General features: G+C 53.7%; 7 protein-coding genes, 2 long non-coding RNA genes and 1 other non-coding gene across 13 annotated transcripts in view; 4 read left to right on the forward strand and 6 right to left on the reverse strand.

The window, feature by feature from the left end:
- The first annotated feature begins 7,744 nt into the window (after positions 1-7,744).
- BCAR1 (BCAR1 scaffold protein, Cas family member) lies at positions 7,745-41,954 on the forward strand. Of its 2 annotated transcripts, none has more exons than XM_043436910.1 (7): positions 7,745-8,172; positions 29,924-30,511; positions 34,789-34,950; positions 35,093-35,209; positions 36,188-37,285; positions 38,188-38,277; positions 40,988-41,954. In XM_043436910.1, exons 1-7 carry the CDS (start codon positions 8,161-8,163, stop codon positions 41,498-41,500), a joined length of 2,580 nt encoding a protein of 859 aa, XP_043292845.1. In that variant the 5' UTR covers positions 7,745-8,160; the 3' UTR covers positions 41,501-41,954. The 2 variants fall into 2 exon arrangements, with proteins under 2 accessions (XP_043292845.1, XP_043292844.1); XM_043436909.1 differs by lacking the exon at positions 7,745-8,172 and adding an exon at positions 19,548-19,709.
- An 892-nt stretch (positions 41,955-42,846) lies between these two features.
- On the reverse strand, positions 42,847-46,855 carry LOC122421332 (chymotrypsinogen B-like). Its single transcript, XM_043437186.1, has 7 exons — positions 46,804-46,855; positions 45,699-45,922; positions 45,533-45,612; positions 45,069-45,147; positions 44,507-44,687; positions 43,490-43,623; positions 42,847-43,068 (listed from the first exon to the last, which is right to left on the reverse strand). Exons 1-7 carry the CDS (start codon positions 46,853-46,855, stop codon positions 42,907-42,909), a joined length of 912 nt encoding a protein of 303 aa, XP_043293121.1. The 3' UTR covers positions 42,847-42,906.
- A 475-nt stretch (positions 46,856-47,330) lies between these two features.
- LOC122421114 (chymotrypsinogen A) lies at positions 47,331-51,411 on the reverse strand. Its single transcript, XM_043436916.1, has 7 exons — positions 50,659-51,411; positions 49,830-49,933; positions 49,616-49,695; positions 48,995-49,073; positions 48,551-48,731; positions 48,164-48,297; positions 47,331-47,562 (listed from the first exon to the last, which is right to left on the reverse strand). The coding sequence occupies exons 1-7, from the start codon at positions 50,708-50,710 to the stop codon at positions 47,401-47,403; spliced, it is 792 nt and encodes a 263-aa protein (XP_043292851.1). The 5' UTR covers positions 50,711-51,411; the 3' UTR covers positions 47,331-47,400.
- Positions 50,888-57,232, forward strand: LOC122421333 (translation initiation factor IF-2-like). Its single transcript, XM_043437187.1, has 4 exons — positions 50,888-50,905; positions 52,426-53,075; positions 53,231-53,314; positions 56,739-57,232. Exons 1-4 carry the CDS (start codon positions 50,888-50,890, stop codon positions 56,794-56,796), a joined length of 810 nt encoding a protein of 269 aa, XP_043293122.1. The 3' UTR covers positions 56,797-57,232.
- A 659-nt stretch (positions 57,233-57,891) lies between these two features.
- On the forward strand, positions 57,892-62,581 carry LOC122420743 (chymotrypsinogen B). The gene is made up of 7 exons (XM_043436164.1): positions 57,892-57,959; positions 59,970-60,073; positions 60,191-60,270; positions 60,372-60,450; positions 60,712-60,892; positions 61,786-61,919; positions 62,363-62,581. The coding sequence occupies exons 1-7, from the start codon at positions 57,908-57,910 to the stop codon at positions 62,522-62,524; spliced, it is 792 nt and encodes a 263-aa protein (XP_043292099.1). The 5' UTR covers positions 57,892-57,907; the 3' UTR covers positions 62,525-62,581.
- Positions 62,582-75,772: 13,191 nt separating this feature from the next.
- On the reverse strand, positions 75,773-75,880 carry LOC122421796. Its single transcript, XR_006263613.1, has one exon. It is a non-coding gene; the product is annotated as a U6 spliceosomal RNA (small nuclear RNA).
- Positions 75,881-85,572: 9,692 nt separating this feature from the next.
- On the reverse strand, positions 85,573-86,593 carry LOC122421086 (proteasome assembly chaperone 3-like). The gene has a single exon (XM_043436883.1). It carries the CDS (start codon positions 86,244-86,246, stop codon positions 85,878-85,880), a length of 369 nt encoding a protein of 122 aa, XP_043292818.1. The 5' UTR covers positions 86,247-86,593; the 3' UTR covers positions 85,573-85,877.
- A 5,044-nt stretch (positions 86,594-91,637) lies between these two features.
- On the forward strand, positions 91,638-128,763 carry LOC122421087. The gene is made up of 6 exons (XR_006263437.1): positions 91,638-91,750; positions 113,637-113,905; positions 123,846-123,979; positions 124,812-124,892; positions 126,594-126,746; positions 128,576-128,763. It is a non-coding gene; the product is annotated as an uncharacterized LOC122421087 (long non-coding RNA).
- LOC122421088 lies at positions 94,215-113,613 on the reverse strand. The gene is made up of 3 exons (XR_006263438.1): positions 113,602-113,613; positions 109,999-110,002; positions 94,215-94,378 (listed from the first exon to the last, which is right to left on the reverse strand). It is a non-coding gene; the product is annotated as an uncharacterized LOC122421088 (long non-coding RNA).
- Positions 114,502-138,483, reverse strand: part of ZFP1 (ZFP1 zinc finger protein) — a 27,838-nt gene continuing 3,856 nt past the window's right edge. The window contains exons 2-4 of one of the 3 annotated variants that reach the window (XM_043436880.1): positions 135,891-135,949; positions 120,368-120,510; positions 114,502-118,626 (exon numbers count right to left, since the gene is read on the reverse strand). In XM_043436880.1, coding sequence (XP_043292815.1) covers positions 117,542-118,626; positions 120,368-120,506 — 1,224 coding nt within the window. In that variant the 5' untranslated portion in view covers positions 120,507-120,510; positions 135,891-135,949 and the 3' untranslated portion in view covers positions 114,502-117,541. Of the gene's footprint in view, positions 118,627-120,367; positions 120,511-135,890; positions 135,950-138,483 lie in introns of those variants that run through there. The other 2 variants (XM_043436879.1, XM_043436882.1) reach the window with 2 other exon arrangements.

Raw genomic sequence — 138,483 nt, forward strand, 5'->3', positions numbered from 1 at the left:
ATGGCGCTCTTCAGCCTGTCTGTATCCTACTGTTTCTGCCTGTCTGCAGAACCCTAATGCAACAGAAACATGCCCCCAATGACCCTGCATTTATCTAAACCTAGTTTTGTGGCACATTCATCTGTGAGTCGCTCTAAACATTTTCTGAGCCCGTTTATCAGGACCTCCCTGGTAGCTCAGCTGGTAAAGAATCTGCCTGCAATGCGGGAGACCCCAGTTCGATTCCTGGATTGGGAAGATCCCCCTGGAGAAGGGATAGGCTACCCACTACAGTATTCTTGGCCTTCCCTAGTGGCTCAGACAGTAAAGAATCCGCCTACAATGCGGGAGACCTGGGTTCGATCCCTGGGTTGGGAAGATCCCCTGGAGAAGGGCATGGCAACCCACTCCAGTATTCTGGCCTGGAGAATCCCCATGGCAGAGGAGCCTGGCGGGCTGCTGTCCATGGGGTCGCAGAGTCGGATGTGATTGAACGACTGGGCACTGCACACGTTTATCCTCTCCCTGCTCAGGGATAGTGAGCTTCGTGTGGCTAAGAGGCAGAGCTTCACTTCACTCCTCTCAGGCTTCCCAGACGGTTCTGAGTTTTGGTAAGCAGGTCCACATTCGCCTTAAGTTATCATTCACAACCACGTGGCCTCCGCCTCATAGGCTCTCAGTCTTTATCTTTCCTAACTCAGGCCCCTCTTCCTCTCCTCTATGGCTTGCCCATCCCTTTCTCGTGTCAGCTGCCCCTTTGTGTGTCCTCCAGGGCACCCAGGTCCATCCTGACGGGCAGTCAGATTACACGCGGCTTCCCAACTTGGGGTTCAGACCCCAAACATCAGCTCTGGCACCTGCTGTCTTGTAGTCTGGGCTGCTTCATGCAGCCTCACTTTTGCGGTCTGTCCAGTGGGGGTTAACAGTGACGAGGCAACAGGGACAGACTGGACCTGGGGCATCTGCTCCGCTCAGCGCATCCTTAGACGAGGGGGAGCCGGCGCCGTGTGAGAGCCAGCACTGGCCTGGCTTCTGTGTTTGCAGAAGGAGAACTGGCCCCTGCTGTCAGTCACAGCAAGACCCGGGGCCTCCTAGGGTGAGCTGAGCTTGGGTCACCGTAGGCCTCAGGACTGGAAAGACTCCTTCCTTGGAGATGTGTGAAGGGACTATCTGCCAGGATATCATTTGAGACAGAGATTCGCCTCTTTCTTCAGAGCCTGAGACACCAGGCAGGAACAACACCCCCACGAAGTTCAAAGCCCCTGGGGCAGCTGCCCTGTCACCTTATTGAACTGAACTCGTGGCATTTAGTGTCCCCCCAGGCTGCTGGCTGGCCCAGGGTGGCTGCACCCTTAACCACGCCCGCATAATTACCTACTCTTCATTGTTCAACAAACCGACAGGCCCAGAGGCCACAGAAGAACAAAGCGAGCTTGCGGCTGCTCCCAAAGGGCGCTGTCTTACCCTCACACCTCTGATCAGGAGGCTCTGCCCTGGGTTTCCTCCCAGAAGACCGAGGTCCTAGCTCTGTGTGCGTTCCTGAAGGCCTTCCTCTCCCCGGGGCTCTTCCCTGCACGGGGAAGGGTTTGGGCCTACAGGCAGCAGCGCCCGCCTCAGGGGAGCCTGAGAAGCAGAAAGCGGGGTCCCAGCAGGGCAAGCTGGCCGGAGGAGGCGGGGGACTCCTGCGATTCTGAGGGCAGCAGCCTGCGGTGCTTTAACCAGGAGCCCCACCGGCTCTTCTAGGCCATCCTGACAGCCCGGTCCATCCAGGACTTCTGAATCAGGGCGCCGCAGCCCTGCGGGACTCTGGGAGGGAGGAGGGGGTGGTCTTAGAAGAAAGTGGGGGGGCTCCCAGAGCTGTGGCTGCCGGGCTGCTTTACTGAGCCCCGTTTGGCAGACAGGGTGGAACTGTGCTCAGAGAATGTACATGCCGCGCTGAAGTTCACACGGCCAGGCTGCTGCCCAGAGCTGGCCGCCCCGCCCTGCCAATGGAGGTCAAAGGGGCCGGTTCCGTCACAATAGAGGCCTCCCTCCCTGCACTGAGTTCCTTCCGTTTCCATGAGAGTGAGCCTCGCTCCGGGAGGAGCGGCGAGGCGCTCCCAGCACCCCCACCAGACCCTTGGCCTCCAGACAGCAAGGCAGCGACGGCAGTGGGGGCCCGGCGGGCCTGCCTCGCTGAGAACAGAACCGCTGCTCTGGGGACTCGCGCTGGTGACCCCAGCGTGGCAGCCACTGTTTAATAATTTAAAGAATGTGTACTCATCAGCTGGGAGGCTTCATCCCTGGATCCAGAAACACAGTGGCCTGGGGGTTGCCCCCAGTGGAGAGTGAAATTCCACTTGTCACGGTCACTGAGAACGCAGGCCTGCTCTGGAAGGGATCTGGTCCCTGGGTGTTTACGAACACCCTAGAAGAGAGGAGGCCAGCGGCAAGGCTGCGGGAGCAGGGGTCGGGGCCCGCGGGTCTGCCCAGCTGCGCTGCCCACTGCTGGGCACCTCCGGCAGCTCCCTTCCCCTCTGTCTGCTGCCTGCTTGGAGGTGACGAGGCTGCCTGGGGACCTGTATTTCCTAGAACTTGGCAACTAATATCTTGCTAACTGCAATAAGCCAGACACAATAGGAATTAATATTGTATGATTGCACTTGTGTGAGGTACTAGAATAGGCAAATTCATAAAGACAGAGAGAATGGTGGTTGCCAGGGCCTAGGAGAGGGAGGGGAGGTTATTGTTCACCGGGCACAGAGTTTCTACCCAGGAAGATGGGGAAAGTTCTGGAAATGGATACTGGTAATGGTTACAGGGTACTGTGACTGAATACTCCCTGCCACTGAATTGTACACTTAAACTAGGTAAAATGATAAATTTAACGTTATGTATGTTTTACCACAATTTTAAAAAGTGTTTACTGTGAGTAAAATTGTACAAATAATGAATATTCACTCAAGAAACATTAGAAGATAGAGGAAATAATTTTAATTACACCAAAACCCCCTCGTCTCCTCCAAAAAGCAACTAAAAAAACTAGTCTCCTAGTTTTTTTAATTAAATTAAAATTTCCTGTGAAATTTTAATCCATAAAGAAAGAAAAAGCTCTACTTATTAGTCTGTAGAGTATCAGGCAGTGAATAGGCCCTCCCTAAATATGACATGCTGGTGGAAAAAAATCCAATCCCTACCCCAAAATATCTGTAACTTGTATTTTGGTATCTACCTTTCCACACTTTACCCAATGCAAATATGTGACATAAATATAAATATGTGAATTTTTGTGAAAACAGGACCACCTGTACCTCTTATTTGAAGCCTATTTTTCCTTAGTTTACAGTATATTATAAACATATTTCCATGTCATTCTACATCATTTGTGGTGGTGCCCAGGATTGAATTCTGTCCTGGGAATGTTCCGTGAATTGTTTCACTGGTGTCTTCTTGAACTTGTAAGTCGTTCCCATAAGGAAAGCTGCAAGTTACATCCTTGCACGTAAATCTTTGGCTACTTGTGACTGCATTTTTTTGCGTGCATTTTTAAGGATAAATTCATGGAATTTCTGGGTCAAAAGTTCCCTGCCTGTTAGAAGTTTTTGCCAGACTGTATGCTGGAGCCACACATGACTTAATATCTGTTCCCACGAGCAGCGAGAGGTCTCTCTTGCGCTGAGTGACAGGGTTTCTGGGCTGGCCAAGTGGGTAGCCACGGTGGGGGTTTAGGCTATAGTACCCAGTGGGGGAGCAGCTTCAGGGTACCAGGGTCTGCCCCCATACACATCTGAATCCCCAGAGTCTATGACTGAGTTACCTTATAAGTCAAAACGTGCTTTGCCAGCTGTGATCAAATTAGCGATCTTGAAATGGGGAGATTTTCCTGGATTCTTGAGTGGGCCCCATGTAATCTCAAGCTTCTTATGAGAGGAGGTCAGAAGGGCCAGAGTGAGAGAAGGAGATGCGATGATGGAAGCAGAGTCTGAGTGACGCGGGGCCACAGGCCGAGGAAGGCAGGCGGCCTCGAGCAAGGGGAAAGGCCAGGACAGGGGTTCTCCCCAGAGCCCCCAGAAGGAATGCAGCCCTTTCAACCCTTTGGACTTCTGACTTCAAGAACTGGAGGGTAGCAAATTCATGTTGTTTGAGCCACTGAGTTTGGGGTAATTTGTTACAGCAGCAGTAAGAAGCTAATACATCTCCCTCCTGCTACCAGGCCCTAAAGCTTCACTGTCTCACGAACGAGGGGCTCCCTCTGGGCCCAGCAGCCTGATGACCTGGACCTCTCTCTCCCCTGACCAGAGGCCCTCCAGCAGAGCATACCCAAGGTTCTGCGCAGACAAGGAGGAGCCCTACCCCGGGGGCCCGTCCTTGACCAGACCATGAAATTACCCTCAAGGATGTTGGAAACTGGCCTTGCTTAAGGTCACATGGTAAGTGTGAGGTGGTGCCAGGACCAAACCCCAAGGTGTAGCCTGGCAGGCTAGTGAGGCCCCCCATCCACTCCACTCAACTGAACCTCTTTTCTGTTCCAATCTGACTTGCCTTCCTGAAGAGAGGTGGTCATTCACACTTTAGCTTGAATAAGACAGGACACCTGGTGCTGGGTACTCCAGGTCAATGTGGTATCACCACAGAGTAGTGGAGATCAACTCTCGCGTTGGAAACTATGCTTGGGGTGATGCTCCTTCTTACCAACCCCAGGGCTCACAGGGTCCTGCCAGCTACCTCCAACCCTGAAGTGTCCTTCTAGGTCTCCCCCAAACAAACTCTTGTGTCCGATTCTTTTGTGACCCAGTGGACTGTAGCCTGCCAGGCTCCTCTGTTCATGGGATTTCCCATGCAAGTATATTGGACTGGGTTGCCATTTCCTTCTTTCGGGGATTTTCCCAACCCAGGGATTGAGCCCGCATCTCCTGCATTGCAGACCAATTCTTTACCACTGAACCACCTGGGAAGCCCACAAGCAGAGGAGCAGGGTTCAAAGCAGGGAATCCTACTCCAGGACTTGCTGCCAGAGTTGGCAGGAAGAAACATTGGCTTACACAATCAATGTTTCAAAACCTAGAGATTTTATAAAACAATCTGGATTTCTAGATTCACTTGAAAAATCTGATTCACTAACTGAAAGAACTCATCCCAGCCAAAGCAGGAACAATTTGAAGAAGAAAATAAAGTAGTATTTATTGGATTCTAATCCAAAATGTAAAATAAATATCCATCAGTTCCTACTTATATAAATGATTGAATGAATAAATAAATAACGGGGACAATTTCCCAGACAGAAGAAATGCAAATAATTGATGTAGATACTGTATCATCAAAGAGGTGGAACATAACTCCTCACTTCTTTTCAAAGGGTACACTGTTGAAAACTAAGAAAAAAAGAGTCACTTTTTAGCAGAGTAACCTGACAAACACTGTCTCAGTCAGGGGTTCAAGGTCAACATCACATTGGTAAGAGTGAACCCTATTAATATGATGTATCCTTGAGATGATGTGTTGAGAATGTCGTTTTATCTCTGAGGTCTTCCTCCTAAAAACTCGTAACTCCAACCTAACTGTGAGAAAAACATCAGACAAATCCCAGTTGAGGGACATTGTATAAAATCCGTGACCAGTACTCTTCAAATCTGTCAAGGTCATCAAAAATAAGGAAAGTCTGAAAAACAGTCACAGTCCAGAGAAGCCTAAGGAGACATGATGACTACAGGTAATGTGGGATTCCTGGTGGGATCCTGGAAGAGGAAAAGGACAGAAGGGAGAAGGAAGGAAATCTGATTAAAGTGTGACTTTAGTTAGCAAGGATGTATCATGATGGTGTATCACCATCATCAATGGTGACCAATGTAGGATCATTACACAGTGCCTGCTTGTGCCTCCAAAGCCTCACTGCACTCTCCTAGGCTGGCGATCCTCTGGCAAAGCCCGGGGCACAGAGGCTCGGTTTGAGTGTCTGGAGAACTGGGTATGAAGCTTGTCTCTGCCCAGACTTACTCTGTGTCTGTGTGCGTTCATTTGCTAAGTTGTGTCCAACTCCTTTTCGATTCCATGGACTGTAGCCCATCAGTCTCCTCTGTCTTTTCCCAGCAACAATACGGGAGTGGGTGGCCACTTCCTCCTCCAGGGGATCTCCTCCATCCAGGGATCGAACCTGCGTCTCCTGTATTGGCAGGTGGATTCTTTACCACTTGAACCACCTGAGAAGACTTACTCTGGCCATGTCCAAATTCCCTTCCATCTGAGTGCCAGGAGCAACCGTAACCCCTGTCTCCCTGGGTCCCTGGTAACCCTTGAGGACACTCCCAGGGTGCTGGTGCCCGCTCAGACAGCCTGGTGTAAACCGCTAGTTGTGAGGTGCCCAGAGCCTGTTCTCCGTAGCACCGAGGAGTCATTCGGGGATCATTTGCCGGCTGGGTAGTAAGGGGGTGTTGGGCAGTGGGGGGTTGCTGGGTGGTGGCAAGTGGGGAGCAGCCACTGTTTTCTCACAGACACCTGGTCCTGCTGGCTGCTCAGCGCAATGATGGGGCCCCTCTGGCTGCTCCCAACCCCACTCCCAAGGCCCTGGGTCCCTGCCTCGGAGTGAGGGAGGGTCTGGTCCGTGTTCTCTCTGCCAGCACTAAGGGATGAGCCTATGACGGCCTTTCCGGGAAAGCAGTCACAGGGGGTCAGTTGGAGGCACGGATGGTTTTCGAGACTGTGGCCCAGCCGCACCCCTCTGTTGGGTTTCCATTTCTCAATTCCCAGGGCCGGGAGAGGACACAGGAACAGTGGGCGATAAGAATTCAGACAGAGTGGGAAAGAAAGAAGGGGCGGAGCCGGGCTCCAGCAGGAAGGCGGGGCTTGGGGCAGTGTGTGTGTCTGTTGCGGGGGGGGGCACCTCTGAGACAGCGCGCGACCGGTCACCACACTTAACTGCGGCTTCCAGTTCAGGAGCCCCGGGCCAGCTGGATGCGGGCGGGTGGGCGCGGGCAGGACCGCCTGCCAGACACACACAGAAGGCCCTTTGAGGGGGTGGCAGCTGTCATCCCAGACCCCCCTCTGCTTGCTGTGGCCCTGCCTGCCGCCTCTAGTCCGGGAAGGGCCCCCGGGGAGCCGGGACAGTTTGTATGTGGTGGGCAGCGGAACAGAGTGGTCAGACCCCCGGTACTGCCTTCTGGTAGCTGAGGGGGCTCAGAGCCTCGATCTGTTAGAAGTAACCGCGGGGACAGCAAGGGAGACAGGGGGCGGGGCAGCTAGGATGCGCAGGTATGTGCCCAGACTTGGGCACCACGGCAGCTGCGCAACAGCTGAAGAAACTGGGGGTTAACCCAGAGAAAGGAAGGCTCAAGCCCTGGAACGTCTGTCTTCGGTGTCTGAAGCCCGGGCTCCGGGGCAGGGCTGGCCCTTCAGCGGGGATAATCAGGAGGCAGGATCCTCCCCAAAAGCCAGGCCAGCTCTGTTCGGTGACCTGGATCAGCCAGGCTGTTTCCGGGGGTCGGGCGCTCAGCATCCCTGGGGAGGAGCAGTCAGGGGAGGCAGCGCCGGCGAGGAACGTCGGGCCTCGCTGCTTGGGGGGATACGGGTGGGGGTGGAGAGGGGTCCCGAGGCCTTCAGCGGGGAGAGCGGGAAAGGTTTCTAGAAGCCCTGATCGGCTGACTTGCAATCGTCCTCAGACACAGGGGCTGGGAGCCCGGCCAGACCACAGGGCAGGCGGCCAGCGCCCTGGGCTGGGCAAAGTGGAGTTGGGGGTGGGGTGGGGTGGGGTGGGCGTTCAGGCTTCCAGAGTCGGCAGGCAGGCAGGAGATGGTGCGCCTCGAGGTGGTCCCTGACCGATGGGTAAAGGGCGGAGACCAAGCCCTGTCGCTGCGTTGGGCCGACAGAAAAGCCCGGGGTCCGGGGTCCTCGCCTTTAACGCGGCCGCAGGCGGGGGAGCTCCGAGGGGGAGGGGCGGCGCGGGCGGCGCATGCGCGGCGCGGACTGGGGCGGCCGGACAGTCCAGCGGCCGGGAGCGCGCAGGAGCCCTGAGAGCGCCGGGACCCCGCGCCGGGAGCGCGCAGGAGCCCCGAGAGTGCCGGGAGCGCGCGCCGGGACCGCGCAGGAGCTCCGGGACCGCGCGGGAACCCCGAGAGCGCCGGAACCGCGCCGGGGGCGCTGAGCGCGGGGGACCGAGCGCCCCGCCTGCCGGCGCCGCTGCCCGCCTGGGCCCCGGGAGCGGCGGCCAAGATGTCCGTGCCGGTGAGTACCGACCGCCGGCCTGGCCCGCTCCTGCCCCCGCCGGGCCCGCGGCCTCGCGCCGCCCGGGGCGGCGGGGGGCGGCTCCCCGAGGCCGGCCTCCGCGCCCCCGCCTTTCCCTGCGCCCTCTCCCTGGGGACCCGGGTCGGGCGGGGTCCGCGCCGGCCCCCAGGAGCCCCCCCGCCAGGGTGGCCAGGTCCGGCGGGGAGAGGGCCCGGCCGCTCCCCGGGACCCCCTCCAGGCGGCCGGGCCGGCTGAGGGGGCGGGGTCCACGTCCCCCCACCGGGGGTCGGCCTGGGACCGCCGCCCTGCGGTGCTCAGGGGCCTCCCCGGCCGGGGCCCGGGTGTTTCTCTCCGCGACCCCTCGCGCCCAGGCCGGCTTAGCGGTGGGGATCTGCGCCCACCCTTCAGAACCCGAGGATGCACTCTCCGGGAAGTTACCTCTGCCGCTGAAGCCCCCAAGGGTGCAGGGCCTCGCCTCTTCTTCCCCCCTAGCGGTGGGGGCTTCTCTTCTCACCTGGCACCCTCTCCTGCTAGCCCAGCAAGCAGGCTCGGGCGACCCCACCCCGGGCTCCACACAGGCCGGTCACCTGCAGGCATCTGAGCCCCGCCTGCGAGGGTGGCCAGTGGTCCCGGTTGCCCTTGGTCACCAGGCCTCAGGTGCAGCCCCCAGCCGCTTTGCAGAGGCACCACCTGAGGTGGGGGCTGCTACCCTGCTTCCTGCTGGGAAGAGGGCCTTGTGCTATAAAGCCCTGGCCTCCAGCCATTGTTTCCCGGTGGCCTTTAGGGGTTTTCCCTCTGACAGGAGGGGGCAATGGTCCCTGTGTGCATGTCCACCTGGCTTGTCTGTGGAACTGCTTCCCACTTGGGGGACCCCATCCTTACGATGAGGCAGACAGTTTGGGGCTTCTTGGCAGGGCAAGTGGCCTTTTAATTAACCACCATAGAGTGCGCACGGAGATTATTGGAGAAGAGATGCTGTGTATCAGCAAAGCATTGTTATTATGGAATTAAAGATCCCAGCTCCTGCCCGCCCCCAGAAGCGGTTAATGCAGAGTTACAGATGAAAAAATTAGGGCTTCCAGACCGTGCTGATGTGAACCCCCCACCCCCGTCTGTTCTGGTTCTGAACATAATTGCCTCATCTTTAGGAAGAAAGAAAGAAGACAGAAAATGCCTGCCAAGTCCTTCTCCTGCTCTGCCTTCCTGCAAGGCTCTGGGTCCTCTCTGGCTCAGGGCATCAGGGCACCTGCCCTGACCCTGTTGGGCACTGACCGGACAGACGAGGTGGGCCACCTAAGCCTGCCTGAGGGCCGGAGTCTCCAGGGCATGAGTGAACAGGGAATGGGACTTTTAGGCCACATCAGAGCCTGGACGGCCTGAGTCTGGGAGGTCCATGCTTGATTTGGTGTGGTTTTCCACAGTCACAGCAGACGTTTGGATACAGGGTCTGGGATGGCACCTGGACCCCTCACCTGAACACTCTGGGCAGCCTTCCTGGGCTCTGTGCCTCCGTCTGTGAGAGGAGAGGGCTGGTGGGAGGGCCACACTCTGGGTGCGACTTGCACAGACAGGCACCGTTGTGGACACCTGCCCTGGACACCTGCGGTCCACCTCTGCCCCGTCCGTCCACACTGCCAGCTCCACATCTTCTCCCACCCTTCCGTCTGCAGCCGCAGCCCTTGGAGGTTCTGCAGGGGGAGTGGGGGGTCTCTCCCTCTGTCCACACATGCCGGGCTATCGAATCACCCTGGGTCTCTCCTGGGCCCACTGGTGATGTGTGAACTGGTGGCACTGGGAGACGAAGTTCATTTTCGGAACAGCCATGAAATGTTCAGAAAATTGCTTTCATGTGCTGGTGAGTGGTGAGGCCAGCCTCCTGCTCAAGCCCTGCTCTGGGAACCCAGAATGATGACCGCCCACGTGGTGCTCACAGACACGTTTGGGTTTTAAGCATACCCGTTCATTTGGGCAGTCTTTTCCTGGATGGGGCTGACGCAGGCACTTTGGCCCACAGCAATTACCAGATGCTTCAGAATGGGGTGGGAGGCGATGGTGGGGGCCAGGAGGGGGAAAGAGGTTGGGACAGGCCAGATTGGGCCAGGAGGGACCTCCTGAGTGTCAGAGCGGGGGACCCTCCAAGGACCATCTGGTCTCACTCCATCATCTGACCCACATGTGGTCTGGGGCTTCCCTGCTGGCTCAGACAGTAAAGAATCTGCCTGCAATGCAGAAGACCCAGGTTCAATCCCTGGGTCAGGAAGATCCCCTGGAGGAGTGCATGCAATCCACTCCAGTGTTCTTGCCTGGAGAATTCCATGGACAGAGGACCTGGTGGGCTACAGTCCGTGGGGTCGCACAGAGTCAGACCTGACTGTACTACTAACTGGGGCCCAGAGAGAGGACGGCACGCAGGGTCCTCCTGACCCCCTGCCTCATACTCCCGCCTGTGCCCTGAGCTGAGGGCAGAGTTCACACAGTGCCAGGAGAGGCACTTCCTGGCTGTTCTCTGACGTCTGCCCTCCTCTCGGGCATGGCTGCTCAGCGCCCAGGCCCACCTCCTCTCTCTGGGCAGGCAGGAAATGTTTGGTAAGGGAAATGACTACACCACTCACCTGAGGGCCCTGGTGGGCACTTGCATGATCTGAATTTAGGACTGACACTGCCCCCAGCACGGTCAGGCAGGAAACCAGCTTCCAGCTGCTAGAGAAGTTGTCTGCGGCCTGTCCCTGCCTCTTGTTCCCTGTCTGTGAAATGGGCACAGCCGCTCCAGCCTCTCCTCTGCTCCTGTATTAAGTGAGGGACAGGTTCTTTCAAGGAGCGAGGTGCTGACGTGTGTGGAGCGTTCCCTGTGCCGGGCACTGGGCTCCAGGAGGTCCTGTCATCCTGCCAGGTCGCACGGCCACTGAGGGATGGGGCCAGGCTGGGAACCGAGTCAGGCGGCGTCCAAAGCCAGCGAGCGAGCGTGGCCTCTGTAATTGTGGGCCTGCGGCCTGCAGAGCCGTGCTGAGGCCAGGGCTGCTGAGAGAGCGCCCCTCCGCTCGTGGCTTTCTGAACATGAGTTCGAGTTAGCCCTTCAGCACCCATGGATGTAGGGCTTCTGGGGCTCGGGGTGGCCAGGCAGCTCTCCGGGGAGGTGCGGCAGGGCGGATCAGCCCATCGGGAAATCCATGGAGCAGGAGTGGCACCTGGTTGAGCCTCTGCCAATGGTCCCGGGGTGCCCTTTGTACCCGGCTCTGTGCCAGTTGCTGCCACTGCTGGAGAGCTGGCCAGGGGACCGGGCGGCTCCGGTCTGGGCAGCCAGGCCAGGGGCGGCGGGGGCCTGGGAGGACGGGTGCAGAAGAGAGCAGTAGAGCTCAGCAGGCCCAAGTCCAAGGTCCTCGCTTCAGGTTCCAGAGCGCCGGGCACGACCCCCCCACACTGGCCTTGGCCGGGAAGTGACCTCCGACCCCGCAGTGCTTCCCCCGTCCCTCCTCTTGCTCAGCAGAGGCCCCCTGCTGGAAGCCCTCCAGGATTCCCAGCGGTAGTCGTGCACTCATCATCAGGGGGTTGTCTCGTTGCCGTCAGGTTCCTGGGGCAGGACCCGGGCCCGCCTGGCTCCTCTCTCTCCAGCCTGCTCACCTGCTGAGGAGGTGGTCCCAGGAGCACCGATGACCCCTGGCCAGCCCCCACACCCCGGGGTCTGCGTCCCTGCACAGGCCCTGGAAGCCCGGCTGGTGGCTGATGGGGCCCCAGAGAGTCGCTTCTGGGGGGACAGTGTTTGGCGGGTTGAGGGCCGTGGCTCCAGAATGATGGGGCAGGGTTGTCTGTACCTTGAGCGAACCCCTGAACCTCTCTGAGCCTGTGTCCTCTGTATTCTGGGGATCATAAGGGCACTGAGATCTTGGGCTTTTATGAGATCTTGGCGAGGTTTGCAGAAAGCTTTCTGTAAAAGGCTAATAAGTCATAGCAGCTACTGTTGTTGAGGTTATTATCTTTATCCTGCCACTGGTGGCTGGTGCGATAGCCAAGACCCACTTCTGGCTTCTGCATGACCAGCCCCCTGCCCCTGTAATTCTCCACGGCTTGCCCAGTCCGCCTCCAGTAGCCCTTTTTTTGTGGCCCGTTCCTGCCAGGCCTTAAGCTGTAGGATGACCCTGGCCACTCCCCTGCCTGCCTGTGGGACCACTGTCTCTCAGCATTGGATGGACAGGTACTTGCCCTCACCCGACAGATGGAGTGCCCTCCAGTGGTGCCAACAGCGGGCCCACCGTGCCCCAGGCCGGCTGGATGCCCTGCCCTGAGTGCCCCCAAGAGTGGGTGCCGTGTAGCAGGAGGTGGAAGCTGCTGGATCGGTGGGCACAGGGCTGATTTCAGATGTGGTTGGAGCAGCCTGCCCAGCATGGGAAGGCTGGGTGGGAAGGAGACACCGTGGGGTGTATCCTGGCTCCTCAAGGAGGGGGCTCTAGCTTATGGCTGAGGTAGGACCGCAGAGCTAGGAGGCGGCCCCTCCTGACCCCCCCTCCCGTGGCCCAGCAGGAGGCGTGCTCCCCGCGCTCAGCTGCGCCTCACCAGCCTCTGACGGGGCTTCATCACAGCCGCTTGCTGGGATTGCATCCTAGTCTCACCCCGTCGTTTCTTTGGCTTTCTCTTAGTTTGCTGAACTACCGTCTCCCTCTCTTCAAGACAAAGATCTGGGGACAGGTCAGGGACCTGGGAGGTGGTGATGGATGCCCACGAGGAGAGCTGGTCACAAGTAACGGCTTTCTAAAGTTAATCCCTTCTCTAAGGTTTTTTTTATTTTTTTTTCCAGGAATTCAATTTTATTATTTAAACCCTACCAAATTCCAGTAAGGATTTGAAACAGATTATAGTGAAGGACAGAGTTTGGGATCATCACAAAATCCAGAACTTTGTAATGTATGGGGAAGGTAGGCATACACATTTAACTTGACGCTCCCTGACGGCCAGGGCAAAAAGTAACGCGGTGGGTTTAGGATCGCAATACCTACTTTTTGGTATTCCTAATGCTCTTTATTGTTTCCTCTGTGATTTGTTTTATTTTTACCAGTTGAGACTCTCTTAACCGAGAAGGTTTTCTATGTAGTGAAATGGACAGACATTAGGTGTACAGTCGGATAAGTTTTGACTAATGTAGACCCCATGTAACCGTCAATCGAATCATGGTGCTGAACCTCTCCATCATCTCAGAAAGTTCACAGGTACTGCCTTACTGTAAAGTGTGCCCCACCCCTATAGCGTGGTCAACATTGGTTTTTTTGTTTTTTCAAAAGGAAAAACTATGACTCTCCCGTAACCCTTTTTAGGAAATTTTTACCGGTGTGTGGTTGACTTACGGTGTTGTGTTGGTGTCTGGTGGTCAGCATTGTGATTTCTCTCATCATGGAAGGGTTTCACCTATTCTTGAACTTGATGCAAGCGGAAGCACATCATAGTATATACTCTTTGGGGCCTGACTTCATTCAGCAAAATGATTTTGAGATTCTCACGCACAGGGTGTGTATCAGTAGTTCTGTCTTCGCTGTTGTGTTGAGCAGTCCACTTCTGACTCTGCGTCCTGCTCTCTCGCTGATGGATGTCTGCCTCTAGTCCTGTGTGCCGAGTGCTTTTAATACTAGGACATACTAGCGTTGGTGATGGTATAATACCCGATTTCAGTACTTTATAAAACCTGATATCCAGGCCTGTGTGCCTTGAGGCACGCCCAGAGAGTTGTCTGTGTTCCCTAAATGCCGAGTTCCCCAAAGTACCGTGATTGTTCAGAGCGGTGTGACACGTGCCTTCTTGTCCACAGCCCTCCCCAGGTATCCGGGGCTCGAATCCCCTCTTCCTGAGCTGATGGGGAGAGGCTTCTAAGAGGAGATGGAGCTCTCTTGGGAGCTGCCCCTGTCTCTCCACCCTCCCTGGTCTGGATGGATTCCTGGGCTCCCCACTTTGTCCCTGGCTGCCCGCCAAAGCACCCCGCCAGGCAGTCACTCCGGAGGTCCCGAGGACCCCTCAAGAAGCTCCAATGGGGGAGGCTGGCTTGAGAGCCGCTCCTATCTGCGTGCTGCGCTTCACACCCAGGGAGTTGTTGGCATGCCTGTGCTATTTTTTACAAACCTTGACTTACTTTTTTCTGTATAATGAGCCTGAGCAAAAGAGTCACACGCTGCTCAAATGCCACCTCCTCAGAGAGGAGCCTGCATCTGTATAAAGGAGCCCTCTCTGTTCCCTGCTGTCTGTGTCGTTCTCCCCAGACATTCCGTGTCTTGCCGCTGCCCCCCGCACCCACCCTGGAGTGGACGTTCCCCAAGGACAAGGACTTGTTTTCTGGCAGTGGTGTTCCAGCGGGGAGCAGGTGCTGGAGGATGTGTCCTGACAGACCCCGTTATGGCCACACCCCAGTCGCCGGGCTGAGGGGAGACCCTGCCCACCTCTCCACGGTGGCTGGGGGTCTGGGAGCACCTGGGCTTCGCAGAAAGCTTTTTGCTGCAGAACCGCCCAGAGGGTGTGGAAATGCAGGGCTGGGAGAGCAGGGGTGGCTTACCGGAGGGCACTTGTGCTCGAGATGTGGGTGCCCAGGAGCATGCCTCGTGGGGCAGGGCTGGTGTCTAAGGTGGAGGCGTGAATGTGCCTGCAGCCTCCTGGCCTGTGATTACATTTAACATGTGCCATCCCAGAGGCTCTGAGAGACGCAGCGACCACGGAGGGCCCTATACCGGGTGGACTCAGAGCTCCTGGCCTGCAGGCCAACCTGGAGGAGGACCAGTGGGCCAGGGGCGCGTGGAGCACCCTGCAGGCTGGAGCAGGCGCGGAAGGGCGGGCCCTGTGTGGCCCCACCCTCGGGGGCCGCGTTAGCCTGGGGCTCCCGGGTCCCTCCTGTGACCCCACCGGCCCCCCGACCCCCACTGATGTCAGGGCCACACTGATCCCCTCGGGGACCACGGGGGGTGCCGGCACCTGTCCTCCGGCAGAAGCGGGTGGGGGTGGCAGATGGCATGTTCAGTCGCCCCTCCCCTTGCCCTCGCGCTGGGGCCGGTTGCCATGGGAGAGGCAGGCAGATGGCGGGCTGGTGCTGCCTGACCACACCCTGGCCCTGCCGCCCAGACTGCCCGCCAGAGCTCAGCCGCCCAGCTTTCTCTCCGAGGACAGGGGCTCGTCCCAGCCCTCCCTTCTCCCACCCCTGCCCTCCCCCAGGCAGTGCTGAGGGGCCGCTGTGGGGGCAAGGACCCGGGGATGGGGTCCCAGTGCCAGCGGGGGGCGAGGACCAGGGAGTGGGGTCCCGGTGCCAGCGGGGGGGGGCCAGGCCTCTGTGCACGGAAGTGGGGGAGCCCGTTGTTGGCTCTCTGAGGCACACAGGGAGGGGCACAGAAGAGAAGGGGGCTCTCAGGCTACTGGGGTCCGCACCCAGGGCTGGGGCAGAGAGCCCCTGGGAAGCGCCCCAGCCTTGTGAGCAGAGCCCCAATCTGAAGCCAGCACCTCCCTGCAGGTGCCTCTGCACCTGCTTAATTTTCAAATTAGAAAAGCAATTAAAAGAATTAGGAGACTGTGCTGCCCTTGAACGAGCCTGAGGCGGGGAGGGAGCTGCCTTAAGGTGGGGGTCCAGGCTGTCCAGCCCCCCAGCTCTGGGTCTGCCCCACACTCTGCCCTGGTCCTGCCCTTGCACCCAGACCCCTGGGGGCTGACCCAGGGCCCTGGGGGGGGACTGGAGCCTGCCCCACAGCTGGTCACCGCCATAATGACACATGGACGCCCGTGGTTTCTCCACCTGGAGGGCAATGCTTCATGGCTCCAGCCCCCGGGGTCTGCTCTGTCTGGGGTCCCCTGGGGTGCTCCTCTGTGGGAACATGCCCTGGTAGCCGGTTTGCACTTTGTGGCTCTGTCACTTTCTGGAGGTGTGCCGGGGCAAGGTCCTGCCCCTGTCCGAGCCTCTGGGTGGGATGGTTCTGTCCTGGCCCCGGGAGGGCGGTATGTGGGGCGGCAGCCGTGTGACAGCGGTTCTTGGCACAGCTGGGCCCCCGCGGGGTCCTGCCCCCTCGCCTGCAGGGCTGGCTCCGGCTCGCAGGCTGCCTTGGAGCCTGCTGGTGTGCGTGGCCAGCCCAGGGCCAGGCGTCCACCGCGGCCTTCCAGAGGCATCCTTTCTTCCTGTCCCTGCGGCTGGCAGCCCTCACCTCCGGCCTCAGGAAATCCTTCCCTGCTGCTGCGCCCCCAGAGCCGGCCGGCCCCTCTCAGTGCTGCTGGGAAAGCCCAGGCTTAGGAGAAGGCGGCTGTCCGAGCCACTCGGAGCTAGCCATTTCAGTCCACGCTTCACTTGGCTTCAGCATTTTCTTGCATGATTTTAGCCTTTGAAAGTGGCCATCTTAATAGCTGCACAGGATTCCATCGAGAGGTTCTGGTGGCCCAACCAGTCCCCTATAGCTGGGCATTTACGTTATGCCTCTCTCTGTTTGCTATTATAAATGCTGCCACAGACATTGTTGGGGCTAAAGCAAGAACTGTTCTTTGTGCTGTGGGTCTGACGTCGACAATAAGACCCCCTAAAGCCCAGAGGGCAGGAGCCGTGTCTCCTCACTCAGGGCCTAGGATCACCAGCAGTGCCTGCCCCAGCGGGCCCGTGATGGATGCACGGGAACCAACGGCCTGGGGCGCAGACCACCATCAGCCCTGCACAGACAGCTGCTCCCCCGGGGACTGGGGGGACACCTCAGCTGTGAGCTCGCCCACAGCCTGGCAGAGGGGCAGGCCGCTGGGGTGACCACGGTGCTCTGGGAGGAGCTGGCGCTCTGCTGGCTTCTCCCAGCCTGTCCATCCTTTCCTTCCCGGCCACACGGTGCGGTCACCCTGCAGGGGTGGCCCTCGTGTGGGAGGGGCGCTCCCGGGCCCCCTTCTGAGCTCACTGTGTCTGAGGATGGTGCTTGGGTCCTACCTACTTGTCCCTTGGGGCCTCTGAGTGCGGCAGGGTCCTCGGCTTCCCTGGGCACCCCTGCTCCACGACCCCCTTTCTGCCCTGCAGGTCCTGAAGGTGCCGCAGGGGGTTCAGGGTGGGCTGCGCTCTAGCAGCCCCTCCGGCCCTCCCTTCAGGGATTGCAGTCTGTGGAGGGGGGCAGGGGGGCGGGAAACTGGGTCTCAGCCTCTTCATCTGGAAAATGGGGCGAATCGGGAAGCCTGTTGTGCAGGATCACTGTGGGCACGAGATGAGCATGTGATCATATAGAGGCCTTGGCCCAGGGCTGGACTGAGCGCTGTCCTGGGGGCTGCGTCCCTTGGCCGTTGGCCTGGGAGGGTCTGCTCCCCCACAGACCCGCGGAGCTGCCCAATGGGCGCCCCTCCCCCAGATCCCCAGGCAGGCCTGGGAGGGTACACCCCACTCCCCCTTCAACCTCTCCCCTTCCAGCACAGTGGGGCACAGATCCCAGGGCCTGGATTCCAAAGCGGAAATGCCATTCTGGGAGGCACAGTCTTGGGGGGGGTGGGGAGTTTAAGTGGAAAAGGAGCAAATTTTTGAAATGCCTGGCCAGAGCTGGGTTCTCCTCCCCCGCCTGCCCGCCCACTAGAGCAGCCCCGCCCCCGTGCGGCTTTAAACCAGGCCCGCGGAGGGAGGGTCTCCCGGCTTGTTCCTAGCGGCTTCCTCGCTCTCCCAAGGCCGGCTCAACAGGGATGTCCCTGCCCATCCCTGTGGAGACCTGCTGCCTGGCTGTGGAGCCTGGTCCCCACCCCAGTCCCCACCCGAGTGGAGACCCCGGGAAAATCTAAGGACCCCCTCCACTCAGCATGGACAGGTGTTCACTCACGGCCCGCTGTTCTGATGTTTCCTTGGAAGCCGAGGTGCCAGTCAGGCTGAGGGCAGGGCAGGCCCACGGCTTCCTTTCTGACTTTGGGGCGCAGCCTTGGGAACAAGCGGGAGGGGACACCCTTGGCAGCATTTCCCTGAGAGCTGGCTCTTCTGTGGGGAACTGGGCTGTTTTGAAGGGCACAGGGGGGCCACTCCTAAGGTGGCCATAGGGTGGCAGTTTGTCCCGTTCCTTCTTGAGGACTCTGGGGCCCCCTGTGTCCAAACCCTGCTGCTCTTTACCCACACGCTGTGCTGAGAGTTCCGTCCAGTGGTTCCCCAAGCAGTTTGGGGGAAATGCAGATGTACGAATTCCCCCCACTTCCAGTTTTTCTGGAGGAGGGGACCTAGGAATCTGTTTCTTAACAAGCTTTCCAAGAGATCTATGACCAGCCAGCCCCTTCCTTTTATAGATGAGGGAGAGCCTGCCCATGGTAGCACACCTGGAGAGGGGCTGTCAGCCTGGGTGTCGGTGGAGGAACACCTTTGGGTCTTCCTCCAGCTTGTATGTGTTTTATAGGCCACGCCCGGGCGTTCTCTACAGGATAGGCCCCGCTGCTTCGCTGGCATTCCGAGCTGCCTGAGGGTGTCTGCACACTCAGCAAGTGGCTGGAGAAGGCAGCCTGTGGGAGAACCCCAGGTGGAGCCGGCTCCATCCTAGATCTCCCTGCAGACCGCCGTGCAGCCCTGGACCACGTTCAGAGATGGTCACAGCTTGTCTCCTAGGGAGGGGTGCCCTCCCTAGGTGCCCTCCACTCAGCTTCCCATAGTGCTTCTCCCCCCTGGCTATTCCCATCAGCATCCCTCCCAGCCCCTGCTGCTGAAACAGGGTAGTTGTTGGGCCAGAGGTGTCAGCCTCCACAGGGCTGACTGAGGGATCTGGGTGGGGGCAGAGGCCCGGGGGCAGCACTAGGAAAGCTGGATTCAGTTCGGAGCAGGGGGTAGATGGACAAGCTTCTTGTCCCCGGTGCTCTGGAGCCTCCCGCACACTTGTGGCTGTTAGAACACGATGCGCTCCGGGCCTCCTCTCCCCGCATTACCCACAGAGACAGCTGCTGTCCCCGGCTTCCCTGCCGTGTCTTCACATCCTGGGGCTCGTAAGACACCACAGGCCTGACCAGAGTCGGTGCGGTGGTCGGAATCTTAGTTTTCTGCCAGCTGGGGCATGCTCCTCCGGGTGCAGATCTGAGTCGGACTGTTGGATGGACGCGTGTGAAATGACCCGCGCTGGCGGGCGGGGAAAGCTGGCGCCCTCGGGGCTGCCACGGCCGCAGAAGAGGAGGGCAATCCCGGCATTCTTACCGAAAGAGGAAGGCCTCGGCCTTTCAGGAGGGTGCGTGCTTGCCCTCGGTGGAGGGCAGGGACAGGCCTTCGGAGCGCGGGGCAGGAGGGTTCCTGGAGCCCCGCGCAGTCCCGGCACCGGGGGCGGGGGCGGGGGCGGGCCCTGCTCGGCGCCCCGCCCCCGGGCCGGTGGCCTATTTGCATGGGGGCCCGAGTGGCCAATGGGTGTGCGCGGCCGGGCACGCCGGAGCCGGGCGCGGCGGCGGGCGGGGCGAGGCGGGCCGGCCCTGGGCGGTGGCAGTGGCCGGGGAGGCGCTGAGGCGGCTGGACCGGGGCCCGGGAGCCGGGCGGCTTCGGGGCGCTCGGGACGCCGCGAGCGCGCGGCGCGGGCGGTTGGCTGTGCGCCCCCGCGGGGAGCCCAGGCTCACCGGACACCATGAACTACCTGGTGAGCGCGGCGGGGTCGGGGTCCGCGCACCCGGGGCCGTCCGCGGAGGTCCCCCCGCTCTGCCCATACCGGGGCGGACCGGGCGGGCCCAGGCGGGGAGGGGTTAAGTGAGCGGCATTTCCTGCCGGACCCGCGGGTCCTGGGAACGGCCGCCGCGGGGGCGTGGGGCCGGGGTCCTGGGAACCCCCTCTGCGCGGCCCGGGCTCGCGAAGGCCGGGGCTTTGGGGGACCGTAGGCCCCGCGCGCTCGCGGGCTGCTGGAAGGACCGGGCTCGGGCGCCGCGGGCCGCAGGGAAGTTCCTGGATCCGGGAAAGTCGCTGGCCGCAGGCCCGCTCCCGCCTGCCGGCCGCGCCTGCCGGGTGACCTTGGGCCTGAGAGCCGGGTCTCCGAGCCCCCCTCCATCGCCTGGAGCAACGACCCGGGGTCCCTTGGGCCGTGAATTTCCCGGAGGCGGGGTGTGCTCCGTGTGTTTTGGGGGTCGGTTGCCCCTGCCCCAGGCTAGGGATCGAGGGCGCCGGGAGCAAGTGCGTGGTCCGCGGATAAGTTAATAATTAACCTCCGGGTCGCCAGCGTTGGATTCCGGGATCTGGGGCGGGCTCCTCTCGTTTATGGCCTTCGCTCGCTGCAAAAGGAGTTGTAGGAGCTGGACGGCGGGCAGGGCAGTCCAGGCCCGCGCGGCGGTCCCATTCCGGACCCTCGCCTCCGCGGGTGGAGCGTGCGAGCCGGGAGGGGCGCGGCCGCCCCTCGGGTGGCCGAAGCCCGGGCTTCCGTCCCTGGGTTGCTGCTGCGCTTGGCGGAGCCCCGGATGGTGGTGACGGGTTCAGAGAAGCTGAAGTTTGCCGAGGCCTGGGGGAGGTCGGGGAGTGTGAGGGGCTAGAGCCCGGGGAGTTGTCGGGGTCTCCCATCTCTAGCTGGTCTTGGGAACAGGGAGCTTGTTTTCTCCCCAGCCTTAAGAGTCTCAGCTGGGAGGTCCTCTCCAGGTTTGCTCTGCCGGTTTCAGCCAGGCCCGGAGGTGGCCTCATCTCCCCCATGACCATTTCCTTTCCAGGGTGGAGAGCTGATGCTAGGCTGGAGGAACGTCAGGGCTAACAGGCTTAGAAAAGCAAGAGAGAGGCCCTGGTGCAGGTGGAGCCTGGCCGGAAGGGAGTCTGGGAGGAGCTGTTGGCAAGCCCTCCTGGCACTGGCACCCACCACCCACTTGACCTCGGCTAGGGGAGAGTCCAGTGGGTGCAGGGTGGAGGCAGGCTAGGGCAGCCCCAGGCTCTGCCAGGACAGTCAGCCTCCGCTCAGGAGAGCTGGACGCTTACGCTGAACAGAGGTGTCAGCGCTGCGGGCTGGCCCTGTCTGCCCAGGCTTGGGCAAGGGACTGAACTGAGGGCAGTGCCCTGGGAGTCCTGCCCAAGCGGGAGAGGCCCCCAGACAGCTGCTCCCCCCAGGCGCAGATGGGAGCACTGAGGCCAGAGAGGGACGGTACAGTCCTCAGAGCTGACCCAGAGCACAGTCTCCTGGTGTGGCCCAGCTCGTCCACGTGCTCCCCTCCTTCTGGGACTGGGGGTGCTGCCAGCTCCATGGGGTCTCTGTCTGGCTCCCTCACTGCCTCAGTGGCCCCCACCTGGCCTCCATCATTCTTTTAGGGGCCTCAGCACCCGTTTTCTCTCAGCCTGAAGAGCTCTCCTCCATCCCCCAGGAGCCCACGGCTGGCTGGGGCGTCCAGAACCAGCCAGCAGGTGGAAGGGGGTGGGGACAGTGCTTGGCGGGCTCTAGGTCATTCTCTGGGAAGACACTGTCCAAGTTCCTCCTCTCTGGGCCCTGAAGGCCCCTATGGAGCTCCAGGGTGGTCTCCCTCCAGGGGGCAGGTGGGAGAGCCTCTGACTTGACCTGCTCCCATCTCTGCGTGGGGAGAGGGACGAAGCACTGGCTGGCCTGGAGGGAGCTCAGGGCGGAGGGGCAGGGCCCCATCCCAGACCCCTTTTCCAGCGCGTCCTGGAAGTCGGGGCTTGGGACTGTTCTGAGCTGGAGAACTGTGCTCTTTGTGCCCGTGTGTCTTCCGTCCTCCTGCTGAAGCAGGTGGTGCTGCTTTAAGGGCTGCTGAGAATTATCATTTAGGACTGGAGAGGGGGCTTTGAGCGCCGAGGTGGGGAAACCAAGGCGTTGTAAGGAACAACGCCCCTGCCCCCCCAGCTGAGCTCTGCCTCTGCCTCTGCCCCTCTGGTGGCAAACCTGGAGGGTGGCTGTGCTGGCTTCCCAGGGCCTGATGCTGTCCGTGAAGTCAAGGTCGGCCTGTGCTGGCCCTCTGCTGAGCAGCCGAATCCCCAGACGGAGCAGGGTGGTCCGTCCCAGCGTGTCTGGGGTCTGGGTTGGCTCCCTGGGCGGGTGGCAGTGGTGCGGACCTCAGGGCGTGAGGACCACTCCCAGCTGCCAGCAGGTGGGGTGGGCTCTGGGACTGCGGGCCTGCTCTTGTCCCTCTCCAGGGGCCCCTCGGTGCCCGGGGCCAGGCCCACCCCTCCCCACCGTCTGGTGTGCTGGAGGTTGCAGGTCGTGTCTGCGGCAGGAGGGCCCTCCCTGCCCAGCCTCCAGGGTCCGTGCCCGGGACGCCTGCCTGGGACCTGCACACAGAGGCTTCCGCTCTCGCCACTGTGAGCCAAGGCCAGGTCCAGGCGCCTGCTGGCCCGAGGGAGCTGCTGGCCGTGACTCCCCACAGCCAGGTTTCCGGTCTGCGTCTGTGGACCTGTTCTGGCTGCTGGGGTCAGGCCTGGGGCCTGCTCTGCATTGGGGGCTTGGGCGCTGCCCAGTAGGCGGGGAAGGAGGCACGCCTCCCTTGTTTCCAGAGGGTGGCTCTGGCGTGGGGGGCTCACCCATGCTCCTCACGCTGAACACTGAAGACCTGAGCCCAGACCCTGATCCCTCAGTTGTTCTGGGCGATGCCAAGGCCAGCTGTCCAAGATGGGGGTGTGGGGACCCCTGGAAAGGGAAGAGGCGCTGTCCTCCCTGCCCCACTGCAGCCCAGAGCAGAATGGAGTCTTGTCAGGGACCTAGGCATGGGGCTGCCCTCCTGGGGGCGTCCCAGGGCACGGGTGAGCTGTGGGTGTGGGTTGCCACGATGGCACACACACGTTTTGGCTGTATCCACTGGCCGCAGGGTCTCTTTGGGACAAGCAAACAGAATACCCCAGAGATAAACTTGGCCCACACTTGAGACGGCCATGCATGAAGAGAACCAGTGTTTGCGGAGTGAGTGCCGTGTGTGAGGCTCTGTGCTCAGGGCCAGGGTGTGTGGCGGGGGCGGGGATGGGGGGTGGGGGACAAGGCCTGTGAACTTTCCGCCCTGGCTTCCGTGGACCTGAGCAGTGCCCTGGGGCCACCCGCCTGCGCTTTGCCACAAAGCTCAGGGCTCCTCTGCCATGTCCTGCCCATGACGCTGGCAGATCAGGTAACGGTTGTGCGCCTCAGTTTCCCCGTCTGTACGATGGGTGGAGGAGATAACTGAGTGTGCAGAAGAGCTGTGTCGTCAGGTCATCACTGTGAGCCTGTCAGTCTCTTAGCCGCCAGGTAGTACCACCCCCGAGCCTGGGTTTGGGGACACCCAGAGCACACCCAGGACTCCCCGGGGCAGCGAGTGGAGGGCACACCCGTCCGATGGAGGCCATGGCCCAGCTGCTCTGCGCCCTGGGCCCGGGTGGGTCTGGCGCACACAACGAGGGCCATTCTCACACCAGGCCAGCCTGCGGGACAGCCTCTCAGCTCCCCGTGCAACAACCAGGCCGTTGTTCTGGGTGCGCTGGCGGTAGGCTGTTGCCTGGGGAGTGTTGCTTCGGGCTGGTGGTGCCCCTGTCCCCTCCCTCTGGGGCGAGGCCGTGTCAGGGGGCCGTCTTGGCTTCCTCGGGCAGCTCCCAGGGAGGCCAGGGCACCGCCCCCTCCTGCACCCGGCAGGTCAGCAGCCCCGGGTTCAGCCTGGCTTGTGCGGGGTACCCCCCCCAGTCCTGGACGCCCAGGTTGGGGGACACGAAGTGGGCAGTGATGAGGGGTGTCGATCGGCACTTCAGGGAGGACGCAGCAGGCGGTGGGTGCCCGGGAAAGGACGTGGGAGCCTTCCTGGGGGTGGCGACACCCGAGTAGCATCCTGAAGGAGTATAATTTAGTGAGGGGCTCCCCAGGTCAGGAGCGAGGGGCCAGAGGCTTGGGTGGGCGGCCGCCGTCCGCGGGGTGCCTGGTCACGGGTGGGCCTCTGTGCTGTGCCCTCCCGGGGGCCCGGCTCTACATCCCTGGGGCTCATGACGGAGGCTGGCGGGCCGGGTGCTGGGTGGACGGGCCCCTCTTCAGCCTGGAGCAAGGTTCCGGGCCCGGGGGGCGCGCGTGCAGTGCAGGAGTGCTCTGGAGCGGTGGGTCTCGCCTTGTTCTGCCACGGCGTGCCACCACTGGACGTGCTTACTGGGCCCTCCCTGTGTCCTCCCCAGGCGGCCTGCCAGTCCAGGCCACGGCCCTGGCTCCCCTTCAGCCTGTCCCCGCTTCACGGTCCTGTCTCGTGTCTGCCCTCTGTCCACATGCGCTTCCCCGCACGGTTTCCTGGCTGCCTGGCTTTCGTCCTTCGTGAGTCACCTGAGACGTCTCTCTTGGGAGGCCCTCAGCCCGGCCTCTGTGAGCTGGCCCTGTCACGTTAGTTTTGCGTCCCACTCTTTGCCCTGTCCTGGCGGACCGTGGTGTGTCTTCTCAGTCGAGCTAGGCTCACGCTGCCTTGCAGAGGCTGGCCCAGCACCTGGCCAGGCAAGCCTCTCACCAAACAGAAGCAGCGTCCTGGGAGAGCAGGCTCGGCCCTGAGCTCAGGGGACCCTCCCTGCAGTTCGGGGAGGGCAGATCCAGGCCGGTCTTGGTGCTGCTGCTCAGACCTGGGGACGGGCGTGAGGAGCGGCTGGGAGGCCCCGGGGTGGTGCCCGGCCAGCTGGCGTGCGGCAGTGCCTGGGCCGTGGCAAGCCCGGCCCTGGGGCTCGGGGCGGCAGTGGGCACCAGCTGATGCAGGCCGAGGCGCTCCTGGTGCCAGGCGCCTGCTGCCGTGTGCCCTCTCTGGAGGCGCTGCCCAGCCTGGCGCGGGCCTCCCTGGACCGTACGGTCGCCGCAGGCCGACTGCTCCACGTGTTCACACGCCGCACAGTGCCCCGGTAGCTCCTTGGGCACCCTCCTGGGGCCGGGCCCTCCCTCCCACCCCGTCCCCCTTTCCCGCTGGCCCTGGCCCTGGGTGGAGCCCTCCAGCCATCCGAGAGGCCAGCACTGCCTGAAGCCCCTCTGCCGGCCCCACGGGCGGCCCTCCTCCGAGGTGGGGGGCGTCCGCGGGCATGCCCCTGTCTGCACCCGCCCCCTTGGGCTGGAGGGGTTTTCCTGTGACTCACTCTGCTGGCACTTCCTGTGGTCATGGGGCAGGGGCTGAGGGGACCCAGAGGGGTGGCTCTGTGTTCTGGGGTCACTCGGTGGGGGAGGGTGGGCTGGACGTCCCGCCCCCCCGACGGAGTCAGAGTGTGCTCCATCAAGCAGACTGCAGACCATATTTGGGAAACTTGCTCTTCCTGCAGGCAGCCGGGGCTGGGACCTGGGAACCCAGCGGGCTGTGGGGCTCCTCCCAGGCCTCTGCCCTCTGACCCACCTCAGCCTGGGCCATCCCATCCTGCTGTGGAGCCCAGGAGGTTGTCAAGACGTATGTGTTTTCAGCCCCCAAACCAAAAAATGCTTATTAAATAAAAATTGCAAATTTCTGAAAAACAGGAGGAAAAAGCATTCTTTCATCATCTCAAACATTATCCTCTCCCCATTTTTCAAGTTCAAGTGACTTTTTATTGAGGAATCATGTACCCTTCTTGTGTTCATAACTGACCTGATCTAATGTGCTGTGGACGGTGCTGTGTGGGGCCTGAACCCCGCTGCTCCCCTTGGTGTGGGCAGGCCTCTGCTCCGCGCAGGGAGCAGAGGGCCTCATCCCCCTTGATTCCCAGCTTCCTGGCCTCCGGCTCTGCGGTGGTGCACTCCCCGCCAACACTCTGAGCCTGGAGTTTGAGCGTGTGGTCCTGGGGCCCTGGAGCTCTTTATGGCCCCCAAGGCCGACGTGGAGCTGGACCCCGTCCTCTCTCTTCTCTGCCCGCTGATGAATCCAGGGGACAAGACGCAGGCCCCAGTGGATGCAGGTGGTCCCACCCCCAGTCCCACTTCCAAGGCAGGTCCAGAGCAGGCTCTGACTCTTTAGGCTCCAGGAGACACAGAGGAGGGGCTGGCACCCAGCTGGCCTGGCACAGTCCTGGCCTCGGGCCTGGCCTCCCTCCCAGCGAGGCTTGGGCCTCTGCTGCACCCCGCTGAGCTCTCCACCGCCCTGGAGGCTGCAGCGGCCCTGGCCCTCTTGCCAGGAGCTGGCTTCTCTCTTTCCCACTGCCTCCCTCCTGCCTGTTGCCCTTGCCCCTGCCCTCTGCCTCGCCCCTTCCCGCTTCCTTCCCTCCTGCCCGCTGGCTTCCCTCCTGCCCGCTGCCTCGCCCCTGCCCGCTGCCCTCGCCCCTGCCCACTGCCTCCCTTCTGCCCGCTGCCCTCGCCCCTGCCCGCTGCCTTCCCTTCTGCCTGCTGCCCTCGCCCCTGCCTGCTTCCCTCACCCCTTCCCACTGCCCTCGCCCCTTCCCACTGCCTTCCCTCCTGCCCACTGCCCTTGCCCCTGCCCGCTGCCCTCGCCCCTGCCCGCTGCCCTCACCCCTGCCTGCTGCCTTCCCTCCTGCCCGCTTCCCTCGCCCCTGCCTGCTGCCCTCGCCCCTGCCCACTGCCTCCACTCCTGCCCGCTGCCCTTGCCCCTGCCCTCTGCCTCACCCCTGCCCACTGCCTTCCCTCCTGCCCGCTGCCTCCCTCCTGCCACTGCCCTCGCCCCTGCCCGCTGCCTCCACTCCTGCCTGCTGCCCTCGCCTCTGCCTGCTGCTCCCTCCTGCCCTCTGCCCTCGCCCTGCCTGCTGCCTCCTCCTGCCAATGCCTCGCCCCTGCCTGCTGCCCTCACCCTGCCACTGCCTCACCCCTGCCCGCTGCCTTCCTCCTGCCTGCTGCCCTCGCTTCTGCCCGCTGCCTCCCTCCTGCCCGCTGCCCTCACCCCTGCCTGCTGCCTTCCCTCCTGCCTGCTGCCCTCAACCCCTGCCTGCTGCCTCCACTCCTGCCTGCTGCCCTTGCCCCTGCCCTCTGCCTCACCCCTGCCCGATGCCTCACCCTGCCTGCTGCCCTCACCCCTGCCCACTGCTTCCCTCCTGCCCGTGCCTCGCTCTGCCCCTGCCTCCCTCCTGCCTGCTGGCTTCCCTCCTGCTTGCTGCCCTCGCCCCTGCCTGCTGCCTCCACTCCTGCCTGCTGCCCTTGCCCCTGCCCTCTGCCTCACCCCTGCCCGATGCCTCACCCCTGCCTGCTGCCCTCACCCCTGCCCACTGCCTTCCCTCCTGCCCGCTGCCCTCGCCTCTGCCCGCTGCCTCCCTCCTGCCTGCTGGCTTCCCTCCTGCTTGCTGCCCTCGCCCCTGCCTGCTGCCTCCACTCCTGCCCGCTGCCCTTGCCCCTGCCCTCTGCCTCACCCTTGCCCTCTGCCTCACCCCTGCCCACTGCCTTCCCTCCTGCCCGCTGCCCTCGCCTCTGCCCGCTGCCTCCCTCCTGCCCGATGCCTCGCCCCTGCCTGCTGCCTTCCCTCTTGCCCGCTGCCTCCCTCCTGCCTGCTGCCCTCGCCCCTGCCCGCTGCCTCCCTCCTGCCCGCTGGCTTCCCTCCTGCTTGCTGCCCTCGCCCCTGCCTGCTGCCTCCACTCCTGCCCACTGCCCTTGCCCCTGCCCTCTGCCTCACCCCTGCCCGCTGCCCTCACCCCTGCCCGCTGCCTCCACTCCTGCCTGCTGCCCTCGCCTCTGCCCGCTGCCTCCCTCCTGCCCTCTGCCCTCGCCCCTGCCTGCTGCCTCCCTCCTGCCCGATGCCTCGCCCCTGCCTGGCTGCCCTCACCCCTGCCTGCTGCCTTCCCTCCTGCCTGCTGCCCTCGCCCCTGCCTGCTGCCTTCCCTCCTGCCTGCTGCCCTCGCCTCTGCCCGCTGCCTCCCTCCTGCCCTCACCTCTGCCCGCTGCCCTCGCCCCTGCCTGCTGCCTCCACTCCTGCCCTCTGCCCTCGCTCCTGCCCGCTGCCTCCCTCCTGCCCTCTGCCTCGCCCCTGCCCGCTGCCCTCGCCCCTTTCTGCTGCCTTCCCTCCTGTCTGCTGCCCTCTCCCCTGCCCGCTGCCTCCACTCCTGCCTGGGGCCGGGCTGGCCTTGGCCCTCCCGCTGGACCCCTGGGGCACCTCTGGGCCCTGCCCCCACACACGCAGTGGGCTGAGGACTGAAAGGCGGGGCCCTCTTCCCCGTTCCCTGTCTCCAGGGAGGTTCCAGGCCTGTCAGTACGCTGTCTGCCAGGACTGGGGTCCTCCCGCTGGGCCCTGGGGCCTCTGCGTGGAGCGTGTCTCCCTGCTCCGGGGGGGCTGACTCACGGAGAACAGAGCAGCGCCCCGAGTCAGTGGCTCTGGGGCAGCTGTGAGAACTAAGGGTAATTACTGGAGTAAAGAGCGGGGCTGGGGGGATGCTGCTGCCCTTCTGCGGCCTTCCTCAGCCTTACGGGATGCCTTCACGTTTTGCTGTATTTTCCCCATTTATTCCTGATGTCTGTCTCATTTCTGTCCCTCCTCCAGAGGCACCCATGCAAATGTAATGTGTCTGGAATCTGTCCTCGGACAAGTGTCTGTGAAAAACACGTACAGTTGTTCTGTAGGTGCCTGTGACATCTGCACACAGCATTCTGGGCCATAGAGTGCCTCTTTGCAGCCGAAACTCGGGCGGGCATGGCTGGCATTCCTCACTAGCGCCCGGGCCCTGCTAGAGCTCAGGGCAGAATCAAGAACGTGTCCCGCTTTGCCAGCTGGGGCCCTGCGCATCCTTTGTGGCTATCTTGGCCAGTCTGCTTTCCCTTTCAGAGAACTCTGTGTTTTGTGGGTTTTCTGCTGGTGTTTTGCCTTTTCACTGCTTAGATGTCAGAGCCCCTCCAGACTCCAGATTTGATCGTCTTGTCATTGGTGGCCTGCCACCTGCCAGCTCTCTGTGATTCGCCCATCCAGCTGAAACCATTCACGTCAGTGAGCCTGAATCTATCTTTGCTTCTGTTGTTGTTTCCTTAGATTTTGTGCTTTTGTGGTCTTTTTTCCTGGGATTTTGTTCTATAATTTTTTCCACTCCAAAGTCCCAGAGATAGTCTGGGACAGTGTTTTCTTCTGTCACCTCTAAGCTCGTACCTTTTACAGGTGTTTGTAACGTGAGGCAAGTGTCCAAACAGGCTTCTCTTCCCGCGGTGCGTGAGCATGTGTGTTGTGGTCCTGCCCTCGCCATCACTGTGGGGGTCCCAGTCGTGGTCTGGAGTCGTGACCCATCCTCATGGCAAGAACGCAGTGCCTCTTTGCCTTCCATTTTCAGAACGAACCTGCCTACCTGCCGACCTCTATTTCTCCACTCAATTCTAGAAAGATTCTTTGTCTTTGATTGACTTCTTCCCTCTCCCAAAAATTCTGTTGGCATTTTTATTGCAGTTGTAACATATTAAGTAAGCTTGGCCCAGTTGGCGCATTTTCTCCTCCAAGGTCTCCTGGAGTCTGTGCTTGCTTAACTCTTAGATAACTTGCAGCTTTTGTTATCTGCTGACGTCTTTCCCGTGAGGTCGGCCCTTCGCGCTTGTTGGGCTCTTTACATAGACGGCGCGTGCTCTGCAGACGATGACTGTTTTGCTGCTGTGTGTCGTCTGGTCTCTCCCTCCTGGCTGACCGCGCCGGCAGGGCAGCAGGCAGGGCGTGCATCCTGTTTTCTCTGCAGGACGTGGTGGCCGTTACTGTCATGGTCGCTGCCCTCCCCAGCCTTGGGTCCAGCCTGTAGCGTGACTCTGGGAGTACTTGGTTGTGGTTTTTTTCAGTAGCTTGGGTGCCATCCTGGAGTGTGGGTAGAGGCTGCAGTTGCGAGGGCTTTGAGGCACACTGCAGGCACGTTTGAAGCGCCAGCATCAGCGGGGCTGTTCTGCCAGGGGCGGTGGGCACAGAGGCACAGGGATCCCGCTAAACCCTGTGTAGTTCCTGCCTCGGTGCCAGAGCCACGTGCCCCCCAGTCCTGGAGAGGGTGGGAGCTGGGCGGGCCGCGGGTGCCGAGCGCCGCCTCTGCCCTCACACCTACTTCTCTCCCCAGAACGTGCTGGCCAAAGCCCTCTATGACAACGTGGCCGAGTCCCCGGATGAGCTCTCCTTCCGCAAGGGCGACATCATGACGGTGCTGGAGCGGGACACGCAGGGCCTGGGCGGCTGGTGGCTCTGCTCACTCCACGGCCGTCAAGGCATCGTGCCCGGGAACCGCCTCAAGATCCTGGTGGGCATGCACGACAAGAAGCCGGCGGCGCCCGGCCCACCCCAGCCCAGCCTCCTGGCCCCCGCGGCCCCGTACACGCCCATGCTGCCGGCCACCTTCCCGCCCCAGCCAGACAGTGTCTACCTGGTACCCACCCCCAGCAAGACTCAGCAGGGCCTCTATCAGGCCCCTGGGCCCAGCCCCCAGTTCCAGTCCCCGCCGGCCAAGCAGACCTCCGCCTTCTCCAAGCAGATGCCTCATCACCCGTTCCCCAGCCCAGCCCCAGACCTCTGCCAGGTGCCCCCGGGGCCGGGCAGCCCCGCCCAGGACACCTACCAGGTGCCGCCCTCCGCCGGGGTAGGGCAGGGCGTCTACCAGGTGCCCCCGTCAATGGACGCACGGCACTGGGAGGGGACGAAGCCGCCAGCCAAGGTAAGGCCTCCCTGGGAGATCAGGCGGCCCTTCCGGGGGGTCTTGCCCAGGCCTGATTGCTGGACACAGCAGGGCCCAGCCAGTGTGATCTTTGGGACCACGGGGGTTCCCGTAGCGGCTCCGCGTTTGGTGTGGGGCTGCAATGGGAGGTGAGTGCTGAGTGTTTACGTGTCTGCTGGTGTGGGGGTGAGCAGCCCAGGAGAAGACATGGAGCTGGTCTTGGGCCACGAGGTGTCCTTCAGCTGACAAGCCCCAGTGGGAGGGTTTCCCGGCAGAGGACCAGCATGTCTAAGACTGGCGTGGCAGCTGGAGCTGGCCCAGGAGGCCTGAGAGTCGCCAGGACCCTGGGGGCCTGGTACCCTCCTGAGGACAGAGGGTTTGGGGTGGGAGTGACCTGCCCCGCCATGCAGGATAAAGCCATTCTGCACAGAGGGGACGGCGCAGGGAGCCCAGGAAAGGGGAGTGGAGGTTCTGACGGGTAATTGGGGTATGGATCGCAAGGCTGGAGTGGCCAGGATCCCGGAAGGATGCGTTGGCTGGCGGCGACGCTTCTCTGCCCAGTGGCGCGGTGAGGGTGAGCGATGCGGGGCGGCGGGGCCTCCGCGGTCGTCGGGCCTGCAGCTGCTCCGTCCTTCTGCTCTGCCACCTCGCTCGGGGCCCATAGGCCAGGACGGCGGCTGCGTGAGCGCCAGCCGGCAGGGCACGGAGAAAGGGCCCGGGGCACCCGGGGGCCCCTCAGCAGTGAGCGCGTCCCCCAGGCGCCCGACCCTCTCCCGGGCTGTGGCAGCGAGCTGCGGAAGCCGCCGGGTGACCTGTCCGTGACTCCTGGACTGAGGGTGCACACTGCCTGCTGGATGGTCTGGTCGCCCGAGAGGGCCTTTCATTCCAAGTCCCTGGCAGGCTGTTTATTGCCCACGGGAGGTGGGAGCCCAGCACCCCAGCGGCACCCCGACCTGCCCACACGCCCCTCACCCCGGGGCCCGTCTGCCGTGGACGGAGCAGGACTGGAGTGCGTGTCTCGCCCAGAGCTCCCCATCTGAGGACACTCTCCCCACGGCACTGGGCCTCTGTGCTCTGCCGGCCCAGGGGCCAGATGCCCGCCGGGCAGCGGTCCAGCGTGTGGTGTCACCCTGGCCCTGCCACGGGCAGAGCCTGGCAGCTGGGAGGCCTGAGCGGAGGCCCCTCGTCTCCTCCTGCTCCTTCCGCCGCCTGGCTGGACAGGCTGGGGGCTGGGCTGGGGCGGCCCAGACAGGGACTGCTGCACGGTGGCATGGGGCGGGGTGGGGAGACTGGCTGGGGAGCCTGGGGACAGGCCAGAGTCCCTCTGGCACACCCACACAGCTCCATTCCTCACACTCTCCGGGCAGGCGCTCTCCCCGCCTGCTCTCTCCTTTCCGAGCCTTTGCAGGCGGGCGTGTCCTGGCGCAGCTTTGAGGCCGGACACAGTGGAAGCCCCCAGCCCGGCGGTGCAGTGAGGCCCCACTGTGGGCTGTGGACTCGAGCCCACGTTTAGCTGTGGGTCCTGTTTCCCTCCCGTGCACGCGGCTTGCTCTTGGACTGCTCTCTGGGTTCCCCCAGCTGGCGAGCTCCCCCTGCCTGCTCACTGGGGGGGGTTGCCCAGAACCAGTGTCCCCGAGGGCCCCGACCTGGCTGGGGGCCCAGGGAGTAAGGCTCTGTGTCCAGAAACCTCGCCCTCCCCTGAGAAGCCTCGCTGCTCCTGGCCTGGGCAGCCTCGATTGCATCTGCTTTTATTTCATAGTCATGAAAGCCGTGCTTGCTTGTCACGGGCAGGTGCATAATGTGTGAGAACGCCTGGAGAGGAGCTCCCCCAATCGAGACGGGCCCGCTGGGGGATTTCAGCGTATTTTGTCTACTGAACTACTCATCTTTCACAGATGGTACAGACTTTCCCCTTTGAGGTCATAAATCTGGCATTAGATGCCAGAAGCATTTTCTTGGGTCTCTAAGTGTGATCACAGCTGCCCCCAGTTTTGCTTGTCACCCCCTCTTTGGGGGACAGGCTCCAAGGGGTTTCTGATGGCGAGTGTCTCTGTAACAAACTGCAAGACTGTAAACATCCTGCAGCTTGCATCTGTGCCCACATTTCAGGCTGTGCTTTCAGAAGCCTGGGAAACTGAGGCCCCTGGTTCTAGGGCTGGAGGTTGGCTGGACTGAGGGGGACCCTGCAGAGTGTCAGTGGGGCCTTGGGGCCAGGGAAACAGAAGGCGACTGATGAGGCAGGCGCCCAGGAATGGTCACCTGTTGGCAGCCTGGAGCAGGGCGGCCTGCGTGGCTCGGGGGAGGTCAGGGACCCTCGGGAGTCAGCGCCCTCTGGGGCTAGGGCATGGCTTCGGAAGCCGAGGGCAGAAGCCGGGGGGCCCCAGAGGAGGAGGCCAGTCCTGGGGGAGCGCCTCTGGGTCAGAGCTGCAGACACGGCTCAGCTCAGCCTTGCTCTTCAGGAGGGGGGAACCCATGTCAGGCCTGGGCCTCCATCCTTCGGCACCATAGAGTGGGCTGGCCTGGGTTGCTTGGGGTGACGCACATTGCCCGGAACAGGGACAGGCTGCCTGGTGGTGGTTGGCCCGGGCAGAAGGCAGCAGGGCGCTTGCCAGGTTCTGGGGTCTTGGGAGCCTTCAGTCTCACTTTGGTCTCCTGACGGTGCCCTGTGGCGCCTGCCCAGGTAATGGTCTGGATGTGTGTCTGGCCGTGGCTGGGGGGCGTGTTTTCTCGGCTTCTGCGTGTCTGTCTCCTGTGCCTTGAGATATGTGCGTGAGAGCTCGTGTGGGCCGTGGGCTGGGTGCTGTGTCTCCTGCTCAGCTCTGGGTTTGTCCCCCGCCCCTGGGGTGCCAGGTCTGCTGATGGGGCCTCAGGTGTGGAGCCAGCAGCCTGTGATGAGGGGCTCCATGGCTCTCTGGGGCACGGGTCTCCCTGACCAGCTTCCTCCCAGTGGCCGCCTGCTCTGCCCTCTAACAAGAGACATCTGTCAGCCAGCATGGCTGCTCCCCGCGGCGGTGCTGGCGGGCACAGAGGGAGAGGCCAGGGCGCACCCCTCATCCTGGGGTCCCCTCGGGCCTCGCCTCAGGGTCCCGCCGACCCGCCACGTCCCGCCAGCCGCCCCCCCGGCCTGCTGCTGGCCGGCTCCAGCGTCTGAAAATAGCCCTGGAGGAGACTCAAGTCTGGGGCTGGAGAAGAGAACCTGGGAAGGACCGCCCGCTCGCTGCGCAGACGAGCCGGGGGCGGGGACACTGTGGGCGAGCCCCGCCCGGCTGCGTCTCTGCCCGGGGGCGCCCAGCGGCTGCGGAGCAGGCCTGCCTCTGCCCCACGGCCCCCAGGGACGCGTGGGGAACCCTGAGTCACCGCGTCCCGGACCTCCCGTTTGATTAGGGAACAGAATGGCATTTTGTCAAGAGGGCTGAGCTGGGAGCCGTGTGGAGGAGGTGTGCCCCTGCCGGGTCAGCAGATCCGGGGGCCCATGAGGCCCGCAGGGGGAGGCTGCCTGCCCAGCCCTGCCCACCAGCGGGCCAGGGACCCCGCACCCTGCACCGGGAGGGAAGACCTCCCCACCGAGGCCCTGTCCTTTTTGGTGCGTGGAGGGTGGTCTCCGCGGCCCCCGGGGTGTGGTGCTATGGGGAGCGGGGGTCCTGGTTCCGGTCTCCATCCTTCCCTCATACCCCCGCACAACTTGCCGGAACAGCGTGTGTCCTGCTGTTTGCCATAGAACTGGCTCTAGGGGCTGGGAGTTCTCGGTGACCCCCTTCCCAGGAATCCCCCAAGGGAGTGCGGGACAAGGAGGGCAGGGAGGCCCTGGGCCCTGACCCCCGGGATCGCCTGCAGGCCCCCTCCTCCTCTGGCCTGGGGAGAACCCTGCCTGGCACCACCGCCTCCATCATCTGGAGCCCAAAGGTAGCTGCCAGGCCCTCCGGTGGGGACACCGCCGCGGGCAGGCCGCGCTGTGGACAGTGCGGCTGGGAGGCGCTGTCGGCAGGGGCGGCCCCCTCCTCAGCCCATGTGTAGGCACCTCTGGAACCTTGCGGGTTGCTCAGCTGTGGAGACAGCACCTGTGTCCTGCCACACCAGATGGCTCTTGGCCAACAGTGGGTCCCTGTGGTCCCCGCACGCGGTCTGACTGAAGAGAGGCCAGGACCCCGAGGGACATGCACACCCCCGGCTCCGGGGCCATTGTGTGTGTCCTGCTCACCTCGGGTGGCGGCAGCGCCCTGGGGGTTATGGAGGCCGGCCTCCAGGGCCGGAGGTGACGGCCGGCCGTCTGCCCGCAGGTGGTGGTGCCCACCCGCATGGGGCAGGGCTACGTGTTCGAGGCCCCCCCGCCCGAGCAGGACGAGTACGACATCCCGCGCCACCTGCTGGCCCCCGGGCCCCAGGACATCTACGACGTGCCCCCCGTGCGCGGGCTGCTGCCCGGCCAGTGCAGCCAGGAGGTGGGTGTCCAGGCTGGTGGCGGGTGGGGGCGCTGCGCTCCCCAGCCCCGGCCCGGAAGGCCCTGGGGTGCAGCTTGGGGTCCTCTCTCCCTGCCCTCAGGTGGCCCTGGCCCCTGCATTACTGCGCCTCTCCTGCCCTCAGGTATACGACACACCCCCCATGGCCGTCAAGGGTCCCAATGGCCGGGACCCATCGCTGGACGTGTACGACGTGCCCCCCAGTGTGGAGAAGGGCCTGCCGCCGGCCAGCCACCACGCGGTGAGCGCAGAAGGGATGCTGCGGCCACGCAGGGTGCTGGGTATGACTGTGTGCGCCCTGCGGCGGGAGCCTGCAGAGCAGGGGGCTCCAGAGACCTGCCTCCAGGACCTCTGTGATGGGGGTGGAAACCAGGCACCCCCCCCCGAGCCTCGGCTTTTTCGTCAGGGAAAGGGTCCCTCCCCTGCAGGGCGTTCTCCAGGAGGTTCTTGAGAGCATCACGTGGGATAGCAGGGGGACCACAGAATGCACCATCCGAACCAGAGTTCTTCTGAGAGGGGGAGGAGGAGGATGAATAATTAGAAGGGGCCTGGGGCACGAACCAGGACTGTCCTGGTCGAACCAGGGCGTCAGCACCCTGAGCACAGCATGCAGGTGGCTCAGCCACCTATTAATATCTACCACAGAGTAGAGGTAAAGAACCTGCCTGCCAATACAGGACACGTAAGAGAAGCAGGTTCGATCCCTGGGTCAGGAAGATCTCCTGGAGGAGGGCATGGCAAGCCGCTCCAGTATTCTTGCCTGGAGAATCCCAGGGACAGAGGAGCCTGGCAGGCTCCAGTCCATGGGGTCACAAAGAATCAGACAGGACTGAGAGACTGACAGACTAGAGGATATCCCAGTGGTGGCAATGCTGACGGTGGTGGAGGTAATGGTGCAATAGCTGACCTCTCCCTGAGTGTTTGCAGTTACACAGAGAATTAAATCGTGTAGTCCTCACAATAAACCCGTGAGGGCGTTCTCTCATAGGCAACTGGCTGGGCACAGAGGTGCAGCCAGCGCCTGAGGTCACAGAGCTAGTAAGTGGTGGGGCCGTGATTTTGAGCTCTGGTCTGGCCCCAGAGTCGGGTTCTGAAGTGTAACCTGCAGGGAGAATGGCGACGCTTGAGCACCAGGCTGTGTGTGGATGCCTGGGTCCACCCACAGGTCTGAGGCGGGGGCAGGTGGACAGGCAGCTGTGACCTGCTTCTCGGCCCCCAGGTGTACGATGTCCCTCCCTCGGTGAGCAAGGATGTGCCCGACGGCCCCCTGCTGCGTGAGGAGACCTACGACGTGCCCCCCGCCTTTGCCAAGGCCAAGCCCTTCGACCCGACCCGCCACCCGCTGGTCCTGGCCGCGCTCCCTCCAGACTCCCCGCCGGCCGAGGACGTGTATGACGTGCCGCCCCCGGCCCCCGACCTCTACGACGTGCCCCCAGGCTTGCGGCGGCCCGGCCCCGGCACCCTCTACGACGTGCCCCGGGAGCGGCTCCTGCCCCCCGAGGCGGCCAGCAGTGCCATGGCGGACACCAGCCTGTACTCGGTGCCCCCTGCGGCCGAGAGGGAGGCCCCGGCCGACGCCAAGCGCCTGTCGGCCTCGAGCACTGGCAGCACCCGCAGCAGCCAGTCGGCCTCCTCCCTGGAGGCGGCGGTGCCGGGCCGCGAGCCCCTGGAGCTGGAGGTGGCCGTGGAGGCCCTAGCCCGGCTGCAGCAGGGCGTGAGTGCCACTGTGGCCCACCTCTTGGACCTAGCAGGCAGCGCAGGCGCATGCGGGGGCCGGCGTGGGCCCCCCGAGCCTCAGGAGCCTCCAACCACAGACCTGCGGGCCGCTGTGGCCGCCGTGCACGCGGCCGTCCACGAGCTGCTAGAGTTCGCCCGCAGCGCAGTGGGCAACGCCACGCACACCTCTGACCGCACGCTGCACGCTAAGCTGAGCCGGCAGCTGCAGAAGATGGAGGACGTGTACCAGACACTGGTGGCCCACGGCCAGGCCCTCGACAGTGGCCGGGGAGGTCTGGGGGCCACCCCCGAAGACCTGGACCGCCTGGTGGCCTGCTCACGGGCAGTGCCCGAGGACGCCAAGCAGCTGGCCTCCTTCTTGCACGGCAACGCCTCGCTGCTCTTCAGACGGACCAAGGCCTCTGTTCCGGGGCCGGAGGGGGGTGGCCCCCTGCACCCCAACCCCACTGACAAGGCCAGCAGCATCCAGTCCCGGCCCCTGCCCTCGCCCCCCAAGTTCACCTCCCAGGACTCACCTGACGGGCAGTATGAGAACAGCGAGGGGGGCTGGATGGAGGACTATGACTACGTCCACCTGCAGGTGGGTGCGCCTGGGCCCTGGGGAGGGCCCCTGGTCCTCAGGGCTCTGGCTTTGCCACCCTGTCATGGGGACCTTGATCCCCCCAGAGAAAGCTCTTATGGCCAAAGGTAGACGTGGGTCCCGGCAAGGGCTTGCTGAGTCCCAGTGCCCTGCTCACTTGGACCTTCCAGGCCAGCTGGGCCCCTGGAGTCCTGTCCTCCCCTATCTCAGGCCCTTGGACCCATGTGGCTGCACCATCAGAGGTCCTGCAGTGCCCCCCAGGGATGGCTGCCGATCACCTGCAAGGGCAGGACTTGTCTGCTGCCTTGCCCTGTTTGGGGAAGTGAATCCTGAAGTACAAGCAAAGGCAAAGATCCTGGCAGGAGGAGAGGGGGAACAGCGAGGTGACAGGACAGTGAGCCGGGCTGGGCCTCTGAGCTGAGGCCCGGGTGTCAGCCGAGTGGGCGTCCCAAGGACAGCAGGCAGGGGTGGGCAGGCAGACCCTGTACACCAGGGGGCAGGCCCGGCCGTGATTCCCACTGTGGGGGCCGGGCAGGGCAGTGGGGCCTGACTGCTGGCGTGCGCCCAGCCCATCCTCACCACACGGCCCTGTCCTCACTCCGAGCCTATGCGTGCCACGTGGCGGGTGCCAGTCAGAGGGCTGGGCCTAAAGGAGTCCCGGGGCCCTGCTGCCTCACCCCGAGCCCAGCCCTGGGGCAGGCCCACGCGTGGCTGCGTGGCGTGCGTCGGCCCCGTCCGAGCCCCGAGCCCGGCCCTCGTGTGGCCGCGTGGCGTGCGTCCGCCCCGTCCGAGCCCCGTCCTCACCCCGAGCGTGGCCGCAGCGCCCCCAGAGGCTGCTGGCCTCACTGCACCCCCCTGGCCTGGGCGCTGTGGCTCAACTCTATGCTGTGTCTCCCCTCCAGGGGAAGGAAGAGTTCGAGAAGACCCAGAAGGAGCTGCTGGAAAAGGGCAACATCATGAGGCAAGGGAAGGGCCAGCTGGAGCTGCAGCAGGTGAGGGCGCCCACGCTCGCAACCTTTCCTGGCGCCGTGGTCCTGAGAGTCCGTCTTGCGAGCTGAGCCTCCCGGGGCTCCCCAGACACGCCCCGCCCCGCTCTCCCGCATAACTGTCCCCGTGTGTCAGTGCGATTTGTGTTTAGGTTGCTGTCAGTCATCGTGGTAGGTATCTTAGCACATGCAGAGAAGTGTGAAAGCAAAAAGAAGCCGCTCACCCTCGGGGGCGGTCACCACGCTCTGGGGCTGGTTTCCAGTCCTGCTCCGGCCTCGGAAGGGGCCTCTGTCCATGGCTGAGACGTGAATGAAAACAGTTACATCTGCTTTCATCTCAGGACGTTTCCGTGGCATTAAATATTGACCATAAATTATTTTTAAAGTCAGCCTACATCAGTTATAGTTGAATGTTTAGTTTGTACCCCATTTTTCTTATTGTGAAAAACACTGCTGTGTTTATCTGAGGACCTAGAATTTTCCTCATATTTTGGCTTGTTTCCATAGAATAGGAAATGGATTTCTTTAAAAGGGAGTTTTATTCTGATTATGAAGATTTTAAAAATTAAAATATAGTGTGGTAAAAAATGAACACAGAAAATATCACCCAGAAAGTTTCCCTCATCTCCCATTCCTTGAGCATGGAGAAGGGTGGTCTCAGAAAGAGCCCACCAGGTTCACCCTGAGACTGGGGACTTGGGGTGTGGTTTTCAAAGCCACGTTTCCCCAGCTGCAAAGTAGGGAACATAGTTATACCCATCTTGGGGTCAGTGTGAGAATTAAATGAGTAAACAGTATATAATGCTCAGGAGGTGCTGGGCATGTAGAACAGGTGCAGTCAAGGTATAGGTGTTAATGACTGGCTACGAACGGAATCCCCACTGACTTAGGAAATGGACATGTGCCACATGTGTCTCTCTGCCTCCTGCTGCAGTCTGACAGCATTTACTTAACCAGACTCGTGTTGGTGGACATTTAGTTTGTTCCCAGAGTTACTTTTGTAAACAAATCTACAAATCTCTTCATATACCTGGTCAGTCACTTAGATAGATTACTAGAAGCTGAAGTAAAAGGAGCGTGTTTGAGAAACTAAAGATCTTGAGTCTCCAAGAGAGGGGCACAGGAACATAAAATGTGTTGACAGGAGTGTTTGTTGTTCCACATCCACACCAGTGAAAACTCTGGAGACCCCACCACCACCAAATACCTACCAGTGGGGTGTAGGCTGAATAAAGTGTGGCCATTCAGACAGTAGAATATGATGTAGCTGTTAAGCATCTGTCAAAGATTGAAAAGGACTCACTGGAGATAAAGCCGCAAAAAATGAGCATATTCTCACGCTGGACAAGAGAACCAAGCGAGTTTCACCATGTATCCGGCTAAGAGGGAAAGTCAGGGTTTCAAGTGCTAGGAAGGGTCAGCGTCACAGTGGTTTGCTAATAAAGTAAAGCCTGAAACCTGAGTCTGTGCAGGGCCGGTCACAGCCACCCAGTCAGAACCAGCTTGTGGTGAGGACTTATCAGTCCACGCCACTGACACCCAGGCCAGAGCTGCTACTGCTGGGGCTTTTTATCACATGGCTTATGTGTACTCACTGACAGGAAGTGCACGGCCCATTGTTGTTGGGTGCTCAAGGTAAGTTATAATATGTATGCATATTTAATGTATATTGTAAGCGCTATATATATATATATATACAGGTAGATATTTAATATATGTATACATAGTACACTGTATGTTTCCAGTTTTTATCTTTTCCTGGGGTTGTGTGTGGGGGAAGAGGGGGCTGTTTGTAGGATCTTAGTTTCCCGACCAGGGATCAAACCTGCACCCGCTGCAGTGGAAGCAAAGTTTCAACCACAGGGCCACCAGGGAAGTCCTCCAGTTTTCTAATTCAAGAGGGAAAGGGACTATTTGTGTTTAAAGGAAAACGCCTTTGTAGAATATTCATTAGTTAATGGTGGGAATTTTTTCTGAAATAGGCAAATACTATGAGCTTTTGGGTTTTGCTTAACATTTTTATGTGAGAGATTTAATGCATGTATAAAATTGAAGAAAATAACCCCCCCAGGTAAACTCATTGGAGAAAAAGAACCCCGGGCTTCCTCAGCCCCAGTCATTCTCAGGGCAGCAACTTGTCTGCCACATCATTGTGAAGACCTTACATTGTTTCATCTGCAACGACTTCAGTGTATAGTCCTAAAAGGATAATTCACCAGAGATTTAACAGATTTCAGGGTGCATGAAACTCCAGGTGATAACTCTCTTCTTTTCTGCTGCGTGTATTTGAATCTTTTTACACTGCATACGTGAAGGAGAATATTTTTTTAACTTTTCATTTTGAAATACTTGGAGATTGATGGGAAGTTGGAAAGAAAGTGTCGAGTGCGTTCCCTTCTCTCACTGCGCCCCCACCCCGCCAGGGATGGCGTCTGAGGACAGCAGCATCCAAACCAGGAGACTGCCACCCCTGACCCCAGCCGCCACTCAGCCGTCCCCCTCTCTAGCAGTTTTGTCTTTTCAAAGCTGTGACACACGCGGCCTGCCACCTCTTGAGATGAGTGGGAAGGTTATCTGGAGACTGTCTGAGGGCAGGCTGGGCGGGTGGGACCGGGGAGGCAAGCGCGGGCCTCTGACCGGGGCCCTCGCTCTCCCGCTGGGCTCTGTCCCTTCTGCTCCGCGGCCTGCTTTTCACTCTGCTGTCCCTCTCCGCCAGCTGAAGCAGTTCGAGCGGCTGGAGCAAGAGGTGTCGCGGCCCATAGAGCACGACCTGGCCAGCTGGACGCCGGCTCAGGCCGGGGCGCCGGGGCGGCCGGGTGGCCTGGGGCCCTCGGACCGGCAACTGCTGCTCTTCTACCTGGAGCAGTGTGAGGCCAACCTGAGCACGCTGACCAACGCCGTGGACGCCTTCTTCACCGCCGTGGCCACCAACCAGCCGCCCAAGATCTTCGTGGCGCACAGCAAGTTCGTCATCCTCAGCGCGCACAAGCTGGTGTTCATCGGGGACACGCTGTCGCGGCAGGCCCAGGCGGCCGACGTGCGCAGCCAGGTGACCCACTATAGCAACCTGCTCTGCGAGCTGCTGCGCGGCATCGTGGCCACCACCAAGGCCGCCGCCCTGCAGTACCCGTCGCCCGCCGCCGCCCAGGACATGGTGGACCGGGTCAAGGAGCTGGGCCACAGCACCCAGCAGTTCCGCCGCGTCCTGGGCCAGCTGGCTGCCGCCTGAGCGCCGCCCGCGGAGGGGCGAGGGCAGGAGGGCAGGGCGGCGTGGGCCCGGAGAGCTGCTGCCCTGCGCGGGGCCGGGCGCCCAGACTGCGCAGGGCGGCGTGTGTATTTATGACGGGCCAGGAGGTGGGGCGGGCCTCCCGGCGGAGCCCCAGCAGAGCCGGGCCCAGAGCCAAGGCCACGAGGGCTGGCGGTCTCTCCCGAGTGCACTGCAGGCCCAGGGGCACCAGCCCTCGGGGCGGGCTGGGGTCCACAGGCCCCACCACCCACACGGCCTCAGGGGACCCCTTGGGCTGACCAGTGAGGGGGCCACGTCCCCCCCGACAGGGCAAGCGTGGCTGGGGGTGTGTTCTCTCTGCACCAGGAGAAAACCCTAAGAAACTATTTTTCATTATTGATTTTCCAATCATTTGACTAATAGTCTACATTTAAATAAAATTTAAAAATGAAAAGCACTCTTCTGAGATATGAGAGGCTAGAAGGCCAGGTAGGAGGGCAGGCGTGCCACAGGCGGGCTGGCGGGTTGAGGGGTTTCCAGGGGTTTCAGGCTGAGGCTGTGGCTGGTCTCTCGGAAGGGCGAAGAGAAAGTAGGTCTCTTCAAAAGAAAACAAAGGCCTGGGGGAGCAGGGCTGGGCCTGAAGAGGAGGCAGAGGATCCTGGGCTGCTGGAAGGAGGCTGAAGAGCCGCGTCTGGCGGAGCCCCGTGGCCAGGAGGCTCCGTGCCGTGTGGCCAGCGCCAAGGCCTGATGGAAATCCACCCCGGTCCCCGGCAGTGGCTGAGGGGAAGGCAGGTGCAGGGGTGGGAGCTGCTCCAGGAGCCAGTGAGCCCTGCTGGGGCCCCCACATCTGAAGACAGAGAGCCTCCCACTGAGGGCACCCCTGGGAGGCACAGGACTCCATGCAGAGAAACCCTCTTTCACAGCCCTTGTCCAGAACTTAGCCCTTAGAAAGGAGCTCTTAATTTCAGCTTGTGGAACTTCTCCAGAAGTGTTCCATCTGAATTACAGAGACTTGGCTTCCAAGTTGGGAGATAGGGGACCAGAGTGTGCTAAGTCCCTTCAGTCATGTCTGACTCTTTGTGGCCTGTACTCCCCATGGACTGTAGCCCACCAGGCTCCTGTCCATGGGATTCTCCAGGCAAGAACACTGGAGTGGGTTGCTATGTCCTCCTCCCGGGAGGGGACCAGCTGTCACCATGGTGCATGTGAATCTGGGCCTCACTCCCCATCTCTGTGAAGAAGGATGTAGGGCTGGGCGATCTGCCAGCCCTCTCAGCTCTGAACTCGAGGGTCCTCAGGAAAGGTGGCCACCCTCCCACCCCTCATCCAGCCCAGTGAAGACGCAGAGGTGAAGATGCAGGCAGTTTTATTGGGTTTTACACAGATGGGATCTGGGGTGGGGCAGAGGTTCAGTTGGCCTCCAGAACTTCAAGAATCCAGGGAATGAACTTGGTGACCCGGGCATACACACCAGGTAAGAATGGGCTACACCGGCTGCTGCCCCAGGACACAATGCCCGCCAGGGTCCAGGCTCCATCCTTCTGGCAGACCAGGGGACCGCCAGAGTCGCCCTGCAGGAGGAGACAGGACTGTCCAAGCCAGAAAGAAGGTGCCAGGCCCCGGTGTGCCTGGACCTGGCCGAGCCCAGGGGGTGCAGACCAAGGGCACTCAGACCTACTCAAAGGGCAGCCCCTGCTCTGCCCCCGACTGCTGGGGGGCCTGGGGCAGGGGCTGGTCCTCTCAGCCTCCCATCACCTGTAAAACAGCCTGCAATGTCCGCTTTGTGAGCATGGTGTGAGATTAAACACCCCTGGAAGCCTCACACCACACCTGGTCAGGGCCAGCTCTCACCAGGGGCCTCTGATAGCTCTGGTCCACGCCTTCACTGGGACACTGAAGTGAAGTGAGGGTAAGGAGGTCGTGGCAGAGGGGATAGCCCTCCTGGCCTGACCAGGGGGAGCCAGTGAAGGTGGGCAGGGTAGCAGGCCGTACCATGCAAGAGGAGATACCGCTGGCCCCCGCGCAGATCATCACATCGGTGATCTTGCTGCCCCAGAATTCTTGGCAGTCAGCATTAGAGAGGATGGGCAGGGTGGCCTGCTGCAGCTTGTCAGGGGTATCGAAGGCTGGAAGGACAGAGGGCATGGGGTCAGGGGCCCAGGGAGAGGAGACCTGCGCCCGCCGGAACCCTGCACTCCCGCTGCACGGGCCAACTCCATCACGACGGTCGTGGGTGCTGAGCGCCACCTTCCCAGAGTCTGGGAGGCGGTCCCTCTCAGTTCCACGCCAGGCAGTGCGGTTCTGCGCTTGCAGCACAGCTGGTCAAGCAACCCTGCCTGCCAGCCCTCCTCCCCAGTCCTCCTCTGCCTGGGGGCGCTGGGGGGACCCACGAGAGAGCACCTCCCTGTTCTGTCCTTTCCTGGTTGCTCGCGGCCTGTTAAAGGACCAGCAGGACGCGAGGAAGAGCCTGAGGCGGCTGGGGTTGGGGAGGGAGGGGCAACCTGGGCACTCGGGCCTGACTTCAGGGGTGCTGGGCACACCCACCTGTCTCAGTCTACCTCCATGCAGATTAGAGGGGGCGACACTTAGGTGCTGGAACTTAGGTGTTTCTTCGGAAACTGGTCAGGTATATATTGTTAAACTTCAATTTTTAATTTTGCTTGATAGGTTTTTAATTAAGAGGGTTAAGTGGACTTCCCTGGCGGCTCAGACGGTAAAGCGTCTGCCTACAATGTGGGAGACCCGGGTTCAATCCCTGGGTCCGGAAGATCATCTCGAGAAGGCAATGGCAACCCACTCCAGTACTCTTGCCTGGAAAACCACATGGACAGAGAAGCCTGGTGGGCTACAGTCGATGGGGTCGCAAAGAGTCGGACACGACTGAGCGACTTCACTTTCACTTTCTTTAAGTAAAGAAAGGGTTGATTGTTGCGATTTCCGATTGCGCTCAGGACTTAGCTGCAAGCACAGAAGGAGTCTGGGCCCTGAGCAGTCCTCACGGACACTCACCGTTGTACCGGGTCTTGCCCCAGCCGGTGACGGTGCACAGGGAGCCCGCGGGGAAGCTGGCGTCGGCGCTGGGCAGGCAGACGGGGGCCACGGCTGCGGAGAGGCGGGCGGGCGCCGCCAGCTTCAGCAGGGCCACGTCGTTGCGCACGGCACGCAGGTCCCACTGCGGGTGTTCGAAGACCTGCGCGGGACGGCGGGGGCTGGGCGGGCCGCAGGGGCGGGGGCAAGGGGGGCGCAGGCGTGCAGTTGGGAGGTGGGGGTGCAAAGGGTGTTGAGGGAACACAGATGAGGCCGAACAGACCAAATTTGGGGGGGGGGGTGGCATGTGACATATTTAGCATTTTCCTACAAAGAGCAAAACAACCTTGAGTGTTTGTAAAGGAGCTGTGTTTGGGAAGGAGAAGAACAGAAAGTCAGCCTAGAGAGGTGCTGGCGGGGTGAAGCGGAGCCGCTGGTCAGGTCCTCAGTCCATGACCGCCGCCCAACGCCCCGCCAGCGCCCCCCTCCTCCCCGGCCCAGCGCTCCCCCCCACCTCCCCGCGCTGCCTGCCCACCGTGAGTACCTCCGCGACTCTCAGCACCTGGCCGGCCTCCTCCTCGGAGCCCTGGTCGGACACCCCGGCCACCACCAGGTGACCCTGCCTAGAAAGGAAGCCACAGACGGAGCGCAGGCTCACGGCCACCCCCGCAGAGGCCTGGGCACTGTGCCAGGCCGGCGAGCCCACCTGGGCTCCATCATACGGGGACTCCGGGGCACCCTGTTCTCCCTGGGCCTCGGTTTCTCTGCCTGTACTGTGAAGGCAGAGGCCCAGACCCGCTGTCCTGGACCAAGCTGGGGTCTGGGGGCCAGGGTGCTGGTGGGGGTGGAGGGTGGCTTTTCCTGGAGACTGTTCTGCCTGCAGGTGGGGAACAAGAGCAGCCGCCCCCAGCCCCTTGCCCCCCTCAGCAGCCCCGGGCCCACTCCCTGAGCCTGCTTGGGGCTGGGAGGTGAAGGTGGTCCCTTTGAGCAGGTGAAGTGGGGCCTCACCTGACCCCGCAGTGGGCGGCGGTGACCACCCAGTCCTCATTGATGAGGGAGCCTCCGCAGAAGTGGAACCCGGACCTGGTCTGGGGAGGGGTTGGGAGAGAGTCAGCCTTGCCTCTCCCGCCTCAGCTCCCCCCGTCTAACCTGCTCCTCCTCAGCGCCCCCTCACCTGCAGGGACACCTGCCAGGGCCAGGAGCCGGGCACGGCGTCCTCCCCGTTGACGATCCTGGAGAGGCCGCTCAGCACAGGGTCGATGGCGGGGACCCCGCAGCCTGAGGGGCAGAGACGGGGCAGCTGGTCTGTAGATGGTGCCTCAAGGGGGATCAGGGTGCAGACGTGGCTCTTCCAGGCCTCCGTGGCACCCTGGCACCCAGAGCTTTGTCTGCTGCAAGAAATTTAGCCCCCTCCTGGCTAGCTGACAGCTGCCCTTAGACATTCTTGTGGACGGTCCCTGAAGCGGAGGGTCTCTGCAATTGGGGCCCAGGCCCGGCCTGCTATGTGCCTTGAGGGGAGTGTCAGTCCCCTCTGAGTCCAGGATCCTTTCCCAGAGGCTAGGAGGTCCTGGGTGCTCTCATGGTCTCTGAGTCTTCAGGGGGAGCAGATTTGCGTGAGAGTATTACCCTATACTTTGGCCACCTGATGCGAAGAACTGACTCATTGGAAAAGACCCTGATGCTGGAAAAGATTGAAGGCGGGAGGAGAAGGAGGCAGCAGAGGATGAGATGGTTGGATGGCATCACTGACTCAATGGACATGAGTTTGAGCAAATTCTGGGAGATGGTGAAGGACAGGGAAGCCTGGTGTGCTGCAATCCATGGGGTCGCAAAGAATCCGACACGACTGAGCGACTGAACAATTACCATAGGTGGGGTGACACCAACCCAGGAGTGTGTCCAAACCCAGAGGGTGGAGGGGCCGGGCAAGATGGATGGACCTGGGGAACATTCCTGAGGCAGAGTTCACATGGCTCAATGGCACGTTTGGAGGGCGGAGGAGCCCAGACCACCCCAAGGCTTCTGAGCAAATGGAGGAGACCAAGTCAGGAGCCCAAGGGACCTCCAGGTGGCAGGAGGGCCCCAGGCCCAGCGGAGGAGTGGGGAGCCGGGTGTAGGTGCCCAAGGAGGGTCGGAGGGGCACCTGGAGGGGTGGGTGGCAGGGGTGGTTCAAGGTACGAGGACTTGGACCCTCCCGTCCCCTGCTTCTGGGGCTGGGGGCCAGGGCAGGGGTGAGGCTTGACGTGGGGCTGCCAGGCCTCCCTGAGCCCTGCACTTACCGAAGCTGCTGCCAAAGAGGAAGAAGCCAAGGACAACCCAGAGAAGGGCCATGGTGTGCGGCTCAGCAGGGGAGATGGGGTCTGCCCGAGGGACCCCCAATATATTGCCCTGGCCCACCAATCACAGCCTGCCTCGCCATCCCCTCCTTATCAGAAGACCTTGGGCTGAGAAGCACCTGACTGCAGCGCGGGCTTGGGAAAGAGACAGCCCTTGGGGGCCGCTCCTGGGAAGGTTTCCTGGAGTCACAAGTGTGTGGGGCCAGCACCAGACTCCACCCCCAGGTGCCCCCTCCCCAGGGCAGGCCTTGAGCACAAGGAGCCAAGGGTCGACGGAGAGGACCCCGCAGGGGGAGGCGGGAGGCCAAGGTCCTCCCTCATCTGTGTGCACCCCTTCTGGCCACTCGTGGGAGGCGCACCAATGAGGAGCCCTCCTGGACACCCCCCACCACCTGGTTCAGTGAAGGTCCAAGTTCAGGAGAAGAACAAACTCCCAGAAACCCCAGCACAGGACACAGACACCGTCAACATGTCTTCCACCAGTTTATTGGGGCTACGTAGGAGCAAGGTTGGCAGGGAGGCCAGCGTGAGGCTGGGGGCTCAGTTGGCGGCCAGGGTCTGCTGCACCCAGTTGACGAGAGCGGTGACGCGGGCGTACACGCCGGGGGTGGATGTGGAGCACGTGCTGCTGCCCCAGGACACGATGCCCACCAGGGTCCAGGCTCCGTTCTTCTTGCAGACCAGGGGGCCGCCAGAGTCGCCCTGCAGGACAGGGAGGAGGGGGCTTGGAGCTGGCAGCCCAGAGACTCGTGAACGTTGTTCCCAGCGCCCAGTCCCAGACTGGACAGCCAGTGGAAGCTCAGCATGTGCATATTAGAGGGGTTGTGAAAGAAACTTCAGCAGCTCCTGTGGTTTGTGCCCATGGAAGCCTAGGTCACCCCTGGGGTCCTATAACAGAGGCTCAGTAGAGCAGGTTTGATTGACGGGAGGAAAGTACAGCGTGGTGCTGGCCACAGGGCCACCGGGAGAGGGGAAGGTCTGCCAACCCCCTTCGGGAGCCTTTAAGGCCGCCATGCTCTGCTGCTCAGGCTGTGCACTGCACGAGGTCAAGAGGTGCCACTGCTCAGACGCGGACATCAAGGGCATCTTGTGACATGGCAGCTCTGAGAGCAGAGGCCCCACTCTAGTGCCCCTCTGCTGAGGCCACTGGGGGTTCTCCGGGAGCCCTGTCTTCCCAGCTACTCTGGCAGGAATGCTCCGGAAGAGAATGGCAGGCCCTGAAAGAGGGCTGCCTACGGCTTCCATTTCCTCCCTCTTTGCCCAAGCCATTGGCCTGAACCCTCCTGGGGCTGGGGGGCCCTACCATGCAAGAGGAGACACCGCTGGCGCCCGCACAGATCATGGCGTTGGTGATCTTAGTGCCCCAGTATCTCTTGCAGCTGGTATTGGACAGGAGGGGCAGGGTCGCCTGCTGCAGCCGGTCAGGGGTGTTGGCATCTGGAAGGGCAGGGCGGGTGGTCAGCGACTGTGCTCCCCGCCTCCCAGCCAACCCGCCCGTGGTGGCCCGTGGCCACCCCTCACTCACTGGTGGATCGGGTCAGGCCCCAGCCCGTGGTGGCCCGTGGCCACCCCTCACTCACTGGTGGATCGGGTCAGGCCCCAGCCCGTGGTGGCCCGTGGCCACCCCTCACTCACTGGTGGATCGGGTCAGGCCCCAGCCCGTGGTGGCCCGTGGCCACCCCTCACTCACTGGTGGATCGGGTCAGGCCCCAGCCCGTGGTGGCGCACATCGTCCCGGCGGCGAAGTTGTCGCTGGAGCTGGGCAGGCACACAGCGGACACGGTCTGGGAGAAGCTCGCCGCCGTCGACAGCTTCAGCAGGGTGATGTCGTTGTTGATGGTTAACGAGTTGTAGTTCGAGTTCTTGAAAACCTGTGTGTGGGGGGGGGTGGGGGGAGGGAGACAAACAGCCGCCTTTGGGGTCTGGGGAGAAGCCAGGAACTGCAGCCCAGGCTCAAGGTGCAGACCTTCCCTTCTTGGAGCCTCACACACCTGGCCTTCTGCTTTGCTCCATCGTGATGGGGTATCGGGGTGACCGAGGGGACTGGAGTGCCTGGGACTTCGTGTGGGTGGCCACTCCCGAGGGACCGCCCTAACTGGGGTCACACCTGGACGACCCCGGAGGGCCACCATACCTTGGCAATCTTCAGCTTCTGGATGCTCTCAGAGCTTGAGCCCTGGTCAAACTCCCCAGCCACGACAACATCAGAGGTTCTGCAGAGAGCCAGAGAAAAGAGAGGTTCCCGCTGGAGGTGGGTAGGTGGGGCGTGGAGTGCGCATGTGCATCGGGGCACAAACACGTGCGAGAGTTTGCGTGTCTTTGTGCGCGTGCTCACAGGGGTGTGGTGTGGGTTGGAGCTTGAAGCTCGGAATCCACTGTGCCGTCCCGCCTGTCGCAAGTTTTCCCCGCGACCCCGGGAGACCGGCAGGACCTGAATTTGCTGCACATCTCAATATTAGAACCTGGGAGGCGGGTGGCCGGATGTGGCGGCCGCGGCTCAGGCTGCTGAGAATGCAGGGCGGCCTCGGGGCAGGCAGGTAGGAACCTCGGGGTTGGGGCTTGAAGCCTGCTGGGGGCCCAACTTGGCTAGGGGCAGCCTGCCCTCCGCTCCAGGGGAGACCCTCACCTGGGAGAGAAGGAGACCCCGGGGGAGGAGAAACAAACAAAAAGAAACTGGGAAATGGCATTAAAGGGCAAGTCCTCAGTGCTGGAAGAAACCACCCCAAAGGGTTTCCTGGGGACCCTGGGCCCTCACGTGACACCGCAGTGGGCGGCGGTGACCACCCAGTTCTCATTGATGAGGGAGCCCCCGCAGAAGTGGAAGCCGGTTCTGTCCTGGAGGAAGATGGGGAGGGTCAGCGCATCCCTCCCAGCGCATCCCTGGACACCAGCAGCACCGACCCAGGCAGCAGCCCCCTGCCCTGCAGACCCCCCGGTGCCTGCCCCCTCACGCACAGAACCCCCCTCACCTGCAGGGACACCTGCCAGGGCCAGGAGCCAGGGACAGCTTCTTCCCCGTTGACAATCCTGGAGAGGCCGCTCAGCACAGGTTGGATGGCGGGGACCCCGCAGCCTGGGGAGGGAGTATGGGGTGAGGCATGGAGGCCAAGGTCTCACCCAGGACCCATGGCCCCAGGAATACCCCAGGGACAGCAGAGGCCAGCAGACCGAGTGCAATGTGGTGGCAGCGCCAGAGGACAGGCTAGGAGGCTGGGCTCTGTGGGTTTGAACCCAGCCCTATCACACTGCCCAGCTTACTCACTCAGTTTTCCCATCAGCAAAATGGGGATCGTAAGGCAACCTCATAGAGTTGGTATATAATAAAGATGAAAGATGCTTTGACTACTAAGGCAAAGCAGGAACTTACTCTGTGCCCGACACACAGTGAACACAAATTTAAAAGTTTAAAAGGGCTGGTTCAGGGCCTGAAAGAGCTGATGGGGGCCAAGCCACGCCCGCCCACTTGCTCATCATTTGAGCCTGCCTGGGAGCCACTAACTCTTCACAGAACTTTCTGGCCCTCTAGAACCGCTCCCCCTCCTTGCACAGGGCCCACCCTCCTTGCACACCTCCACCCTGGGGACCTCACACTGGATGGTGTGGTCCAGTCTTCCCAGCGTCCTCATTCTAGAGACATGAGGCTCAGAGACCCGCACAGCACCGTGCATGGCTGAGCTGAGAGCAGGGACCCCGGGAACTGCCCCTAGCTTATCTGGGTGTTGGTGGAGCCAGCATCCCTTACAACAGTTGGTGGAAGGGGAAACAGCCTTTCTGGCCTCTGCCTGCCCAGGTACTTACCAAAGGCTGTGCCCAGGAGGGCGTAGCAGGAGAGAAGCCAAAGGAAGTTCATGGTGCTGCCTTCAAGAGGTGTGGGATGCCTGCTGCAGGGTCCCTATTATATCCCCGTGCACCAGGCTGCTATCTGAAGACCTTGAGGTGATAATCCCTTTCCTGGGCATGTGCCCACTGGATAGGATGTGCCAGAGCAGGGCTGGCATCAGGGCCTGGGATGGCAGCAGCTGCAACCATGGCCGAGTTTGGGCCAGTGAGAAGGGTAAAGGTGGGCCGAACAAGGTGGCCCTCGACCAGCTAAGGGGAAAGGACAGTCAGATTTCCTCCTCCAGGCCCTGCTTCTGGAGGGGCCCTTCGAGCAGCAGCCAGGTCTGGACAGGATTTGAGCCCCAGCTCAGTCTCTCATAGTCTGGAGGACCTTGGGCAAGTAATCGAGTTGGTCTGCAGTGGTTCAGCACCCCATGGGCAGTGTGGTCACGTAGGAGGAGGGGCAGGGACCACAGCATGGGGAGGCACGGGTGACCGGTGGGCTGAGGATGCGCCCCTCGTCTCGGGATGGCCAAGGCGGCTCACTGAAGGCTCGGTTCAGTGTCAGCGGTGGTCACGTGAGCTGTGTGCCGCATGGTTCAGAGGGCAAGCCACCCACTGCCCGTTCACGTGGAGCCAGGCCCCCCCACCAGGCATCGTGCCCTTAGAATCGAGCACATGGCATCGAAAGGCAGGACTGGGCTCAGGGCCAGCCAGGGGGCCCCTGCTGTTGTCCCGGCGAGAGCTGGTGGAGGCTGCACCAGGAGGAAAAGCAGGAGGCAAGGAGGCCTACTTCTGGTGGGCAGTAGGACCCTTTCTCAGCAACTGGGAAACTGGGGGGTGAGAAATTTGAAGGTGAGGCCATCAGGCACAGGGCAAGCACCCCAAAACACATGGGTAAAACGGTATCTCATGGCTATTTTTCATTTCCATTGCACTGATGACTCTAGTGTGGTGGTTCACAGGTTTTGGCACAAAACAGCTGAGGGGGCCGTGGGCAAGTTACTCAGCCTCTCTGATCCCTTTTGTAAGTATTAATATGTAAGATGGGGATGCTTAGAATACAGGTCCTACTTCATGAAAAGGCCTGGCCCATCTGGTACTTTTCCTTTTTGACTACCTGTGGGGCGCTCTGTGCTTTCTAAAGGACTGCTATGACAGGAAGGGACGGCCACAATGCATCAGGTGGGAAAGCAGGTTATGAAACAGAATGCAGAGCGTGAGCCCTGTCCATGTGAAACCCACCACCTGTTCAAGTTCATCCATCTTATCAACCAGAGCTTACCAGGCTTCCGCTGGGACAGAACAAACAAAAGAAAGAAACACAAAGTCCTGCCTTAGGAGCCTACGTGGGAAAGGAGTGGGGAACAGTTTAAAAAAAAAAAAAAAAAAACAGTAAAAAAAACCACATTACCACCAGCCAAGGGGTTATCATAATCATTGTTATTATTACTAATACCAAAGCAGGAGGCCCCACTCTGAGGGAGACATTAAGCTGTGATCTACCAGTCCGCTAGCTGTTGGGTGGGGCCGGTGTCGAGGCACAGAGGGCAGGAGGGCACAGGCCTGGTGGAGCGAGCCCGGATGGCAGCAAGCGCCGGGAGGGCACGAGGCAGGGGAGAGGCCAGGGGCCGCTGGAGGGGGCCCTGGTGAAGCACAAACGCGAGGAGGCAGCCGCCGAGCCCGAGTGGGCTGGGGCGCGGCCGGTGGGAGAGCACGACCGGGACCGACCCGTGGCCTTGGGAGCCGACAGCCGGCCCGGGCCCCACGGGCGCCGCGCCCCCTGCACGCGGCCGGCGGCGATCTGGGAAGACGCGCAGCTGCGGGGCGGGCGGGGCGGAGCCCTCTGGGGGCGGGGCTAAGGGGGCGGGGCGGGCCGGGCCGGATGGAGGCCCTGGGGGCGGGGCTAAGGGCGCGGGGCGGGGCAAGCGGTGCCCTCCCGCGCGCGCCCCTGAGACTGCGCGCTCTGCCCGCTCCCGCCCAGAGAAAGGACCCCTGAGGGCGGAGTCTTTCTCCACAACTCCGACTTCTGGTCTCTGGGCGTTTTCCCTCCGGGTGGAACACCCGCCGCCCTCCAGGCCCCGGCCCCAGCGGTGGGCGCCTCCTTACAGGTCGGAGGCCGGGGCCTCTGGACCCCAAGGTTGTCTGACCAACCCAGTGTTCAGTGAAGAGCGTTTTCCTGTGTTCCCTTTGCCGCGAATACTTGTCTGGCCCGTCCCAGTGTCTGGAACCCTGCGTAGACTCCCAGAGCCCAGACAAACGCCCGGGGGGAGGTACGGCCCCGGCCACGGGTGGCCTTCCTCTCAGAAGGCCTTCACTCCGCACCTGTTCGCTCGTTGCCGGACTGTGGCGTCTAGAATGTTCAGGGGGCCGTGCGGGAGTCAGCCCGCGGACAGGTGTGCCTCAGAGACCGTCCCTCAGGAGAGGAGACGGGCCCGCCCGGGAGCCCGGGTCAGCGGGCGGGGGCCCAGCCGCCTCCTGGGGTCTGGCCCCGCGCGGGGTCGTGTCAGGGCTCGGGCCGCGCCTCTGGAACTGTGCCCTCTTCCTCCAGGCGGGACTTCAGAAGGCAGTCTCCTCAGGTTGGGGAGCTCCTCCTCTTGAGGGGGTCAAATCCCAACCCTCTTTACCATCAAAGGTAAGATATAATGAATACAGTTTGCACGTGGTGAAACGCACAGATCCAAAGTGAACAGATAAGTGCTGACATATGTAGATGGTAGTGTAACAAACCCCACAGCCAAGATGTAAAATAATATCATTACTCCCCAGAGTTTCCTTGTGCCGATTTCCATCTTCCCCTTCTCTGAGGCAACCAGCAACCACTGTCCCGATGTCTTTCACCATAGATTAGTTTTACCTGTTCTAGAATTTATACACATGAAACCATACAGTATGCTGTCTTTGTGTCTGGATTCTTCCACTCTACCAAATGTCTTCCTGAGTGTATCAGCAGTGTGTTCCTTTGTATTGCTGAGTGGTGTTGCACTTCATAAGTATATAACACTCAAAAAAAAAAATCTTTTTGAGGTATAGTTGCTTTACAATATTGTGTAATACTCCACACTTAAAAAAACTTTTTTCTTTTTAATCTTTTGGCCATGCTGCTTGACATGTAGGATCTTAGCTCCCCAACCAGGGATGGAATTCACAACCCCTGCTTTGGCAAGGCAGAATCTTAACCACTGGACTGCCAGGAAAGTCTCATACACCACACTGCATGTACCCATTCTCTTGCTGGGACATTTGGGCTGTTATCCATCTATCATCCCACTCGCTTTTTGCTCCTGGTAATGAAGTGATTCTCAGCCCTAAACACAGGCAGGAAAGAAATGTAGGTTTCTTTATTTTGCTATTACAGATTGAAATTTGAACTCTGATTTTATTCTGCCAGGAGTCTCACTAGAGAGTCTAACAAAGAGACTTTCTAAAGGTGTAGCGGGGGCTTAGGGAAACCATAAGGAGATGGAGGTGCTCAGGGCTAAGGTCAGTGGGGCTGGACATGCAAGAATGATTACCTGGCCCCCGGGGAGGGTGACAAGCAAGGAGGAGGCCGCCAATAGGAGCTTGGCCTTTGTGGAAATCAGTAAAGACCACCCAAATGAGGACCAAAAAGATTGTTCATTGAGAGCTTGCTATACCCAGGTAGTCAGGCAGCATCACTTGCGTTTGGCAGAGACTCAAAGGCAAGCAGAGGAGAGGAAATGCTTTATAGTGGAGAGCTTCAGATGCACCCGTAGGAGGTGTGGGCACAGAGAAGCTGGAGGAGGGCCAACTAGAATCTGGGCATCCCTTGAGACTGATTAGGAGTACACACTTAGCTTTCTGCGGTTAGTCCTAAATTGGATGCAGGGCCAAAGATTAGGGATTGTGTACCTAGGAGTGGAATTGCTGAGTCACTTGGTGGCTCTCTGTTTAATCTTTTGGGACTCTGCCAGACTGTTTTCCACAGGAGCTGCACCATTCCCACCAGTAATGTACAAAGATTCCAATTTCCACACAGCCTCACCAAAACTTATTTTCCATTTTTAAAATTACAGCTGTGAAGGGGTATCACTTTTTTTTTCACTTTTCAAAATTGTACTAAAATATGCATAACATGAAATTTACCATCTTAATCATTTTTAAGTGTACAATTCAGAAGGTACAAAGTACAGTCATACTGTTGTGCACCCATCACCACCATCCATTTTCAGAGCTCTTTGTTTTTTTTAATTGAAGTATTGTTGATGTACAGTATTACATAAGTTACAGGTGTACAATATAGGGATTCATAAATTTTTAATGTTATTTATATTTAAAGTTGTTGTTAAATATTAGCTATATTTGTAGTTATTGTTGAATATTGGTGTATTCCTCATGTTGTACAATGTGTCCTTGTGGCTTTTTTTTTCCTCCCTGAGGCATGCAGGATCTTAGTTCCCTGACCGTGGTTTGTCCAAGGGTTGACCAGGGATTGAACCCATACTCCCTGCAATGGGAGCACAGAGTCTTAACCACTGGACTGCCAGGGAATTGCCCCCTGTAGCTTACTTTATACATAGTAGTTTGTGTCAACCCACAGCAGCCTCTGGGGGGGGGCGGGGGGGGGACCCAGAGAATAAATACTTGACTCCTCTCTCCTCCCATCTCTGGCTTTGACCCCACCAGGAAGCCAGAGAACCAGGGACGCTGTCATGCAGTCTCATCCCTGAAAGACAGTCTTGCTGGAGGCCAGCAGGATGGAAAGGGTGGAGAGTAGTTCTGCAGGGAAAACAGAGGACATCCAGGAGCATTCCCACAGTTACTCTGCGTCACTGAAGATGCTTTTCAGGATAAAACACTTGGCTGACAGTAGCTCAACGGCAGAGATTTGCTTTTCTCACACGGCAGAGATCTGGAGGTGTGCAGGTGTAGGCTTTCACTCAGCACTGGGCGATGGTGTGATTCTGGGTCAGGGTCTTTCCTCTCTGGATCTGAGGACGGCAGCCGAGGCACCAAGCACCACCTCTGCACGGGAGTCAGCCAAGGAGCAGGAAGGGAAGAGCACCTCTGCCTCTGCTGGCTTCTGTTCATCGGAGTCCTCCCCTCCGAGAGCTGGGCTGGGGTGACCTTCCAGGGGAACCCTCCTCGAGGACAAGAAGGGGGAGATGGCTTTAGGCAAGTGGCAAAGGCTGTCATTCCTTGTGACAGGACAGTCACCCTCATCCTAAGGGTGCTCACCTCATGGTCTGGAAAATCTCTATGGGCTAGGGAAGCACCCCCTCCCCTGTGGTGAACACACCCCCACTGTCCCACCCCTGCCAAGGCCTTATCACTCTTGAACTCTACTCAGCCAAGAGTTTACTTTCCCAACAGGCCTCAGGAGCCAGTGACTTCAGGCTGCTTCTGCTTTCCGCTCTGGAAAAATCCCAGAGGCAAGGAAATTTCAAATGGCTTTGCTACCTGCTTGGAATGAGTGAAGGAAAAACAAAACAGCAAATGTTAATATTTCCATAAATTACCTTGGCCTGGAATTCAGTATGGATTATTCCTTATGCTCAAAGCCAGGGCTGACTTTCCTGGACTGAACCCAGCCTGTTAAAATATCAAAAGTGGGTCTTCCCTGGTGGTCCGGTGGTTAAGAATCTGCCTGTGAATGCAGAGGACACAGGTTCAATCCCTGGTTGGGGAACTAAAATCTTACATGCCGTGGGGGCAACTAGAGAAGCATGCGCCCTGCAGTAAAGAGCCCGTGTGCTGCAACGAACATCAAGCACAGCCAAAAATAATAATAATTCTTAAAAAATCAAAAAGCTTCAGACCCAGTTATCAAACAGCTGCTGGCCCCGCTCTGTTTGCCCCCTGCAATCTGGCTGCCTCCGCCTCCCCCCAGAGACAGGGTTCAGGGCCTCTGTGGGCCTGTCCGGGCCATGTCACCGTTCTCACTGGTCAGAGCGTCTGCTCAACAGTGTTTAAGTATTTTGAACATCCCCCTGCAGAGAATTCTAAAACAAAACTAAATTCACAACTTGGAGACAGAACTTCAAAGCTGATGAAGTCCAAATCCAGACCTGTAACACTGTCCTGCTTGCCCTGACCAGCTCCTCTCTAGATGCCCGTGACCCTGGGACCACAGAGCCCTGGACGCTCTGGAAGTAGACGCAGTTTGCCCAGCTGGCTGATTTTCCTTCTCAGACTGGCTTATCGGTGAGACCCAGGCTGGCCCAAGTCCGGAGCAGCAGATGCCTAGACCCTCTCTTGGTTTCTCGGACTCCCCATGTTCTTTTCTTGTTTGTTTCGTGTCTGTGTCTCTCACTGGGGTCTTGGCCCCACGAGGGCAGGGGCGCCCTGTCCTCTGTTACTGTGGGTTGTCCCCGGGGTCCACACCAGGCCCTGGCCCAGGGGAGAGAAGGACCTTGTGTCCAAGGTGCTGGAAAGTCTTTGACTGACAGCAAACACGCCACCGACGTATTACCTACATTTGTCCTCTTCCCATTGTTCTGTGACAATTAAAATCCTTTCCTTGCTGTTTCCTCAGTGTATCATTTGATGGTGCTAAATTAAAGCCCCATTTTATCTGAAGCTCAAGCTTTATGCAATCACCAGTTTCTTAAGTTGTGAGTTATCACAGGCGGAGAGAATATGTGTTTGAGGTTAGCAGCAGATACGGGACAGCATGTCTGCCAACCTGGGTGACCTGCCTGTGGCCACCCATGGGGTGATTCCTTCAAGTGCCCTCACACAGGCTCGAAGCTGCTTGGCTGGGCTGGTTTTGAGGTGACCTCTGGATGGCCCAGCATCTTTGTGTGATACTGTGCTTCTAGATGAGTCTCGCATTGAAAGCACTCTTTTCTGAGAACCCAAGGCCCCCCAGTGATGACTAGCTGGGATTCTCTGTGCCTGGTGCTGGGGCCACCTGTACTTAGGAGCTGGGAATCCTCCCGGCAAGCTGGGAGCAGACCCCACCGCCCTGCGTCCTGGCTGCCCTGAGCTGGGCCCTGTGGGACCTGAGCTCCCAGCCTGGGCACTGGTCTTGCCCTCAGCGCCCTGGTAGACTGCTGGGCCACGTTGTGCCAGGGCAGCTGCCCTTTTCCCAGGCACTGGGATATCTGAAGCTGAGAGCCAGTTCAGGGGCTTGGTGCCCTTTATCACCCAAGGTTCCTAGATAACAGGAGGGAGATGGCTCTCGGGCTGGGTGGAGCCTGTGGGGTCCCGGAGGATATAAAAGGAGCCTGGGGCAGGCACCCCGTATCTCCCTGACGGCAGCAACATGGCCCCTCTCTGGCTCCTCTCCTGTTTTGCCCTTGTAGGGGCCGCCTTCGGTGAGTGCCAGGATGCATTCGGGGCTTCCCAGGTGGCTCTGGTGGTGGAAAAACTGCCTCCCAGTTTATGATGCAGGAAACATAAGAGATGCCGGTTTGATCCCTGGGTCAGGAAGATGCCCTGGAGGAGGGCATGGCCACCCGCTCCGGTACTCTTGCCTGGAGAATCCCACGGACAGAGGAGCCTGGTGGGCTGCAGTCCATGGGGTCACAAAGAGTTGGACACAGCTGAAGTGACTTAGCACACAGGGCCATGGCCGGCTAGGTCTGGGAGGTGGCTGAGGAAGTCCCAGAGCCCCTGAGCGCCTGACGGCCCCGAGCCAGGCCCCGTTAGAGGGCTGAGGGGCTCTGTCTGGAGCGAGCTGGGCCTGGCCGGGAGGGAGATCAGAGGCCTGCCCTGCCGCTTGGGCCTCACACCCTGACGCCCAGGCGAGTCTTCAGGGAGGAGTGGGGGCCTTTGGGAGCTTCCCGAGCCCTCACACTCTGCGCCTGGGGCAGGAAAGGCCGAGGTCTGGGGCCCCAGACGTGGCTCAGGCTGGGGCCCTGTGGGCAGAGTGAGGGTGTGGTCAAAGAGCCTCCCACGGCCTCCGCCCGGGGCTATACTGCTCTAGGCACTTTCCAAGTGGTTTTTTTTTTTTTTTTTCTATTAAAAAAAATAGTGGGAAATACAGAAATACAGAAAATAATACCACATTTGTACCTTTCACTGGAGTTTAGTAAATGTTATCTTTTTCCAGATTTGCTTCAAGTATTTCTTTTTAAAACATAGAACCAAAAAAATAAAATAAAAAAAATAAAACATAGAACCATTTGAGCTAAAGTCCCCTCTTCTCCTTCTTGGAAGGTGATCCCTATTTTGAACTCACTGTGCCTTATTTCTGTGTGGGCTTTTCAAATTTACCACACGCTTCTAAATCCACCAGCGCAGTATAATATTTGTAAAAACTTACATGAACTGTATCATCTGCTACATCAGGTTTACAACCTGCCTTTCCCTACCTACGTAGTTTTAGATTTATTCCCGCTAATACAGAGACCCAGCTCATTCACTTTAATTGCTGCAGAGCACTCAGCTGGGTGAATACATCACAGTTGATATTGAATCTTCTTGCTACTTAAAAAAAAAAAAGGGTTGTGTTGATGACATGTTGTTTTGGGGATGAGGGCTGGTCTGCCCACTCCTTCCGTGAGTGGCTGGTCTGTCCACACGGACAGGAGACACTGGACTGGACCTGTAGCAAGGCCCATATGACCTCCAGGCGGCCTGGCTGGTCATCAGGGCTGTACCTGCCCCACATTCCTCTCTGTCACTGAGTTGTAAAACCTGTATACAGGCGCCAAGACTCACCTGGTCCTGAGACAGCACATGTGTCATGGACACATCAAGTACACCTGACTTTTCTCATTGTTTTGTGACAGTTCAGGTCCTCTGTTTCCTGTTTTCCTCAATGTGTCCTTTTACAGCATGAAATCAAAGTCTCATTTTATTAAATAATTAAAATTTTATACAATGGAGAGTTCCTGAAATCTCTGGGAATAGAGATTTCAGAGTAAAACGTTCTCCCATCAGCTGTCAGCATTCTGGGTTCCCCAGGGGCTGGGGTTATCAGATTTTAACTTCACGACCCTCTGGACCCCGCCAATCTAACAGGTGAGCTTTGACTTGTGAGGTGATGTTGCTTGCTCCCCAGCGTCCTGAGGAAAATGGGTATCAGGGATCTGGGGACCAGTAGGAGGCCTCCCAGCAAGGAGGGGCGGGCCTCAGCGTCCACACGGGTCAGTCCCGTGTCTCGGCCTGTCTCCTGCTCCTTCAGGCAGGGTGGCCCTCCGTCTGCATCCAGAGTGGGCTCCTGGGGTCGGTAGGCTGTGTGTGGGCATCTTTGAGCCCACAGGGTGCCAGGAGAAGCGGGGAGTGTGGCGGTGGGCTCTGAGTCGGCCTAGGCATCTGAAGTAAAAGCGAGGATTTCTGCAGACCAGCTCTGGGTCTCAGCGCTTCTTCACCCTCCCCAGGCTGCGGGGTCCCGGCCATCCAGCCTGTGCTGAGCGGCCTCGCCAGGATCGTCAACGGCGAGGACGCCGTGCCCGGCTCCTGGCCCTGGCAGGTGTCCCTGCAGGTGAGGGGGGTTCTGTGCGTGAGGGGCAGGCACTGGGGGCTCAGCTGGGCAGGGGGCCACTGCCCAGGTCGGTGCTGCTGGGTCCAGGGCGCGCTGACGCTCCGCATCTTCCTGCAGGACAGCACCGGCTTCCACTTCTGCGGGGGCTCCCTCATCAGCGAGGACTGGGTGGTCACCGCCGCCCACTGCGGGGTCACGTGAGGGCCAGAGCTCGGGGTTCTGCTTCCGTCTTCGGCCTGGGGTGGGCGAGGGGAGCAGGGCGCATGCTCAGTCCTTAACCACCGCCTGATTCCCCCAGAACCTCCGACGTGGTCGTGGCCGGGGAGTTTGATCAGGGCTCAGAGACGGAGAACACGCAGGTCCTGAAGATTGGCAAGGTACGCACAGGCCTCGCTGGGCGGGCCGGGGGTCAGCCACGGGGCTGCAGGCTGGGGCTGGGGAGGGGGCGAGGGGAAGACCTTCAGCCCCTTGAGAGACAGGAGCCAGGTGGCTCGAGCCAGTCTCAGGATTCTCACTCTGGGCTCCTGTGGGTCTGTTTGCCCTGAAAAGATCGCCAGGAGAGGAGATGGTCTCCTAGAAACCCGCAGATCCCTGATTTACCCCAGGGCCTCAGCTGTGTTTCTGTGCCTCGCCTGCAGGTTTTCAAGAACCCCAAGTTCAGCATTCTCACCGTCCGCAACGACATCACCCTGCTGAAGCTGGCCACGCCTGCGCAGTTCTCAGAGACCGTGTCGGCTGTGTGCCTGCCCAGCGCGGAAGGGGACTTCCCGGCCGGGATGCTGTGCGCCACCACGGGCTGGGGCAAGACCAAGTACAACGGTGAGCCTTTCCGCCCACCAGCTGGGGGCCTGGGGTGGGGCTCCCTGAGCCCAGGAGTTGCCAGGTGGCACACGCATGGTTGTTTAAAGATGTTTTGGTCGTAAATTCGTATACAGTCATCAACCTCCACATATCTTTATTTAAAAACACTCACTTAAAAGCCAATCAAACATGAATAAAAATAAGGTTTAATAATACATACATGAACAGTCAGCTTCTGAAGAAACACCTGAGTTCCAGCAAGTGTCGCCCCTCTAACCTGCATGGAGACAGACCGCCCAGACTCCCCTCCAGACTGAGGAGGGTGGCTGTGTCCAGCACCCCTGAAGTCTGAACCCAGAGTCCAGTGTCCAGGTCAGATTTAGGCCTGAGTGCCGGCCACAGCCTGCCGGTCCTTTAACAGAACGCAAGCACCTAGGAATGGAGGAGGAAATGGCAACCCACTCCAGTGTTGCCAGAAAATTCCACAGATGGGGGAGCCTGGCGGGCTTCAGTCCCTGGGGTCACGAAGAGTCGGACACGCCAGAGCGACTGAGCACACAAGTGGCCAGAAAAGGGCAGAAGAGGGAGGTGCTCCCTCTGGGTCCCCCCAGCGCCCCCAGACAGAGGAGGACTGGGGAGGAGGGATGGCGCCTCCGCCCACAAGCGGGGCCTGGTGGGCCAGGCCGGGCGCAGGGGTTCGGAGGCAGGGCTTGTTTGACCAGCTGTGCTGGGAGCGCAGATGGACTGCCTGGCGTGGAACCGAGAGGAGCTGCCTCCCAGACTCTGGGAAGGTAGCGCCCAGCACTCACGACTGTCGTGACGGAGGAGGCCCACGCAGCGCGAGGGCAGGGTTCCGGCGGGCGCCGGTGTCCTCTCCCTGGGCCCTGACCCCACACCCTCTGTCCTCTCAGCCCTCAAGACCCCTGACAAGCTGCAGCAGGCCACCCTGCCCATCGTGTCCAACACGGACTGCAAGAAGTACTGGGGCAGCAGGGTCACCGACGTGATGATCTGCGCGGGGGCCAGCGGCGTCTCCTCCTGCATGGTATGGCTTGCTACCCTGCCCGCCCTCACTGGCTACTTGCCCCTTCCCCACCACCGCTCTAGTCAGGCCATGAGGCCCACTCCTCTCTGCCATGCCTTACTTAACCTCAGGCCCTGCCCGGTGCCCCAGTGAAGGCAGGGACCAGCACCAGGAGATGTCCCTGACGCGGGCTGGCCCTGACCAGGTGTGGCGTGAGGCTTCCAGGGGTGTTTAATCTCACACCATGCTCACAAAGCGGACATTGCAGGCTGTTTTACAGGTGATGGGAGGCTGAGAGGACCAGCCCCTGCCCCAGGCCCCCCAGCAGTCGGGGGCAGAGCAGCGGCTGTCCTTTGAGCAGGTCCGAGTGCCCTTGGTCTGCACCCCCTGGGCTCGGCCAGGTCCGGGCACACCGGGGCCTGGCACCTTCTTTCCGGCTTGGACAGTCCTGTCTCCTCCTGCAGGGCGACTCTGGCGGCCCCCTGGTCTGCCAGAAGGACGGAGCCTGGACCCTGGCGGGCATCGTGTCCTGGGGCAGCAGCACGTGCTCCACATCCACCCCCGCCGTGTACGCCCGCGTCACCGCACTTATGCCCTGGGTGCAGGAGACCCTGGCCGCCAACTGAGCCCGGACCTCCTGGCATCCCCACCCCCAGAGTCCCTAATAAAATCCTCTGTACATACGCGCGGTCTGCACATGGCTCCCTGTGTGGTCGGGGCAGCGTGGGGCTGCCGGGTCCCCGTCAACCATCAAGGGGCTGTTACTGCTCCCTTTCCAGGCTGCCAGTACCTCAGCACCCACACACATACATGCTTCTCAGGAAGCTGAGGCTTTGCATCCCGTTCTCCCTGCTCAGGACTCCATCCTGGGGTGGAATCCAGGTCCTAATTGCTGGAGCCACCTTGACCCATGGAGCATTCTGGAAGGCGGGAATCTTGTGCCATCCACAGGGGTGGGCATTGGGAAGCTGGGGAGATGGTTTTATAGCATCCTTGGTTCCTCACCTGCACGTTTCTGCACGACCCGTGTATACTGATGACACCTGTCCTTTCTGTCGCAGAGGGGCCTGGGGCAGAATCCATGGCCCCAAAGCACTGGGTTTAAGGGAGAAGCAGACAGAATTACCACAGTTCGTTTCCCATTTTATCTTCCTGGAGCAAGGCCTACAGCCTCCACCATCGGTCCCAACACACATTGGTCACACACACACACACACACACACACACATCGGTCACACACACACACGTCGGTCACACACACACATCGGGGACACACACACACACACACACACACACACACACACCCGCCGCCCCGGTTCACATTGTCCTCCCCCAGGTCCCATATCGCGATGTTTCCCTGTAGAGTTCCTGCTGATCTGGTCTCGGAGGAGGCGGCCAGTAGTCCAGCTAACGGGGCATCTGGGAGGGAATGCCATTGGTCTCCCTGCTGCATTTACCTGTCAATATCCTTCCTGATATCTTTCTTCTCCCAGTGAAATTTTAATTGTTCTGATAGTGGGTCATAGTATGTTGAAATTAAGGTGACACGCACAATTTAATTAGTAACGAAACAGAGGACAAGCCCGAACAGTTAAACCTGATTTGGAGGATGAACATGTGAAAGGGTGGAACAGACACACGAGAGAGGAGGGCTGGGCAGAGGAGAGGGCGTGAAGTAAATTATTTAACACGCTCCTTAAAGCCCAGTGTCTTAAGGAACACAGAGGGTTTGAGGCGGGGAGACTGCTCAAACTCAGGAGAGCAAAGTACAAGCATTTTATGTCTACATCAGAACCATTTACACACAGATGGATGTGGGATGTGATTCGAATTAAAAGGAGTAGCATGCACAAGACCGGTTAAGTTCCTTCTTCACTTAGTAGCCAGAACTGCCTTCACCTCTGCCCACCACCCCGCCAACCCACCTCCTGGAGTCTGAAAACCTGAATGCCAGGATAGAATTGCCACCTCGTGGCCCACGTGAAAACTGTGGGTGGGGCTGTGACTGGCTGCTGCCCGACTCAAGAAACGTGCGTGCATGCACGCGGGCTCGGTCGGTCCTGTCTGACTCTTTGCGACCCCATGGACTGCAGCCCACGAGGCTCCTCTGCCCGTGGGGTTTCCCAGGCAAGAATACTGGAGTGGGTTGCCATGTCCTCCTCCAGGGGATCTTCCCTACCGAAGGATCGAATCCAAGTCTCCTGTGTCTCCTGCATTGGCAGGCAGGTTCTTTACCACTAGCGCCACCTGGGAAGCCTGACTTAGAAATGTAATGTGAGCCAAATGGTTGATTTTAGATAATGTTATTATAGCCTTTCTAAAAACATCAAAAGAAATATGTGAATTAATTTTACTTATGTATTTTATTTGACTGAATATATCCAAATAATATCATTTCAATATGTTTTAAAATTACTAATGTTATATTCTACGTTCTTTTTCTCATATTAATTGTTTGAAATCCCGTGTGTAATTTGCACTTAACAGCACATCTCTATTAGGATGCTAAATTTTCAAAAGGAATATTTGCTTCATATTTAAATGCCATAAAAAGTTGCATTTTAAAAACTAGATTAGCATACCCAAGTAGTTTCCAATTAGGTGTTAAACTGAGAAGTATAGATAAATAAAAAGTTCCATTATTGAGAGTCTATCCCAGTTTGTAAACAGACCCACTGTAGGGAAGGGTCTGCTTATGGGCCCTGCTGAGACTGCCTCATACAGTATTCTTTTTTTTTTTTACTGTTTATTTAATTTTAATTTTTAATTGACATATAGCTGATTTACAATGATGTGATAAGTTACTGCTGTACAAAGTGATTCAGTCATGCATATATACTTTTTCATACTCTTCTCCATCATGGTTTATCAAAGGATATTGAATATAGTTCCCTGTGCTACACACTGGGACTTTGCTTTTTATCCATTTTGTATAATAATCTGCATCTGCTAACCCCAAACCCCCAGACCATCCCTCTCCCGCCCCCTGCCCCTTGGCAACCACCAGTCTAATGTCTGTGCCCCTGATTCTACTTCTGTTTCATAAATACATTCATTTATGTCATATTTAATGTGATTAATTTATTTTTGGCCTGTGCTGAGTGGTGTGCGGGATCTTCCCCTACCAGGGATTGAACCCGTGTCCCTGCAATGGAAACATGATGTCTTAACTGCTGGACCACTAAGGAAGTCCTACGTCATGTTTCAGACTCCACATTTAAGTGGTATCATAGGGTATTTCTCTTTCTGACTAACTTCACTTAGCCTGTTCAGGATTCCTGTCTGTGTCAGACAGAGCGCATGCTGCCATCCTTTTCTGTCTACAGATGACTGGCCTTCCTGCTTAGCTGAAATGTCTGGACAGATCAGAAGGGAGTGGTCGTCATTGACCTGGGGAGGGTCACACCATTCACAGTCATCCATCATGCAGCATCTGTGCCCACAGCTAATGGCCGCAGGCATGATCTGCCCAGACCCTGCTGCAGGGCTGACGGACACCCCAGCTGAGCCCTCAGCGGTGAGTGCTTGCAGCTCCCTCAGCTGCAGGGAACCCTGACCAAGGGCTTGCCGCCTTCCGAGGCCATCCCCATCGCCGATTGGTCAGTTCTGTTTTAAAGCACCATCCCTTCCCTTTCCAGGTTTTGATCCCAGAAGCCTTCCCTGATGCATTTCCTGGTGCCAACCTCTGTCTCAGCCTCTGCTCCCTGGAAGCTCGAACTGTGCCTGCTGCTCCGGGGAGAGGGTGGAGCCCAGGGAGCGGACCCCAGGAGGATATTGGAGCTGCTGCTCTCTGCTGGCTGGCTTGAGGACCCTTCACCCTTGGCCGTGGAGCACCGCCCGTGGCACAAGGTAACGATGAAGCTCTTGTTAAAACGCCTGCTGCAATGGGCGGGATGGTAGTCTGCTGGGGGAGGATTCACTTGTGGGGTCCATGTGTCAAGAGTTTGAGAAACGGAGAGGAAGGGAGCAACTCCAAGGCTGGTGAGACGGCGTGGCCGTTGCTAAGCGTGATTCAGGCTTCAGGGAAAAAGGAAAGGAGAAGCTGAGAGTGATTCACTGGCAACTAAAAAGCCAGGGCTGAAGGCCACAGAGCGCCCCCCCGGAACACAGAAAGAGCTGCCCCCCAGCCTCACCGCCCGGTCACCTGGTGAGAAAGCCAAGGACAGGGTCCAGGGTAAAGCCAGCGCCGCTGAGCTCCAAGGTTGAACACGCGACCCAGGCGGGTCTACGCTTCCCGGGGTCAGGCCGGCAGGACCACAGGCTCCCGCAGCCTCCGCCCGCCGGCAGTCCGTCCACCGAGCAGTGCGGGTTCGATAAGAGAGGAAAGAAGCCGTGTCCCAAGGCAGCGGCAGGCCTGTTGCCGCCAAAGCCAGGTGAGCCAGGGTCACGCAGGGTCAGACCATGAAATCGGATCCGGGAGAGCTGACTGGTGAGGGAGCCTTCTCCCCGGGTGTGGGATTGAACACCCTAGCGGGTCCCCTGGGGGTGGTGCCGACATGCCTCCTGGATGGCTCCTAGAAGCCGGAAACCAGCACGCGACCCCGATGCCAGAGTGACCGTGTCAGACGGCGGGAGAAGGGCGCTGAGGCTGGCAGAAGGGCTGGCTGGGGAGGCCGTGCTGTGTGACGCAGGCCCGGAGTCTGCCTGTTCCGCGGCGGGCCAGGAGCACATGTGCTGTTGGAGGGGCCCCAGCCCAGGCAAGGAGTTCTCCGGCTCCGCTGTAGGCCGGCTGGGGGAGACGCTGCCACAGTAACTGCCAGGGGGTGCAGAGCCCACGGTGACGGCAGCAAGGCGGGAGGGGCTGCCGTGTCCTGGTCTGCAGGGTCACGGAGATGGTTACCGGCTCCTGGAAACCCTGGCGCAGAAGACTGGACCACTGTCAGGGGTCCCGCTCAGTCTGCGGGACTGAAGGAAGTCAAGGACGGGTGACCAACAGCTTGCACTGTGCAGCGCCTCTAATTGACCAGGCCTCCTTTGCCTCAGCCAGCGTTAGGAGCTCCCTCCTCCGAGCTTGCATGCGGTGCCCAGTGCCCCCAGCTCGAAGCTAATGATGGTTATTGGAGTCACCTGTTTACTGGACCTCCTCTAGCTAGACTGTGGGCTTTAGGAGGCAGGAGTCCTTTCTCCACGTGGCAAAGCAGTGCTCTTAACCACCAGCGAGAGTGCCCCGCGTGGGGTCTTCAGGCCAGCAGCTGCAGCGTCACGTGTGGGGGGCTGGCTGTCTATCCAGTCATGTGACTGGCAGTGTGTTTGACTCAGTTGTCTTTGAAGTGGGTGTCTCAGCAATCCAAGGTTTGTCAGATACTTGCATTAAAATTTTAAAAAACAAAGTTTATTCTAGAAATTGGAGAGAATTCACTAAGCAGCATAGAGGTTTGTTTACATGTTACTTTGGGATGCTAGTATTTGTGGAATTGAAAAGAATCAGGTAATTCTGTATTTTAGTTTTAAAATCTGTGTTCTTTAAATTCATAATAAATGGATTCAGTTTGATACTTAGGAACATATAAAAAGGTAATGTGAACTTTTCTGCTTTGTGTTCAAAGTTTTGGTTTTATAAAACCAGATGGATTGAAAACTTACATAAGCACATGAACATTCAGATAAGTCTAATGATTTTCTATTACTATTTGAATATCTTCATTCCTCTTAAATTCACGAAAATTCTGTCTCTGAATAAGCATATAAAAATATTTTGGTCTTCCTTCCTTCTTTACATTATTATTTTTTGTCCTAAGTAAATAACACTTTTTGTTTTTTATTATCAAGGACATTTGTTGTTGTTGTTCAGTCGCCAAGTCGTGTCCAGCTCTCTGCAACCCCATGAATTGCAGCACGCCATGTTTCCTGTCCTTCACTATCTCCTGCAGCTTGCTCAAACTCATGTCCATTGAGTCAGTGGTGCCATCTAACCATCTCATCCTCTGTCATCCCCTGCTCTTGCCCTCAATCTTTCCCAGCATCAGGGTCTTTTCCAGTGAATCAGCTCTTCAAGAACATTTACATTTACTACAAAAACATACAACAAGTTAAAATCTTATGTGAATGGTATTAATGCTGCTTCAGCAAACTGGGCTTCCTTATTAATATGAAAACTTAAATTTCCACTTCTATCATTATTTCAGTATGCACGGTATTTTTTAAAATTTTATTGAACCATGGAACCATATTTAAAAAAATTTTTTAACCATGGAACTGATGTCTTGGAATGTTACCTGTAATATATTTACTGCTAAGTATATACAGAAAATACTAGTATACAGTTTAATTTCCCTAAACAGTAGTTTTGTTTTGCCAAAATTTCACTTCTCTACATATTAATTCAGATTATGTTCTGCACAGCTCAGACGGTAAAAAATCTGCCTGCAATGCAGGAGACCAGGGTTCAGGCCCTGGGTCAGGAAAACACCCTGGAGAAGAGAATGGCTACCCACTCTTGTATTTTTGCCTGGAGAATTCCATGGACGGACAAGCCTGGTGGGCTGTTACAGTCCATGGGTCACAAAGAGTCGGACACGACTGAGCAACTACCACTTTACCTGTCACTCTGCATTTTTATTCAGAATTCATAGTAAAGATGAAATAAGTTCCGTCACACACACACACACACACACAGAAACCCCTGTCTGGCACTTACCCTACAACCCATCCTGTGATGCTGAGGCATTGGAGTCAGTGATAAAGACATTAGCAGCCTGGGTAGCAGATAAGTTAAAACTCAGGGGTAGAGCAAGTTGTGACCAACAAAATACACCTCTAAATCCTAAATGTGCAAATCCAATAATAATATACAGTCTGAAATGTACTCCATAGCTGTTGTCCCAGACTTAAAACATCCAGCCATGGAAACAGGTCAGTGAACTCGGGGGCCCTGGAAATTTGTTCATAGATTTGGGTAACACTGAGCAATATTTCAGCATCTGGGCAAGTGTTGAGGTCTCCGAAGGGGTGGTGTGTCCCAGGGGGGGGCCATCTCTGCTGAAGGAGGCCAAGGCACCTCCAAAGGCAAACAGCCTGGGTGCTGGCCATGTGGTCTGAGATGGTGTCCTTTCCAGCGACGAGTCCTTCTCACTCAGAGGCGAGGTGCTCTGCAGAGTCGTGGTGGGCTACTCTCCCATGTCACGTCGGTGGGCGTATTGGTCGTGAGCGGGGTGCAGGCTACCCTGATGTAACCTGGGGGCTTCCCCGAGGACGGAACTGTGCATCTGCTGCTGCTTCTAGGGGACCAATTGTGAGGAGCCCCCCGGGGTCTTCAGGGGCACGTTCAGCTATGGGCTGGGCGGCTGCCCTTCATCCCCTGAGTACATTTCATCAGCATTGAAAGCACGTGAAGATCCTGGGCGCATCTCTATTTGCAGGCCAGGGAGGACCTTATGGATGCTGCTTCCTGGGACTGTCCCTTGAGGCACAGGACAGATTATGGGAGCACAGTCCCTGGAACCAGATGAGTTTTATGTGCAGGCAACCACAGGGCCAGCTGGTGGCAGGGTTCCACGTATAGGAATCTGGGGGTGAGTATCATTAGATGCTGCTTCCAGAGGCCCAGTTGCCTGGAAAGGGAGTCCATCCCTTGCTCAGGGCTGGGTGGTCTAGAGCCCTGAGCCCTTCTGATAGGGCTCCCCAACCTTCCCTGCTCCTCCACCCTGTGGCGCCATCGCAGGTGGGAGTGGTATGTTCCAGTACTGGATCTGCATGATGGTTGGCCCAAGAGTGTAACTGTCATCCTGGCTGTGCAAAGTCATTTAGTCACAGCCACGTCGAGCACTGATGCTTGATGAGCTTGGCTGGGGTCCTGGCTGAGCTGACTGTATACTGAGCATGCCAATTCCCGGGGAGAAAGCTGTGGGTTGTGGGTTACTGCGGCTTTTGTGGGATCCAACCACAGTTTGTGGCTTTCTCACCATATTCTCATCTCTACCAAGCAGAGAGTTTCCTTCCCTCTTTCAGACACTCAGACTGTGCCAGGGATTGGTCTCCAGGCAATGATTTTTACTTCCTATGAGTTAGGAGAGGGTCTGGTTTCATTTGCCACCCTTGTGACCTCTGTAAACAGGGAGAGCAGCTGGCCGGAAGGTGGCCCCTCTCTTGTCGGGGTTTTATTTTTTGTATTTTTTTTTATTAAATAGTTTTGGCACAGTGGTAAAGAACCTGCCTGCCAATGCAGGAGATGCTGGAGACACGGGTTCGATCCCTGGGTCGGGAAGACCCCTTGGAGAAGGGCATGACAACCCACTCTAGTGTTTTTGCCTGGAGAATCCCATGCACAGAGGAGTCCGTGGGGTCACAGAGTCAGAAATGACTCAGTTCAGTTCAGTTCAGTTCAGTCTCTCAATCATGTCCCACTCTTTGCGACCCCATGAACCCCAGCACGCCCCTGTCCATCACCAACTCCCGGAGTCTACCCAAACCCATGTCCATTGAGTCAGTGGTGCCATCCAACCATCTCATCCTGTCGTCCCCTTCTCCTCCTGCCCTCAATCTTTCCCAGCATCAGGGTCTTTTCAAATGAGTCAGCTCTTTGCATCAGGTGGCCAAAGTATTGGAGTTTCAGCTTCAACACCAGTCCTCCCAATAAATATTCAGGACTGATTTCCTTTAGGACTGACTGGTTTGATCTCCTTGCAGCCCAAGGGGCTCTCAAGAGTCTTCTCCAACACCACAGTTCATGATTGCGGTCACCATCTACAGTGATTTTGGAGCCCCCAAAAATAAAGTCTGCCACTGTTTCCACTGTTTCCCCATCTAAAAAATTTGCCGTGAAGTGATGGGACCAGATGCCATGATCTTAGTTTTCTGAATATTGAGCTTTAAGCCAACTTTTTCACTCTCCTTTTTCACTTTCATCAAGAGGCTCTTTAGTTCTTCTTCACTTTCTGCCATAAGGGTGGTGGTCATCTGCATATCTGAGGTTATTGATATTTCTCCTGGCAAACTTGATTCCAGCCTGTGCTTCCTCCAGCCCAGCTTTTCTCATGATGTACTCTGCATAGAAGTTAAATAAGCAGGGTGACACTCTACAGCCTTGACGTACTCCTTTTCCTATTTGGAACCAGTCTGTTGTTCCATGTCCACTTCTGACTATTGCTTCCTGACCACATGACTGAGCACACACAAAAACAACGCTTACTTTTAAACTTTTTTTGATGTGGACAATTTTTAAAGTCTTGATCGAGTTTCTTACAATATTGCTTCTGTTTTTGTGGGTTTTTGGTCACAAGGCATCATGTGGGATGTTAACTCCCCCTCCAGGGATGAACCCACCCCCCTGCATTGGAAGGGGAGTCTCATCCACCCAACCGCCAGGGACGCTCCTGTCAGGGTTTTAGAAGAAATGATCGCACACTTGCGCTCACTGAGCATCTGCCTGGGAGCGACACGGCCATGAAGGGTCACGGGCCATCAGCCCTCGATCAGGTCACCAGTGCAAAGCTGCTGCTGCTGCTCAGTCGCTTCAGTCGTGTCCGACTCTGTGCGACCCCATAGACAGCCCATCAGGCTCCCCCCTTCCTGGGATTCTCCAGGCAAGAACACTGGAGTGGGTTGCCATTTCCTTCTCCAGTGCATGAAAGTGGAAAGTGAAAGTGAAGTCGCTCAGTCGTGTCCAACTCTGTGACCCCATGGATTGCAGCCCACCAGGCTCCTCCGTCCATGGGATTTTCAAGGCAACAGGACTGGAGTGGGGTGCCATTGCCTTCTCCAAGCTGATGATGAGAGGATGGAAAATCCAGAATGGAAGGGGAAGTGGAGTCAGAGGACAGAAGAGAAAGGACCCTGTCTTGGAGGGGTAAAGCTTGCAGATTGCCAGAGACAACTGGAAGTGGAGCTAGTGGGGGGGTGGGGGGTCTGCGGGGTGTGCAGGCCCCGGAGGGAGAATCAAGCAAAATGGGGTCCTATCTTGGTCCATTTCAGGGATCACTTGCTTAACAGCGACCTAAGGGCAGTCTCTTTCAGAAGGCTCTTCTGTGACTTCCTGACTGTCCAGTAGTTAGGACTCTGCCTGCTCACTGCCAGGGGCCCAGGTTCAATCCCTGGGGGGGGATCTAACCCTGCAAGCTGTGCAGCACAGCCAAAAAGAAAATGAGGCTGTCCTGATGAAAAGTGAGTGCCCAGGTTAGAGCCAGTAATGGCTGGCGATGCAGCGGGCACCAGACACGCAGTCAGGGAAGAGGCGACCTGTCTGAGGGGGAGCCCCAGGCCGGGGTGGTGCAGAGCGGCCCCGAGTCGGAAGGTGATGGCTGTGACTGCAGAGCGGCCAGCGGCCCAGGAAATCAGGCCGCCCGCGGGAGCGCTGGGTCTCCGCGGACGCAGCTGGACGGCCTCTGCTTTGGGCGCAGAAGATGCCGTCCTTTATGGTAATCACGAGGAGGCAGGGTTCCCCTCCCTTGAACCCAAGTTGTTAAAGTGCGCATTCTCGATGCGCCCAGGTCCTGTGGGCCCGCTTCTCAAACGGGTGGGGAAGGGTCCCAGCTGGAGGGGCGTGGAGGGCCTGGCGAGTCTGGGGTGTCGTGGGGGAGGATTTCTGATGTGGAACCGTTAGCACGTGCGGAAACGGGGGTAACACTGAGCTAGTTGGGGTCTCTGCTAATTCCTTCGATATCTGCGTGCCCTGCCCGGGCTTGCCTTTTGTGAGAAAATTGTGCCTTAGCTATGGATCGAACCCCCAGGCCCTTAGCGACAGCCCGGGGGTCTGCGAGGAGGAGGAGGCAGCTGCCTCACCCCCATCCTCACTTGCTCAAGGAGCTCAGGTCAGAGACTGAGTACGGGGAAGCCTCGTCCTCCAGTACTTTGGAAAGGCCTCCCCAGATGTCAGGTGTAGGTCAGCTGTACCCCTCCCAGAAGATACCCTTTCCATCTTACCAGAGGGGCTTCTGCAGGGAGGCGTCTCTAAGCCAGGGCCTTACAAGAACTTGTGTACAGAGTGCATGCAGACTTCGGAGATAGTGCAGGTCGAGGCCATCAGAATAAAGCAAACAGTGCAGTGAGGTGAGGCACACAAATGTTCGGGCTTCCTAGTGCACATAAAAGCAATGTTTTATTTGTATAAAGTTCTGATTGCCAGTTGCTCAGATAACAGGTGACAAAGCAGAGTTCTTTAAAGCAATTAAATTTCCTTAAACCTAAGGCTGAATCTTGAATACATTACTGAATTGTTTAATATCCTGATGGCCAGCAGATTGACAGCTGCATGTTGGACATGCTTTTCTTTTTTTTTTTTTTGACTTTATTTTTACTGCAGATTTATTTAGCAGTCTATAGTAAATTTGTAAGCTTGCATCAAATTTATGAATAAAGAGCCATTTAAAAATTTTTTTTTAAGTTTTTCTACCTGAAACTAACACATTGTAAATTAGCTATACTTCAATTAAATATATTTTTAAAAGTTATGTTTGCACTATACATAAATGGGCAGTAGCATTATGTCTAAAAAATACAATGTATATGCCTTCCTTAAAAACCTTTATTGCTAAAAAATGCTGAATATCATCTGAGCCTTCAGCAAATTGTAATCTTTTTGCAATAGTAACATCACAGATCACTGGTCACCATATCAACTATAATAACTGAAAAAGTTTGAAATATTGTGAGAATCTCTGCAATGTGACACAGACCACAAGGTGAGCAAATGCTGTTGGAAAAAATGGCATCGGTACACTTGCTTGATGCCAGGTTGCCATGAACCTTCAATTTGTAAAACAAAACAACACAGTATCCACAAAGTTGCTGAAAACTCCCCTAACCTAGGAAAGGAAACAGGCCTCCAGGTCCAAGAAACCCAGAGTCCCAATGAGGATCCACCCAGCGAGAACCAAGTGTGACTAGGTAGTTACCATGTGTGAACAAGATAACGACTGGGAAGCTCTGTGATGACCTAGAGGGGCCGGGCGGGAGGGAGGCCCACGAGGGAGGGAATACACACGCACACACACACACACACACACAGAGCTGCGTCACTTCGTCGTCCTGCAGCAGCTCACACTACATTGTAAAGCAGTTACGTTGTTGTTTAGTCACTAAGTTGCGTCCGACTCTTTGGGACCCCAGGGACTGTAGCCCACCAGGCTTCTCGGGCCCATGGGACTTCCCAGGCAAGAATACTAGAGTGGGTTGCCATTTTCTTCTCCAGGGGAACATCCTGACCCCGGGATCAAACCTGTGTCTCCTTCATTGGCAGGCAGATTCTTCACCCCTGAGCCACCTGGAAAGCTCGTAAAGCAATAACACATCAAAAAGAAAAAAATTAAAAAACCTCCCTAAGAACACTCTCTGCTTGCAAACAATGGGGGCAGAAATTAAAGATAGTCTTAAAAGCAGCAAGTTATGTACAAAGGAACTCCCAAAAGGCTGTCAGCTGACTTTCTGGCTAATGGGAAGCAGGAAAAAGGTGAGGTAATGGCTGCTCTGTACAGCCATATCTGAGCCACATGCTGCTCTGTGAGCTGCACATTCAGAACATGGTGATGTCAGCATGATCCAAGGGTGGAGATTTTGGCCCTGATGTCAAAAAGTCATGCACTGGACACCCGTGCAGGCCCAGCTGGAGGGTCGATGGTCCCAACCAGTTTGAACTTGGCAAGACTAGCTCCATGTTCCTGAAAAACAACTTCAGTACCTGTTACCATAACAACCCTTATGTCACAGATGCTACCAGTAGAGGGTGATAAAAGGAGTCTCACTACTTTTTGTGTCTAAGCTACGCAAATCTTGAAGAGTACGCAATTTGCAGGAACATTTAAGGCAAGCTTGGTTATGGGACATTATGTATTAAGCAAATTAGAGTCTAAGGGATCTAACTCTTGACTGCCCTCAGTTCCAACCTCACTGTGGTAGACATTTTCATATGGAATGCTGTGGACTGGATGGTTCTTAATGACTAAATGGGATTCTAGCAGTATGCCAATATCTTGCCACTTTTAAGATCGTTTTGCCATAAAGGATCCATGTTTGAAGACCAAGGTGTAGACTGGATGAAAGGAAAAGCAAAACGGAATTGCCATTGCTAAGAGAGCCTGGTGGCCCTTTAGGAGCATGGCTTACGCACATCTCAGCCTGGGTAGACTCAGACCTTCTGACCCCTCACTGTCATAATGGAGTCATTCAAAACATCTGCCAGAAACTCAAGATACTTACCAGACCCTTGCCCTAAAATTACTCACCACAGCCTTTCTACTTATCTCCTGACCCTAAAATAATTTGCGATTCCTCAAGAACAAACATTTTCCAGCTTGCGTTCGAGTTGATCACAGTTCTTGCCAGGCAACTTTTAACCTCATGACTTTTTGCGTCTGTAAGCGCCAACTCTCTTCCTGTGAACACTTTCTTGGTTTTGCTTGAACGTGTATCTTTTGAATTGGAATTCTTAGAACTCCCAATAAATTCTCTTCTTGTTGCAGCTTCTTGCACTATTTCTTGGTTGACAATTGTGATACTGTGGTTTACAATAGGAAATATATGTTTGATCTTCATCCCCATTTCTGTAGAGAGCTCCTAAGACTTTTTTTTTTTTTGCTACTTTTTTTAATTGAAGTGTAATTGATTTACAGTGTCATATTAGTTTTGGGTGTACAGCAGCACAGCAATTTTATATGTGTGTGTGTGTGTGTGTGTGTGTGTGTGTGTGTATGTATTTATCCTTCTTCAGCTTCTTTTCCCTTTTGGTTATTACAAAGTATTGAGTATAGTTCCTTGTGCTGTCGGGAGGTCCTTGTTGGTTATCTGTTTTATTTTAATTAGTTTGGGGATTCTATAACTTTATTCAGCAATCAGCAGTTCTCATCCACAGTCACTGTAGATTTTTCAAAGTGGTGACAGCCACATAGGTGACCAACATATAAAGCTTGTTTGATGAACCTTTCTTTTCATTATGTTTTCAGGACAAAAATACAGAGTGCTTTGTGAATTTGCAGGTCTTCCTTGTGCAGGGGTCATGCTAATCTTCTCTGAATCATTCCATTTTTAGTATATGTCTGTTCTTGCCTGGAGAAGCCCATGGACAGAGGAGCCTGTCCTACACTCCATGGGGTTCTGCACTCAATGGGGTTGCAAAGAGTCGGACATGACTGAAGTGACTTGGCACACACACAGTGTGTATATGTTAATCCCAATCTCCTAAATTATTCCTCCTTCTAACCCACCAGCTTTCCTCTTTGGTAACAGTAAGATTGTTTTCTATGTCTCTGTTTTGAAAATAAGTTCATTTGTATCTTTTTTTTTAAAGATTCCAGGTGTAAGTGATATCATATGCTATTTATCTTTCTCTGTTTGGCTTACTTCACCTAGTATGATCATACCTAGGTCTGTCTGCAAATGGCATTACTTCATTCTTTTTATCTTTTTAGGCCATGCCACACAGCTCCTGGGATCTTAGGTCCCCAACCAGGGATCAAACCTGGGCCCTCGGCAGTGAAAGTGCAGAATCTTGACCACTGGACCACCAGATAAGTCCCTACTTCATTCTTTTTTATGACTGAGTAATATTCCATTTGCTGACTCTAGCTTTGTAGTATAGTCTGAAATCAGGGAGCCTGATTCCTGCAATTCTGTTTTTCTTTCTCAAGATTGTTTTGGCTATTCAAGGTCTTTTGTGTCTCCATACAAATTTAAAACTTTTTGTTCTAGTTCTGTGAAAAATGCCATTGATAATTTGGTAGAGACTGCATTGAATCTGTAGATTGCCTTGGGTAATATAGTCATTTTGACCATATTGATTCTTTCAATTCAAGAACCTCCTAAGACTTGGAATTTCTGATGTAATGAGAGCCATAAAGGTGTCTTTTGTTAATGGGGTGACTTTCAGAACTCACCTATATTTGGGGGCTGGTTGCCAGTGGAGACAGCCTTGTGGTTAGAGGGTTGGAGCTTTCAGCACCACCCTCAGTGGGAGGAGTGGGGCTGGAGTTGGAGTTGTCACCAGTGGCCCATGATTTAATCAATTGTTTCTGTGTAAAGAAACCTCCACAAAAACCCCAGAGGACTGGATTCAGAGAGCTTCCAGCTTGGTGAACAGGTAGAGATTTGGGGAGAGTGATGACCCTTGAAGGGACATGGAAGTTCTGTGCCCCTGCCCATAATCTGTGGTCCGTTCTGGCTGTTCCTGAGTTATATTCTTTTATAATAAACTGGTCTAGTGAGTAAACAGATTTTCTGAGTTCTGCAAGCCCCTCTAGCAAATTAATTGCGCTCAAGGGAAGGGGTCGTGGGAACCTCTGATTTACAGATGCTCAGTTAGAAGTGCAGATGACAACCGGGACTGAAGACTGGCCTCTGAAATGGGGTAGGGGGCAATCTTGAAGGACTGAACCCTGGACTGTGGAATCAAATGTAATCCCTAGGTAGACAGTGTCAGAACTGAGGTGAATCTTAGGACATGCAGCCGGTGCCTCTGGGGCCTGAGAACTGCTCATTGGTGTGAGGAAACCCCCGCTCCCATGTACCCGAGGGAACTGGGTGTGCAGCGCTCTTGCCATTGGCTCAGGCCAACTTTGCACAGCAGGAGACGGGCCTCAGGAGGGTGTCCCTTCAGTGGGAGCTTTCCCAGGGACCCCTGTCCCGGAAGGGTGGGCCGGCCCCAGGCAGGGAATGTCCACGTGAGGGGGAGGCCCTGGAATGAACACCAGAGCCTGGGGCCCTTCCCTTCTCTCCTCCACGGGAGGCCTTGACACCCGTCAGCCTTTCCCTCAGTGCAGGGAGGCCTCCCGAGGTGAGCTTCTTGGTTCTGCCCTGTTTGGGGAAGGCCACGGGGGCGTGGGATCTGTGGGACCTTGGAGGGAACAAGCTTGTAGCTGGGGTGGATCTTCAGGAAGGTTATGGGTTCCAGGGTCTTCAGAGATAATGGCCAGTTGACATTTTTTGGCAGCTGTGAGAACAGCTCAGAGCCTGGCCTGCAGATGGGCAGCAGCCAGTGAGCTCCCCTCTCTCCTTCCTCCCGCACAGAATCTTTCTTTATTCTATTTGAGTACAGTTAACCTGCAACGTCCTGTATTAGGTGTGCAGAAAGCGGCTGTTACACGTGCACGTCGACTCAGTCTGTTTCAGGTTATCTTCTTGTGTAAGTCATCACAGAATGTTGAGAGTTCTCTGTGCTATGCCGCAGGTCCTTGCTGGCTATCTTTCTTAAAATTTATTTTTAATTGGAGGATAATTGCTTTATGTCTGTCCCCTTTGATAACCGTGTGTTTTCCACACCTGTAAGTCTGTTTCTGTTTTGTAAATCTGTTCATTTGTATCATTGTTTAAATTAGATTCCACATATGATTTCGATTTTGTCTTTCTTTGAAATATGTTACAAAGTATGATAATCTCCAGGCCCTTCCATGTTGCTGCACATGGCGTTATTTCATTATTTAGGGCTAAGTAATATTTCACTGTGTAAATGTACAATATCTTCTTCATTCTGATGTTGATGGACATTCAGACTGCTTCCATATCCTGGCTATTTGTAAACAGTGCTGCAGTGAATATTAGTGTCCATGTATATTTTCTTTTCTTCTTTAAAATTTTACTTTTTTTTTACTTTTAATTTTTATTGGAGTATAGTTGATTTACAATGTGTTAGTTTCAGGTGTCCAAGAAAGCAAATCAGTTATAAATGCACATTTACCCATTCTTTTTTAAAATGTTATTATTTGTTTACTTACTTTTTGACTTCGGTGGTCTTCCCATAGTCCTGGCTAGCGGGGGCCATCCTCTAGCTGCCCTGGGCAGGGTTCTCACTGTGGCGGCTCCTCGGGATTCAGAGCATGGGCACCAGGCCCTGCAGGCTACATCGGTTGGAGCTGGGGGAGGTCGGTTGCAGTGCACGGGCAGCAGATGGAATCTGCCCCCCGCAGGGATCCAGCCCACGTCCCCACAGTGGCAGGTGGATTCTTAACCACTGGACCACCAGGGAAGTGCATATTCATCTTTTTTGATTCTTTCCTTATACAGGATATTACAGAATACTGAACAGAGTTCCTTGTGCTATAGAGTAGGTTCTTACTAGTCACCTATGTTATGTATGTGTGTACGTGTTGACCCAAATCCCGTAATTTATCCCTCCCCCTCCCCATGTCCCCTGGGATAACCACAAATTGTTTTCTACATCTCTGACTCTGTTTCTATTTTGCAGATGAGATCATTTGTACAATTTTTTTACATTCCATATATAAGCCATATCATACTCATCTGTCCATGTCTCAGTTACTTGACACAGTGTGATCATCCCCGGATCCGTCCATGTCGCTGCAAGTGGCATTTTCATTCTTTCCTGTGGCTGAGTAATCGTCCACGGCATATGTGTAGCACAGCTTCAGCACCCATTCATCTGTGGATGGACATTGTGGTTGCGTCGATGCTGTGGCCATCGTGAACAGTTCCCGCAGTGTGAACGCTGGGTGCCCGTGTCCTTTAGAAGGGTGGCTTTGGCCGGGATAGGCCCTGGAGCGGGATTTTAGGACCTTCTACTGGATCAGTTCTTCATTTTGGAAAAAACCTGGATACAGTTCTCCGTAGCATCTGTCAGATCTCCGTCCCCAGCAGCAGTGTAGGAGGGTTCCTTTTTCCCCACACTGTCTCCAGCATTTACTGTTTGTTGATTCAGTGAGGACTGGTGCCAGATCAATGGCTTGCTAGAGCTTTGGTTTGCATTTCTTGAAGAGTTAGGGAGGCTGAGGTTCTTTTCAGGTCCATGTTTTTTGCTTTTTGTAAGTGTGAGCCAAATTTGCCTTTTAAAGTTGGCCCTGAAAGCCGGCCCTGTTGTGAATTCTTTTTCTATTACTTCCAGCAAGATATATCTTGGGGGTGGGGTCATTTAGAGTCTCAGAGGCCTCCTGCAGAAAATGGGCCCATAAGCCCCGATTTTAAAGTTGTGGTTCCGGTTTATGGCCACAGGGCGGCAGCAGTTCCTGAATCTCCACTCGGGGTCCCGGGGGACAAAAGACCCTTAGCAAAGGCGTGTTCTTGGGTTGTAAACGAATTGCAAAGTGCCGGAGCCAACACCCAAGGCCTCGACTGTCATTACTTCTTGCCCCTGCGTCTTCATCCCCAGACACATCTTAACGTTTCCCTAAGTGTTATACTGAGGCAGCTGCCCCACGGAGCTGTCAGGAGGGACTCTAGGGAGGAGACTGGAAGTGGGAACCCCGCCACCAGCAGATATGGAGACGGGAAGACTATTGAAAGCTCTTCCAGCCCAGAGCATCCAACATTTTTTGGGTGCAAATGGCTTGGTGTAGGTGTAGGAGGGCCCACCTGGATATGAAGCTCATGGTCCCATCCGGAGAGGACTGGGCACTCAGGATCCAAGGGGGTTCATCTTCTGGCATGTCCTCTCCAGATCCCCCAACCCAGCCAGAGTCCGGCCTTGGAGGTGATGCCAGTCCAGGTCACTGAACCCGAGGTTTGACTTCAGTTGTAGCCTTTCATGTAATTTTTATCTTCTGTGGGGTAGAGCGGACTTGCAGTGCGGTGTGTGGGTGTACTGCAGGTTCTACATGCACAGGCATCTGTTCTTTTTCGGATTCTCTTCCCAAGAGCTTACGACAGTGTTGGTGGAGTTCCTTGCTCCATCCCGCACCCTGTTCAGAATGCTCTCTGTCGACCTGTGTATTTACAAGCGTGTGGTTTATTCCCATGTCTGCGTTATCTCTTCCCCTGCCTTCACGCCGCCCTGGCCCCTCCTTTTCCTTCAGTAACTCCTGAGTTTGTTTTCTGAGTCTGTGAGTGCTTCTGCTCGGTAAATCCTTTCACATGTATCCATTTCTAGATTACGCCTGTAAGTGATATCATAAGCTATTTGTCTTTCTCTGAGTTTGATCATCTCCAGGTCTATCCATATTGCTGCAAATGGCATGGATTCATTCCTTTTTGTGGCTGAGTAATAGTCCTTTGCATACATGTAGCACATCTTCAGTATCTGTTCACCTCTGGAGGGAGGTTCTGATTGCTTCTGTATTTTGTCTATCATACATAGTGCCGCAGTGAACCATGGGATTCTCATGTCTTTCTGAAGGATGGTTTCCCCGAGTATAGGTCCTGAGTGGGATTGCAGGATCTTATGCTAGCTTTGTTCTTCGTTTGAAAGGAGCTTCATGATGTTCTGCATCGTGGCTGTTAGCAGTTTCCATTCCCAGCAATAGCATTGGAGGCTTCTGTTTTCACCACACCCTCTCCAAGATTTATAGTTTGTGGATTTGATGAGGACGGTAAGCAGATGATGGCTCGTTTTAGTTGTGGTTTGCATTTCTCTATGTATTATGGAGGCAGAGGTCTTTTCAGGTACAGGTTTTGTGTGGTGTTTTTTTTTTTATGTGTGAGCCAAATTTGCCTTTTGAAATTGGCCCCAAATGTCTGGCCTGTTTGGAATTCTTTTTCGATTACCTACTGTAGGATATTTCCCCGAGGCGGGGGTCATTTAGAGCCCCGTAGCCCTGCTGAATAAAGTGGACTAAAACGTGCCCATCCCCGTGCTGGGCTCAGTCCTCCCTGATCTTTGCCGCCCCGTGTACTGTAGCCCAACAGGCCTCTCTATCCATGGAGCTTCCCAGGCAGAATACTGGACTAGGTAGCCATTTCCTTCTCCAGAGAATCTTCCTGACTCAGGGATAGAACCCACACCTCTGGCATCTCCTACATTGGCAGGCGGGTTCTTTACCATTAGCGCCACCTGGGACACCTTAGCAAAAGGCATTTTCCTGGGTTGTAAACTAGAGTGCAAAGGGCTAGAACAAACACCCAGGGCGATTACTTCTTGCCCCTTAGACATATCCGAACCCCTAAGTGCTGTGCTGAAGCAGCTGTCCCATGCAGCTGTCAGAAGGGACTCCAGGGAAGGAAGCTGGAAGTGGGAACCCCACCCCCAGCAGAGGAGGAGACAGGATGACTGTTGAAAGCCCTTCCAGCCCAGAGCATCCAACGTTTTTTGAGTTTAAAAGATGGGTGTAGCTGTAGGAGGGCCCACCTGGATGTGAAGCTTGTGGTCCCATTAAGAGGGGACCAGGCACTCCAGATCCAAGGTGGGGGGTCATTAGCTGGCATATCCTCTCCAGCTCTCCTGAAGTCCAGTCTCGGGAAGCAAGCCTGCTCAGGCCTCTGAGAGGTGGCTTCCAGCGAGGTCACCCGAGGGGAATGGTGTAACTATTTGTCTTCGCTAATCCTTTCCTGTACTTTTAACTTTCTCTTACAGTAGTGTTGATTTACAATGTTGTGTTGCCTGAGGTGTGCAGAAAGTTGGTTCAGTTCTGCGTATATATGTATCTGTTCTTTTTCAGATTCTCCCCCATAGAATTGTGACATAGTGTTGTGTAGTGGCCCTTGTTCTATCCCATGTGTCCTTGTTCAGTATACTTTGTTTCTGTCTGCCTGTGTATTTGAAAGAGTGTCTGGTTTATTCCCAACATCCTACCTTATCTCTGCCCCTGCCCCTCCTCTGGCCCCGTCTTTTCCTTTGGTAACTCCTGAGTTTGTGTTCCAAGTCTGTGCGTCTGTTTCTCTTTGGTAAATTCATTCATGTGTGTCCTTTTTGGATTCCTCCTGTAAGTGATATCGTATGGTATTTGTCTTTCTCTGACTTAGTTGGGTCATCTCCAGGTCCATCCATATCGCTGCAGATGGCATGATCTCATTATTTTTTATGACTGAGGGACAGTCCCTTGGCATATATGTAACCCAGCTTCTGTATCCATTCATCTGTGGATGGACATTTTGGTTCCTTCCACTCCTGGCTATTGTCAATAGTGCCGCAGTGCACGTTGGGGTGCACGTGTCTTTCTGAAGGATGGTTTTGCCCAATATAGGCCCTGGAGTGGGACTGAGGGTCTTAGGCTCCCTTTGTCTGTGGTTCTGAAAGGAGCTGCGTGATGTCCTGCACTGTGGCTGTTAGCAGTTTCCATTCCCAGCCGCAGTGCAGGAGGGTTCCCCTTTCTCCACGCTGTCTCCTATATCTACCCTCCGTGGGTTTGGTAAGGACGGTTGGTTATAGTGCGGTGTGCGTTTCTCTAAGAATTCGGGAGGCTGGGGTCTTGTCAGGTCCTGGTTTTGTGTTTGTTGGTAAGTAAGAGCCAAATTAGCGTTTTGACATTGGCTTTGAAAGCCAGGCCCGTTTGGAATTCTTTTTCTGTCACCTGCTGCAGGATGTTTTTCGGGGGCGGGGGTCAGCTAGAGCCCCACAGGCTTCCTGAAGGGGGTACGCGCGAAGTTCTGGTTTTAAACTTGCTGTTCCAGTTAATGGCCACAAGGCGGCAGCACTTCCTCATGCCTCTATGGGGGAACCAAGGCAAGCAGCGCCTTAGCAAAGGGCATGTTCCTGGGTGGTGAACCCGAGAGCACAGTGCCGGAACACACACCCACGGCCTCGAGTGTCATCACTTCTTGCCCCTTATTCCTAGCCCCCGGTCATATCCGAACCCCCAGATAAGTGCTGTGCTGAGGCAGCTGTCCCACGTAGTTATCAGGAGCGATTCTAAGGAAGGGGGCTGGAAGTGGGAACCCCGCCACCAGCAGAGGTGGAAACAGGGACTGTTGGAAGCTCCTCCAGCCCAGAGCTTTTGGGTGCAAAAGGCTTAGTGTAGCTGTAGAAGGGCCCACTGGACGTGAAGCTTGTGGCGCCATCCAGAGGGGACCAGGCACTCCAGATCCCAGGGGTGGTGGTTATTTGCTGGCACCTCCTCCCCAGCTCTCCCAACTCAACCCAAGCTCAGCCTTGGGAACCCAGCCTCGTCAGGCTCCCGGGAAGTGACTCCTGCCCAGTCACGGAGCTGGAGGCAAATAAAGTAGCCGTTTGTTTTCGGTTTTATCCTTTCATATAATTTTTGCTTTCTATTGGGGTAGAGCTTACTTACACTATTGTGTTTGTTTGAGGTATACATCAAGCTGATTCAGTTCTAGACAAGGTATATCTGTCCTTTTCTGGATTCTCTTCCTATGGAACTTATGACAGTGTTGGTAGCGCTCCTTGTTCTACCCCACACGTCCTTGTTCTGTATGCTTTGTTTCTGTCTGTCTATCTGTGTATTTAGAAGCGTGTGTGGTTTATTCCCAACATTCTGCGTTATCCTTATCCCTGCCTCCACCCCTCCCCCAGCCCCTTCTTTTCCTTCGGTAACTCTGAGTTTGTTTTCCTAAGTCTGTGAGTTTGTTTCTGTTTGGTAAATTTGTTCATGTGTATCCAATTTAGGTTACACCTGTAAGTGATATCACAAACTATTTGTCTTTCTCTGACTTAGTTTGATCATCTCCAGGTCTGTCCGTGTTGCTTCAAATGACATGATTTCATTCTTTTTTTGGGGAAGTGAAAGTCGCTCAGTCGTGTCTCTTTGTGACCCCATGGACTATACAGTCCATAGAATTCTCCAGGCCAGAATACTGGAGTGGGTAGCCTTTCCCTCCTCCAGGGGATCTTTCCAACCCAAGGATTGAACCCAGGTCTCCCTCATTGAAGGCGATTTCTTTACCAGCTGAGCCACAGGGGAAACCCAAGAATACTGGAGTGGGTAGCCATTCCCTTCTCCAGCAGATTTTCCCGACCCAGGAATCGAACCAGGGTCTCCTGCATTGCAGGTGGATTTTTTGTGTAGCTGAGTAATAGTTCTTTGCATACATGGAGCACACCTTCAGTATCCATTTATCTTGGAGGGAAGTTTGGTTGCTTCCACGCTTTGTCTATTGTAAATAGTGCTGCAGTGAATGCTGGTGTGCATGTGTCTTTGTGAAGGATGTTTTGTCCGAATGTAGGCCCTGAAGTGGGATCGCAGGATCTTACACTAGTTTTGTATCTGGTTCTGAAAGGAGATGCATGATGTTCTGCTCTTAGCAGTTTCCAGCCCCAGCGGCTGGGTAGAAGGGTTCCCTTTTCTCCACAGCTTCTCCAGCATTTATTGTTTGTGGACTTGGTGAGGACTGGTGCCCAGCAAGTAAGTCTTTGTGATAGTGGTTTGCATTTCTCTAAGAATGAGGTTGGCTGAGGTTCTTTTCAAGTCCTAGTTTCGTGTTTTTTCCTAAGTGTGAGTCAGAATTGCTTTTTGAAATTGGCCCTGAAAGTCAGCCCTATTTGGATTCCTTTCTGTTACCTACCGCAAGATTTTTATCAGGGGTGGGTATCGTTTAAAACCTGTAGGCCTCCTGGTAACTCGAAGTTTTATGGCTGAGTGATAGTCCTTTACCTATATGTAGCATGTCCTCAGTCCGTTCATCTGTGGATGGACATTTTGGTTGCTCCCATGCCTTGGCAATTGTAAATGGTGCCATAGTTAAGGCTGGGGTGCACGTGTCTTTTTGAAAGATGCTTTTGTCCAGATATGGGCCCTGGAGTGGGATTGCAATGTCTTAAACATCTGGCTGCTTTGTCATTGTGAAAGGAGAGGTGGAGACAGGATGGCTATCGATCGGGACTCTTCCAGCCCAGAGCATCCACCATGTACTGGATGCAAAAGGCTTGGTGTAGGTCTGCAGGGATGTGAAGCTTGGGGTCCCATCTGGAGAACTAGGCCCTCCAGATCCAAGGGGGGCTTATTTGCTGTTGCGTCCTCTCCAGCTCCCCCAACTGACCAAAGTCCTGACCTGGGAACCAAATCTGCTCAGGCCCCAGGGAGGTGACTCCAGCCCTGTTCACTGAACCCAAGGAGCATAAAGTAACCGTTTGTCTTTGGTTTTATCCTTTCATGTAATTTTACTTTCTCTTAGAGTAGTGTTTTTTTTTGGGGGGGGGGATATGCATTTATTTTTAATTAAAAAAAATTTTTCCCCCAACATTTAAGGGCCTTGACTCATTCCGTCAATTCTCACACAGGTACAGCTGTCTGGACCTGGGGAGGAGGACTCACAACCTTCTCAGGACATGTTTCCTGTCCTCCCTCCATGGGGGACGTCAGCCTCCAAACCAAGGTCAGCCTGAGGAGTTTGTGCTTCTTCTAGCTTCAAGGGCCACAGCCGGAGAGCTCCTCCTCCTAACTCAAGGAGGACCTTCAGATCCTTGCGTCCCTCGGGATGGCCGGGGTGGCCTCTCCAGGCTCACCACACCTGGCACATCTGGATCACCTCCCTCAGGGCCTTCACCACGTCCATGTTCTTGTCCTTCATGGCCAAGGCGAGGAGAACGGCTCTGTTTCCAGCTTCTTGAGACACAGATGCCACCAGGTTCTTTGCAAAGACATGGACAAGAGGCTCATCCTTCCCGAGCAGGACTTGAGTGGTCAGCACAGGCTTGCCGATGTCACTAGTCACACTGCTGGGTTCCAGGGAGACCAGGGTACCCATCCTCCCCAACTGGGTCACCACTACCAGCATGTGACTGCTGAAGGCTGTGCAGACCACCTGAGTGGGGACTCCACACACCCCTGCAGTCTTCTGTTTGGATGTCACCAGTGGTTTACCTTCCATAGCTGAGTCTGCTCAATGGCACCGCGCGGTGCCCGGAAGTGACGCACTAGAGTAGTGTTGATTTACAATGTTGTGTTTATCTGATTCAACTCAGCATATACATGAAAATGTGCATTTTCAGAATCTCTTCCCATAGAGTTATGTCATAGAGTTATGACAGAGTGTTCAGTAGAGTTTCTTATTCTATCCCATACATCCATGTTCAGTATGCTTTGTATCAATGTATTAGAAGTGTATTTGCTTTATTCCCAAAATCCTATGTTATCTTTATCACTGCCTTCGCCCCTCCCCGAGCTGCTAATTTTCCATTGTAAATCTGAGTTTGTTTTCTCAGTTGTGAGTCTTACTCTGTTTGATAAATTCATTCATGTGTGTCCACTTTTAGATTCTATCTGTAAGTGATATCATATGCTATTTGTCTTTCTCTGACTTAGTTTCATCATCTCCACATCACCCACATTGCTGCAGATGCTATGATTTCATAATTTTTTGTTGCTGAGTAACAGTCCCTTGCATATGTAGCCCATCTTCAGTGTCCATCCATCTCTGGATGGAAATTTGTGTTTCTTCTACGCCATGGCAACTGTAAATAGTGCCGCAGTGAATGCTGGGGTGCACGTGTCTTTTTGAAGGATGGTTTTCCCTGCATATAGGCCCTGGAGTGGGACTGCAGGCTCTTAGGCTAGCTTTGTCTGTGGTTCTGAAGGGAGCTGCATGATGTTCTGCATTGTGGCTGTTAGCAGTTCCATCCCCAGCAGCAGCGCAGGGGGGTTCCCTTTTCCCCACACCGACTCCAGCACTCACTGTCTGCGGATCTGGTGAGGACTGTTACCAGATGACAGCTGGTGACATGGTTTGCATTTCTGTTAGTCTTAGGGAGGCAGAGGTCTTTTCAGTTTCAGACTTTGTGTTTTTTTCTAAGTGTGAGCCATATTTGCCTTTTGAAATTGGCCCTGAAAGTCGGCCCCACTTGGAATTCTTTCTGTATCACCTACCTCAGGATAATTCTTGGGGGTGCTTGTGGCATTTAGAGCATCACAGACCTCCTAAGGAAAAGGTGCCCTTATGCAGCTGTTTAAAGTCGTTGTTCCAGTTCACAGCCACAAGGCGGCAGCACTTGCCCACAGCTCCCATGGGGACACGCTAAGGCCTGAGCCTTAGCGAAAGGCCTGTTCCTGGGCTGTAAACTGAGGCCACCGCGCCACAACAGACACCCAAGGCCGCGAGTGTCGCCGATTCTCGCCCCTTATTCTTCCCCCCAGTCATGTCCCAGACTGCAGGTGAGTGCTGTCCTGAGGCACCTGTCCCATGTAGCTCTCAGGAACGACTTTAAGGAAGGAGGCTGAAGTGGGAACCCACCACCAGCAGAGGACGACTGCTGTATGCTCCTCCAGCCCAGAGCCTCAGCCACTTTTTGGGTGCAAAAGGCTGGGTGTAGCTATAGGAGGGCCTGCCTGGGTGTGAAGCCTGTGGTCCCATCCAGAGGGGACTAGTGACTCCAGAGCCAAGGGGGCGCTCATTTGCTGGCACATCACCCAACCCTGCTCAGGGTCCAGAAGGTGACTCCTGCCCAGGCCACGGAACCCAAGGGGAAAAAGTAGCCATTTGTTTTCTGTCTTATCCTTTCACGTTATTTTCATTTTCTGTTGGGGCAGAGCTGATTTACAGTGTTGTTGTTTGAGGTGTACAGCAAATTGATTCAGTCCTACACATACATGTATCTGTCCTTTTTGAGATTCTCTTCCCATGGAGCTTATGACAGACTGTTGGAGTTATTATAGAACTCCTTGTTCTGTCCTGTATGTGTTTATTCAGTACGACCTATTTCTATTTATGTGTTTAAAAGTGTGTGCAGTTTACTCCCAACATCCTGCGTATCCTTATCCCTGCCGTCACCCCTCCCCCAGCCCCTTCTTTTCCTTTGGGGACTCCGAGTTTGTTTTCTAAGTCTGTGTGTCTGTTTCTGTTTGGGAAATTTGTTCATGTGTATCCACTTTAGATTCCACCTGTAAGTGATATCATATGCTATTTGTCTTTCTCTGACTGAGTTTGATCAGCTCCAGGTCTATCCATATTGCAAATGGCATGATTCCATTCCTTTTTTATGGTTGAATAATATCCATTGCATACATGTAGCACACCCTAAGTATCTGTTCATCTCTGGAGGGAAGTTTTGATTGCTTCTGTGCTTTGTCTATTGTAAATAGTGCCGCAGTGAATCATGGGATTCTCGTGTCTTTTTGAAGGATGGTTTCCCCGAGTATAGGTCCTGAGTGGGATTGCAGGATCTTATGCTAGCTTTGTTCTTTGTTTGAAAGGAGCTTCATGATGTTCTGCATCGTGGCTGTTAGCAGTTTCCATTCCCAGCAGTAGCACTGGAGGCTTCTGTTTTCACCACACCCTCTCCCAGATTTATAGTCTGTGGATTTGTTGTGGCTGTGGTTTGCACGTCTCTGTGTATTATGGAGGCAGAGGTCATTTCGGGTCCGGGTTTTGTGCTTTTTTGTTATGTATGAGACAAATTTGCCCTTTGAAAATAGTCTGGAAAGTTGGCCCTATTCACGAGTCTTTCTTGATTACCCACTGTTGTATGCTTCTCCGGGAGCGGGCTCATTTAGAGCCTGTTGAACAAAATGTGCCCGTCCCCGCACTGTGCTCACTCATGTCTCATCTCTGCTGCCCGGTGGACTGTAGCCCACCAGGCTTCTCTGTCCCTGGGGTTTCCCAGGCAAGGATACTGGAGTGGCTGCCATTTCCTCCTCCAGGGAGCTTCCCGACCCAGGGATCGAACCCGCGTCTCTTGCGTCTCCTACGTTGGCAGAACCATCCACCAGTTGTGCCACCTGAAAGTGGAAGTTGCTCAGTTGTGTCTGACTCTTTGCGACCCCATGACTATACAGTCCATGGGATTCTCCAGGCCAGAATCCTGGAGTGGGCAGCCTTTCCCTCCTTCAGGGGATGTTCCCAACCCAGGGACCGAACCCAGGTCTCCCGCATTGCAGGCGGATTCCTTACCAGCTGAGCCACCAGTTCAGTTCAGTCACTCAGTCGTGTCTGACTCTTTGCAACCCCATGAATCGTAGCACGCCAGGCCTCCCTGTCCATCACCAACTCCCAGAGTTTACTCAAACTCATGTCCATCGAGTCGGTGATGCCATCCAGCCATCTCATCCTCTGTCGTCCCCTTCTCCTCCTGCCCCCAATCCCTCCCAGCATCAGGGTCTTTTCCAGTGAGTCAGCTCTTCGCCTGAGGTGGCCAAAGTATTGGGAGTTTCAGCTCGCCCCGGCTTTAATGTTGTTGTTCCAGCTGTCAGCCACGAGGTGGCAGCACTTCCTCACACCCACTCGGGGAGCTGGGCGACCCGAGCCTTACTTAGCACCAGGCGTGCTCCTGGGCTGTAAACTAGAGCACAGCGCCAGAGCAAACACCAGGGCCTCGAGTGTCATCACGTCTCGCCCCTTACTCTTCACTCCCAGTCATATCCGAGCCCCCGCCACAGTGCTGCTCTGAGGCCGCTGCCCGTGTAGCTGTGGGGGGACCCTAGGGAAGGAGGCTGGAAATGGAAACCCTGCCACGGGCAGACAGGAGACAGGACGGCTGCTGAAACATCTGCCGGCAAAGGGCATCAGACACTTCTCGAGCGGAAGGCCTGGTGTGGGTGTAGGAGGGCCTGCCTGGGTGTGAATCTGTGGTCCCACCCAGAGCGGACCAGGACCTCAGCTCCAGGGGGGCTCATTTACTGGCACCCCAGCCCCTCAAGCTGACGGAAGCCCAGCTTGGGGAAGCAAGTGTGCCCAGGCCCCAGGGCGCTGACTCCAGCCCTGGGCAGCAAAACCGAGGGGAGGAGCTGTTTGTTTTCGGCTTTATTCTTTCACGTTAATTGTATTTTCTGTTGGGGGGAGCTGATTTACAATGCTTGGTTTGTTTGAGGGGTACAGCAAGTTGATTCAGTTCTACACATACAGGTATGTATTCTTCTCCAGATTCTCTTCCCATAGAGCTTGTGACTGAGTGTTGGGTGGAGGTTCTTGTTCCACCGTGCACATCCCTGTTCAGCGTGCCCTGTCTGTATCTGTCTGTGCAGAAGCGTGTGCAGTTTATTCCCAGCACCCTGCATTGCCGCTGTTCCTGCCCTGCCCCTCCCCCGCCTCCTCCTCTTCCTTCGGTAACTGTGAGCTTGTTTTCAAAGCCAGGGAGTCTGTATCTGCCTGGTGAATTCGCTCATGTGCGTCATTTTCAGAGTCCACCTGTGAGTGCTATCATATGCTATTTGTCTTTCCCTGACTTAGTTTCATCATTTCCAGGTCCATCTGCATTGCTGCAAATGACATGATTTCCCTCTTTTAATGGCCGAGTCAGAGTCCATTGCAGACCTGTAGCACACCTCCAGTATCTGTTCATCTGCGGGTGGGAGTTTCAGTTGCTCCCATGCCTTGGCTGTGGCAAATTGTGCTGCAGTGACAGTTGAGGTGCACGTGTCTTTTTGAAGGGGGGTTTGTCCAAATATAAGCCCTGGAGTGGGATTTCAGGATGTTATGCTTGCTTTGTTCTTCATTCTGAAAGCAGCTACGTGATGTTCTGCATTGTGGCTGTTAGCGATTTCCATCCCCAGCAGCAGCGTAGGAAGGTTCCCTTTTCCCCACACCGACTCCAGCATTTACAGTTTGTTGATTTGCTGAGGCCTGGTGCCCATTGATAGCTCATTATAGTGGTTTGCACTGCGGTTTGCATTTGTATACTATGGTTTGCATTTCTCTAAGAATGAGGGAGGCTGGGGCGCTGTTCAGGTCCAGGTTCTGTTTTTTCCAGTGTGAGCCAAAATTGCCTTTTGAAATTGGCCCTGAAAGTCAGTCCCATTTGGAATTCTTTTCCTGTTACCTACTGCAAGCTATTTCTCGGGGGGTGGGGGTGGGGCGTGGCGGGTAGGCGAGGTGGGGTGGGTGGGTAGAGGAGGGGGGAGGGGAGTGGGGGAGGGGGGGGTGGGCGGCAGTAAGTCTGCGGGCCTCCTGAAGAAAATGTGCTCTTTAATCTGGTGTTAAAGTTGTTGTTCCAATGAACAGCCGCAAGGAGGCAGCACTTCCTCATGCCCCCACTCCTGAACTGGGGCAAGCAGAGCCTCGGTAAAAGGCATGTTCCGGATTATAAACTGGAGAGCAAGGTGCCAGAACACACACCCAGGGCCCTGAGCGTCGTTACATTTTGCCCCTTATTCTTCCTTCCGTAGACATAGCCCACACGCTGAGCGCTGTGCTGAGGCAGCTGTCCTGGACAGCTATCAGGAGCAGCTCTGAGGAAGAGGCTGAAGCGGAAGCCCCGCCGCCCGCGGACGCGGAGACTGTTTACAGCAGTTTCCATGTTGCCGGAAGTGGCGCGGTTTACTCCTTTTTATTGCTGACTTAGGGTCCGTTGTGTATACGTAGTACATCTCAGTATCCACTCGTCTGTGGACGGGCGTTCTGTTTGCTTCCATGTCTTTGCTGTTGTAAACAGTGCTTCAGTGAAGGTTGGTTCATGTGTCTTTTTGATGATGCTTTGCTTGGGCATAGACTTCAGAGTGGGACTGCAGGATTTTGTGCTAGCTCTGTTTGTCATTTTCAAAAGAACCTGAATGATGTTCTCCGAAGTGGCTGTTAGCAACATCCATTCCCAGCAGCAGCGTAGGAGGCTTTCCTTTTTTCCACACCTATTCCAGCATTTATTATTGGTAGATCTGGTTATGACTGGAATCTGGAATTAGATCATTATCGTTTTGATTTCCATTTCTCTAAGAACCAGGGAGGCTGAAGTTATTTTCAGGTACTTAAAAAAAAATTTTTTTTTAAGTGTGAGCTAAATTTGCCTCTTAAAATTGAGTTTTGAAAGTAGGCCCTGTTTGGATTTCTTTTTCTATTTCCTGCAGCTGGATTTTTCTTTCTGGTGGAGGTCATTTAAAAGCCACAGTTCAAAATAGAAAAAACAAACAAACAAAAAAATAAAAGCCACAGTTCAGTTCAGTCACTCAGCTGTGTCCGACTCTTTGTGACCCCCATGGACTGCAGCACACCAGGCCTCCCTGTCCATCACCAACTCCCGGAGTTTAGTCACACTCATGTCCGTCGAGTCGGTGATGCCATCCAACCATCCCATCCTATCGTCCCCTTCTCCTCCTGCCTTCAGTCTTTCCCAGCATCAGGGTCTTTTCCAATGAGTCGGTTCTTTGCATCAGGTGGCCAAAGTTAGAAGCCACAGGCCTTCTGTGAAAAGTGCCGGTCAGCTGCGGTTTTAAAGTTGTTGTTCCAGACAAGGGCCACAAGGCGGCAGCACTTCCTCTTGCCCCACTTGGCAAATGGGGGCCCCGAGTCTTGGCAGTGGTTGTGTTCCTGGGTTGTAAAGTAGAGAGACACCTAAGGCTTCAGGTGTCATTGCTTCTTGCCCCATCCTTCCCCCACCTCAGACATACCCCTACCCCCTCCACAGTGCTGCACTGAAGCAGCTGTCCCAAGTAGGTACGGTGGGGGCCCCGGAGGAAGGAGGCTGAAGTGGGCACCCTAGCACTGGCGGAGGTGGGGGCAGGGTGACTGCTGAAAGCTCTTGTTGGCCACAGTGTCCACCGCTTTGAGTGCAGGGGGGTTGACTTAGCAATAGGAGGACCTGCTTGGGGGGAAGCTCTGGCCCCATCCGGGGGGACCCGGGACCCAGGATCCAAGGTGGGGCTCGTTTGCTGGCCCACCCTCCCCAGCTCCTACTGATGGGCGGAAGCCCAGGCTCGGGGGCCAGCCCTGCTCAGGCCCCAGGGATGTGGCAGCAGCCCGGGTCTCCAGTGCCAAGGGGAATAACGTAGGCCTCTGTTCTCATTTTCATCTTTTCATGTAACTTGTATACTGGAGTACAGTGCGTTTACGGTGTTGTTCATTAGGTGTACTGCGGGCTGATTCAGTTACACATACACACGTGTCTGCTCCTTTCTGGGCAGTGTTCTCATATAGCTTATGACAGTGTTGAGTAGAGTTCCTTGTTCTATCCAGTAGGTCCTTTTCAGTATTCTGTTTATCTATCCATCCTATCTAAAACGGTGTATGGTTTAATTCCAACATCCTAAATTATCTCTACTGCTGCTGCTAAGTCACTTCAGTCGTGTCCGACCCTGTGCGACCCCATAGATGGCAGCCCACCAGGCTCCCCCGTCCCTGGGATTCTCCAGGCAAGAACACTGGAGTGGGTTGTCATTTTCTTCTCCAGCGCATGAAAGTGAAAAGCGAAAGTGATGTCACTCAGTCGTGTCTGACTCTTAGTGACCTCATGGACTGCAGCCTACCAGGCTCCTCTGTCCATGGGATTTTCCAGGCAAGAGTATTGGAGTGGGGTGCCATTGCCTTGTCCGTGAATTATCTCTACCTCCCTCCAAAATGCCCCTTCTTTCACTTTGGTAGCTCTTAAAAAAGTTTTCTAAATCTGTGAGACTGCTTCTGTTGATAAATTAGTTCATGTGTATCCACTTGTACACTCCCCCTGTAAGTGATAGCAAATGCTGTTTGTCTTTCTCTCTCTGAATTACTGTGATCATGTCCGGTCCATCCATGTTGCTGCAGATGGCATGGTTTTAGTCTTTTTTATGGCTGAGTACATAGTTCATTGAATATATGTAGCACATTTTCAGTCCACTAACCTAGACAACATATTAAAAACAGAGACAGTACTTTGACAACAAACGTCCATCTAGTCAAAGCCATGGTTTTTCCAGTGGTCATGTATGGGTGTGAGAGTTGGACTATAAAGAAAGTTGAGTGCTGAAGAATTGATGCTTTTGAACTGTGGTGTTGGAGAAGACTCTTGAGAGTCCCTTGGACTGCAAGGAGATCGAACCAGTTCATCCTAAAGGAGATCAGTCCTGGGTGTTCATTGGAAGGACTGACGCTGAAGCTGAAACTCCAATACTCTGGCCACCTGATGTGAAGAGCTGACTCATTGGAAAAGACCCTGATGCTGGGAAAGACTGAAGGTGGAAGGAGACGGGGACGACAGAAGATGAGATGGTTGGATGGCATCACTGACTCAATGGACATGGGTTTGGGTAAACTCTGGGAGTTGGTGATGGCCAGGGAGGCCGGGCGTGGTGCGGTCCATGGGGCCAGAAGAGCGGGACACGACTGACCTGCGGATGGATGTGTTTGTTCTTTCCATGCTTGGCTATTACTCACAGGGCCACGGTGGACTGCATGTGTCTCTTTGAAGATGATTTTGTCCAGATATGGGCCCCAGAGTGGGAATGCAGTATCTTAAGCTAGCTGTTTTGTCATTTTGAAAGGAACCTGCATCGGTCAGTTAGTTCAGTCACTCAGTTGTGTCCGACTCTTTGTGACCCCATGAACCGCAGCACGCCAGGCCTCCCTGTCCCTCACCAACTCCCAGAGTTTACTCAAACCCATGTCCATCGAGTCAGTGATGCCATCCAGCCATCTCATCCTCTGTCATCCCCTTCTCCTCCTGCCTTCAATCTTTTCCAGCATCAGGGTCTTTTCAAATGAGTCAACTCTTCACATCAGATGACCAAAGTATTAGAGTTTCAGCGTCAGTCCTTCCAATGAATATTCAGGACTGATTTCCTTTAGGATGGACTGGTTGGATCTCCTTGCAGTCCAAGGGACTCTCAAGAGTCTTCTCCAACACCACAGTTCAGAAACATCAATTCTTTGGCGCTCGGCTTTCTTTATAGTCCAACTCTCACATCCATACATGACCAGTGGAAAAACCATAGCTTTGACTAGACAAGACCTTTGTTGGCAAATTAATGTCTCTTCTTTTTAATATGCTGTCTAGGTTGGTCATAACTTTTCTTCCAAGGAGCAAGTGTCTTTTAATTTCATGGCTGCAGTCACCATCTGCAGTGATTTTGGAGCCCAAGAAAATAAAGTCGTCACTGTTTCCACTGTTTCCCCGTCTATTTGCCATGAAGTGATGGGACCAGATGCCATGATCTTAGTTTTCTGAATATTGAGCTTTAAGCCAACTTTTTCACTCTCCTCTTTCACTTTCATCAAGAGGCTCTTTAGTTCCTCACTTTCTGCCACAAGGGTGGTGTCATCTGCATATCTGACATTATTGATATTTCTCTGAGCAATCTTGATTCCAGCTTGTGCTTCCTCCAGCCCAGCGTTTCTTATGATGTACTCTGCATATAAGTTAAATAAGCAGGATGGCAATATACAGCCTTGACGTACTCCTTTCCCTATTTGGAACCAGTCTGTTGTTCCGTGTCCAGTTCTAACTGTTGCTTCCTGACCTGCATACATATTTCTCAAGAGGCAGGTCAGGTTGTCTGGTATTCCCATCTCTTTCAGAATTATCCAGAGTTTGTTGTGGTCCACACAATCAAAGGCTTTGGCATAGTCAATGAAGCAGAAGTAGATATTTTTCTGGAATTCTCTTGCTTTTTTAATGATCCAGCAGATGTTGGCAATTTGATCTCTGGTTCTTCTGCCTTTTCTAAATCCAGCTTGAACATCTGGAAGTTCAGAGTTCACGTACTGTTGAAGCCTGACTTGGAGAATTTTGAGCATTACTTTTGCTAGCATGTGAGATGAGTGCAATTGTGCGGTAGTTGGAGCATTCTTTGGCATTGCCTTTCTTTGGGATTGGAATGAAAACTGACCTTTTCCAGTCCTGTGGCCACTGCTGAGTTTTCCAAATTTGCTGGCATATTGAGTGCAGCACTTTCACAGCATCATCTTTGAAGATTTGAAATAGCTCAACTGGAATTCCATCACCTCCACTAGGGGTGCTCTCCATAGAGGCTGTTAGCAATAAATCGTGTTCATAAGCACCAGTTTTAAAGTTGTTGTTTTAGTTAATGGCCATAAGGCAGCGGCACTTCCTCATGTCCCAGTCGGTGAACTGGGGCAACCTGAGCCTTCGCAATGGTCCTGTTCCCTGGTTGAAGAGTATAAAGTGCCAGAAGAGACGCCCATTGCCTTCTTGTCATTCCTTCTTATCCCTTACTCTTCAGCCCTCAGACGGATCCCACCCACCTCCAGAGTGCTATGCAGAGACAGCTCTGCCTGTTAGTGTCAGGAGTGACTCTAAGGAAGGAGGCTGGAAGCGGGAACCCCACCCCCAGCAGAGGTGAAAATAGGGTGACTAATGGGAGCTCTTCCAGTCCAGGGCCACCACCAGTTACTGGGTGCAGCAGACGCGCTGCGGTCCCCGGAGGGCCTGAGCGGGTGTGGAGCCTGTGGTCCCATCTGGAGGGGACTGGCACCTCGGATCCGGGGGCTCCTCTGCTGGCACGTCGTCTCCAACTCCCGCACCCGATTAGAGTCCCACTTTGGGAGGCAAGCCCGCTCAGGCCCCATGGACGGGGCCAAAGTGCGAGGGAAAACGAGGCATCTGTGTTATCGTTCATGTGATTTTCATTTTCTGATAGAGTTGTTTTACCATGTTGTATTTATTTGAGGGGCACAGCAAGTTAATTCTATTATACATATACATGTATCTGGTTTTATTGGATTCTGATCTTATCTAGCTTATGACAGAGTTGAACAGAGCTCCTTGTTCTATCCCGTACATCCTTATTCATAGGCTTCCTTCTGTCTGTCAAATCTGGAAGTGTGTATGGCTCAATCCCAGTGTCCTAAACTATCTCTGCCCACCCCATGCTCTCCCTTTCCCTTGGGTAACTCTGAGTTTGTTGTCTGCGAGTCTGTGTCTGTCTGGTAAGTTACTTCATGTGTATCCATTTTTAGATTCCACCTCTAAGTGGTCTCACATGCCATTTGCATTTCTCTGTCCTACTTAGTGTGATCACCTTCAGGTCCATCAGTGTTGCTGCAATTCGCATGCTTTCCTTCTCTCTGTATGACTGATAGTCCCTGGAATATGCATCGCACATTGTATGAATCCATCCCTCTGGGGAAGGTCACTGTGGATGTCCAAGCCTTGGCTGTCTAAGCAGTGTGGTGTTGAACGTTCCGCTGCATGTGTTTTTTGGAAGGATGGTTTACCCGGATATAGGACCTGGAGTGGGGTTGCAGGATCTGACGCCAGCTCTGCTTTTGTTTTGTGAGGGACCTGCATGTGGTTCTCCATAGTGACTTTTTAGAGGTTTCCATTCCCAGCAGCAGTGTAGGAGGGTCCCCTTTTCTCCATGGGGGTCTCCATTTATTGTCGTAGATTCGCTGATGACTGGCGCCGGTGACCCTGGTTGTAGTTTTGGTTTGCATTTTTCCAGTATATCACCCGTGTGCTGCATCGTGGCCCCTTCTGCATGCATTTCCCTTAGTTTCCTAGGTCGTGTGTGAACAAGTGTGGACTGTCCCGATAACCCTGAGGTAAATCTGTCCAGCTGTATCGTTGCATTTGCCCTGAGTAGGGGTTAGTCCACTTACGGGCAAACAGTGAGATGAGGGTTGAAATGGGATTCAAGAGAAGGCATCCTTGAGGTCAAGCACAGTGAACCACTTGGCATCTCCAGGAATCTGGACTGATACACTGTAAGGATTGGCCATAGGGGGTGTATCAGGTCACTGCCTCATTCACTGCTCTGAGGTTTTGTACCGTTCGATATTCCCCATTTGGCCGAACAACAGGCAGAACAGGAGATTACAAGGAGACTGACAGGGTACTAAGAGGCCATGTTTTAAAAATTTATGAGAGGTTGTAAACCTTATTTTGCTTCCAACTTTATGCAGTCCTGTCTTTTGTTACGATAAGCAACTTCTGGCTTAAGGCTAATTTTTACAGGTTGGACACTTATAGCTTCCCCAGGAATTCCTTTGCCCCAAACTGCAGGGTTTACTGTGTGTAGAATATGGCTGGGAACAGGTCCTTGTTCTTCCAACTGATTTCTCAGGAAAGTGGCTGCTCGAGGCCTAACTGTACTATGGCTCCAAGGGAGACGGGAAGGTGTCTCCCCAGTAATGGGGCAGGACACCCCTGTTAGGAAAAACGTCGCGGGAGGAAAAAAGCCGCCTCTAAGGACCGGTGGTAAAGGCCTTTATTAAGCGTCGCTCTCGGGCAGAACTCCTGGGGGCGGGTGAGTGAGGAGACAAAGGGAGTCTGCAAGGTATGAGGGGTGGGGAGGGGTTTTATAGTCCGGGCCGGAGTCCAGGCCAGGTCTTTTCATATAAGGAAGAAAGCGCGGGCTACATCGGTGGTCAGTGTCCGAGGGCTCTATGTTGGTACCTGATTGGACCAGGCTGCAGGGGGCCAGCCCCTGGAAGTTTAGCCAGCCTCTGGAATTTGCCTTGCAGCACTTTCCCGGGGCATGCCCCGACTTTTCAACCCCGACACAACCAGAAAGGCACATGAGGTCAAACACTGTTCAGACTGAGTGGGTGAGTGAAAGTCACTCAGTTGTGTCTGACTCTTTGTGACCCCATGGAATTCTCCAGGCCAGAATACTGGAGTGGGTAGCCTTTCCCTTCTCCAGGGGATCGTCCCAACCCAGGGATCGAACCCAGGTCTCAGGAGACCTGGGTTCGATCCCTAGGTTGGGAAGATGGAGAAGGAAATGGCAACCCACTCCACTCTAGTACTCATGCTTGGAAAATTCCGTGGACGGAGGACACTCGTTCAAACTGAGAGGCCGAGTAAAGAGACGGGTGTGAGGCTTTCAGTGGACCTCGCTCATGGTACAGCTTTTGGAGGAAAGCGGCCCAACGTGAGAGGTCAGGACAGAGGAAGTGAGTCCTCTATCAACTGGAAAACTGATTTTCTTACCAGGCACATCAGGCACCACCCGGGGCTCCCCGCTGGAGACAGACACCTGCTGTGGGTGAGCCGCCGGAAGCCCTGGGCCACATCAGGTGTCGGTGTGGCCCTCTCAGGAACAAGACCCCTGCGCCCCTTCAGGACGGGGACAGCACCATTTGGAACAACCTTTCCGTCTGCAGGCCGGCAGGGGCTGAGGGGCTCCTTCAGGCACTTCAGGGCCTGCGGGCCGGGTGACTTGCATTTGAAGCATTTCCCTGGCTGGTCTTACCTCCTGACAGATGGTGAAACTTCCTTGCCCCTTTGGGTTGTCCTGAGGTCACAAGGCATGGCTGACAGCTATGACCATCAGTTTCACTTGACCCCTGGCCTCTATGTTTTCACATTGGGTTCTCTCTTCCTCCTCAGCTTATTCTCAATTATTAATACCCCAACCGACATCTCTAGGAGTTGGGGCATCAGGGTTTGTGGGCCTCATTTAACTTCTGGAGACTGTGCCTAAAATGAGAAGCAGACTGGCTGATGAGGTGTTGTCCCAGCTGTATTGAGTCTCAGGAGTAGATGCATCAGTATTTGTGAATATTCTAAAAGCCTGCACAAGGCATCCCTGAAAGAGGGCTGAATTTTTTTTTTCATCTTGGATCATTGCTTTAACCTTTTCATATTAACTGGCTTCTGACACACTTTCCCGCTCCTTCTATACACACTGAGTTGTGAGCTTCCTGGCTTCTGTTCCCCCCTGAAAGCTGCATTTCCAGTGGGGCGCCTGACTGGGACTCCGTCTCCACTCATAACAAAATGCCCAGGTTGGTCCCTTGCCAGGAGCCAGCATACAAGATCCCACCCATGACAAGGTCGTGAAGAGGAGACCTGACAAGCAAGGCAGATCAGGACTTCAGGGATTTCGAAAAGCTGCCCCGGTGCTCACCTTAAAGATGATCTCTGTCTTTCTGATGCTTGCTATATTAGACTACTCCCTAATTTCTGTGACACAGGTAGATGGCCTTCCCCGACCTCTCTCCAAACAGAATCAACTTAGAACTTTAATCAATATGTCCCCTGGACAGTGGTATCCTATAAGATTATCCAGGATGAAAGGAGTGTTTCAATTTAGACCCCTTTGCTGGCATTCTAGCCTGCTTGGCAAATGCGTACTAATGCACATGACTGCTCACAACACCTTAATCATAAACAGCATAAAGAACCTGATCACACAAAAGGCCCTAATAGGCACAGAGCCTTCGGGGGTGAGGAAGCCCTATTAGAGAACACAAAAATATTATTCTAAAAGTGGTTATTGGGTCAATGCTTGCTTTCTGTGTTTTTGCTCTTAATGTGCTGAGGTTGTGCAGTGGAAACTATTGTTAATATAGTTAAAGATTTAGAAAAATAAGAGTTTAGCCCTAGTGTGGAAACAATAAGATAATTGTTAATTTTAACCAGGAATTCTAAACAGGGGCTGCCTCACTGGACCTGCAGAGTCTTTGTGTGGTAAACCTTTTAGATAAATTTAACTGATAACTTCTGCAAAAGGACTGACCTTTGTGTTAACAGGATTGTATTTCTACTATGTTGCAACCTGCTGTACCATGAGACTGCAACTTTTCTGTTTTCTGTTAAGCTCAAGGCAAAATGGAACAATAAAGCATAGATTATGGAAAACAGCTTTGCATTCACCTAGGTCATAAAATGGCAATAGGCCCCAAGGCCAGAAGATAATGTAGAAAAATCTACTATGGAAAAAGATTCTCATAAACAAAGAAGTATGCAGAAAACATCCTGGTTTCGTGAAGGACAAGCTGATGTAATGTTAAACTAACTCTGTGTGCTTATCTTCCCCTTAGAAATGTACTAACTTAGGGTGTAAGAGCTACAGTGAAAAATAAAGCACCGCCAGACCTTGCTGCACACCCCAGTCTGATCTCTTTCTCTCTCTCTCTCTCACCAGCGCCGTTCATCCTGAGGGTACCCCTGGATCCTGCTGAGGCTGGACCCCAGCAGTCCCTGGCAAGCTGGTCAGCATATGCCCTGGACTGCTGCCCAGGGTCTCTGTTTTTCCTCAGGACCACAGCAAGTGGAGTGGACTGTTAGGACATCCTTCCAAGTTCAGTCACAGGCCAGAGTTAGAGCCGGAAACCCTTCAGCAAACTTACTAGAGTCCTCAGAGAACCGGCCCAGTCTCTGCATTGGGCTAAATCAGTTCAGGAGAAGGGCACATGTACTCTGATTGCCTCTTTGCTATTTACCACTTCCCTAAGAGAGCATGAGCTTCTCTGGTGGCTCAGACGGTAAAGAATCCACCTGCAATGCGGGAGACCCGGGTTCGATCCCTGGGTGGGGAAGATCCCCTGGAGGAGGGCATGGCAACCCACTCCAGCATTCTGGCCTGGAGAATTCAATGGACAGAGAAGCCTGGCAGGCTACACATGGGGTCGCAAGGAGTCGGACATGACTAAGTGACCAACACTTTCACTTTATCTTTAAGAGAGCATATTGCCCTGATCCTGGGTGATAGGATGTTCCACTACAAGTTACCCAGAGGACTAGTCTCTCCCCTCTGGGGTCACGGAGGGCATAAAGGGATGCAGGGAGCTGGAGTTTGGGACCCACCAGAAGGATCTGGGGAAGTAGGTGGCTCTGGAGAAGCAGGGGAGACTTGGTTTCCCCCACCCCTGAGAGCTGGGGAAGGTTAGAAGGAGATCATTCCCCAGGCTTTTGATTATAGCAACCTTGTAGAGCAGGGTTTTGGTAAAGAACTATGTGAGGCTGCCAGAGTTAATACCATGACGGGCGGCCTGGACCTAAGTTTTAGCTTCCCCCGAAATGGTAAGATTCCCTACCCCCATCAGGTAACCTGGAGCCAGCCAATCAATATGCGCCCAGTAAGAACAAAGGGAGAGCTGAAAAGCCCCCGAAAGTCTGTACCGATAGAATTACTTTGCAAACATGTAACCAATCCGCTTAAGCCAGCTACTAACCGCTTTTGCATATCTTATAAATTTGTGTACCAAGCTTGAGCCAGGGCTTTCTGACCCTGCACCACTGTGATGTTTGTGGCAGAAAGCCCTGGCTCGAGACAGTAATAAACTTCCCTTTTTTTGCGAGTTGCATTGTCTTGGAAGCCTTCTCTCTTCCCGCTCGGGGATTCGGACATCGGGCATAACATTTGGGGGCTCGTCCGGGATCCCTTGACAGGGAGAAGAGAACGCTTACAGGACAAAGGGGAAGGATAAATAATAACACCGGTGCTCAGGAAGCAGGGGGAGCAAGCCGGCGTAAGGCCGGGGCCAGCGGACGCGCTGGGCGGCAGCCGACTCCGAGAGAAGGTTTTTTTTATAAAGGGGGAGCAAGCCGGCGTAAGGCCAAGGCCAGCGGACGCGCTGGGGGGCAGCCGACTCCGCGGGAAGGAAAGTTCCTCTCCCGACCCCGAGCCTGGTGAACAGCGGACGTCATTCGGTAAGGTGAATCTGCTACCGGGAGGCAAGAAAATTCAGGGGGCCCGAAAACCCAGCGCTGTGTCGTCGGCCGACGTTTGTTTGTCCGTGTGTTTGTCTTTGGCTCTCCGTGTTTTTGTGTGTGTGTGCCGGCATTGTCTCTAGTCTCGTTCTCTTCTGGTGCATCGTTCTTTCTCACTTCTGACTTATTCTCTCTCTTCCTTACCGTTTATTCTTTGACCATGGGGCAGGGAGAATCTACCCCACTTTCTCTCATGACTGACCATTTTTCGGATGTCAGGGCCAGGGCCCATGACTTGTCTTTGCTAGTCAAAAAAGGTAAATTAATAACTCTTTGTTCTGCAGAGTGGCCCGCCTTTCAGGTTGGATGGCCTCCGGAAGGCACCTTTCAACCGTCCATCATACAGGCTGTGAAGGAGAAGATTATGGCTCCTGATCCCTGGGGCCATCCGAGTCAAGTCCCCTATGTCATGGTCTGGCAGGATCTAGTAGAAAATCCGCCTAAATGGTTAAAACCTTTTGTTTACAAACTTCCTAGTTCCTCCAGTTCACAGGTCCTGGTGATGGAGACCCCCCCGGAGGAAACCAAAAAGAAAGAGGACCCAAAACCAGTCCTTCAGGAATCATCTTATCCAAACCTGATAGATCTAGAAACGGAGATAAGGCCTCCGCCATATGTGCCCTCCTTGCAATCCCCTCCGAGGAGAGAAGCTCCCACAGGTGAACCGAGAGGATTAAGAGGGCCAACGGGAACCGACCGTGAGGGGGGACCGGCATTGGGGACCCGGGGGAAAACTAAGGGAGATAGGGGTAAGCAAGACCCTGGGGACCCAGAGTTACCTTCATCCACTGTTCAGGCGCTCCCCATCCGAGTGGGACCAACTAACCCGGACGGAGAGCGAACCTATCAGTACTGGCCCTTTTCCACGAGTGACCTGTACAATTGGAAGACCCAAAACCCTCCTTTCTCAGAGAAGCCCCAAGGCCTCATTGACCTCTTAGATTCCATTTTGTTTACTCATAATCCCACCTGGGATGATTGTCAGCAGCTGTTGCAGGTGCTCTTCACCACGGAAGAACGGGAGCGAATTCTGGCAGAGGCGCGGAAACGGGTACCAGGGGTCGACGGGAGGCCAACCGCCCAGCCTCATCTTGTGGACGAGGGGTTTCCTCTGTTGCGGCCTAACTGGGATTTTGAGCGGGTGGAAGGTAGGGAGCGTCTCCGAGTGTACCGCCAGACTCTAATGGCTGGCCTGCGGGCTGCAGCAAGAAAGCCGACAAATCTGGCAAAGGTAAATTTAGTAAGGCAAGAGCCCACTGAAAGCCCGGCAGCCTTCCTAGAGAGGCTGATGGAAGCTTTCAGGCAATATACACCTATGGACCCCCAGGCTGAGGAGTCACGCGCTGCAGTTTTGTTAGCGTTTGTGAATCAGGCAGCCCCAGATATTAGGAAGAAATTACAAAAGGTAGAGGGATTGGGAGAACAGACAATACAGGATTTACTGAAAATAGCTGAAAAGGTATTTAATAATAGGGAGACCCCAGAAGAAAGGGAAGAGCGAATTCGGCGGGAGGAAAGGGAATTAGCGGAAAAGATCAGGAAAGAAGATAGGGAACATAGGGCGAGGGAAAACCGGAAGAACCAGAAGGAGCTAGCCCAGATTCTTTTTGTGGGGTTAAAGGCCGGAACAGAATTGAGGGAACCTCGAGACCCCCGGACGGGAGAAAAAGAAAAACCAAAAAGGCAGGCCCTAAAGAAGGATCAGTGCACCTACTGCAAAGAACAGGGGCACTGGAAAAACGAGTGCCCTAAGAGGGACTCAAGGAGAGGAATGACCCAGAGAGAGAAAATCCCCCCCGGAACTCGAGTTCTATATGCGGGGGAAGACAGTGACTAGGGGAGTCGAGACTCGGCACCCCTCCCCGAGTCCTGGGTAACCATACATGTGGAGGGGAAACCCGTTGGCTTCATGGTGGATACTGGCGCCCAACACTCTGTTTTAAATCAAAAACTGGGACCAATGTCTAAGAAAGCCAGCTTAGTGCAAGGAGCCACGGGGACAAAAAGATATTGTTGGACCACAGAACGGAAAGTAAATCTAGGGACCCACCAGGTGTCCCATTCGTTTTTGGTGATACCAGAATGCCCAGCCCCTCTACTTGGAAGAGACTTGTTGACTAAAGTTAATGCTCAGATCCATTTTGACCCCGGGGGAATGTCAGTCACGGATGGACTTGGACAACCGATACATGTCTTGTCCCTAGCCTTAAGGGATGAATACAGACTTTTTGCGCCTAAGCCCTCAGAGACCATAGCACTAGATGTACAACCGTGGGTCCATAAATATCCATTGGCCTGGGCAGAAACAGCAGGAATGGGACTAGCTAAACAGAGACATCCGGTCGTCATCGAGCTAAAGGCCGAGGCAGTTCCTGTGAGGGTGAGACAGTACCCTATGAGCCAAGAAGCTCGGCAGGGGATCACTCCCCACATTCGACGGCTCATGGAGGCCGGAATTCTCAGGCGATGCCGATCCCCTTGGAACACCCCCTTACTGCCGGTGAAGAAGCTGGGGGGACAGATTACAGACCTGTCCAAGACCTGCAAGAAGTCAACAAACGGGTGAGTGACATACACCCAACTGTCCCTAACCCGTATACCCTCCTGAGCAGTTTACTGCCTGAGTACACTTGGTACACTGTGCTGGACTTGAACGATGCCTTTTTCAGCCTACCCCTGGCAGTCCAGAGCCAAGAGATATTTGCCTTTGAGTGGACTGAGGAGGAGGGCCAACCAGTAGTACAATTAACTTGGACCCGCCTCCCACAGGGGTTCAAGAACTCCCCTACCTTGTTTAATGAGGCTCTGAGTGAGGACCTCTACGAATATCGGGCTTGCCACCCAGAGGTCATTCTGCTACAATATGTAGATGACCTTATGTTGGCTGGAACCACAGAGGAAGCTTGCAGCCGTGCCACTGGGGACCTATTACAGACCCTAGGCATCTTGGGGTATCGCGCTAGCGCAAAGAAGGCACAAATAGCCCGGCAAGAGGTCACCTATTTGGGGTATAAGATCAGGCAGGGGCAAAGGTGGCTAACCCAGGCCATGAAAGAAACAATATTGCAGATACCAGAGCCCAAAAACCCCCGCCAGGTGAGAGAGTTTCTGGGGACTGTTGGATATTGCAGACTGTGGATTATGGGGTCTGCTGAGAAGGCCCGGCCCTTATATGAGGGAAGTAAAGAGACCCCAAAGTGGACTTGGACTGAGCCAATGAAACAGGCTTTCCAGACACTCAGACGGGCCCTACTAGAAGCCCCAGCCCTTGCCCTGCCTAACCCAAATAAGCCATTCCAGCTGTTCATAGATGAAAAGCAAGGAATAGGAAAGGGGGTCTTGACTCAACAATGGGGACCATGGAAGCGGCCGGTAGCATACCTTTCGAAGCGATTAGACCCGGTGGCCGCTGGGTGGCCCCCTTGCCTTCGCATCATTGCAGCTACAGCCCTCCTCGTCCGCGACGCTGACAAGTTGACGTATGGACAGCAACTCTCGGTTTACACCCCCCACGCCGTGGAAGGGGTTTTAAAGCAGCCGCCGGGTAAGTGGATCTCCAATGCCCGCTTGACACACTACCAGGCCTTGCTGCTCGATGCCCCACGGGTGCGTTTTCAGACCCCTTGCTTCCTAAATCCGGCCACGCTCCTACCCAACCCAGAGAAGGACAGCCCTCTCCATGATTGCAGTGAGATACTGGCTGAGGCCCTGGCGGCACGAAAAGACTTAACTGATGTACCCCTAAGCAACAGTGAGCTAGTATGGTTCACCGATGGGAGCAATTATGTGAAAGATGGGCAAAGGAAGGCGGGAGCAGCCATAGTTGATGATTCAGGGCAGACGATATGGGCTGAGACACTACCCCCAAACACTTCTGCACAAAAAGCAGAATTGATTGCCCTAATACAGGCTCTGGAGCAAGCCAAAGGGAAGAGAGTCACCATTTTTACTGACAGCCGATATGCTTTCAGCACTGCCCATATTCAAGGTCCCATATACCAAGAAAGGGGATTTCGGACAGCTGAGGGAAAAGAGGTCAAAAATCTGCCTGAGATTCGCAGGCTTTTGGAAGCTGTCCAGCTGCCCCGGGCAGTAGCGATAGTACATGTCCCCGGTCACCAGAAGGGAGAAGACCCTAAGGCGCTGGGCAATCGTGCTGCTGATGCGGCCGCTCGAGAAGCGGCTAGCCAGGACTATGCCGCCCCCATATTAGCCGTGGGACTTCCACCCCCTGGTATGGGGACCTTGCCACCAGTTCCCGAATATTCCCTCCCCGATCTCGCCTGGATCAACAAGGATACCACCCTCCAGAAAGATGACCAAGATGGATGGTACCGAGACCAAAACAACAACCTGATCTTGCCTGCCTCCCTGGGTCGTCACCTGTGTGAACACCTGCACACAACTACACACTTGGGAGAAAAAAAGACCCTAACGCTTCTCCAGATGGCCTGCCTGAGGTTCCCTCGTCAAAATGTAACTGTACGAGAGATAATTCAAGCCTGCAAAGCGTGCCAGCTGATGAGGGCAGAGAAGAAGCAGCACTCGGGAACGAGGTACCGAGGGGAAAAGCCAGGGCAACATTGGGAGATAGATTTCACCGAGGTAAGGCCAGGCAAGTATGGGTACCGCTATCTGTTGGTACTGGTAGATACCTTCTCGGGGTGGGTGGAAGCTTTCCCCACTAAGGGAGAGACAGCAATAGTGGTTGCTAAAAAGATCTTAGAGGAGATAGTGCCTAGGTATGGGCTGCCAGTGACTATGGGCTCTGATAATGGACCTGCCTTTGTGAGCCAGATTGTACAAGGGCTGGCCCAAGCTCTGGGGACGAAATGGAAGTTACATTGCGAATATAATCCCCAGAGCTCAGGACAGGTTGAGAGAATGAATCGGACCTTAAAAGAAACTTTGACAAAGTTGGCAATAGAGACTGGCGGGGACTGGGTGACTCTCCTCCCCTTTGCACTCTTTCGGGCACGTAACACCCCTTATAAGCTGAATCTTACTCCTTTTGAGATTCTGTATGGAAGACCCCCTCCTGTGTATCCTATTTTCGAAGGAAAATGTCTGCCACCCCCTACTTTGGGACAATTCCAGCAAACTCTGATAGCATTAAGTAAGGTGCATAACCATGTTTGGAAATTGATTCGAGAGATACATGAGGGCCAAAACAAGAGGGCCCTCCCCTCACATAATATTGGCCCAGGTGATTGGGTTTGGGTAAAACGACACCAATCTAAAGTATTAGAACCTAGATGGAAAGGCCCTTATGTTGTTCTCCTTACCACTCCTACCGCTGTCAAGGTCGACGGGATTGGACCCTGGGTTCATTGCAATCACGTGCGGCAAGCCACATCGGAAGAACAGGAAAAAGCGCGAGCAGAATGGAAGGCGAGTCCTCACCCGTCAAATCCTTTGAAACTGAAACTCGTCCGCTGGGAGACCTCCTAATTCTCCTGCTGATGGCAGCTCTCATCGACCCAGGAGCGACCAGTCATAACCCCCATCAACCTGCTAAGATCACATGGAAACTCAACGACGGGCAAACTCATGAGCTGCTCAATGAGACCTCAGGAATCCACCCTCCAAACACCTGGTGGCCGGACCTGAACTTCGACCTCTCAAGCCTCTTCGCAAAGCAGGACGGTCTCCATGATAAGTACTATAGGGATGGGATAAAAAACCATAGGTTGGGGTTTTGGGCTTGCCCGGGCTATGTAAAAAATAACTGGAAAACCTGTGGTGGCATAGAAAGCTATTATTGCAGGAGCTGGAGTTGTGTGACCTCTTGTGATGGACCCCAGAGGTGGGATGTCGGAAACAGAGATCTAGTTAGCTTCACCTTCAAGGACCGTAGACACCAGGGGCCTCAGGTACGAGTACGATTTAACCAGGAACGGGTGAAGAAAGAAAACCGCTGGACCTCAGGACTGACTTGGGGTTTTCAGCTTCACGTAAATTGGCCCGGCCCCTACCCAGGCGAGCTTTTAATCATTAAACAGGTTATTGAGCCGGTGCAGGTACATAGTTTAGGCCGCAATCTGGTCAAAGCATTACAGGGGCACAAGGCGACCCCCAAGCCAACCCCCTTCAGACCAAGCTTGCCAGGAACATTTAACATCTCCTCTACCCCGAGCCTCAGAGGCAAACTGACAGAAACCCCTGGCCCTCTGGCTGTTACCATTAGCTCAGCAATTCAGGACCCCCTATGGGCCTTAGTGAATGCAGCCTTTACGGTCTTAAACCATACCAACCCTAATGCAACCCAGTCCTGTTGGCTTTGTTATAATCTTCACCCCCCCTTCTATGAGGCCATAGGCCTCAATGTCTCTTACCACTTATCTTCAGGCCAGAACCCACCCCCATGCCGATGGGAAGAACGCAAGGTTGGCCTCACAATGAATGAAGTTTGGGGACAGGGACTCTGTTTGGGCACAGTGCCACATGATAAAACTTCCCTCTGTGCCCGGACTATTAGTAACCTACGCTTATATGGCAAAAATTGGATTGTGCCAGAGGTTGGGGGCTGGTGGATTTGTTCACATACTGGGCTAACCCCATGTTTAAATGTGAAGGTTTTTAACCAGAGTCAAGAATTCTGTGTTCTGGTTGCTGTAATGCCAAAAATCTTATACCACTCTGAAGAGGTTATGTACTCACATTGGGACCGAGAATTGCCAAGACAAAAGAGAGAGCCAATCAGTGCGATCACCATGGCAGCCTTGTTCAGTCTTGGGCTGGCAGGAGCAGGGACAGGAATAGCTTCACTATCTCTGCAAGGCCAAGGGTTTTCTTCCCTACGAGCCGCCATAGATGAAGATATAACTCGCATAGAAGAATCAATCAGCCACTTAGAGAAGTCTCTGACTTCCTTGTCTGAGGTGGTCTTGCAGAATAGGAGAGGATTGGACTTGATTTTTCTCCAACAGGGTGGGGTCTGCGCGGCTCTGGGAGAAGAATGTTGTTTCTATGCAGACCATACAGGAGTGGTAAGAGAATCTATGGCAAAAGTAAGAGAAGGGCTGGCGCAACGAAAGAGGGAACGGGAGGCCCAGCAGGGATGGTTTGAGTCTTGGTTTCAACGCTCCCCCTGGCTGACCACCTTAGTTTCCACCCTCCTGGGCCCGCTTATAGTGCTATTATTAACACTCACATTTGGCCCTTGTATTTTAAACCGGCTAATGTCATTTATTAAAGAACGTCTAAATACCATTCAGATTATGGTATTGAGGCAGCAATATCAGATGGTAGCCCAGGATGAAGAGAAGGATTCCTCTACAGGAACAAGAAGACAGGGGGGAATGTGAGGCTGCCAGGGTTAATACCATGACGGGCGGCCTGGACCTAAGTTTTAGCTTCCCCCGAAATGGTAAGATTCCCTACCCCCATCAGGTAACCTGGAGCCAGCCAATCAATATGCGCCCAGTAAGAACAAAGGGAGAGCTGAAAAGCCCGCGAAAGTCTGTACCGATAGAATTACTTTGCAAACATGTAACCAATCCGCTTAAGCCAGCTACTAACCGCTTTTGCATATCTTATAAATTTGTGTACCAAGCTTGAGCCAGGGCTTTCTGACCCTGCACCACTGTGATGTTTGTGGCAGAAAGCCCTGGCTCGAGACAGTAATAAACTTCCCTTTTTGCGAGTTGCATTGTCTTGGAAGCCTTCTCTCTTCCCGCTCGGGGATTCGGACATCGGGCATAACAAACTACAAATGCCTGAACATAGGGAACCTCAGTCCATTCTCTCATCTTGGGACAGTAAAATCCAGCTGCAAGAAGGTATTAGAATTGAGAGAAAGTGAAAGTGTTAGTCACTCAGTTGTGTCCAGCTCTTTGCGACCCCATGGACTATAGCCTGCCAGGCTCCTCTGTCCATGGAATTCTCCAGGCCAGAATACTGGAGTGGGTTGCCATTTCCTCCTCCAGGGGATCTTGACCCAGGGATTGAACCTGCGTCTCCTGCATTGGCAGGTGGATTCTTTACCACTGAGCCACCTGGGAAGCCTAAAACAGAGAGATGAATGATGAAAACTTACAGACGCAGAGAGGACGTCTTTAGGGTGAGGGGAAGGCAGTGTGGGGTGAGGACATAGAGGGGGGCATAGAGGGAGGAGGGACAGGAGGAGTGAGACGGAGGCAGAGGCAGGAAAACAGGTCGGAGGACAGGAACGGCCAGACCCAGCCACAACATGGGAGGAGGCTTGCACGTCTTTCAGAAGCTGCCGTCGGGGAGAGCCCACTGGACTGGGGTCTGCGCGGTGTCAGTGAACCCCCCACCTCTGCGTCGCCTGGCAGGGGAGCCACGCCAGCCAGAGCGGGCAGGGCTCACAGGCTCAGAGAGTGATGCTGTGGCTGCCCGATGCCCACTCTCTGGAGGAGAGGATGGAGGAGAGGGAGAGGGGCAGAGGGGAGGGCAGAGTGTCTCCTGAAGGAGACTCCCGCGGGCCCGGGGCCAGGAAGGCCGCCTCACCAAACGTGGCGATGAAGAACAATGTGTCCAGGCGGCCACTCGTCACCTGCGGGGAGGCTGCGCCCGGGGCCCCAGAGGTGCCCGATGCCCTCCCTGGAAGGGGACAGGTGCCCCACGATGGGCGTCGCCAAGGCTGACTCCAGCCAGGGCTCTTGGCCTTCCCGTCACGGGACACTGACAGAGGCCGGCAGGAAGTTTGGGTGGGGCTTTACCGGGGCCTACTGCGGTGGGAAGGCTGAGGCCATGGAACAGGCCCCCAGCCTGCTCTCCCAGGGGGCCGCTGGTCCCGTGTTGGGGGAGCCAGGGGGCGGCTTAGGGGGTCGCCTGCCTCTGGGGGACACGCACTGTACTTGTCTGCTCTTGACACCCTGTTTTTGATCTCAGCTCTCCAGAGTGTCAGGGTTTGGGGGTCTTTTTTGGTATCTTTTTGTCCAGAATTTGCCCATTGCCCCCTGCACAGTTATTTTTAGCCCCTTATGGTTTCCTTGTGTTTCGTTCCTCAAGGAGACCTCTGTCCGGGTGCCAGCCTGTCTCACTGTTATTACCACCACGAACCGGTCTGGGGGTAGCTGCTGTTGTCATTTGACCTCTGTGCACCCTTGACCTCCTGAGGCCACAGGGGGGCCATGCTGACACCCTCACCAGCTTGACCCCCTTGAGGTCACGTTTTCCTATCCACTCCTCTGGGTGGTCCGCTCCCCCGATGACAAGTCTTTGTCTCCGCAGGGCACCCGTCAGCGGCCTCTTCCTTCCCCAGGCCTGGCCATCCTGGACCCACTCTTCAGGCTGCCTTGTACCCAGAAGCCAGGCCCGCCCTGAGGCTGGTCCTCAGCACAGTGGAAGCCAGGCTTGTGCTAACATTACCCGGTCTGTTGTCCTGAGCAAGATGACCTGAAGCCACTGCCCCCCAGGCCTCCAGCTGTCCCCATGCCAGGACGCCCCCGAATCGCAGGGTTCCCCGCTCAGCCCTGCTCTCCCTCCACTGCCCCATGCGCTGCCCCGCCTTTTGTCTCTCTCAGTAACCTCAGCAACCCGCGGAGCACAGGAGGCCTCCCCCGCTGAGCCCCAGCTGCAGACGAGAGGTGCCGGTGTCGGCCCAGACAACCTGCACTCACTGCTCAAAGCGGTTTTCGGGGTGTGGAATCTCCAGTTTTGAGGCAGGCACAGGCAATCCTCAGGGGTTTTGTTAGGCTGGAGGCAGGAAGAATGGGGCAAATGCCGGAAGACACTAGACCAGATCCAGGGAAGCGGAAGGAAGTGACCCTGGATCCTGGCAAGATGATGTCTCAACTGCCAGCCACCAGTGACAGAGGGAAGCTCGGTTCCTCTGAAGTTCAGAAAGCAATCCAGGCGGGAGCTGTGAACGGGCAGAACTCCATCCAAGGCTTCTAAGTAGGGGTTTCAACTTCTGGGCAGCTCTGCCCAAATTCACCTCCCTGTTAGCATGAGGCTCATTTACTTTTTAAAAAGCAGATGATGCTACTCCTTATTTAAAGCCCCGCTGTGGCTTCTCACAAAAAAGCAAGAGGATTGCTTTCAGAACTTCAGAGGGACCGAGCTTCCCTCTGTCTGTCACTGGTGGCTGGTTCCAGAAAAACATCTATTTCTGCTTTATTGATTATGCCAAAGCCTTTGACTGTGTGGATCACAATAAACTGTGGAAAATTCTGAAAGAGATGGGAATACCAGACCACCAGACCTGCCTCTTGAGAAACCTGTATGCAGGTCAGGAAGCAACAGTTAGAACTGGACATGGAACAACAGACTGGTTCCAAATAGGAAAAGGAGTACGTCAAGGCTGTATATGGTCACCCTGCTTATTTAACTTATATGCAGAGTACATCATGAGAAACGCTGGGCTGGAGGAAGCACAAGCTGGAATCAAGATTGCCCCAGAGGAATATCAATAACCTCAGATATGCAGATGACACCACCCTTGTGGCAGAAAGTGAAGAGGAACTAAAAAGCCTCTTGATGAAAGTGAAAGAGGAGAGTGAAAAAGTTGGTTTAAAGCTCAACATTCAGAAAACTAAGATCATGGCATCTGGTCCCATCACTTCATGGCAAATAGATGGGGAAACAGTGGAAACAATGGTTGACTTTATTTCTCTGGGCTCCAAAATCACTGCAGATGGTGACTGCAGCCATGAAATTAAAAGACGCTTACTCCTTGGAAGGAAAGTTATGACCAACCTAGATAGCATATTAAAAAGCAGAGACATTACTTTGCCAACAAAGGTCCATCTGGTCAAGGCTATGGTTTTTGCAGTGGTCATGTATGGATGTGAGAGTTGGACTATAAAGAAAGCTGAGCACGGAAGAATTGATGCTGTTGAACTGTGGTGTTGGAGAAGACTCTTGAGAGTCCCTTGGACAGCAAGGAGATTCAACCAGTCCATCCTGAAAGAGATCAGTCCTGGGTGTTCATTGGAAGGACTGATGTTGAAGCTGAAACTCTAATACTTTGGCCACCTGATGCGAAGAGATGACTCATTGGAGAAGACCCTGATGCTGGGAAAGATTGAGGGCAGGAGAAGAGGATGACAGGGGATGAGATGGTTGGATGGCATCACCGACTTGATGGACATGGGTTTGGGTGGACTCCTGGAGTTGGTGATGGACAGGGAGGCCTGGCGTACTGTGGTTCATGGGGTCGCAAAGAGTCGGACACGACTGAGCGACTGAACTGAACTGTGGCTTCTCATATTTTCTCATAGGAACAGGCCCGCTGGTACCGGCACTTCCAGCCTCACGGAGCCTGTCCTCTGCTCCGAGTGTCTGCTCCCAGATATTCCACCAACATGTAAAGACTCCAAGGGCAGAAGGCCCCGTCACAGCGTCCTCTTGTTCCCCAGCGTGTCCGGGCAGCGCCTTCGCTCCCTTGGTGCTCACGACGTCTTTTTGGCATGAATGAATGTCTCCACGTCCACTGCCACGATTCATGTCAAGAGCCACAGTCCTGACGTCTCCTGGCCTTTACGCTCCCGTAAGTTCTCCTGTGCCCATCTCTGGGTTCTTTCGCGAGTCTAACCTTTGGAGGTGTGCCTTGGCTTGTGTGTTGCATTTTAACATCCTGACTGCCCTTTTAAAACCGGGAGAGGGTGGGCTCTCCTTTAGTCAAACGTGTCGCACATGGCACGATTCAGTGAGTGTCCGGGGCAGAGGGTGGCCGCTCTTTGGAGTAGGAGGAGGGCGGACCTGCGGAGAAGATGGTCACCAGCACCCAGCCGAGAGCTGGGACACAGGGCGCAGGGGCCCCGCCGTGTTCCCCTGACCGCGCTCAGCACCATGAGCTTCCTCCTCCAAGACACCAGAGCTCGGGCCCGATGGAGTCGGAAGACGGTCACGTGGAGACCAGGTCCCGAGAGTCCACTGTCCCTCGGCCAGCGGGACCTGGCTTCAGATAAGGGGTTGAGCCAGACACGGCCCAGGAGGGCACAGCGCCCTGACTGCCCACACCAGCTGCCCAGCTGGGAACAGGGCTGTGTGTCGGTCACTCAGCTGAAGAGATGAGGACGGACTGTACCCGAGAGGTTAGAACGTGAGAGGAGACGGCAGGGCCGCCGGGGTGAACCTCCAGCGACACCACACCGAGCCGAGCCTCCTGGGGCCTCAGGACCCTGGTCTCACATCTCAGAGTTGCTAAGCTCTGTCCCCGTCTGACCAGTCCTGAGACCAACAGGAGAGTGAGGCCAATTCCACTCAGCCAGGCCAGCTTTATACCATGAAGAGGATCCCAACTTTGGATTTACAGAGCATGAAACAATGTGGAAAAGTTAAAATACTTAAGCACTCTAGTTAGGAAAAAGGTATCTGTGGAAATGGAAAACAAATGTCTAATTAAAATCAGTGGAGTAAAGGTCACAGGGCCAGGTATGTGGATGTGGGTCTTGGAGTCAAGACAGTAGTTTGTTGTGCAAACTGTCTGTCCCTCTTGGCCTGCAGCTCACCAGTGAAAAGACAGCCCCTGCTCCCAGCCTGCTCTGAGGTTGGTGCACACAGCCCTATGTCCAGGCAAAGAACTCATCTTTAGGAGGAGGTTCCTCTAAAACCAGTCTGCTGTATGAGAATCCCAGGGCACTTAGAAAAGAAGACATGATGAGCTCTGATCTGGATTTCTAGGGCCTTGGGAGCAAACAGCTCATGGAAGGACAGTCACCCTTTTGGTCATCTGTGCAGCTATAAAGGCGGTTATGTTGAACTTTCTCAAAGCACTGTAATTTGCTAATTTATAGTAGTAATAACCTTGGCATTCTCTGCACTTTTTCCAATGGTTTTTCTGTCTTTATTAGCCTTTTTTTAAGGTTCCATCATGTGAGCAGTGACTGTCAGATATGCGCTCTTGTTGGGAACACAGGCTAAGGGCACAGCACAGCAGCTGGCTGCTGCCCAGGGTGACGGAGCTATCCTCCTTGTTGTGCTGTGGACCGTGTCCACTTTCATGGGTTATGGTGGTGTTCCACCATAAACAAATGTCAGCGACCAAGGAATGCATGAAAAACCTCCATTTTTACTTCAGAGAATTCTATTCTCCAGACCTGTAAAATGCTATACAAATTAACACAGTTTTTAGATTTTAATTTTACAAAATTTGCTGTGCACACACACACACACACACACACACACACTCTCCCCACCCCATCTGTCCTGGTGTACACACACGCACACACAGTCCCCCACCCCATCTATTCTGGTGCACACGCACACACACACAGTCCCCCACCCCATCTGTCCTGGTGGCATTTGCCCCTGCACGCTCTCTTTTCCATGGATTACGTTCTAGCTGTGGTACATCTTTACCATAGTTTGTTCAATGATTCTCTTACCAATGGTCATTCATATTGTTTCCTTTTTTTGTCCTTACCAAAAAATACAATATACATTGATAAATATACAGTTTAAGGTGCTGGCACTTTTTTTCTTAGGGATGGATTCCCAAAAGCAAGTCTGCTGGGTTGGCCCTTGAACAACAGGGGATAAAGGCACAGACCTTCAGTGTAGTTGCAATCCCAAGTATAACTTAAGTCGGTCCTTTGTATTCAAGGTTCTGCATCCACAGATTCAACCAACAGAGGACTGGAGTACATACTCACTGAAAAAAATCTGTGGATAAACGGACCTGCATATTTTAAACCAGTGCTGTCCAAGGGTCAACGGGATGTATGTTCTTGATGTTAAAAGACAGAGTCATAATTATCTCCAAGGAGGCTGTCACAATTTATATTTCTAACAGCAGTGTATGAAGTGACCCTCTTCCGCGGCTTCCTTGCCATTAGATGACAGTTTAGAAAGACAAGACTTACTGGACTATGGATATTCTGACAGATTTGTTCAGAAAATCACTCATGTTCATATACAGTCACAGCACATCACCAAAAATAACAAGAAAGAAAGGCCAGTTACAGCAGCCATTTGCTGAATCAACACATGATCTGTGATGAATAAGGAAAGGAACTTGTGTATTTGAAATGAGGCCTAAAATGGTATCTGAGTTATGCAAAAATAAGAAATTTTTTAGGTTAATAAAGTGTTTGTGAGTCTTTAAAAGAAAGATAACTTACATAAGTCAGATTCCATAGGGAAATGCTTTTGGTTGATGACAGACTCATGGAAGCAGAATTATCTCCTTTAAGTAGAATTCTGCAGAAGTTTATTTCTAAAGTGGACTATGCATATGGAGGTTTTAAAAAGCAATATGACATTTATTGACAGTTACTTAAAATAAATTATTTCTCTAAGTCTCTGAAATGTGACACTTGAACTACACACGCATCCTATTTGTTGCAAGACAATGTATAAAATATTAAGAGAAATAGGGAAACACAGAAAAATACAAGTGGTTCCTGGGTTATACAGTATTTTGGTAAGACATGCATTTGTACGTAAACACCCCAGTGAAACACAGGCACGCGACCGGTGCGGCTTTGTTTACAGCCCGTGCTCCGTGCTGCACACTGCCTCCTTTTCACTCTCTTCAGTTTCCCAGTTATCTCACACTTGCCTACTTATGTGTCAGTAATACTTCTGGGAAGTCTTCAGCAAACCCAGAAGGCTAAACTGTCTTCTGTTGACTGACGAGGCAACTCAGTAACAGTGTGCCCACAAGAGGAGATAACGTGTGCTCTCTGGAATGCATCCTGGATTGTAAGGTACTGAAAAATACGTGACGCTCAGGATGGAAAATTGTGTTTGGATGTCCTAATTATTAGGAAAAGAATGTCAAACTCTCAGTGTCTGTTAAATTTACATGTGCAGATCTAAAATACATCATTTTTTGTGTGTGTGTGTGGCATATTCTTGCACATAACCACTGAATCCGTAGAGTACTGTCTTTAGCTCCTTTATGCGGCCCAGAATACTTCATTACTGAATAATTCACTCAGGATTTCTAAAAGCTCACTGTAATACAGGTGAGTTTGTCTATTTACAGTTGGATGTATTCTAGTACATATTGTTTACCTGGGTAGCATACCTAACTGTTGGTACAATATTGTTCTTAGGGGACCCCGTTTTTACACATTTGAGTTGACAGATTGCAGTAAGAGTTCCCATGCTCCTTCAGCACCTTGGTGAGGTTCCTCGCTGTGGGACGGGTTCTCCTTGGCACAGGTGGGCTGCAGTGTCAGGGTCTGTCCCCAGTGTGAACTCTCTGATGGACACTGAGTCGGGACTTCCTGCTGAAGGCTTTCCCACACTCAGCACACTCATACGGTTTCTCTCCCGTGTGGATTCGCAAATGTAATCTAAGAGTTGACCTCTGGCTGAAAGTTTTTCCGCACTCAGTGCATTCATAGGGTTTTTCTCCAGTGTGAGTTCTCATGTGTATAATGAGTTGTGAGTTCTGGATAAAGGATTTTCCACATTCGCTGCACTCATAGCGTTTCTCCCCTGTGTGAATTTTCTGGTGTATAATGAGATTGGATTTCTTGAAGAAGGTTTTTGCGCATTCATTACACTCATAGGGTCGTTCTCCAGTATGAATTCTCTGGTGTGTGGTAAGTTCAAATTTCTGGGCAAATGTCTTGCCGCACTCGCTGCATTCATAGGGCTTCTTCTCCATATGTGCTCTCTGGTGTACAATGAGGTTTGACTGATGGGTGAATGCTTTTCCACATTCCAGACATTCAAAGGGTTTCTCCCCAGTATGAATTCTCTGATGTTTAATGAGGTTTGCTTTATGGGAGAAGGTTTTCTTACACACATTACATTCGTAAGGCTTTTCTCCAGTATGTATTCTTTTATGACTAATGAGGAGCGATTTAAACGAGAAAGCCTTGTCACAATAATTACAGATAAACGGCTGCACCAAGTTCCTAATTTTCTGGTGTTTAAAAATGGCTTCTTTATGGCTGAAGGCTTTCCCACTTTTATTATATTCTGAGTATTCCACTGCAGGATGGGTTTTCTCTTGTTTCAGATAGAAGAGTGCTTTTCCAAATCCATTACAGTCATCTGCTTTCTTTCTTATATAGTTCCTATTGCTAGTAAGTAAGTCTGAATTATATCTCAAAGTTTTTTCATATAAGTCATATTTATAGGGTACTTGTCTTAAAGAAACAAAGTCTGCACTAAGGTTAAATGTTTTTCCAAAGAGATTATTATCTCTTTCTTCGATTGTGGTTTGGTCCTTAAAGATTACAAGCGGTCTCGCCTGCTCATCTGGGCTTCTGTGGTCCGTCTCCATCTGGTCATCAGCCTTCCATACCTCTAGGAAAGAGCACATGAAATACTGTCAACCTTTCCACCATAATGTTACAGAATGTGAAGCTTCACAAATGCTCCACTGCAGGGCTGTCTTTTTCTTTAGTTTGGGACCCAGTCTTTCAGTATAAAAAAGTCCCCAGTTCCAAGGTTTGCTAGCTCTTAAACAATGAAAGAAAAAGACAAAGCCTGTGGCAAAATGGACACAGACAACACCCCAGATTACAAAACGGCCTTAAAAGTGGGTAAAGTGAAATAAAAACAACTGATGTGGGAAGGCTGGCAATTCCAGAGACAAATGAGACTTGGTGTCCTCAAGGACACCAGCTGACACAGAACAAGATATTAAGTAGATGTTAAGGGAAAAAACCAGACAGATCTAAGTTGAGCAGCCAATGCTGAGACTCTTAACTGTGGTCGGATGGGTGCCACATCAACACACTCAAGGCTCTTTCCCCTTTCCTCTCCTCTGTTCCTCTAGCAAGTTTACCAGTAACTCCTAAAGGCAACATTCTCACAGGTTTGCAGACAGAATCCTATGCGGAGCTCCAAATCTCCAAAGTCAGACTTTTGCAAGTTGGAAGGCAAAATCCAGAAACTCATATATTCTGTAGAAAATATAAAAGGGATCCAAGATCCTTTTGACAGAATCACTCAATGCTACTGCTGGGTGCACTATTTTTTTCAATCAAAGTTGTTGGAGAAAGTGTTTCTATCATTATATCTTATTTTTCTCCTTTCATGTGTTTAATTTCTTTCTCAAACCAGTCTAAGTCCCTGCTTTTATTCCAAGGAATCCCAAGGATCACCTATGCTGTGCGACCCTTTACTCCCATCTCTGTGTTACTGGGTATTCCTGACCCTCGGGGTCCTGAGGCCATCTGTGTCACTCTTGTACTGAAAAATGTGTATTTCCCTTGAGGCTATATTCCAATTCCCATGACCTACAATACAGAAGTCACCATTCTGGCTAGATGACAATACTAATGAAAGAGAAACTAATCGTGAAACAAAGGTTTAAAACATGCTAGGAAAGAATCAAGGCTTGAGTACGAGAGGCGAATAGATATAAAAATGAAACAGGAAAAAAGCTAAGCAGGAAGAGACTGATGTTTGGAGGCATGACTCAAGATATGAGGTGCACAAGTCATCTGTCCTCAGCTTTCTCTAAAGGTTTAGGGATTTGAAAAACAGATTCCTAAACAATACTTCAAAGGTACCAACCCATTCATAATCTCTAGGATATCACTTCCACTGGCTTCTATAAGATTCTCCTTCCCACCTTCCACATTTTTCCTAGTATGTTCCTTTTTTTGGGGGGGGGGGGGCAGAATTTGGCTTACAATGGGTCTGAGTGATGCACGGGGGATCTAGTTCCCTGACCAGGGAGTGAACCCGGACCCCTTGAATTGGGAACGTGAAGTCTTGGCCACTGGACCACCAGAGAAGTCCCTCCCTAGAAAGTTCTGACTGGAAATTCTAACTCTGATACCCACAACTATTCTTACTGACCCAACTTGAAAATCTGGTTTGATAATATTAGAGACCTTGATAATGGAACATCACTCCTAACTGTTTGGACTTGTGAAAGTCTGAAAATAAAGGCGGCAGAACTTCAGATTCTGTACTACCTCAGCTTTAATACATGAAGCTTGAGACCAAAACCACCTAGTAATTCAGAAGCTTGTAATCTTGGGTAACTGAGAGAGGACCGAAACCTTGAATTATACCCGAAAGCTGTCCTTACCCACTGACAGTAAGTTGCTGTAATTCTCCAGCATCACGTCCATGTAGAGGATCCTCTGAGAGGGGTCCAGTTGCTCCCATTCCTCCTGGGTGAAGTCCACAGTCACATCGGTGAATGAAACTGATCCCTGAAATGGCATATTGCTATTTATTCTGATATGATCAGCATTTGGTGATGCAGGAAGGACACATAAAAACATACTTTATGTTGTAAAAGAATCATCTTTAAAATTTACATATGACACCAACTGTAAAATTTCATTGTTTTGTCATGCCTCCAAAAATACCTTTATAATAGTTAAAGCATTTATTCAGATTCCCATAAATCCCAGCGCTGTTATGTTTGGCAGACATTCAGATTAAATATTAATGTGCAGTATTTAATGCTACCAGTTAGTGGTGTTGCTCGTATACGCATTACTTTCGAGGTCTCAAACTAGACAATATTTAAAGAGTTAAAGCTCTGAATATTTAAAGGCAGAATATGAAATTCCAATTACAAGATAAACTATGAAGCATGGGTAAAGATCTCTCTACCACATCCACACCATGAAAAAGGCAGAAAAGTAAAAACTAACACATGAGACTACAAACTAAAAGGCTTCTGCCCAGCAGAGGAAACCGCCAACAGACGGAAACCTCGTCAGACACGAGCTGCAAATAATCTACCAAATGACAGGAGATACTTGCAAGTCACGCATCTGATGAGGGGTGAATTTAGCAGAAAAAAACGCCAATATGATTAAAAAAACAGGCAGAGGAAACAGACATTTTTCTGAAGACATACAAATGGCCAACAGGTACATGAGGTGTTCAGAATCACTATTCATCAGGGAAATGCGAATCAAAATCACAGTGAAATAGCCATTCTTACAGGTGTGGTGCCTATATATATATACAATATATATATATGTATATAAAGACATAACTATTTGCATATCCTTTACATTATACACGGCACTTTAAGTTACCTCAGTTCAGTTCAGTTGCTCAGTCGTGTCCGACTCTTTGCGACCCCATGAACCGCAGCACGCCCGGCCTCCCTGTCCATCACCAACTCCCGGAGTCCACCCACACCCACTGAGTCGGTGATGCCATCCAACCATCTCATCCTCTGTCGTCCCCTTCTCCTCCTGCCTTCAATCTTTCCCAGCATCAGGGTCTTTTCAAATGAGTCAGCTCTTTGCATCAAGTGGCCAAAGTATTGGAGTTTCAGCTTCAGCATCAGTCCTTCCAATGAACACCCAGGACTGATCTCCTTTAGGATGGACTGGTTGGATCTCTTTGCAGTCCAAGGGACTCTCAAGAGTCTTCTCCAACACCACAGTTCAAAAGCATCAATTCTTCGGCGCTCAGCTTTCTTTTATAGTCCAACTCACATCCATTCATGACCACTGGAAAAATCATAGCCTTGACTAGATGGACCTTTGCTGGCAAAGTAATGTCTCTGCTTTTTAATATGCTGTCTAGGTTGGTCATAACTTTCCTTCCAAGGAGTAAGCGTCTTTTAATTTCATGGCTGCAATCACCATCTGCAGTGATTTTGGAGCACGAAAAAATAAACTCAGTCACTGTTTCCATTGTTTCCCCATCTATTTGCCATGAAGTGATGGGACCAGATGCCATGATCTTAGTTTTCTGAATGTTGAGCTTTAAACCAACTTTTTCACTCTCCTCTTTCATCAAGAGGCTCTTCAGTTCTTCTTCACTTTCTGCCATAAGGGTGGTGTCATCTGCATATCTGAGGTTATTGATATTCCTCTGGGCAATCTTGATTCCAGCTTGTGCTTCTTCCAGCCCAGCGTTTCTCATGATGTACCCTGCATATAAGTTAAATAAGCAGGGTGACAATCTACAGCCTTGACGTACTCCTTTTCCTATTTGGAACCAGTTTGTTGTTCCATGTCCAGTTCTAACTGTTGCTTCCGGACCTGCATACAGGTTTCTCAAGAGGCAGGTCAGGTTGTCTGGTATTCCCATCTCTTTCAGAATTTTCCACAGTTTATTGTGACCCACACAGTTAAAGGCTTTGGCATAGTCAATAAAGCAGAAATAGATGTCTTTCTGGAACTAAACTTGCTTTTTCGATGATCCAGCAGATGTTGGCAATTTGACCTCTGGTTCCTCTGCCTTTTCTAAAACCAGCTTGAACATCTGGAAGTTCACAGTTCACGTATTGCTGAAGCCTGGCTTGGAGAATTTTGAGCATTACTTTACTAGCATGTGAGATGAGTGCAATTGTACGGTAGTTTGAGCATTCTTTGGGATTGCCTTTCTTTGGGATTGGAATGAAAACTGACGTTTTCCACTCCTGTGGCCACTGCTGAGTTTTCGAAATTTGCTGGCATATTGAGTGCACTCCCCTTCCCCACCTGGCGTGAGGCAGGCGGGCAAGGTGGGCATGCACACACCGAACTCCACCAGCTGGCTGGCTGGCACATGCGCATGCATGGAGTTGTGGCATATGGGATCTAGTTCCCTGACCAGGAATTGAACCTGGGCCCCCGGCACTGGGAGTGTGGAGTCTTAGCCACTGGACCGCCAGGGGAAGGAGAGTGCCGCAGAAGCACGGAGGCTTCGACGGACAGTGCAGAAGCTTAGCAGCCGAGAGGAGCTTCAGTTATCTAGAGATGATTTAAAGTATATGGGAGGATGTATGTGGGTTAGATGCAAATACCACGCCTTTTATATAAAGAACTCGAGCATCTGTAGACTTTGGTATCTAAGGGGGGTCCTGGAACCAACTCCCCGAGGATACTGAGAGATGATTTATCACCGTGTTTATTTCAGTATAATTTACAAAAACCAAATATGCAAACAACCTGAGTATCCACTGATGGAATATCATTCAGCCATAAAGAAGAATGGAATCTTGCCATTTGTGACAACATGGACCTTATGCTACATGAAATAAGTCAGATAAAGATTTATGGTCTCAATTATGTGTACAATCTAAAAAACAAAAATCAGCACAACCATGTAGATACAGCGAACAGACTGGCTGCCAGACGCTAGATGGTAGAAGTAGGAAAGTTAGGTAAAAGGGGCCAAAAGGTACAAATTTCCCCTTAGAAAGTAAGTCAGATAATGTACAGCAGGGTGACTGTGGTAATAATATTGTATTGCATGCCTGAAAGTTGCTGAGAACAGATCTTAAAAGTTCTTAGACTCAGGAAGTTATGTGTGTATGCTCAGTTGTACCCGACTCTCTGCAGCCCCATGGACTGTAGCCCGCCAGGCTCCTCTGCCCATGGGGTTTTCCAAGCAAGAAAAAGAGTGGGTTGCCATTTTCTCTTCCAGGGGATCTTCCCGACCTAGGGATCGAACCTGCGTCTCTTGCGTCTCCTGCATTGACAGGCAGATTCTTTACCTCTAGTGCCACCTGGGAAGCCCAGGAAAACTTATAGGAAGTAAGAAAAAAAAAAGAGATAAAGATCCGAACACTACAAATGACCTAGTCATATTGCACAAATTTTCAGGTAGCCCAGAAGTATTGTCTTACAACATCCTGCAGGAATCTTTACCGTGCGGCCTGGGAGCAGAGAATGCTGGTGGCAGGCATCGATGCCTAGGATCAATATCACTGAGGTCAACAAGCAAGATTTTCCCAGTAGTAAGTATTTATTCCTGTTTTCAGATCACTTCTGAAATTCGTTACAAAAACAGGAACACTGGTTAATTTCCCAAGGAATAAATTGAGTACAGAGGACCAAGATCAGTCTTCACCCTTAGAGGCAAGCTGTAGAGCCCTCGAGTCTAACCTTCGCTTCCTTTCACTGCATCTCAGCTGCTACCAACGCTTCCTAACTCTGATTTCCTGTCTCTTCGTATTCTCATCTACTCCACATTATAAACTAGCATGGTTTTTCTAAAGTATAGCTCTAATTATAGGATCAGCTGGATCCTATAGAAACGTCATCCATTATCTCTTAAACTAGTGACTAGCCCAGCGTTCAACACATTTCAAACTCCTCCTCCACCCTCCTTCCCCTGACTCCTCTCTCTGCACAGATCCTCCCACTTGGATCAGGTCACAGATGGCCTAGATGGGACCTTCCATAATTTGAGTCCCTCCTCTTTTAAATCCTGGAGGACTTTGGTTGTATTTCTCATGTGGCATGTATTTCAATCTGCTTTCTTAAAAAAACAAACAAACAAACAAACAAAAAAAACACCTTATTTCTCTTACTGTCCCCATTAGATGTTATGATTTTTTAGACCAGAAATTGTTATCTCTGTATTTCTGTTAGCACGAACTACATGAGCACAAGTTAGGTACTCAAAGAAAATAACTTTGTATGAGTTAGAAAACTAGAGCTGTTTCTCTTTAGAAACAAAAGGAGACAAACATAGTATTTCAGGTTCATTTTTGATATAAATTTCTCAGGGCTGAGGTACACTGACTCAAAGATCTTCCTTCTCCATGAAACCCTCAACTTCTGTAGGTAACTTCACTGCAGACAGAGACAGAGGGAGGAAATCTGCCGGAGGTCCCCAAACCATGCAGCTGCGTGGGCTGAGAGCAGGTAGGAGGCTAGTGTGCCTTCAGAGCAGACGCCCACTGGAGGTCTCCCGCCCAGTTGGGGGCTTCGGCATCTGAGATGGCCTTGAGGTGGGGCTGCTGTAACCTCAGGGAGTGCCCAGAGAGAAGGAGCTGCTCAGCATGTGCTTCTGACTCTCTGGCCCAAACTGGCTGCTTCACAGAGGGGACAGAATCTTGCTGGCAGGACCCCACTGGGCACCTACAGCCTGACCAACAGGCACAGAGCCTGGACACTGCGGGAGGCTGGTTGTGCTCCGACGGCGCATTCTCGCACCAGAGGCAAGACTCTGGGCTCAGAAACTTACTGCTTGAGTCCTGGGCTGACAGCCGGAGGCCTGTGTGAGAGGACCTGGAACACGGAGCGTGTGGCTGTGACAGGGCGTGCGGAAGATCGGGTGCTGTTTGAAGGATGGGCTAGTGCCCTCCCTCTCCAGAGTTCCCCCAAACTTCACTCTTTCCTTTTCATCTGAGCCTCTTCCTCCTGTCCACACACCTGTGACCTCAGGAGAAGGGTCTCACTTCTGTATCACTTGAAAGATCCGTAAGCACAGAATATGTGCCCGAGCTATGTTCGGTGCGGGGACAAACACGAAGCTCCTAACGTGTGAAGCTGCAGGTCTCGGGGCGCTCTTGGTACTACAGGTCGGGGGCGGGGGGCGCTCAGCCACAGACAGTCCAGCCTTGGGGCCCGAGCCCACTGTGGCTCCAGGGATGTGACACCTGCCGGGATCAGTGAGGTCTAAGGGAATGCAGCAGGCGTGTCTCTGTTTCTGAATTTAATTTTGGTTTTACACTGGTGAGTAGTTCACTTAAGATGTCACGTTCGCTAAGACTTCCCAGGAGGTCCAGTGGTTAAGATTTCGGCTTCCAGTGCAGGGGTGCGGTGCGACCCCTGATTGGGGAGCTAAGACCCCACACACCTTGCTGCCAAAAAAAAAAAAAAAAAAAAACCCACCAAAACATTAAAAAAGCAAGACTGTAACAAATTCAATAAAGATTTAAAAAATGGTCCATACCAAAAAAAAAATTTTTTTTTTAATGTTGTGGTTAAGTATTTAGCAACTCGATTCACTAACATATGTACATATTCCTGTGCTATACAGTAGATGCTTAATGATCTCTTTTCTAGGGTGTATATGATAATTCCAACCCCCTAATTTATCCCTCTCCTCAACCCTTCCCCTTTGGTAACTGTAAGTTTGCTTTCTACATCTGAGATTGTGTTTTGTAAATTATTTCATTTGTAGCAATTTTTAGATTCCACTGGGCTTCTCTGATAGCTCAGTTGGTAAAGAATCCACCTTCAATGCAGGAAACCCCAGTTTGATTCCTGGGCCGGGAAGATCCCCTGGAGAGGCTACCCACTCCAGTATTCTGGGGCTTCCTTTGTGGCTCAGCTGGTAAAGAATCTGCCCACAATGTGGGAAACCTGGGTTCGATCCCTGGGTTGGGAAGATCCCCTGGAGGAGGGAAAGGCTACCCACTCCAGTATTCTGGCCTGGAGAATTCCATGGCCTGTACAGTCCATGGGGTCACAAAGAGCTGGACATGACTGAGCTACTTTCACTTAGATTCCACCTGTAAGTGGTATCATATTTGCCTTTATATGTTTGACTGACTTCACTATTATCTCTAAGTCCATCTGTGTTGCTGAAAATGGCATTATTTTATTTTATGGCTGCAGAATATTTCTACCACATCTTTATCCATTCATCTGTCAATGGACATTTTGCTACTGTAAACAGTGCTGCAGGGAATCTTGTGAGCATGTGCCTTTTCGAAGTGTGGTTTTCCCTGGACAGACACCCAGGAGTGGAACTACTGAATCGTCTGGCAGGTCTGTTTTTAGATTGTAAAGAAACCTCCATACTAATCTCCACAGTGACTGTTACCAAGTTTATATTCCCAACAGTGGCTTAGGAGGGATCCCTTTCTCCATGGCCTTTCCAGCATTTCTTGTTTGTAGACTGTGATGATGGCCATTCTGACTGCTGTGAGGGGATACCTCACTGGAGTATTGATTTGTATTTCCCCAATAATTAGCAATGCTGAGGAGCTTTTCATGAGTAAAATTTACCTTTTGAACTTGGGTTCCTGAAAGCCTACCCTATTTGAAGTCGTTTGTGATTATCTACCCAAGACATTTTTTGAGGGCCCCTGTCATTTACAGCTCCAAAGGTCTGGTGATTATGAAGTGCCCCTAAGCACTGACTTTAAAGCTGTTTTTTAATAAGAAATGGCCAGAAGGTGGCAGGGTTTCTTCTTGCCCGGTTCTGGTTACTCAGGGAATGTGAGCCTGAGGGAGGGAAGGCCCCGTTCCTTGGTTACAAATTAGAGTGGGACGCGCCTGACCAGACACCCAAGGGCCTGTGTCTCCTCCCTCTTGCCCCTCATCCTCCAGACAGAGCCCGAGCCCTGAAACCTCCTGTTGTGGGTGCTGTCATCGGAGGCGGGCGGCTCCGACGGGGCAGGCTGGAGATGGTCACCCCCCACAGGAGAGGTGGCGATGAGGTGACCTTTCAGATCTCTTCCAGGCCAAAAGGGCCACCGTCCTTTGGTTGCCCAAGTCCTGTTTTGGCTGCCCCTGCACTTGGAAGACTGTGGTTCCACGCAGAGGGGACCAGGCACGACGGGTCAAAGGCGACACGTTTCTTGGTACATCCGCCCCAGCACCCTGAGTTTCATGACAGTCCAGCCTTGGGACCCAAGTCTGCTCAGGCACCAGGGATGTGACACAGCCTTGGTGAACGGGGCCCAAGGGAATATAGTAGGCATTTCTGTTTTTCTCTTTGAATAACCATTTGTATTTTAAACTGGGGAATACTGTTTGTTCTGTGTACACCAACCTGACTCACATATTGACAGGTGCCTACATTCTCAGTTTTGGACTTTTTTCCATCTAGGTAAGTACAGTTTGAGTACAGTAGGTCCCTGTCCATTAGCTCTTCTCCATATACAAGAATGTATGTATATTCCAGCCTCCTAGCTTGTCCGTCGGCCCCATCTTTCCCCTCTGGTAATGATAAGTTTGTTTTCTATAGCTGTGACTCTTTCTTGTTGGTAAATTAGTTCATGACTACCAAGTTTTACACTCAACCTATGAATGACACCTTACGCGTGCCTTCTGAGTGTGACTTACATCACTCAGCAGCAGCATCTCCAGGTCCTTCCGTGCTGCTGCCAATGGCATCACTGGCTCACGAGCCAGTAGTGTTCCACTGGCTTTATCTGTTCACCTACCAGTGGACACTTTGGTGCTTCCACGCTTGGCAGCCGTCAGTAGTGTTACAGTGGGACTTCCTGGTGGTCCAGGGGCTCAGACTCTGAGCTCCTAATGCAGGGGGTCCCGATTTGATCCCCAGCCAAGGAGCTAGACCCCACATGCTGCAGTGGAGACTGAGGATGCCTTGTGCCACAACTAAGATCTGGGGCAGCCAAATACATAAATACTTCCTAGCAACAGTGCTACAGAGAACCTAGGGTGCGTGTCTCTTCCAGTTGTGCTTTCCCTAGACACAGGTCTGGGAACGGAATTCCTGAATCATCTGGCAGCTCTATTCTTAGAATTTCTTTAAGATTATTTTTTTATGTGGATTATCCTTAAAGCCTTTATTGAATTTGTTACAATCATCTTCTGTGTAATGTTTTGGTTGTTACTGCCACCAGGCATCTGGAATCCCAGCTTCCCGACAAGAGATCAAAGCCTCATCCTCTACATTGGAAAGCGAAGCCTGAATCATCGAACCACCAGTGAAGTACCTCTTCTAAGATTTTTAAGGAACCCCCACACTGATCTTCCTAGAGGCTGTTACCACTGACATGGCCACCAGAAGCCGGGGGTTTCCCTTTTAACCTCTCCCACTCCTGTATTTCTTCTTTGTAATTTCTGTGAGGAGGGCCGCTCTGAATGGTGCCATAGGGGCAGCTCATTGTATTGCTGACTGGCATTTACCCCCAAATTAGTGATGTTACAAATCTTTTCATTTTCTTAATTTCTTAAACAATGTGAGTAAAATTTAACTCTTGAAACTGGTTTCTTAAGTCTTTCTCTATTTGAAGTCGTTTTCAATTACCGACAGTATTTTTGTGAGGGCACCTGTCATTTAAGGCACGGCAGACCTAGTACACAGAAGTGCCCGTAAGCACCAGTATGAGAGTTGCTGCTAGGAAAAATGGCCAGAAGGCTGCAGAATTTCCTTCAGCCCGTTTTGCGGTCTCAGGAAAAGTGAGCCATAGAGAAAGTCTTGTTTGTGACATGGAAATCAGAGTGGAACACACCTGACCAAACAACCACCGGCTTGAGGCTCACTATGTCCTCCTCGATACTGTCATCCCTGAGTAACTTGCAATCCCGGGAAAACCACCTGTTAGGACCCTGTGAGCAGGAGGTGGAACCAGAGGAAGGATGGAGGTGGGAACCCCTGTGAAAGGACCCGTGGAGATGAGGTAACATTCCAGTTTTATTGGAAGAAAGACAGTTCACCATGATTCCGGTGTCCAAGGACAGCCTTAGCTGTAGAAGGACATTAATGGACAACAGTATGTGGTAGCGAGCACAGGAAACAGCCAGCGCATCCAATGGGGGGCATTGTTGGTGCATCCTCCCAGCTCCCTCAACAGAAGGACAGACTGCAGCAAGGAAGAGTGACGGTGTTATGAGTCCGGACAAAATGGAGTCTTCAGCATACTTCTTTTTAACTTAATAAATACTTTTACAATACCGAATACATGACTTTAAAGGTTCTGATAAGTTCAAGACCAACTTGATTAGAACTCCATATATAACTAAATAAATTTCTTCTATCTAAAACTAAAAACAATGTAAAACTATTATATTTCCATGAAAAAAAGTTACATGGAAAGGAGAAAATGAAGAAAAAATGACCACTCTCGTCCACCCGGGCCTCGGTGACCTGGGTGGTGTCATAGCCCTGGGGACCCAGCAGCCTAGATCTATGGGCTGGACACTGCGGGGCTTGGGGCACCAAGGAGGGCTGCTGGGACATGAACCCCTCGCTGCCTCTACAGCGCCTGGGCCCCTCTGGAGCAGACCACAGCTGACCAGTCAGGCACACTGGCACCTACACCCGGCTACTGCACCCCCAACATCCCGGACACCTGGGCTGGCAGCACTTTGGAGAGGTCCCCCTGTCTCCATTTCTCCTGGGAGGGGGGTCCCCAAGTTCAACTTCTTACAGTCTCTCCACCTATGTAGGAAACAGCCTCAAAACAGGACTTTTCTGGGTCTCAGATGGCTCTTGCCGTCTCAGACCCAGGGGGAGGGGGTGGGAGGGTGGTTGTGAGAGAAAAGGGGCGCGGAGGAAGGACACTCAGGCTCTCCGGCGATTCCTCGGCGGTCTGCACGCTCCCTGACGACCCAGGAACGCCACACCGGCTCGGGTTCTGGGTGCCCATCGCGCAGACCGCGGCTGGCGGAAGTGCTGCCGCCCTGTGGCCGCTTCCGGGAACAACACCGCTGAACCAGGGGCGAACAGGTGCTTCCCGGACAGAGGCCTGCGGAATGCTGATGGAACCCGCCCTTGAGAAACACCCTGGCGTAGCTCAGAGAGACAGGATTCAAAACAGGCCCGACTTTCAAAAACCAAATACAAACGGTAGATTTTCCTCACACTTAATGGAAACCAACTATCCGCACCTTGAAACAATCTCTGCCTCCCTAATTCTTAAGAGATTGCCAAGCAAACCTACAGCCAACTATCATCAGGCAGCCCTCACCAGCAAATCAGAATAAATTCTGGAGACCTGCAGGGAGAGAAGGGAACCCTCCTCCGCTGCTCCTGGTAATGGAAATTGCGACCAGCCACAATGGAGAACCTCATGCAGGTTCCTTGAAAACAAAACGAGCACCTACCAGGAGATCCTGCAAGCCCTCAGCAGGCCCTCTATCTGGGAAATGCATCCTTCGAAACAACACAGGCACCCCACACTTCAGGAAGGCACTCTTTCCCGGTGCCAAGGCGCCAAAGCAGCCATAAAGTCCTTGCACACAGGGGTAAACACTGAAGCTATGCTTCATATATGCCTCAATTACTCAGCCATAGGAAAGAATGAAAAAATGCCATTTGAAGCAACGTGGAAGGATCCAGAGATGATCTTGGTGTGTCAAGTAAGTCACACAGACAGACAAAAATGGCACAGGGTATTGTTTATAGGTGGAATCGAAAAATACAATCAACTAAAACTTATTAGCAAACACAGTCTGACTCCCAGTTACACAGCAAACGTAAGCTTATCAAATTCAAGACGGACCCTGGGGGTGGGGGTCGGGGTGCGAAGATCACCGAGGAAGCTGGAATTCAACAATCCATGCGGAGACACAGACACATGGTCAGGGAGACCCACAGACACATCGAGAACAACGAGCAAGTACGGGCCGGACAGAATCAGGAAGTGCGCCCCACACTGTCAGCAGCTACAGGGGGAGTAAGTCCAAAAGGAACAGACGTGTGAACATAACCCACTGCTTGTTCCACCACAAACAAACATGGCAACAGGAATCGATAGGCTCCAGTGCAAAATACACGTTTCAGGGAAAGGAGAAAATGAAAACAAACGCATACCCAACCCCTCAGGCCTGCTGCCCGGGGTGCTGGCACACCCCTGGAGCCCCCCGGCTCCCCGGGCCGGCCCGGCCCGGCCCGGCCCCAGGGCTGTGGAGGGTGTGCGGGCGCAGAAGCCCTCACTGCATCTACAGCGCCTGGTCCCCTCTGGGACACGCCACAGCTAAGCAAACTGCCAGGCACTCCTGCACCTATACCGGGGCTACTGCACCCCCAAAATCCTGGACACTCTGGGCTGGAAGCATTTTAAAGTTCCCATCTCCATTTCTCCTGGTGGGGGGTTCCCAATTTTAACTTCTTCCTTACAGAATCCACGTATATAGGAAACAGCCTCAACACAGCACCTTTCTGGCGGCTGAGATGGCTCTGGCCAGGCCGGGGGTGGTGAGGGGGCTTTGTGAAAGGAAAGGGGCATGGAGGAAGGACACCCAAGCTCTCTGGTGTCTACTCGGGCAGTCTGCACGCTACTCTACAGCTCAGGTTCTGGGTGCCCACTTGACTGACCAGAGCCGGCAAAAGTGCTTCCGCCTTGTGGCCGTTTCCTGGAACAACATCGTCAAACCAGGGTCTCTGAACTGTGGAGTTGGAGAAGCCTCTTGAGAGTCCCTGAACTGCAAGGAGATCCAACCAGTCCATCCTAAAGGAGATCAGTCCTGGGTGTTCATTGGAAGGACTGATGCTGAAGCTGAAACTCCAATACTCTGGCCACCTCATGCGAAGAGCTGACTCCTTGGAAAAGACCCTGATGCTGGGAAAGATTGAGGGCGGGAGAAGAAGGGGACGACAGGGAATGAGACGGTTGGATGGCATCACTGACTCAGTGGACATGGGTTTGGACAAGCTCTGGGAGTTGGTGATGGACAGGGAGGCCTGGCGTGCTGCAGTTCACGGGGTCGCACGGAGTCGGACACGACTGAGCGACTGAACCGAACTGAACTGACACGACTGAGTGACTGAACTGAACAGGCTCTTCCCAGTCTGAGGCCTGCCTGATTAAGCTAAATGACCCCGCCCTCGACAAATAACCTAGGGTAGCTCAGAGAGACAGAATTCAAAACAGGCCCGACTTTCAAAACCCGACCGCAAACGGTAAATTTTCCTCACACTTAGTGGAAACCAACTATCCGCACCTGTAAAGAAACTCCGCCTCCTAACTCTTAGAGAAATGCCAAGCAAACCTACAACCAACTATCATCAGGCAGCCCTCACCAGCAAATCAGAACAATCAACGCTGGAGACCCGCAGGGAGAGAAGGGAACCCTCCTCCGCTGCTCCTGGTAATGGAAATTGCGACCAGCCACAATGGAGAACCTCATGCAGGTTCCTTGAAAACAAAACGAGCACCTACCAGGAGATCCTGCAAGCCCTCAGCAGGCCCTGTATTCTGGGAAATGCATCCTTCGAAACAACACAGGCACCCCACACTTCAGGAAGGCACTCTTTCCCGGCGCCAAGGCCCCAAAGCAGCCATAATACCTCAACACAGGGATAAATACTGAAAGTGAAAGTGGTGTCTGACTCTTTGCGACCCCATAGACTATACAGTCCCTGGAATTCTCCAGGCCAGAATACTGGAGTGGGTAGCCTTTCCCTTCTCCAGCGGATCTTCCCAAACCAGGAATCGAACCCAGGTCACCCGCATTGCAGGAGGATTCTTTACCAGCTGAGCCACAAGGGAACCCTCCTCCGCTGCCTGTGGGAATGGAAATTGCTGAGACAAGATACAGAACCTTATGCGGGTTCCTTTAAAACGAAACCCAGACCTACAGCAAGATTGTCCAAGCCTATATGCATGGAAAACTATACTATGAAATAAGGCACCCCAATGTTCAGGAACCCATTATTTACAATAGCCAAGATATGGAAGCAACCACAACACCTATGCGCCCAGGTTTATATATTGAAGTTGTGATTACTCAGCCTTAGAAAAGAATGAAATCGTGTTATTTGCAGCAACATGGCAGATACTGGAGATGATCACACTATATCAAGTAACTGAGACAGAGACAACTGGCTTAGGGAATGCCTTACAAATGCAATCTGAAAAGAAAAACAGCACAGGGGATTCCCTAAACCTCAATCTAAAAATAAATACAATGAATTAACTTAGGAAATGCAAAGAGATTCCCAGAGTTAGACAAAGGCTTAGGCTTAAAAAAGGCAAATATACAGTGATTGAAGAAATAACCAAGGAGATTGGGATGAAACCATACACACTTATACACAGACAGAATGTCATAAAGAGACACCCACAGATACATCAAAGAAAAATGAACAAGCATTGGACAGAACAAAGAAGTGTGCTCAACACTGTCATAAGCTACAGGGGAAGAGAATCCAAAAGAGATCAGATACTTAAGTATAATGGAATCCACTAGTGGGCCACACACAATAGCATACTAAATGAAGTAAGTCAGAAAGAGAATGACAAATACCATATAAAATTACTTATATACGGAATCTAAAAAATAAAACAAACTAACCTATCTGTGAAACAGAAACAGAATCATGCCCACAGAGAACATACCTGTGGTTGCCAAGCGGCGGGGGTTGCAGGAGAGATGGAGTGAGAGGTTAGGGTCTGCAGATATAAGCTATTACATACAGATAAACAACGAAGTCCCAAGATATAACACAGGGAACTATATTCAATATCCTATGATAAACTATAATGAGAAAGAATATTTTTTAAAAAGAATGCATATGTATGTATAACTGAATTACTTCACTGTATAGCAGAAAGTAACACAACATTGTACATCAACTATACTTCAGTTAAAAAATAATTTTTTTTAAAGGGCCAAAGACCTTAACAGGCACTTCACTAAAGATATACGGATGGTAAAGTAAACGTGTGTAAAGACACTTAAGATGTCAGAGAAGTATCTAATTATACTGTGAAACAGCTATTAAAGTGGCCAAAGTTCACAACCCTGACAACACCAAACGCTGGCAAGGACGTGGAGCAACACGCACTCTCTCGCTGCTGGTGGGAGTGCAGACACTAAGACACTCTGAGAGACAGCTGGGCAGCTTCTCACAAGCTACTCTTGCTGCACCATCTAGCTGTACCACCCCGCATTAGTCTTCCTCAGCATTTACCCAAATGATTAACTCACATTCATAAACACACTACACAGACATGTTTATAGCTGCTTAATTCGTAACAGTCAAAACCTGGAGGCAACCAAGATGTCCTTCAATTGCTCAATGGGTAAATAAATAGTGGTACATTCAGACCATGAGATATTATTGGGTGCTAAAAAGAAACAAGCTGTCAAGTCATGAAAAGACATAGAAGAACTTTAAATGCAGATTATTAATGGAAGTCTGAAAAGGCTACATACTGACTGATTCCAACTATGTAACATTCTGGAAAAAGAAACCACTGATATATATATATATACACTACATTATATATATATATTATATATATATATATACACATTATATTACTGCCCCTCCAATTCTGCCAGGTGCTCAAGGAAAGGGAGGGAGGGATGAATAGATGAAGCACAGGGGATTTTGTGAATAGTGAAGCTATTCTCTAAGATACAATAATGGTGGATACATGTCATTACACATTTGTCAAAACATACAGAATGCACAACACCAAAAGCAAATCCTAATGTAAACTATGAACTTTAGGTGGAGTATCAGTACTGGCTCATCAATTTTAACAGCTATACCACATTAATGCAAGATGTTAATAACAGAGGAAACCATGTGTGCAGAGGGAGAAAAGGAATTCTGTACTTTTCACTGAAATTTTCGGTAAGCTCAAAACTATTCTAAAAAAATGAAGTCTATTCATTAAAAGCAAAACAAAACACATATAAACAGAACAGTATAATTAGTATGCCATCTCATAATAAGCTGTACTTGTGTAAGTATGTAGAAGTACATTCTGGAATGCTACTCAAGAAAGTAATGACAACAGAACTCATTTAAGTTAGAGGGAGAATTTAAATACATATCCAGATCTTTAGTGAGTTTTCTGGCATCATGTTAATCTCACTGGAAAAATAAAATACACACTGTATTACCCTGAAGAATGCTATATGAAATAACCAGAGACAAAATAATAATCTGTTTTTCTTCCTGGGAATGCTGCTCAAAACACCATCTATATGAACGTTCATAAAACTAATTTAGACCTAATACTCGAGAACCAAGGAAGTGGTATTCATAATCAATGCAAGAATTGCTTAATTAATTAACTTGATTTACTTAACTTTTTTTTTTAATACCTGATTAACCTGATTTTACTTTTTGTCTGCTGGTATTGATTATTCTTACTATGTTTTTCTGAATTTTACTCATTTATACCTTTCATTTCATTTTCTAGGTCCTTATATATTTCCTCAAATGCACAGAAATATTAGGAATAAACAACTCACCTGGGATTTGTTCATTTTCTGCAGCTTCTGGATAAAGGCAGAGAACTATGAAGGCAGAACTGGAATAGAGGAAAACAGAAGGTATTGTTATTAAAGGTCTGACTTGCCTCAGAACTTCCAGGATGACTTGTTTATAAATCCTTACACATCATCTGAGAAAATTCCACCTCGTGGGCTAGTCCTTTTGCTTGTTCAGAAAGGGCAAAAAGGATCATGCTGGCAGAACCCACTTTCAATCAAACATTATGAAACATCTGAAAAGGTAAGACTAAGACAAATATTACCTGACAAAACAACAGAAAACATAACTGGTTAAATTATCAAACAGGGAATTTAAAATTATGATTCATATATTAAAGCTTCGTGGAAAAGATTTACAAAATGCATTAACAAATAGGGAACTTCAAGAGACGGAACCATCAAGAAAGAAATGGAAATGCTAAAAAAAATGCAGTAACAGAGTTGAAAGACCATCTTCAATATGCAGTGCTACAACAGAGCTGAGAAAATTTTCAGTAAATCTGAAGATAGGTCCAAAGAAATTACCCAAACTGAGACACAAAAAGGAAGTTTAAAAAAAGAAAAGGACAAAGAATCCAAGGGCTGTAGTGCAATATCAAATGGCCTAACAAAAATGTATTGGAGGGACTTCCCTGGAGGTCCAGTGGCTAAGACTGCACACTCCCAATACAGGGGGCCCAGATTCAATCCTCGGTCAGGGAACTAGATCCCACTTGCACAACTAAGAGTTCGCATGCCACAACTAAAAATAAGATCCCATGTGCTGCAATGAAGACTGAAGATCCCATGCGCCCCAACTAAGACCCAGCACAGGCAAATACATAAATAATTATTTTCAAAAATAGTGTGTTGCCAAAAACTTGGCAGTCCAGTGGTTAAGGCTCCGCACTTCCAATGCAGGGGGTGCAGGCTCGATCCCTGGTTGAGGAAGTAAGATTCCATGCCCCTCAGAGCAATCAAGCATGCTCATTGCAATTATTGAGCCCGCATGCCACAACTATCCTCTGGGGGCCGCAACAAAAGATTCCACATGACACAATGACAATCCCACGGGCTGCAACTAGGACTCAACACAGCCAAATATATAAATAAATATTTTTACAAGTAGTATTTGAAGACATAATGTCCAAGAATTTTCCAAAAATGGCTAATATCAAACCTCAGATCCAAAAACTAGGATAAAAAGGGTAAGTATCAAAAAACAAAACAAAGATACACCTAGACATATAATATTTAAGTCAAAGTTAAAGAGAAATTCTTGAAAGCAGCCAGAAAAAAAAAACCTGACATATTACATAAAGACATATCTTTTTTTTTAAATTGTTCTTCTTAAAAAACAAATTAAAAGTTTGTGGCAACTCAGCATTGTTAAATAATGGTTAGCACTTTGTAGTAATAACATTTTAAAATATTTATTTATTCATTTGGTTGCACTGGGTCTTGGCTGCAGCATGCAGGATCTTCAGTGTTAGTTCAGACATAGGATCTCCTCATTGCAGCATACAAACTCTTAGTGGTGGCATGTTGATCTAATTCCCTGACCAGGGATTGAACCCAGGCCCCCTACGTTGGAAGCACAGAATCTTAGCCACTGGACTATCAGGCAAGTCCCAGTAATAATGCATTTTTAAATTAAGGTATGTAGAGGACTTCCCTGGTTGTCCAGTGGCTAAAACTCCACGATCTCAAAGCAGGGGGCTTGGATTTGACCCTTGGTTGGGGAACAAGATCCCACATGATGCAACTAAGAGTTCACAGGCCCCAACCGGAAGATCCCTTGTGTGTGCTGTCAGGAAGTCATGTCTGACTCTATGACCCCATGGACTGGAGCCCACCAGGCTCCTCCATCTGTGGAATTTTCCAGGTGAGAATACTAGAGTGGGTTGCCATTTCCTCCTCCAAGGAATCTTCTCGACCCAGGGATAGAACCCAATTCTCTTGCATGGGCAGGTAGATTCTTTACCAATGAGCCACCAGGGACGGCCCTGCCACAACTAAAGATCCCACGTGCTGCAACTCAGATCAAAGATCTCGCCTGTGCAACTAAGACCCAGCACAGCCAAATAAATAAAGTTATATACATTGTTTTTAGGCATAACACTATTACAGACTTAATAGACTGCAGTATAAAGGCAAACAAATTTATATGAATTGAGAAAACAAAAGATTCATATGACTTGCTTTATTGTAGTGATCTGGAACTGAATGCTGTTTCTGAGGTTTGCCTGTACAGAGGACTCAACATAAAAAATCAGTTTCTCATCAGAAACTATATAAGCTGGAAGGCAATGTAGTGTCATCTTTAAAAAAAGAAAAAACTACCAATCCAGTATTCTATACCCAGCAAATATATCTCGGGGAAAAAAAAAAAAAAAAGTGAAATAAGGTAAAAACCTTATCAAACAAAAACAGAGAATGCATTACCAGTAGTCCTATACTACAATAAAAAAGAAATTCTTTTTTTTTTTTAATAAAAAATTTTTAAAGACGTTCTTCAGGTAGAAGGGATACCAGACAGAAATGTGGATCTACACAAAGAAATAAAGATCTCTGGGAGTGGTTAAAATGAAGA

Source organism: Cervus canadensis, chromosome 18 (genome assembly GCF_019320065.1).
Source record: "Cervus canadensis isolate Bull #8, Minnesota chromosome 18, ASM1932006v1, whole genome shotgun sequence".
In the NCBI taxonomy this organism is placed as follows: Eukaryota; Metazoa; Chordata; class Mammalia; order Artiodactyla; family Cervidae; genus Cervus; species Cervus canadensis.

Coding starts and splice junctions, on each gene's coding strand:
- BCAR1 (XM_043436910.1), top strand. Junction 30,512..34,788: donor GGACGAAGCCGCCAGCCAAG/GTAAGGCCTCCC, acceptor GTCTGCCCGCAG/GTGGTGGTGCCCACCCGCAT. Junction 35,210..36,187: donor CGCCGGCCAGCCACCACGCG/GTGAGCGCAGAA, acceptor CTCGGCCCCCAG/GTGTACGATGTCCCTCCCTC.
- LOC122421332 (XM_043437186.1), bottom strand. CDS start 46,855: ATGGCCCTTCTCTGGGTTGTCCTTGGCTTCTTCCTCTTTGGCAGCAGC. Junction 45,923..46,803: donor CCTCTTTGGCAGCAGCTTCG/GTAAGTGCAGGG, acceptor GGGGCTAAATTT/CTTGCAGCAGACAAAGCTCT. Junction 44,688..45,068: donor AGGTGCTGAGAGTCGCGGAG/GTACTCACGGTG, acceptor CGTCCCGCGCAG/GTCTTCGAACACCCGCAGTG.
- LOC122421114 (XM_043436916.1), bottom strand. CDS start 50,710: ATGAACTTCCTTTGGCTTCTCTCCTGCTACGCCCTCCTGGGCACAGCC. Junction 49,934..50,658: donor CCTCCTGGGCACAGCCTTTG/GTAAGTACCTGG, acceptor CTCCCTCCCCAG/GCTGCGGGGTCCCCGCCATC. Junction 49,074..49,615: donor GCCGCCCACTGCGGTGTCAC/GTGAGGGCCCAG, acceptor GGCTCTCTGCAG/AACCTCTGATGTTGTCGTGG.
- LOC122421333 (XM_043437187.1), top strand. Junction 53,076..53,230: donor GGGAGTCAGCCCGCGGACAG/GTGTGCCTCAGA, acceptor CTCTTCCTCCAG/GCGGGACTTCAGAAGGCAGT. Junction 53,315..56,738: donor AACCCTCTTTACCATCAAAG/GTAAGATATAAT, acceptor TGCCCTGACCAG/CTCCTCTCTAGATGCCCGTG.
- LOC122420743 (XM_043436164.1), top strand. CDS start 57,908: ATGGCCCCTCTCTGGCTCCTCTCCTGTTTTGCCCTTGTAGGGGCCGCC. Junction 60,451..60,711: donor AGGTCCTGAAGATTGGCAAG/GTACGCACAGGC, acceptor CCTCGCCTGCAG/GTTTTCAAGAACCCCAAGTT. Junction 60,893..61,785: donor GGGCAAGACCAAGTACAACG/GTGAGCCTTTCC, acceptor CTGTCCTCTCAG/CCCTCAAGACCCCTGACAAG.
- LOC122421086 (XM_043436883.1), bottom strand. CDS start 86,246: ATGGAAGGTAAACCACTGGTGACATCCAAACAGAAGACTGCAGGGGTG.